Source organism: Temnothorax nylanderi, unplaced genomic scaffold (assembly GCF_030848795.1).
Source record: "Temnothorax nylanderi isolate EJ_2023f unplaced genomic scaffold, tnyl_v1.0 TNYL_tig0025_pilon, whole genome shotgun sequence".
Taxonomy (NCBI): domain Eukaryota; kingdom Metazoa; phylum Arthropoda; class Insecta; order Hymenoptera; family Formicidae; genus Temnothorax; species Temnothorax nylanderi.
Genome location: NW_027249087.1, coordinates 1,535,172 through 1,643,457, shown reverse-complemented (window position 1 = coordinate 1,643,457; position 108,286 = coordinate 1,535,172). Strand labels below are relative to the sequence as shown.

The 108,286-nt window shown below is 36.0% G+C and overlaps 15 protein-coding genes across 37 annotated transcripts; 8 read left to right on the top strand and 7 right to left on the bottom strand.

The window, feature by feature from the left end:
- Positions 1 to 221: 221 nt before the first annotated feature.
- On the bottom strand, positions 222 to 40,048 carry Mmd (disintegrin and metalloproteinase domain-containing protein mind-meld). Of its 18 annotated transcripts, none has more exons than XM_071701420.1 (27): positions 39,157 to 40,044; positions 25,636 to 25,689; positions 23,385 to 23,533; positions 23,042 to 23,098; positions 22,837 to 22,916; positions 22,622 to 22,691; positions 22,019 to 22,165; positions 21,430 to 21,633; positions 20,995 to 21,069; positions 20,744 to 20,916; positions 20,365 to 20,534; positions 20,087 to 20,250; positions 19,796 to 19,963; positions 19,117 to 19,421; positions 18,764 to 18,883; positions 18,568 to 18,649; positions 18,353 to 18,448; positions 17,875 to 18,031; positions 13,081 to 13,219; positions 10,619 to 10,768; positions 8,594 to 8,665; positions 6,952 to 7,133; positions 4,970 to 5,100; positions 4,734 to 4,876; positions 4,342 to 4,458; positions 2,713 to 2,922; positions 222 to 989 (listed from the first exon to the last, which is right to left on the bottom strand). In XM_071701420.1, the coding sequence occupies exons 1-27, from the start codon at positions 39,239 to 39,241 to the stop codon at positions 500 to 502; spliced, it is 3,990 nt and encodes a 1,329-aa protein (XP_071557521.1). In that variant the 5' UTR covers positions 39,242 to 40,044; the 3' UTR covers positions 222 to 499. The 18 variants fall into 18 exon arrangements, with proteins under 18 accessions (XP_071557521.1, XP_071557525.1, XP_071557514.1 ...); XM_071701424.1 differs by having other exon boundaries at positions 7,084 to 7,133; XM_071701413.1 differs by having other exon boundaries at positions 2,713 to 2,916; positions 4,734 to 5,100; positions 39,157 to 40,045.
- A 3,058-nt stretch (positions 40,049 to 43,106) lies between these two features.
- Positions 43,107 to 61,565, bottom strand: Drep2 (DNA fragmentation factor-related protein 2). 3 transcript variants are annotated; one of them, XM_071701407.1, is made up of 5 exons: positions 60,642 to 61,565; positions 55,393 to 55,489; positions 54,417 to 54,590; positions 53,289 to 53,653; positions 43,107 to 52,763 (listed from the first exon to the last, which is right to left on the bottom strand). In XM_071701407.1, the coding sequence occupies exons 1-5, from the start codon at positions 60,651 to 60,653 to the stop codon at positions 51,906 to 51,908; spliced, it is 1,506 nt and encodes a 501-aa protein (XP_071557508.1). In that variant the 5' UTR covers positions 60,654 to 61,565; the 3' UTR covers positions 43,107 to 51,905. The 3 variants fall into 3 exon arrangements, with proteins under 3 accessions (XP_071557508.1, XP_071557509.1, XP_071557510.1); XM_071701408.1 differs by having other exon boundaries at positions 43,107 to 52,760; positions 60,642 to 61,564; XM_071701409.1 differs by lacking the exons at positions 55,393 to 55,489; positions 60,642 to 61,565 and adding an exon at positions 53,908 to 54,098 and having other exon boundaries at positions 54,417 to 54,520.
- Positions 61,566 to 62,263: 698 nt separating this feature from the next.
- Positions 62,264 to 65,850, top strand: Dila (centrosomal protein dilatory). Its single transcript, XM_071701404.1, has 10 exons — positions 62,264 to 62,907; positions 63,027 to 63,120; positions 63,228 to 63,300; positions 63,395 to 63,827; positions 64,055 to 64,272; positions 64,426 to 64,585; positions 64,671 to 64,927; positions 65,010 to 65,181; positions 65,254 to 65,417; positions 65,538 to 65,850. The coding sequence occupies exons 1-10, from the start codon at positions 62,695 to 62,697 to the stop codon at positions 65,674 to 65,676; spliced, it is 1,923 nt and encodes a 640-aa protein (XP_071557505.1). The 5' UTR covers positions 62,264 to 62,694; the 3' UTR covers positions 65,677 to 65,850.
- Positions 65,851 to 65,942: 92 nt separating this feature from the next.
- On the bottom strand, positions 65,943 to 68,483 carry 128up (GTP-binding protein 128up). The gene is made up of 8 exons (XM_071701406.1): positions 68,288 to 68,483; positions 68,035 to 68,200; positions 67,699 to 67,829; positions 67,294 to 67,533; positions 66,891 to 67,059; positions 66,687 to 66,816; positions 66,481 to 66,603; positions 65,943 to 66,390 (listed from the first exon to the last, which is right to left on the bottom strand). Exons 1-8 carry the CDS (start codon positions 68,327 to 68,329, stop codon positions 66,288 to 66,290), a joined length of 1,104 nt encoding a protein of 367 aa, XP_071557507.1. The 5' UTR covers positions 68,330 to 68,483; the 3' UTR covers positions 65,943 to 66,287.
- Positions 68,484 to 69,222: 739 nt separating this feature from the next.
- Positions 69,223 to 70,679, top strand: LOC139769900 (uncharacterized). The gene is made up of 5 exons (XM_071701403.1): positions 69,223 to 69,500; positions 69,597 to 69,729; positions 69,802 to 69,922; positions 70,015 to 70,144; positions 70,319 to 70,679. The coding sequence occupies exons 1-5, from the start codon at positions 69,371 to 69,373 to the stop codon at positions 70,378 to 70,380; spliced, it is 576 nt and encodes a 191-aa protein (XP_071557504.1). The 5' UTR covers positions 69,223 to 69,370; the 3' UTR covers positions 70,381 to 70,679.
- On the bottom strand, positions 70,291 to 74,244 carry Twy (fas-binding factor 1 twitchy). Its single transcript, XM_071701394.1, has 13 exons — positions 73,870 to 74,244; positions 73,245 to 73,735; positions 72,953 to 73,144; positions 72,749 to 72,889; positions 72,467 to 72,663; positions 72,229 to 72,391; positions 71,853 to 72,144; positions 71,544 to 71,776; positions 71,318 to 71,461; positions 71,071 to 71,235; positions 70,898 to 71,007; positions 70,710 to 70,824; positions 70,291 to 70,571 (listed from the first exon to the last, which is right to left on the bottom strand). The coding sequence occupies exons 1-13, from the start codon at positions 73,976 to 73,978 to the stop codon at positions 70,497 to 70,499; spliced, it is 2,427 nt and encodes an 808-aa protein (XP_071557495.1). The 5' UTR covers positions 73,979 to 74,244; the 3' UTR covers positions 70,291 to 70,496.
- A 439-nt stretch (positions 74,245 to 74,683) lies between these two features.
- Positions 74,684 to 78,532, top strand: LOC139769896 (protein phosphatase PTC7 homolog). The gene is made up of 5 exons (XM_071701399.1): positions 74,684 to 75,354; positions 76,773 to 76,952; positions 77,067 to 77,265; positions 77,724 to 77,980; positions 78,330 to 78,532. The coding sequence occupies exons 1-5, from the start codon at positions 75,105 to 75,107 to the stop codon at positions 78,377 to 78,379; spliced, it is 936 nt and encodes a 311-aa protein (XP_071557500.1). The 5' UTR covers positions 74,684 to 75,104; the 3' UTR covers positions 78,380 to 78,532.
- Positions 78,401 to 83,372, bottom strand: Der-2 (Derlin 2). The gene is made up of 6 exons (XM_071701401.1): positions 83,027 to 83,372; positions 82,415 to 82,480; positions 82,057 to 82,224; positions 81,674 to 81,796; positions 81,217 to 81,380; positions 78,401 to 81,025 (listed from the first exon to the last, which is right to left on the bottom strand). The coding sequence occupies exons 1-6, from the start codon at positions 83,123 to 83,125 to the stop codon at positions 80,923 to 80,925; spliced, it is 723 nt and encodes a 240-aa protein (XP_071557502.1). The 5' UTR covers positions 83,126 to 83,372; the 3' UTR covers positions 78,401 to 80,922.
- Positions 83,373 to 83,497: 125 nt separating this feature from the next.
- Positions 83,498 to 86,543, top strand: Rdgbbeta (cytoplasmic phosphatidylinositol transfer protein 1). Its single transcript, XM_071701400.1, has 8 exons — positions 83,498 to 83,749; positions 83,901 to 84,049; positions 84,298 to 84,386; positions 84,596 to 84,603; positions 84,671 to 84,742; positions 84,875 to 84,973; positions 85,053 to 85,208; positions 85,439 to 86,543. Exons 1-8 carry the CDS (start codon positions 83,699 to 83,701, stop codon positions 85,673 to 85,675), a joined length of 861 nt encoding a protein of 286 aa, XP_071557501.1. The 5' UTR covers positions 83,498 to 83,698; the 3' UTR covers positions 85,676 to 86,543.
- Positions 86,529 to 88,570, bottom strand: LOC139769899 (uncharacterized). Its single transcript, XM_071701402.1, has 4 exons — positions 88,263 to 88,570; positions 87,664 to 87,872; positions 87,307 to 87,444; positions 86,529 to 87,140 (listed from the first exon to the last, which is right to left on the bottom strand). The coding sequence occupies exons 1-4, from the start codon at positions 88,291 to 88,293 to the stop codon at positions 86,925 to 86,927; spliced, it is 594 nt and encodes a 197-aa protein (XP_071557503.1). The 5' UTR covers positions 88,294 to 88,570; the 3' UTR covers positions 86,529 to 86,924.
- Positions 88,571 to 88,832: 262 nt separating this feature from the next.
- LOC139769893 (uncharacterized) lies at positions 88,833 to 91,795 on the top strand. Its single transcript, XM_071701393.1, has 2 exons — positions 88,833 to 88,988; positions 89,238 to 91,795. The coding sequence occupies exons 1-2, from the start codon at positions 88,840 to 88,842 to the stop codon at positions 91,099 to 91,101; spliced, it is 2,013 nt and encodes a 670-aa protein (XP_071557494.1). The 5' UTR covers positions 88,833 to 88,839; the 3' UTR covers positions 91,102 to 91,795.
- A 1,323-nt stretch (positions 91,796 to 93,118) lies between these two features.
- Positions 93,119 to 96,303, top strand: LOC139769895 (uncharacterized). 2 transcript variants are annotated; one of them, XM_071701395.1, is made up of 4 exons: positions 93,119 to 93,794; positions 94,152 to 94,292; positions 94,494 to 94,796; positions 95,620 to 96,303. In XM_071701395.1, exons 1-4 carry the CDS (start codon positions 93,162 to 93,164, stop codon positions 96,049 to 96,051), a joined length of 1,509 nt encoding a protein of 502 aa, XP_071557496.1. In that variant the 5' UTR covers positions 93,119 to 93,161; the 3' UTR covers positions 96,052 to 96,303. The 2 variants fall into 2 exon arrangements, with proteins under 2 accessions (XP_071557496.1, XP_071557499.1); XM_071701398.1 differs by lacking the exon at positions 95,620 to 96,303 and adding an exon at positions 95,067 to 95,240.
- A 2,289-nt stretch (positions 96,304 to 98,592) lies between these two features.
- On the top strand, positions 98,593 to 101,860 carry LOC139769892 (uncharacterized). Of its 2 annotated transcripts, none has more exons than XM_071701391.1 (4): positions 98,593 to 99,348; positions 99,706 to 99,846; positions 100,048 to 100,350; positions 101,177 to 101,860. In XM_071701391.1, exons 1-4 carry the CDS (start codon positions 98,608 to 98,610, stop codon positions 101,606 to 101,608), a joined length of 1,617 nt encoding a protein of 538 aa, XP_071557492.1. In that variant the 5' UTR covers positions 98,593 to 98,607; the 3' UTR covers positions 101,609 to 101,860. The 2 variants fall into 2 exon arrangements, with proteins under 2 accessions (XP_071557492.1, XP_071557493.1); XM_071701392.1 differs by lacking the exon at positions 101,177 to 101,860 and adding an exon at positions 100,621 to 100,800.
- Positions 101,861 to 102,356: 496 nt separating this feature from the next.
- LOC139769828 (uncharacterized) lies at positions 102,357 to 102,796 on the bottom strand. The gene is made up of 3 exons (XM_071701250.1): positions 102,791 to 102,796; positions 102,591 to 102,725; positions 102,357 to 102,529 (listed from the first exon to the last, which is right to left on the bottom strand). Exons 1-3 carry the CDS (start codon positions 102,794 to 102,796, stop codon positions 102,380 to 102,382), a joined length of 291 nt encoding a protein of 96 aa, XP_071557351.1. The 3' UTR covers positions 102,357 to 102,379.
- A 1,411-nt stretch (positions 102,797 to 104,207) lies between these two features.
- Positions 104,208 to 107,382, top strand: LOC139769890 (uncharacterized). Of its 2 annotated transcripts, none has more exons than XM_071701387.1 (4): positions 104,208 to 104,894; positions 105,237 to 105,377; positions 105,579 to 105,881; positions 106,700 to 107,382. In XM_071701387.1, the coding sequence occupies exons 1-4, from the start codon at positions 104,265 to 104,267 to the stop codon at positions 107,129 to 107,131; spliced, it is 1,506 nt and encodes a 501-aa protein (XP_071557488.1). In that variant the 5' UTR covers positions 104,208 to 104,264; the 3' UTR covers positions 107,132 to 107,382. The 2 variants fall into 2 exon arrangements, with proteins under 2 accessions (XP_071557488.1, XP_071557490.1); XM_071701389.1 differs by lacking the exon at positions 106,700 to 107,382 and adding an exon at positions 106,150 to 106,239 and having other exon boundaries at positions 104,213 to 104,894.
- The last annotated feature ends 904 nt before the right edge of the window (positions 107,383 to 108,286 follow it).

Sequence of the window (108,286 nt, the reverse complement as noted above, 5' to 3'; positions counted from 1 at the left end):
TTATTTTGTTATTCAATGGTAAATTTCATATCTAGTGTGAATACATATTATGTCGTCCTGATTGACTGTGATATAATTATGAGATAAACGAGATATGTATACATTTTGAAAATACAGGATATTTTGGATTTCGCTCAATTAAACAAAAATTCACAAATTAATATCTTTATTAAGCATAATCGTTAAATTCATGCAGAGAAATGAAATAACAGACAACAAGATTTGAGTAAATCATTTTACTAATATTTATTAATAAACATTTCATATAGATTATTTGAATTCATTATAATTTAATACGTGTTGTTGTAATCGTCGCAATTACAGTTTATCGTTATTTACACTATTCAGTATAAAATGCGAGTTCGAGATTACATCATCGTCATCATCATTGTCACACCACTATGCTGTTTTATTATTAGTATTATTATTATTATTACGATTTTTCCCATTTCTTTCTTTTTTTTTTCTCGGACACTACCTGTCATCGATTAATTAATTATCAATGCTTGTACTCAGGAAAATGGGGGGGCAGTAGGGCAGTATTTTCGTTATCACTAGTGTTGTTGGTTAATTCTTTAGGGGAATCATTATTCATTATGTTACAATCTAGACTAAAGTTATCGTCTAGTGGGCGTTTGTTAATATTAGGCATGTGATTAACATCGATTCCACGAACTTCGCTTAGCGTTTGCAATTGTTGGGATTGAGCAGATTCGACTTCGGCGTTGCTGCCGGCGTCGTGGTTGTTTTCGGTTTGTGGGGGGGATGGATAATAGCCGCGCTGCTTGATTGGCAGTTGTTCCACCGGCAGTTGGTGTTGCTGTTGCTGTTGCTGCTGCTGCTGCTGCTGCGCCTGTTGCTGCACCGGCATCGCAGGCGGCGGTGGTGGCTGCTGCGGCGGCCGGTGCTGCACTCCTCCTCCTCCTCCTCCTCCTCCATCCTCACTAGTCCACCGGGCTACTTGTTGTTGAGCTTGAATAAATGCATCACTAGAAAATAATAAGATTACACGAGCCCATTGGATCTAGTCCACCGCCACTAATGCTGCATTCGAACGCACGACGTAACAACATTCAATAAATGGAGCCAAGTTGAGACCAGTCGACCCAGAAGCGGGAGCTGTATTGGTGTATACGTGATTATTCCCTAAGAGTTTTATGACCAGGCCACTAATGTATGATAAAAAGTTTATATTGTAGAATAAGAAGGGTTATAAGGCTGAAATTGATATAACAAATCGGCAAATGTTCTTAATTCTGAGAACTTTTGATTAATTAATAGCTGAAAAATTGGAGCTATGATGAATAAATTGTATAATTGTATTTGTCGATTTAATATTTTTATAAAATCAAGAATCTAAATTTTAAAAGCAATCAATTTAATAGTTAGAAGAATTATATATATAACTTTTCTGTTGATTGATATATTTTTTATGATTTTTATAATGATATTTGACTAGTTTTACACGCAGAATTCATTCGTTTCATACGACTTTATTCTAACTCCAATTAAATTCAAATTAAGCTCTTTAGAGGAAATATCACGTACACGCGTTAATTGAAAAGTTAATTAAAACGTTTAAAGCGCGTGCGAAGCCTTATGACTCATCACTACGATTGCTATTTTAATTCAACATTCCTTATACACATCGTCAAATATTCTAATAAAAAGAAATTTCAGATAAGGATAAGTGCGTATACATCAATCACAATGTAGGTCATTTTATTGCGCAAAATAGATTATAGAAAAAGTCTCTTACAATCGCTTGAGAAATTGAGAAATTCATCTACCATATAGTTTAACGAGTTTTTGCAATGCAGTATACTAGAAGCGACATGCACGAGATTTGGTTATAATCATGAATTCTGTTAGATGTCCCAAATCTGTTTAGGTATTAATCAATTGTATGAAAGTTAATTGAAAATAAAAAAAATTAGTTACAAAGCATAAATTATCAATATTTAGTCTTCGCTATTCGGAAGAAGAATATCTAATAGATTTGGGACGTATTTGTATCTCGAGTTCACTATAGCCACGCGTGTGTGTTGTTATTGTTTCGAGCAACATTCATACAACGCAGAAGCAAATGAAAAAGCATGCAGACTTTCGTGTGCATTAGCTTCTCTCTGCAAAATGTCATACGTTGGATTATTTTTTCAACAAACTGCTTTATTAATTCAATCTGCGATGCAATTGCGAACGTTGCAACTGCGGAATTAAATATTGTATGCCGAGTCCATTTATACTTTACGTAGATTTCAGATTTTCCAGCGAATAGTATTGCGATTCTCACAATACTAACAATTTTCTGTTTTACGTATATATATATGCTGTTCTTGAATATCCGCGGTAACGGAAAAATCTTTCGAACAATTACAAATGTAACTTCGTCGAAATCTAAAATCCTGCTTTCTCTCAAGTTTTTATTAAATTGCGCCTTTTGTTAACGTGCGATACGAGATACGACACACAACTTTTGTACATTGTTTACAATTATTTGGATGTCAGCTTTATATTGCGATTTATATTTTCTTTTCGCAAACGACAACACATGCACCATCCTTATCTGAGATATATATATGTGAGTTATCGTGTGGGATTCGTGATAGAAGGAGTGATACAGATGTGAGCCGAATAACATGTCTCGGTGACAGTGAATAATTGCTACTAGTGAAGCCGTAGGATTTTTCGTGACGCAGAGTCTTGCAATACCTTTCACAATCGGGTGTTTCACCCCTAGTATTTGAGCCTCTGTCAGGATCGGCAGTTTCATAGATACCCTCGTCCTCGGGGTGCATTTGATGGGAGTGTTGATGGGTGTGTTGATGATTGCCGTAAGGACTTCGGGACGTCGGCTGACGGTATCTACCGTAGACGAATCTACTAGTGTCCTCGTCGCGGCCGCGGCTACATCTCCTGCTTCTACGTAGGAAATCCAATCAATTCCTGCATAAGTTCCACGGGCTACGCGACACTTTCATTCGCGCTGAGAATTTTACACGCTATTCGGAATTTAATTCCTGTTCCTTGATACTTGGGAACTTAATTTAGAGATATTACATATATAAAAGTTAATATTTATATTAAAAATACTCGGGTGATTTATCTCTATATCTGTTCCATCTTTTTTTGTACAATTAATCAATTATCTGTATGTTCTTTATATAACGCATAATGTAATCATTTATTTTTTTTCTGTGTTTTCTAGAATGCGGCAACAGCAACATTCACACCTGGTACCTGGTATCGGTAAGTCAATTTTATTTGACACTAAAGAATTCATGTACAATTCTGCTGCTATTTGGCGCCTCACTAATATTTTAATTGTATCAGAATTATTATTATAATTAAGCTCATTACGTCGATTATTTAGTTAGTATAAACAGACTCCGCATTTTATGTCTTGGATAAATTTTCTATGCATGAATACTTCATGATTTATTACCAAGTGTGTATCCCTTTCTCGTTATTCTTGCGCGTGTTTTACTGTAATCTACGGTTTAGCAAAACATCGAATATAGTGTCTGATATACATAAAATAAATGCGTCGAGTCTGACAGCCTTCTGATGCGCAAGATAGAAAGCAGAATAAGATAATAAGTTAACCCTCTCATCCTATTACAATTATTTCCATTACTTTGATACAAACTGCATCAATTTGCATATTTTTTTCGTCTTTATTTCTTGCTTTTTATATACTTACTTTAAAATATACGGAATATTATAATTTTGCATATGTGATTTTTTATGAAAAGTTTACTCTTAACTTAGTTTCTGGAAACTAGCGATGAAAATATATACATATGATATTAGAAGTAATTAGGGGGAGAAAAAGAATACATGATATTCTTAATTATGTAGAAATCCTACATAAAAATTACATTCAAGTTAACGAATTAGATAATAAATTGATATAAATTGATATAAATTTAAAAGTGTAATTTATATATTTACTAAAAATATTTTTATGGCAATTTGCCATTGCAATTAATTGACGTATGAGAGGGTTAAGGTAATAAGTTGGCGAAAGAGAAGATAGTAAGCGATTCACAGTGAGAGTTATGGCAGCGTGTGAAATGTCTGCTGACAATAATTGTGATTAACAAAGTATGAAGAAGCTCAAACGTATTTAGCCAATCGTTTCGATAAGAATACACCTTTGAATGTCTAATTTACAAAGTATTGCTAAAAGGTCTAAGAATATTTTTCGTGTACTGTAATAAACATCCTCATAATTCGAAATTATCTTAATGTTACTTCGAAATTAACGCTCATTGTCTGAATTGGGTTTAAAAGCTGGTTTGTCATAAGCGCGCATATTTTTCTCTCATAAGTTCTTACCCTTGTGATGACTCGCTACAAACAGAAGAATCGACTCTGTAGTGTCGATCCGGCTCGCCCTCGGATGTTCGAATCTCTTCGGACCCGCTCGGACTCATCTGGCCAGTCATGTAGGGTCTGATGACAGAATTAATAATTGATATTTTTATAATTTCAAAAAGAAATTCAGAACTTATAAAAATCAAGCGGCCAACGAGTGTATATGCTAAAATCAAAGAATTTATAGTTCCAAGGGCTTTAAAATCTATTTTGTGATCTAAAATTTTAAAATCGATATTTAAACGATATCGAAAACCGATATTTAAATATCTTGTAAATCAAAGAATTATCTGAAGGATCTAAAATTTCGCAAAGCACGAAAAAAATACTGATATATATAAAGATCTATATACCTTGCGGTTGCTCGGTGCTCGAGTTGACGAATGAGATCCTCGAGATTACGTATGCGAATGGTGCCGCACGGCGGCTGCAGCTCCACGTCGTCCTCTTCTTCCTCTTGCCCGTTGTCAATACCATTGTCCTGGCCATCGGTGTCCTTGCGGTACATATCAGAATAGCCGACCACGGCCAGTGACTTACGTAGCGCATCGTCGTCAAGAAGATTGCTACTGCCCGATGGGGTACTCACGAGATCGCGACGACTCGCCGCGGTCTTCAGCGCCTCGAGTAAGTCCTCATGATAGCCATCCAGCTGGTTTAACTGGTTCAACTGGTTCAACTGGTTCATAGTTCTTCCCACGTGCTCCGCGCCTCCTAGTCCTGGCAAAGACGTGACTCAAGTTACCGCTCCATAAAAAGAGGACTTTCTTTCGGTGGTGCAGTTTGCGTTAATCCTTTCGTGCGCAAGTTTCCTTTCGTCTCCCTTTCCATTTTTTTTTCTCGAGATTAATAAACTCCTCTTGCGTGCACATTCGTGGATTGATATTTTATGATATTTTATCATTGATATTTATTACTAATATTTGTTTTATTAATCTATTTCCTTACTAGATGTTATAGGAGACAAAAATTATCCTATAGTTTATTTGCACATAGTAAAATGTAAACTTGAAATCTGGAGGTAATCAGCGCACAAAAGAGTTAAGTGATAAAGGCCTTTAAAAAGATCCTTTTATGACAGTTTTGTATTAACCCCTTATATCTTAGGATGATATTAACCCTAGCTCGCCACATTCCGGTCCAGTGAATCGCTGAACGTTTCTCGGTTTTCTTTTTCTTATAATAAGTTCAGTTTAAACTCAAATCATTTTCTTGATCTGATACTATCATAAACATCTTATTCATCTTACTCTGTATTTCCAATTCTTACACTACAAGCTTAAAAATATTAATTAGAATGAAAATGACAATATGACAAGTCGAGCAGTCTCACGGACCGGAGTGTAGCGAATTAAGGATTTGAAAATAAGTGTGGCTAGCTATAGGGTTAAATCCCAAAGTAAATGTTTTATAATGTTAGTATTTATAACTACATATGTACTGAACTTTGCTAATCGTTTTTTTCACTTGACGATGAAAATGAAGTATAGGTGAATCACTGATTTATAAAGGGTTAACGTTCGTGAAGAATCGATGCAAGAAGTTTGAACTCATAAGGAATCGAAAGACAACCGAGCATGTATACGCAAGATTGTGGATAGTTTTTTTTAGACTCGACTGCTTGGAAAGTGAAATTTTAAGGTATATTTATACAACACATATAAAGAGTAGAAAAATATATTTTTTATTAAATTCATATAATTCATATAAATATACGATATATATAGCTGAAGTATACTTTGCTTTTTTTTCGTTTTGCAATAATATCTCGGCTCTCGATGATCTGATCAGGGCAAACTTTAGCTAGAAATCTTGAGAAGGCTTATCATTATCCGGTGAACCACTAAAAAGAAATCGATTAAAAATTAACAAAATGCCAGCTATTATTAAGAAAAAAATTTGCTATTATTAAAATTTTTTTTAAATAACAGCTGCCGTTTGGTTAATTTTTATTCAATATCTTTTCTAGTGGTTTACCAGATAATGATAAGCCTTCTTAAGATTTCTAGTTAAAGTACGCCCTGATCAGACCACCGAGAGCCGAGATATTATCGCAAAACGAAAAAAAAGCAGAGTATACTTCAGCTATATATATCGTATATTTATATGAATAGTTGTTAATAAAAAATATAATTTTTCTACTCTTTATATATTGTACAAATATATCTTAAAATTTTACTTTCGCACATTTATTCAGTTTGTCACAAAATATTGTTAAAAACAAGAACGATTTTTCGACAATCTGACCCTATAATCTCTATAGTCCCTATATAATAGTCCCCTTAAAGTATAATATATAGAAACAGGATATTGATGCTGAGTAAGATTAAATAAGATTGGTTGTTACTCAAAATGATTTTGGATTAAAAGTAATAAAATTAAAATATTTGGAGAAAATCTTTAGAAAATTCCTTTTTTGCCATAATTTTCTACTATTGCAATTTCGTATGATTATTTATATATTGTTGAGCTACAAGTTCGGCTATAAGCTATCGCTTGATCTTTCGGCTCGCCAAAGTTCGAACTTCCTTCAGCTATTCTTTACGAGATATCGTGAGTCATCATGCTCACTTGTTGTGTTACAACTATCAGGCATTACAATACCGTAACCACCGTGTTTCTTTAAAATTCCCTTCTCAGGCAACTTTGTGAGACTGTTTGGTGGGAGATCAATGAAAGAGACAACCTCCTCTGCTCCCGTACCTCCATCTTCGTCCTCCATGCCGTGCCTCTTCGGCTGCGGTTTATGCTCCCTGAAAGATCGAACAGATCTACGTCGATGTTCCCTTTTATCATCAATACCCTGTTAACTTTTATCTCCGCAAAAATAAATGTGCAGAAACTTAATCGTGTTAATCTTTTAAAAGTATTAGAATAACATAAAATAAAAATAGATCTTGAATTTTAAACTCTCGTGTCCTCCAATATTATAATTGTTCTTCATAATAACATTATTTTATAAACCGAAACAAGCTAAAGATATACGAAATTTATAGATTCCGTGGAACACTGTTCAAATATGACAACAAATATCTCACACACACATACACACGCACTCGTACATATGGATCTTTTAGTAAATTTTAGTTATTGCTAGCATTTTTCTCTTTTTTCCTAGTTAAATAAGTATTTAAATGTGACAATGATTGATAAGAGACAAATCATTTAATTGTAGATAATGGTTTTCATCTTCAGTAGAGAGACATTGAAACTTTGATATTATAATATATAGTCGTGTGGGGATTTGCAATAATTGCTGCAATTGTCCACCATGTTTTTTGATAATTGCAGTAACTATTGCAATTATCCTGTCATTGCTTGCTTGCATCTGATTGCGAGAATGGACGGTGATATAATATTTAATGATATTTTTGCGATGAAAGAGATGCTAAATGAAAAATCAATTTTTCAATGAGTGTCTCGAAGGGGGTTCAATGTATAATTAACGACTGACGATATTTAGCTGTAGGTACATAATATCCCAGATTCAATCATCTTCAAGATTAAAAGATGTGACGATAATACTGGGATACTCTGTATAAGTGCATCTATTATCATGCAATAAACAAAAAGTTACAGCGGGATAAAATAATAAACATTGTAGTGCGATGGACAGCAATAAGCATGCGAGGATCGAATTATTCATATTCAGTTCGACCGCAGCGTGTGTGTTGCAAAGTCAGCTGAATTATTAAAAACGTGATTGTGCAGAAAATGGTTTCGTGCGAAATACAAGAAGAGAATTACATACAAAGAAGAATTTTGACTCTCTAGATTGCCAAAAATTTATGAAGCTACAATTACAATAACCGCAACGCGACGATACTATTTTTTATATTTTTAAGACGTAGGTGGATCGCCGATCGAGAATCGCAACGATCATTAGCAAAATTATGATCCAAGTAAGGAATAACAATTATTAAGACTCTACGGATGCACTGTACAAAATTTTGGACGAATATTAATAATTTTAACTTCCGCCGAATATTAATTATTAATTGTTATATGGGTAATTTACTGATTTTTTATGGCTAATTAAAAAAAAGAATGTTTTAATTTTATTAATTGCAATAATTTCGTCAACTAAGGAATGCCATCAAGATAGATTTCTTTTTTTTTTCATCAGATTGTTTTTGAGAAAGATGGTAAAAATAATTCCTTGATTGGATCAAACCTGATAATTAAACATGATGGCGACACACATGAGACTTACTTGACTCTTGGCTCGTCGACGGCGATGACGTTATTCGGGTGTCGAAACAGCACGCGCTGGGTCTCGCCGCGGCTAGAAATATACTAATATAGGCATGCCGCGGCTATTCTTATTAACCCTCAACTACCATGTGCACCGTTTGTCTAACTCGCCTTTAATTTTGACTCTGTTAAGAAACGTATTTCTCCTTCCATTCTTATAAATACGTAACCACAATATTTATTTTCCTATTTTTGAAATATAGTTTATGAAATGATATACTACCTCGCTTGTTAGAGGATGACGTGCGTACTGAAATTGCAATAAAATTTTATAGAGAATACAATTTTTATATGAATTTTCTCTTTTCTTTACAAAGCTAAGTTTATTTATTATAATTATTTCTGTTCGGTTATATTAAGCTACACAAATTACATTGAAAATTTATCAAGAATTATTTTGATGATCAAAAAATATCCTAACTAATAAAAATTTCAGACAAATTTGAATAAAGATCCTGGCAATTATAAATCTAGCAAAAATAAATGGAATTGCAAATTGAATTGAATAATTGTTATCTGTTTAAATGAAATTATTTCTGCACAAAGCATCAGCGCTGCACTTTTTATAATAATTGAGGGTTAATAAAATTCTGTGAGTGTAATGCTATCTCTTTCACTTCCGGGATAAAAGAAATCGATCGAGCAAGGCTCGTAATTTTCTGTCGTTCGCGCGCTTCGATTTTATTATCAAGATAAACGCGAATAATAGTTAAATAAATATAAGTGTATGGTTTATTACAAGATCTATTTCGTCAATTTCCGACTATTAACTTAAAATCTCAGGATGATAAAACGCTCCAACTTAATGTCGTAATTTAAATTATTATCTCTAATAAACCGAGATAAATTTTATAAAATAGAGATTTGTCTCATAAAAATATATAATTTTACTTTTCTATATATGTATAATAATCCATTACATCTGCACATTATTTTGTAATTCTTTAAAGATACTTTATATTTAGGGATCTAAAATGCAATTAACAGTTATCAGGAAAATTATTATAAAGCGCATACTAAAGCTTATGTAAAGTTTAGGAGTCGAGTTTTACCTGAAATAAAAAGGTATCGAACTCCAAAATTGCATTAACATTTCAAGCAAACTTTAGCTCACTTCTTACAAAGCAGCTCGCGCATTTTCAATAATAATAAGCGTAACTTTATACAGGATAGGCCAAAAATACTATCGTAAATTGATATACATAAAAAAAAGGATTAAATATTGTTTCATTAAAAAATATTATAAAATTTATTTTGAATGTGAGCTAATCGATCACCGATAATTTTTGGCCCTTCTTGTAGCTGTCTAAATTACAAAAATATACTGCGAACTTCGTTCGTCGTTATGTTATATAATAACAATGCCCCTCGAAAACGATCGAACGACAGAAGCATCTCGAGCTGCAATAAGTCCTACATCATACATCGATAAACGCATGATGCTCAATTAACATTTGTGGGACGAATTCTGGGATATCGTAATGGTTTAAAAAATATATATATTTAACATGCACTTCAAAATTTGCCGATTGTGTAAGAAATTACGAAGAGTATAATGAAAAATGAGATAAGATGTAAGATGTAATGGGATGCTCTTATTACTAATGTACATTCTTGTTAATGTAACAATTACTAATCAATTCTATTATGATAATCTGTATGGAATTTTTAACTAAAGAACGATATTGCTGTTATAGTTGAACGAAAATATTGAAAATATAAAAATCGTGAAAATTATCTCGTTGGCAGTTTGCTTAAAATTTTTAATCTCTGACGCCTGTTAAAATTTTTAGAATCGAATCTTTACTTCGAATATATTAGAAATTTTACTTCAAAAACTTGGTTTTGGTCAGTTTTCTGTATATTTCTGTATATTTCTTGCAAAGCTCGTCAATTTTTGGCAAGCTCTTCCAACGTATTAAAATACTCTGTAATCCAGAATAGCCAGTGGTTAGCAAAATAAGCAACGAAATGACCGCCGTACCTGTACTGAGGCATGCTGCCGAAAGTGAGGATCTTGTTGTGAACCGAGTCCAATGCTTCCGCATGATGATTACCGGAAACGCCGCTGTAAGTTTTCGGCTGCGGCTTCTTCGAGTATGGCGGGTCATACTTTTGGACGGTGCTCTTCCTTCTGTCAGAAATTTGCCGATTATGCATAGTATGTCACTCCATATCGCGGGAAAAAGTGATAAAGCGCATGCAAGCTAGCGGAAGAGTATTCGTTCGAAAAGTGCGGATAATTTTCAAGGATTTTAACGATGTTAAAAGGGATTATCATGGATATTGCATGGATCGATTAATATTGTTATTAATTGTTAGCATAACTGCCAGTGTATGATTTAGTTTAAAGTTAATTACAAAACAATTTCATCTAATTAATTAATAACGAAGAGTTACCTGGAGTAACTGGTGTAGAGTACCGAATTTGTTTTATAGAGAATTAAATAGAAGATATAAACGTTACTAACATACGAGAGTTCAAAAAATTTGTCGATACATAAAAAATTAGACAAATTAAAAATTTAAATTTAAAAACAAATGTAATAGTTTATGTTATAGAAATTTAATACTAAATTTTCTTATATATTGTAAAATTCTTTTTAAATTACGTATTGAAATAACAATTTTTCAATAACATTAACACAATATTGATCAAATGTTAATCAGAATCCTCATTGATTAATGTCCATCACTTTGCAATATAACTTATTAATATTCAACAATGTCCAATATTTTGCGACGATTGTTATTTATTTATCTTGACACACGAGTCCATCGATGCAAATAAACATGGTGTCGATAATCCCTCTTAAACTGGCGGATGAGGTTCATCAGAATCTACATACATAATTATCTGTGATCAAAAAATTATTACAGATATTATATAAGCATTGTAAGCAAAATTTGCGTTTGCTCAACGTTCGATTTACATTCTTGTTATGGAAATCGATATGGATCTTGTTATGGATTTCCATAACAAGAATGTAAATCGACGGATCCTCTTGACATGCAAAAACTTAATTCCGAAGCAAAACAGATAACCAGTCAATTGGTACATTTGCAGATACCCTTACAGGGATCACCCTCCACTGCAGTACCCATTAACTAATAATCAATGAAAGACAAATATTAAGTTTAACTCTAAACAGCATGAAAGTGTAATAGTAAAGAGAGGTCTTGAAAATATTTAGCAAGATAATATTATCGCTTTTATTTATAATGCCGTGTTTTGATTATATAAACTGTTTTTAAAATTATTATTACAAAACTGAAACTATTGTAATCTTTCGGAGAAAGAAAGATATTGTATATATGCTGCTTTGGGTTAAACGAATAAGAGATAAGTTAAGTTTAATAGTAAATAGAATTATAAAAGTATGATATTACGTTTCTGAGTACTACAAATATTTTTTCTTGTTAAATAAAAATAAATATCAATTTTAAAATGTGCAATTGAATGAAAAATATTTAAATACTTTAGATAATATTAGGCAAAATTGATATAATTGTCAAATTTAAGTATTAATTATTGTGCTTAAGGGTAAACTTTGTAATATTTTGCATATACAATTCCTCTTATCATTAGCAAAGGGAATGAAAATTAAAATCATGATGGAAAAAAATATCAAAGAGAAGTAGTAAAAAGATACAAGGTAAAAGATATTGAAGTCTAACGGCATGAATATATGCATGTGCATATGTATAAATGCATAAAGAGGGTTGTGGAAAGATCGTATGCTAGTAGCAAAGTTTTATTCTTCGACGAATTTGTAATCAAATATTTTAGCAAGCAATTTTATCAAAACTTCTATTTGCAGTAGTCCTTGAATTAATTATTACAAAATAAAATTTACTAAGATGAAAACGATTTGTTCTGCGAAATTTAATTCTGTAAAATATATAAGTCGTTAAGCGTTATAATTTAGGACTCTTTAAAAATGATTTAAAGAATATAAAGATTACATTACTGAAAAATCGAGCTTCATCGATAGAAGAGAGAGAGAGAGAGAGAGAGAGAGAGAGAGAGAGAGAGAGAGAGAGAGAATGCGAAATATATTAAATATATTATAATACAAAGGCTATCAACTGATTATCTTAAAAAAGACGTAATTGTATATCATGTAATTAAATTAAACAAAAATGAAATAATAAAATTAGATTTAAAATTTTTTTTGCATATTACTGAACATGAAAGCAACATGAAGCAGCGAAATTAAAAACTTGCTAAAAAAAGAAGCTGCATTGCAAATTTCTCGAAGAACAGCGTGCCACTCGTAATGTGCATACACTCCTTCCATTCCTTGCAGTATATACAGAAACAAAGAGTGAGAGAGTGAGAGAGAGAGAGAAGGAAACAAGAAAGATGGACAGAGAAAAAGAGAAAAATAAAAAAAGAAGAAGGACATAGAAAAATTCTATTTGTGTATGTTTCTGCACACTAACCTGAGACAGAGGGAGAAGTTTTTATGTACTACGACTGACCTGTAGCAGAGAGCCATTAGAGCAAATACTACGAAAACACCCCCTACCACCGACATGAGCATACCAACTAAAAATACAGTGTTAGAGCCGTGGTAGTTCTCTGTATGCGTATTGTATGTATGTAATTCGTCGTCATCACCGTCATCATCATCATCATCATCATCATCATCATCATCACCGTCAGATGTGGCGGGCCATCGTTTACGCCGTCATAAATGGATTATTATTTGTTTATTTATTATATTTTTGTTTTGCGAAACGAGGATTTACACCATCGCAGTTTACGCAGTGCAGGAGGGTGGTTCGATTCGGTATTTTCGTATCCGAGCGTCCCACAGCATGCAGACAGACAGAGATGGCAGACAGAAACAGACAAGAAACAGAGAAGCCAATATCAGCACGTGAAGAGAGACATACATCCATATATGTATATTATTATATACGTAGACAATTACAATCTATGACATGGAGTATTTATTCTTAAAGTAATGCAACTGAAACTTTACTTACATTATTAAAATTACAAATACAATATAGTACAATAAAAAATTAAGTGCGATTTATTTCGATACATATAGTATTATATTTTGCGGGATACTCTCATTATTATAATAAATATAAGAAAGTAAATTTCGAGTTGCATTTTAGAATAAACATTCTTTGCAGCATTACCGAATTACTAAAACCTTGTAACTCAACAAATGCAGAAAGCTGACAAAAAATGCAGACGCGTCACGTTCGGTTTTGTGTGGAATTCATTTGCGCGCTTCAGCAATAAAAATAAAAGTCTGCAAGAATTTGAAGTTACAAAGTTTCATAATTAGGGCAATGATATATCCGAGAGATTTTCAGAATCTTGATTCTCAGATCTGAAAATCTATGTATCCTAGTTATCAGACTTAAATCTCAAACGTTTAGAGATCCTATGAATAATCTGTATAGATTCATAGATCCGTAAGATTCCAAGAAACTATGGAGTTCAACATCCAGGGACTGAAATCTGTGGATCTCTCAGTATCCAAGAATACGAAGATCCAAAGACGGTTAGATCCGTGGATTTCAAAGTCTAAGGATCGCTTAATCTTAGAACCCTGCCCTCGCATTCTCTCTGGAAAAATGCAGGTCTATTAACCCTTTCAGTTTTAAATATTTCTTTTTTTAATGATAATAATAATAATTAACTATAAGTAAATTAAATTACAGGGAGTTAGAAAATATATATCTTGCCGAAAGGGTTAAACGCATCACTTAACTCATCGGAACATCGATTTTTTATAAAGAGTCAGTTTCGTTGACTCAAAAAAATTGATTACTCTTATTTGCAAGCTTCCGTCAAGTTGCACACAATTGTTACAGTTATTGGTAATTGACGATGTCCAATAAGTTCTTCGCTAATCAGCTTCTTTCATGCTTTCATAGGGCATACAAGCAGCTGGCACATTGTATAGTTTTTTTAACGTCGCTTTTTGAGGAATGACCAGAAAATTTTAAATATACTTCACACACACTATTATTTGACAGAGTTTGCCTAATATATGACTAATATCATTTGTTATCTTTCTTGATGTATATAAAACATAAAAATCCAAAGAAAATGTAAATTTAAAGAGAGATAAAATGTTAGTGTTTTAAATTTTCAAAATTTGTATCTATTTGCTTTAAAAAACTCTGCTTTTTAAACAATTTTTTAACCCGCATATATTTGCCATCTATCTTGTCATCCCTCGAAACGCGATCACTAAAATGGAGATCTTCGCTTGAACAACATAGTCACGATCATAAATCACTATGCCATGAGCACATCCATAGCACACACCACATAGTGACAATATTGTTTATATATATAAATATGTAATATATATAAAAAAAAGGTGTATACATATATATTTATGTTTTCATGTATATGCGAGCGATTCAGACTCAAAACCAGCTGCATTCAATTTTCATAGAAAACTCATATTGATAAACACAGCTGAAAGTAATATTGGAATTCTCAATGATTGATAACGGCTACTTTAATTAATAATAAACACAAAAATGTTAACCCAATATATTTAGACTTCAAGGATCCTAGAAATTGCTATGCATCATCTAAAATGTTTCAAGATTCAAAGTATAACTTAGAGTTAGTGTGTGAAGCATAGGATTACAGTGTAACAGGAACTAAACAGTCTCGAATTCATAGTAAGACACCTTGCTCTTCTAAGGAACTCCTTAGCAAGGAATCTAGGAGATGCGAGGTAACTAGAATCTCAGCGAACCAAAAGTCGAAGCATGAAAAGTGTAAGGACGCAAGCAATCTAGCAACTACGAAGCACGTAATAGGATTCAAAAGGGTTTGGAGAGATTGCTTATGTTAGCAGTTCTTGCAACTTATTCGGAAGTGCCAAAACAGAAGAGCAGGTGAAGGCCAATGATAAATAAGAGACATTAATCAAGATATTAATAACTTTTTTCCGTTATCGTCGTGTGAGCTGAACACAGCGAGTTTTGTTTTCTGCAACTCTCGCGTTTATACGTGTAATAGGTGAACACCGAGTAGAATAGGCTAAGAGTGATCGATATTATGATGGCCGCGTGCGATGCCTCCTCATCATCATCATCATTATCATCATCATCCAGCTAGCCACGCATTACGACGAAGACGAAGACGACAGGCCTTGATCGCGGGCGATCTGATCTCGCTGTTACTGTACCTGTAGCAAACAGCAATTAGTGCAAAACCAAGGAAGACGCCCGTCACCACACCCACCATGATCACTACCATCAATCCCGTAGAGAGATTGTTGTTGGTGCCTCCTGAAACGATCAAGCATTTGTATCCCGCGCGTGCGGCGTGTAGAATGTGACCGTGTCTTGTTTGTGTATGTGAATGTGTGCGTCGCGTCGCATGGTAGTTGCATCCTAATATGCAAATACATCGTCACTTTAATCGTAGAACTTTGTAACTCCAAGGATTTGGAGATCCTCTTTTTCTCACTGAAGAATTGACAATCTTGAAGATACATACAGTTCAAAGGAGTTAATAAGTTCTATAATTAAGAGACGATTATCCTTATTATATAATATATCGTTTTTAACATGTACATCGCTATTAAAATATAGTAATTACTACTTAATGTGAGAAAGGGAGATATAGAGAGCAAGGGATATAAAAAAAATAAGAGAACATACGAATTTTGGAATTTAACAAACCCAAGGAACTAAAAATGCAAAAACGAAGTAATATCCTTTTTTTTTTAAATAACAAAGTGACCTAACAATAAGAATATTTTATTGCTTAAGGGATAAAAGCGGGGACGTCGCATTTGAAAGGACCGAGAAAGTACTAAAAGGATATTATAGGATATAAGAGGATCCTTCTTTCGCTTCTCTTGAAACGAAATCGAGTGTAGTTATCGCACAATATATGAGTTCGCATACGCATCTGAATTTTATGTGCACAGCTGATAGTATGACCCCAAAAAATCCTAACTCTGGCTTATCGCGAGCCCAAAGTCGATCGGGGTGATCGACTGGGCCCATATTGCTAGAATTGAAAGTACAGTAGACTTCCTTCTTATCGGAAACGATATCATTTCCGGACTAAACCGCTTTTCGCCAATCAAAGAGATGGCTTATCGCTGATAAAATGTGAAATTGGTTTCGAAAAATCACAACTTCAATCGGTATATTGATTTTCTCTGTACGGATTTTTAAATGGATTTTAATTACTTCTGATTAAACAATTAATTTCTACAGTTTAAAATTTCAAAATAGTAATTTGATTTATGTATTAATTATTATTATAATTATTATAATAAATCCTTCTCATTTTTAGATGAAAATTTCACTGTAAAGAATTACAAAAAAATTAAATTTAATATTGGGAAAATAATGGTAATTACAATTTTGTAATAATTATTTTTTGAACGAATGTTACACGCATTATATCGTATAATCAAGTTTTAATTGAGGATAACGATTTAACGGAAGTCTGCTATACTGAGTGAGAATTAATAATTGTTAAATAACTTGATACTTAATAATGGTAAAATATGAAAACAAATATTACGACTACTCAAGTATATTTTTATATAATGCTTAAATTCTACGATATAATTAATGCGATTATTGACGTTGTCTGCCGCTCCTATTTAGTTTCTTGTATTGTAATAATTGTTATAAATATTATTAAATAACGCGTTATATAATTGTATCGAGAACTTAGTTCAAAAAGCAGCAATAATAATATTTCTAATTTTATGCAATGTACATTTTAAATGTTATGAAATTTCAAATTAATTTGTATTATGCCGATACGTAATTAATTCGTAAAATGCTGACGTTGAAACTTTAATCGAATCTTTACATAAAGTTGATAACGTTTGACCATATTTAAAAAGTTATAATATAAAAGTTTGCCGCATGATCTAATAAGTCGTACATACAACTTTTAGTTTGAATATTTATTGACTTACTGTCTTTTTGAAGTGAGTCATCGATATAAGAAAGACTGTATAGCAGCATGGACAATTATATTTTAGACAGATAACCCTCCAGAAAGCATGTATATAGTAAGCAATTAAATTTGGATAATGAACGAAAGTTATAAAGAAGTAGATGTCTGTGATTGATTTGTACGCTTGCTAGAGGGTCAGTTATAACGTTAAAAAAAGATCTGCAAGAACAACGGCGCATCAATTTCCCGCTTTTATCCTCTAATTAACAATTATGAGAAAGATAGAAAGATTTGTGTAAGGAGCCGTGGCTTACCGTAGGGGTAGTCTTTCTTTTCCAGTTTAGAATCAGATTTATGTACTACTACAGGTGGGGGTGTCGTTGGCGGTGCCGTCGGAATAGATTGCTCTATAGAACAGTCCGGTCCACTCCAACCGGGAAAGCAGTAACACTTGTTAACATTCGTACATACCTACGAAAAAAACAGTAATTCTAGATAATGTTATATAATGTTAGATAATATTCGAGATTTAAATCATTAACGTAATTGCTTCTTTGCGTTACATGTGTCTCGATGTATCGCGAATAACTTTTATTTTATAAATAATTATTGAATCATCAAAGAAATCTTAGATATTGTTCCAGTTTCAGTCAGATATAATGAAATTTTGAAGATTAAATTCTCCAGATTTGTAATTCAAATATATATCCTGAGATTTCAGAATTATTATTTATCACTATCGTTTATTAATAACAATATTGCTTTAGATTATCTGTTACGAAATATACTTACGCCATTTCCCGAGCATTCTTTTTCGTCGTGATTACTGGGACATTTTTCTTGATCGATGTGTGGAAACAAGCTCGTACAAGTTTGATTCACGCAAATCTAGAATGCACGGTTATTAATTCAATATTTTAAGAATCAAGTCAACATTATTTGAAGAGGTAAAACTACATATAATAGTTTTCATGAAAGTAAAAAAAATGTGGCATTGTGATAATTACCAAATTATCACCGCAGGATGTGCCATCACGAACCAATCCCATTCCAGGCATATCGGATCCTTCCACTCTTCCAGTCGTGGCTCTTGCAAATCGGAATAATTGGTTTAATATAACCACGTATTGTGTGTATCAAAAAATGTATAATATCCGACCCAGTTAAAAAGTAGCAACTCTGACTTGATTGTCAAATACTTACTTGCATTCATATTCCTGATTCCTGATAGAAATTATAGTTCTAGTGTGCAAATCTTTCATTCCATCGATTACTGGTCTCTTGCTTCCTTGTTGACATTGAAGGGATCCACAACGAACGTTTCTAAAAGAACACATTTTTCATTTTTACTACTAAGTTAATACTACATTTAAAACATATAAATTTTTGGGACAATCAAATTGCCTTTTACGTCAATATATTGTAATAAAAATTAAAATAAAAAATTTTCACATTTTTTCCACTTTATACGTTTCTTCCTTTTTCTTTTGTATATATATATATATATATTTTTTATATTTTCATTTTTTCATTATACAACAAGAGCGATTACTTACTCAGCATCGCATTTGATAAGATGACCGCTGGAGTCGGTACCGCAATGGCCGTTGATGGATCCCTTAGAGTTAAACTGCTCGAAACATTCTTGATCGGCGCCGACTCCACCGTAACCCCACACTTGCTCGCACTGTAGATCCAGAGCAGGACAAACTCCGTTGAAGCAATGGCCAGTGCCACTCGAACATATGTTGCCGTTCTTCTTAAAAACATCCGGTGGACATTGGCCGGTGTCGCCGGAACACATTTCCGGTAAATCGCACTCGTTCGTTGATTCGCGGCAGACGACACCGCGAGCACGGAGCTGCAATTTTCAATATTATAATGCAATATTTAAAAAATTTAGGATTCATGTTAAAACGCGAATGCGAAAAATAAGCAAGAGAAAATTATACGCCGGAAATAAAATTATCCGGTCCTTCGTAAATGTGCATTCATTACTACTTTTCATACTGTTCTATATATATTTTTTATAATTTACATTTATGTAAACATTTTACATTTACATTTTATAACTAACTTAATGTTCTTTTGTATTAAGCACTTGTGAAAGTCTTTAAAGATGATGAGTTATGAAAATATATTTCAATATCATGGATCAGAGGATGTGATTCGCTATATCGTATTACTTCCAAGAGATTGCTTGCTAAAGGACGAGAGGATCTACTCTTATCTTACCTTGCAATCGCTACAACAAGGACCGGTCGCGCATTCGGCCTCCGTCGTCAGCTTGCAGGTGATAGGATCGCAACAAGGATCGTACACCTTGCATTCCTCGATCGATCCGCAGTCGCATTGTTCCCCATCGTCGATTACCCTGTTTCCGCATGATCTCCTAATCTCCAACTATAATCCAAAGCAGATCCAATCGATTACGGAAACGTTAATCGAATTTGCTTCACGTACGGTTTATTCGATTTCCCTGCTAATTCGATCGAAGCGTTAATTATATGTATGTTTTCGATCTACCTCGTTTGGTTTGTTAAAAAGGCAGTTGCCGTTGCCGTTTTTTAAAGCTTCTATATAGTCAGTTTTACTACATTCTGAAAACTTGTATGGCTGAACGTTTTCTAGGCCGACGATGGATTGAGCCATGATGCATCCGTGCCAATCGCGGCAATTGCAATCGTTCCCTAAAATTGTTAATAAGAAATTTCACCACTCCTCACCACTGCAAACTATTGTCCTGTTTGCCAAATTGATTGACGCATCGAAAATGAGCTGACAAATAATTTCGCAATACTTACTTCCATCGTCGTGGCTCATGCCAATATTGTGACCGATCATGTGAGCCATAGTGCCAGCTAAAAGATGAGGCTCGTAGGTGTTTAGATCGACGCTGATTCCTACGGATCTTTGGCTGCACACGGTTTCGGGTACAGCCACCCCTGATTCTCCACCTGAGAAAGTCTCACCCCTATCGAGAAATATCCAATTTGTTAATTATTTATTTAATAATTTTACTTACAGTTGCTAACATTAAATTTTTATATCCTCAATTTATTTAGAAAATTAATTACATTAAATTGAGACGAAAGAATAAGATATTAAAGTGTTTGACATGAAATATCAGAACAATTTGATTAAGAGAAGGGTCAAAAACCAGAAGAGGACTAATGAACTCACGTGAGCAATTGGGTGGTGTCCTGAGCAACTTGATACATTCTCCGCATCGTATAATCGTTAAAGCTTATCAAGGCTTGATCGATGTCGATGCCGTTATCGATTTGCGCTTGGTTGCTGCCCTTCCAAGTTTCGATGTATACGACGGAGACTCTAGTGTTTAATGTACGGAAATACTGCGGAGAAAATTTAATTTAATACATATCCTACTAAAACGTAAATTTACACGAATATTATTTCACAATCGAGTTTACCAAATCTGCGATATTAGCAACTTGGATGGCATCGTGAACAACCTCAGCTCTGGTACTACCGTTTCTTTTGTCAAACTGTGCACAGACACAAAAGTACCATTGAAGTATTGAAGTTACGGATGTATTAAATAACATTAATTAATATCGCAAATATTAAATTGTATTTTCTATTTAAAATCTAAAAGTACAAATGGTCTAATTGTAAGAACAAAGATAATAAAAAAACTAACATATTTATTTTATAATTCTCTACCGTTATAAGTGCAGATTGGAAATCAAATAAATTGTACAATTAAATAATCCATTGTTTAAAAGATTATCTTACAATTTTCTATTTAAGTTACATTTTGTTTCATTGATATATTTTATCGTTTTATCTGTATAATTCTGTCATTTTAATTAACTTACGCTTGAAGAGGTATAATAATAACGTACCATAGCCTTATCGATAATGATGGCAGTTTCGATGTATTTGGTTGCTTCACGGACGTCTCTTTTATATCGATCGGAAGTGGTCTCTGATAGCCCGTAGATGTGCTTCTGCCGACGGTTCTTTACACGCCACTCAAGATTTCCCGAGTTAGCGCAGCCTTTGTTAACTTTTGTTCGGGCTTCAAATATAATGTGAGGATGTTTCTGCTAAAAGAGAGGCCTGCATGTAGTTTATGTCCTCGCTAGCTGTCTTATTGCCGCCGTACCCGTTCCCGACACTCGACATTCCATTTAATTATAGCGCGACCTAAACTTCCGCGAAGTTATGTCTATCTAGCAATAAAATCAAGCTAAATTGGCTAACTCGAATTCAAAGCCTTTGATTCAAATTTAGCCGCATTAGCCGACTATTATTTCGAGACAGTGTGCGAATTGTGCGCGTGGATTAGTGTAGATAGAGAAATTGGAGATCCTCCATTCTCCATGGTAATAATTTATTTATAATTGCTCCAATATTTTTTAAACATATGTACGTACGATTATTGTTCCACCATATTCCTTACAATAATTATCGAGAAGTAATTTAACTGACCGATAAATCGCCGCCGTAGAATGGATGAATGACGAAAGTCTCGTTGCCTAAATGAATGACACCGCTGACACCGTTACACGTGTGAAAAGCAGCGCTAGCTCCCGGATAATCTCTCACAGTGCCGTGATAATAACAATGTTCTATCTCCTGCAAGAGAGATAATAATGCCATTATGAGTTTTATCGCTAAACTTGAATCTTCCTCTTGATACTTAAGTCACATGAGTGTTTTAGACTATTCACAATACTGCTTTTATACTACGGTAAATAATGTAACAGTGTATATGCTTGTACATATTTATTATTGACACTTGCCTTTCACGGTACTAAAATAGCTCTGCCATTACCCGATATCTAAAGAGCCACTTTTTTTTTATTTGTCTTGCCCTTTAGCGTCGGGAAAGACCGTAATGAGGGACCTTATATTATAAAAGCAATTTCACCCAACTAAACTGGTTTTAACAAACCGCAGAGTGAGATAATCAACTATGCAAAACAATTATGTCTTTATGACACAACCGTGAATGTCGGTTTGCGTTATGTAAATACTTGAGCATCATTAAATTGTCGCACGTGAGATTGTATTTCGCTCGAAATATTTTACCTGCTTAGACATTTGTTCCGCATCGCCGGCTAAAAAGTCTTTCTGTATAAGATTTGGAGCTAAAAGTTGCCTGCAACATAACAATGAAGAGCGTATGTAAATTTTTTTAATGGATAATATTTTTTTATTAGATCTTCTTTATAGTTCTCGTCTTCTATGCTTACAGTTTTATCACTCTATATTAAGAAAAATATATATTATATAAAGATACTTACGTATTTAATTCTAAGTCTAGACGAAATTTGTGATTAAAGGCCTTGATCAGAAGAGACGTCCGGTGAAAATGTCTCCCTGTCTGAAAATATCAATTTTGCATAATTAACATTATTCACTACAAATATTTTAAGGTTAATTTTTTATTTTAAAATCTACATTAATAAATGATTATCTCAAAATCTGTTTCTGTACTGCAAAACTTACTCTCATTCTGCCTCTAGGATTCTGATATCCTCCATCTCCGTAACCTCTTTGAGGAAACTAAATTATAATAAGAATACATAACGTTAATAACCATTTATCAATTATAATATTAAAGAAGTAATCCAAATAAATTAAATATCTATAATATTAGAAAGTACAGTATATTATAATGATAAATTTATAACATAACATTTTTATTTATTTTTATTACCTACAATTAATTTCCTTGCATTTTTAGTTATCTATATCTATATTTTTATTTATTTATTTGATTTTATTGAGTTTAACAAAAATATTCACGTGGTGAAAACTGAGGAAAGCAATATGGGGTGTGAAATTTTACCTTCGGTACGCCGACTTCTCTCGTGGATATCCCCATTTTCTCGTGATGCCGTAGCTGTACCGGATAGATGATCTGATAGTAATGACCACCGATATTTCGTATTAGCTCTTGGTTTTGTCGATATTCGTGTAGTAGTCGTTCGACCTCACCTGAAATCAATTTCCACGTTCAATCGAACGCCCTAATTTCACCCCCTGGTTCCCCACTCTTTCATCCATCCCTCTACGATCTCTAATTTCATCTCGAATGGACTTTGGGGCGATTCATTGCGCCATACCGACGAAATTTCACGCTATTGCCATTAACCTGCCTGCCCTCTCAACCATCGGCGCCGAGATTTTAGTCCGTACGACTCAATAATAACGGCAGTAATAAAGTAGTATAAAGTAGATTTTATTGTCCCATTTCTTTTGTAACCACGTATTAGCCCTCTCAATCTTGATTGATTCGGCCTCAATTTCCTACATAAAAGAGTGACGTTTTCTCTCTCAGCTCTCAAGCCTCACGCATGAAATTGACGATATGTGTATATATATCTTATAGCATTTTTTATAGCATATAATTAATATTTATTAAATATTATTGCATTTTTTAATTAATAGTCTGATGTAATTTAAATTAAAAAATTTTCCCATTTCTCTCATCTGTAGATTTTTCACGAGCAATTTATATTCGGCATTGACATTGCCTCCTAGAATTTATAGTTGAGAAATGGCACTACACCTTGTATATGTTGGAAAATTGTCATTACACCGAGATCGGCGATAGATATCGATCGTTCGAAGCTCCTCTAGGCTAATGCTATTTCCCACGTTTCGCGAATCGTTTTCACGTCCTTATTTCGAAAAGTTTACGCGCGCGCGAATCGCGAATTGAATTTCTATCTCCACTCTTCAAGCTTCGTACAAACACGCCGAGATTACTCGCCGATTAATTTACTCTTTTCGCCCCGCCCGTCAACCTCCTTCTCCTCCCACCAATTGTTGCCGTTGCCGCAGAAATGTCACGTAAATTGCGATTAATTCGGCCGACGTCACTATGTTTCACATTGCAGTTACATGCGTTGCAGTTGCGGTAACTCGCGGCGGCTTCGATTTTCCGTCAGAATATTCTAATGTCTTTCTTAGACCTCGTGACTCTTGACATTTTTTGCATAATTGCTTTTTAATCATTAAATTTTACATTCTTGTGCAAGACAGTACTTTAAACTTTAATTTTTAATTAAACTCCTTAATTCTCTGAATCCTAGATTCTTTGTTACTAAGGCACGCCGCGTAATATGTTTCCCGACACTTTCAATCCAGGATTAATTAAATTGCAAATTGAATTCCTGTATAAATAATAGATATATACACAAGTGGTATATATCAAATTAAATTAAATTTCATGTAATGTTGCAGCAGCTATTGCTGTTTACTCGTGTATGCTCAACGCCGCTTTACATCCTAATCCCTAATTAAGCTCCCTAATTCCACGAATCCTGTATTCAACGTTACTGAAATGCATTATGTAGAATTTTCTCAGTCTTTAAAACCAGATTAAAATAAATGCGAGCTGGAATAACTTTAAATTTTTCTTTTCCCCGCTCTCAAGACAGATTTCCCATTACACAATCGCCGTAATATCTAGGCCGGGATTCGCGCCGTCGAGCTCTGTCCCGGTGCATTGTCCCCGTCTAAAATGTAATCCAATTTAAGTTTCGCGTTTCCGACCAATCAGCGATGTTGACTTAACAATAAACCGCTCTCGAGGATTTGTCGTATCCTCGAGGATCAAGTTTCTAACGAAAGTGCTGCATTGCGGTCCTTCCATTTTACGGTAGTTTGTTTACGCAAAGCCTTATCCCGCAACCGTCGTAATTGTGCAAAGATTGCGACAGCGAATCTTTGCAAAATTTTCCTATCCCGCAAGATTAGCGAAATTTTAATTATTTTAACCGTGGCGCGATTCGTTGTGTAAACAATGACGGAAATAAAATTTCATCGTTTTATTAAATCAAGATTAATCTTGCACGAAAAATTTAGATTAAATTGAATAATTTCTAAAATAATACTCTCACAAAGCTTTGTTCATTGAATCTAAATACCTTCATGAATTAGTTGATTATATTTCAAGCTCGCATTGTAAGAATTAGTCAACTAATTAGTATACCAGTTACTAATTAGTATGATTAGTTATTAGTTTAATAATTAGTTACCAATTAGCACTAGTTAAGCATAATAATTTTACCATAAAATATATGTTTACTCACCAGCGGGAGTTTCCTCTTCCTTCCAAAAGGTCTCATCTAAAGTATAGTCTGCTTCTAAAACACAGAATAAAATGTACGATTGAATAAACTATTGAGATTCTATTAGATATACACACCACAACATATATATATGTCGATAACGCACTTAAAAACGAACAAATAAAGCACATACAAAATGTAAATATAAATGTAACAGTTATAAATAGCTTTAAACTATAATACTTTTTATATAAATAATCAGCCAAAGATAATGTCTTAAAGAGATACTGGCGGTAAAAGGATTAACAATGAACCAACGTGGCATGTGTTCGGGCATTTTAGTGGTTCACCTGAGAGTTTTAGACTAGATGAACTTCAGCGAACTTTAGCAAACCCCGAGCAAAGCAGACTCTTTGCTGACCAAACAAGGAATTGAAAATCAAAAGAATAGAGGATCAAAGGATTTAAGACGCTTGGGATTTTGGATATCTCATATTCAAAACATCAAGATCTCAAGAACATCTCAGACGAAAGCTATTCCTTAACTTAGTTTACAGTAATCTTCAATTTAATTTTGAGTTTTTAATTAACTTCAAAGATATTTAATGTTTGTGATATAAATAAAATGTTTAAGAAGTACGATATTCTCTTTCAATCAAATTTTTGCTTAGTTTTTATAACCGATTCTAGAATTCTGCAACGTTTAAAAGCATACAAAATACTCTATTATTCAATCTGTTTGTGTTGGTTTAAAAAGTATTCTGTTTAAAATTTTTAAATGTTAAATATCACAGTAGTGAAAGACTAGCGACGACGAATGTTAAATGTTTCAATATTGAAACATCGTATAATGAATCCATTAATTATGTATCAGTTACTCGTCCCATTATAACAGTATGTTTACCTATCTTGCTCATTCATCTGTTACGCGAGGTTAATACAGAAATTGCTAACCTTTCTACTCGCATACAAACAAAATAATTTTCTTATATTAGCCACAAATATCCGATATTACCTTCTATTTCTGGATATACCACGTCGGCTCAAGCATATTCATTCATTTGTTTAACATAACAACATAACAACATGTTACATTTTTTCTCACATGCAAGGATCCCTTTAAATAATCGCGCAATTCATCACGTCTTGCAATCTGGATTGAGTAAAACGTTCATGTGGGCAACAAGAAAAAGAATATACGGCAGTATTTGCACTTTTATCCTGCGCAAGGACGAGAATGGATGGCGAAACTTTTTCATCTTCGCGTAAAATTCCTCGCCGCAAAATTCATAAGACGGGACGTAACGCCGGATAAAAGGGACGACCGTTTGCGCTGGCCTACTTCCGGTACCAGAGTACAAAAAAATCAGCCGAGGGCGAAGTCGGCCTCGAATAGATCGGAGTCAATGACGCGACGATGCTGCGACGGCGTTTCTTACCCTCTGAAGCCCTTCGGGCTTTTCTAGGCGAAACCGGTACATTGCCCTTCGCGACTCAGTGACTGAAATCTTTTCAATCATCGTTGACGAAAATATTTATCGTTAAAAACGGATTTCTAAATAGTTTACGTCACTTGCCTACAATTTGATGTTTTTTTTTAAATTTAATATTTTATATTAAAATCTCTGAAATCTCGAAGCAACAAAGTTTGAATTGGATAAGATTGAGGTTGAGAAGAGCGTCAAAGATGAAGGAAGTTCGATTGCCTGACGAGTTTGATAATTAAGTTATTTAGAACTCGAAGGGTTCTGACATCGCCTAAGTCTGAAGGCATCATTTACGAAGGAACAGATGCATCTAAAGATATGAATTTGCGCAAGATTCGGATAGATTCGATTCAATCATTACATTTTAATTATATAAATATCTGGAATTGAATATTCGAAAGTTTGAAAAATAAAAATCTTTGAAAAAAAATATTTCGAATAATATTTGAGAAGAAAGATAAGCGCGTGAGAAAGCTAAAGAGTCCCTAAGGAAGCCTTGACTAGGTTCAAGGTAAGCATTATATTCCCACACACGGAGTTGAACAATCGATTTATCTGGAATTCAAAGAAGAGCTGGACTTCAAGAGAGAAATCTCGAATCCTCTAAGTCAGAAGCATACTCTGGAAACAAGTACAAAGGATTTATGAGAATCCTGATTATATGACTAAATTGCAACTAATGTCGTTGTACGAAGAATTTAATAATCCAGCTATTTAGAATAATATAATTGAGAGAGAGAGAGAGAGAGAGAGAGAGAGAGAGAGAGAGAGAGAGAGAGAGAGAGAGAGAGAGAGATAAGCTTTAAAAAAATTTTTATGAAGGGCTGAAGTTTCGAAATATATGAGGAGGAAGATAAGTAGAAAAGATAGAAGATTTCCAAGGAAGGTTTGCCTAGGTTTCGAGGCACCAAACTGTCGCATACGAGACTGAACAATCGGTTTATCTAGTACTCGAAGAATCGAGTTCAAAGGAGCCTGAGATCGTCCAAGTTTCAAAGCATGCTGGAGAAGGTAGTGCAAAAGGGCGCACGTGAAAGAGAGAGAGAAGAGAGAGAGAGCGTGAGAGAAAGAGGGAAAGAGGAAGAGAGAGTCCTGGGCAAGGTTCGACTAGGTTCGGTTCGGTGGCATTGCATATCCCGGCACATCTCGCAGGTGCAGGGCGTGGTGCCTTGTCGGCAATATCGATTACAAACCCGGGCGGTTGCGCATTCACGTCGACACGTGGACGTGGACCGGCAGCCAGACTAAATTTGTGTTGCCCTATATTTTAGGTTCCCGCACTCATCTGCCTCTCAAAGATTGATTGCTTTTCCCTCCATCCCTTTCCTTTTACTCTTCCTTCTCATTCTCTCCGTTCTCCTGTCTGTCCCGATCTCTCTCTCCCTCTCCCTCCCTCCCTCGTTCGCTCGCTGTGCCTAACGGCACTGTACCGGAAGTTACGACCCTACACCCAGATTAAGATCCTAGGGTTCAAGCGAAGGGTCAAAGATGAAATTCGCAGGAGAAGGTTAATGAATGTAATGATTCCATCCATCCAGAGTTATAGATGGAAAGATTGGAGAATTTGTCTATTTAAGAATCTAAAGCCCGAAGATGTGCTAAAAAATATCTTTAATTTGTTAGGATTTTTTCATAAAGCTGAGATAATTCACATTAATTAATAAATTTTAAAATATTGAATATCTTTGAAATATCTAAATTAAGAATTTAATAAAATTGTTGCAAATACATATGAGAGTGATTATACTGTAAGGAATGCTACAGGTTTAAAAAAAAACTAAGGTTGCAGAATCAAGAAATTGGAACAAATACGTGTTTCTGAGTTTTTAAAATTTCTTTTGGGACTCGTCGTCGGAAGATAAACTTTCTAGGTTGAAAGCTCACTTTTCTGTTGAATTTATTTCGTACAAAGACTACATTACACTTAGGACTATATTACCGGTGAACGCGCGTCTTGAGCTTAAACTGCCCTTTTATTTTAAGGTCTCTTAACTTTATTGCCACAGAAAGCGGCAGCTGTCGATTCTTTCGTAACCAAGACTCTTTCCGTTGGTTCATATTGATTTCTTTTCACAGTCGCGTAAACCATTTCCGCGAAAGACTCGTTTCATTTGTAAGGCAGACGTGTCCGCGAATTTAGAATGGTTGTACAATCCTTCATATAGTTTCATGATCCTCAGCCTAAAAGAGCTTAAAGTCCTAAAGACTAAAATGATCTCAGTATCGAAGAGATCGAAGATTTTCCCATAAACTGAAAAAATAATAAATCATATAATCTTAGGTCTTAGGTCGAGAAAATCGAAGACTTTAAGATATATAATATTTATTATATATCTCAAATATATAATTTGTATGTATAATTTTACATACAATTAACATATATTATATACATAACTAAATTTAATTGTGATTTATAATATGTTATAAGTAACTATAATTATTTTGAATTATTAAATGTCTCAATAATATGACAATAAATCTTATAAGAGATAGTATTTTTTTTTTAAGACGAAGTAGTGATAATAATTTACACCGATATAAATTTACATCGATATAAAAATAGAAACTGAAATGCTTGACACGATCACACGCAAAATAATTTCCTTCTGAGTTATCGACGACCTTGTCGCCACACTTTACTTGTCCCGAAATCCCCGTGATTACGGCCTTAAATCCACGCGTAATCCTGAATCCGCAGTATCTCTCTCTCTCTCCAGGCTCAAAGGGTTGCGTCTCCGCTTAATGGAGCCGCGTACGTTCGAGATAAATTGCCAGCGTGGAGAAATCCTTTTCCTGTGCAAACTATTTATCCCGAAGACCGGCATGGAAACGTTTTCCGATGGGATGAGAAGCCGCGTGAAGGGCGAGAGGGCGAGAGGGCGAGAAGGAGGAGAAGGAGAGGGTGGAGGGTAAGGAAAGTGCTGTGTGAATGGTGGGTTGGTTAAAACACAATCTCAACTTCTTCGCCCATTTCTATTTACTCGTTTTTTTGTCTTAATTCTTGAGACTCCTCACAAATCCAAGGACTTCAAGATTTACGAAAATCCAAAGATCCGAGAGAATCTGAGAGATAGAAGATTATTCGACCCTTGAAATAGATTTCGTTTATCAACTTCTTACATGTGTTGAAATTTTTATATTAATTTTTATATAATTGTGTAATTATGGAATTAAAAAATAAAATTCCGAAATTTAGAAAAAAAGAAACAATAATTTTTTACATATTTTTGCAAAAAGATATAGTTAGGAACCCAGATTAATAAAACACTTTAACGCATATTTAATTCATTTTCTAAACTGAGAGAAGTGCATTGTGCGATTATGTAACGTACATTAACGTGAAAAGTGAATTACAGTAAAAGCGCATAAATCCGTGTTTGCAGCATAAACTTCTTTCTGTCGCGCTAATTTCTTTCACTTCGAATTTTGATTTTTGATTTGTCCCGTCAACATCTCGTCGTATGCGAGAAAGATCTAAAATCGAATAAATATGCAATCAGACACGAACGGACATTCGCTTTGAGACCGTCTTTCCTCTCGAAATTTGTCTCTCTTTTCCGTATTTGTCGCAACTGTTTATTTCCTACATTTATGGAAGATTCGCGAATCCCAGGCTGCTGGTTGAACAAATACTAGTGTATACGACATCGGAAATACTGCAATTTCTTTCATCTACGAACGCTTTGACCAATTTAGAGTCGCTCGTAAAGAAAAAGTTTCACCGGATATTATATTTCTTAGTTTACAACATTAAATATCTCAAACAGTTTGTTTAAAAAATCTCGGAGTAACTAAATCGAAATTTACTCTTGTCTAAGAAAGAAATTGATTTTAAGCTCGACAAAGAATACGATTGTTTAATTTTTCTCATATTTTATGATATTTCTTACAAAAATCATCTGAATATATAGGTATATATATATTTTTATAAATAAACATTAGTATTTTTAAATAGGTTAGTACAATCAAAGTAAAAATTTCTACACGGAATCCAACATAATAAAAGTCTTCTAACGAATAATGGGTCAATATTCTTATTCCTTCACGTATGATGTTCTGACATGAGATCAGATTCTCCTAGCGGAACACTACGGTGCAGGAAACAAAAATGATGCGCCGACGATGCGTAATCCCGGGAATGAAGATAATGATTAACTACACCTAAGTGTCTCATATTTTCCTCTCCGCGCGATGACCTCGGGCGTCCAGGATCACGCATCTCCTCCGCGGGTTATGGCTCCCCTGCCTGGCTGGGATGAAGGTTTGCGCGCATTCGTTTCAGATTTCAAACGCTTTGCCACTTTGAACATCGGTAAAGCGTAGGAATTCTAAAACAAATACCACACTTTGCGCTCGTCCTGGCCGCTCTTCTCTTCGACATCTCGATCCTCTGTGTCCTCGTGCGTATCAGATACAACTCAACAGCCGAGTTCTTTGATTGACAAACTTACGATGTAGGATCGTCGTATCTTTCGACCTTGCACCCTATTGCACATTGAGTTTAACATGTTTCCGAATTTTAATATATCCATACGAACAAATTTCTTTTATAATTCTGGAAAACCTCGAACCCAGACGCAGAGCTAAGGAATTTACAACATACGGATTCTTTCTGTTCTACGCCGTCGGAGACGGTTTGTTTTAAATGTTTATATATCGTCGTAATCAAATAAAGTAGACATTTCCGCCATCGCAAACCTGCCGCGACGTCATATTTATTTGTTGTCTAACATCCTGTCGCTGCCGTTTGCCGGTTCCCACATTATTCTTGCCTGGTATCGAGATAGAGAATGATGACGGTCATTCCCGAAAAAGGAAAATGGACGAGACTGGCGAGAGGTTGTGGGTGAGTCAGCCGGAAAAGCGGCAGCCAGGTCCGGGCAGAATTTCTCAGGCGTCGAAGACGATTTAAGAGGACATCCGGGAAAAATGACCTGCCACGAGCCCGGCAATTTCGATCCGAGGCTACGACTCGAGACGTACCAATTCAAAAATTCAGAACTACTATCCGGAATTTAGACGATAGATACTTTTGCTACGGCGGGTGAAAATAGAATAGTAACATTTATCTTCAACTAATGAAAGGAGCACTTAAATTTCCGTGTATAAAAGAATTCATTCCGTTCGCCTTTCTTGTCTGACTATTAGAACGCTTTCTACTTAAATTGTTCGCGGCAGCTCTTTTCGAAAGTAAATCTTTATGCTTCGCGATATAAAATAGTAAACGAAATCATAATCGTTTACCATTTTTGTCACTAGCACTGTTAATAGTTTTTTAATTAGTATTATTGGTTAGTATTTTATACAATTAATGTGAAACGTTTTCCATGTTAAACATTTTTATAAAAATCGATAGATATATTGAATTGTATATTCGTATCGCATATTCGATCTGGTATATCGAATTAAAAATGCTATAATCCGATTATTAAGCAGTACGAAAATAACAAGTAAACTCAATACAAATAGAATTGTATAAGGTACATCAGCCAGAAAAGCGGATAGTGAGCTCGAGCAGAATTTTTCAGACATTGATAGCGTCTTACAGAACACGTGGGAAAAATGATCCGGAAGTTTGCTCGCCTTGCTCTATCGTGATATTGTTTGCACACGAGCAACCAATACGACATGACACGTCTCGCCCGAAGAAAGGGTGAATGTAACATAGCTGCGGGACACGAATTGATACCTCGTTCTCCCTTTAGCGTGAACAGCTTTCTCAAATTCTTTAGATTCCTGCACGTTTGAAACGTCAAATTTCAATTCTTTTATATTTGAACGATTTAAGTGACCGGACAGATATGACGCTCGGCACATCTAATAATGCGATTTCACGAAGTGAGATAAAAAATACCACAAGAACACGCACAAAAGGGCACCGTCTCGTATACAGCGCCACGGCGCCCGTTTTTCGTAGCCGCTTTCAGAGATCACGCTAAAATTGGAGATCTCGCCTTTTTACCTCCGCCGCCGTGCGCCAGCGAGGTGACTCGGCCTCTTTTCGCCGAGAAATTTAATTTTACCCCGCGTCCCGCGCTACCGACTCTCCGCGCTACCCTTCCTGAATTTTTATCGCTATACGTGACCATATTTTCGATTCGACGTTCTCCGTCGAATCGAATTCGCGCGAAAGACGCGAAACTCAAACGGAATACACGAAACTCGCGCGAAATTCGCGAAGCGGGATAAAATTCACTCAGCATAGGGTAGGTCATCTCCCGGCCGTTCATTGATAATCGACGATGGGCTGATGCACCCGTCCCATTTTATTCAAGATGTCCGCCGCGCGCTTCCACCACCCGAAGATGTCCTAGATGTTTCGCTCGAATAAAATAACCGATATACAATTTACGTTTAAAGGCGGGCGGGGGGAGGGGGTGGGGGAAACTGGATCAGATTGACCCACATCATGCATTCCGAGGGTTAGTAAATCCATCGTTCTTCCGTCACTCGATAACCGCGTAAGGATCCCCTTCCCCCGTCTGACCCTCCCGTCCCTCCTTCTCATCCCTCTCGCGTTTCCACCCTCATTACGTCATCACTACCAACGCATACGTCAATGTACACTGCAGGCGCTCTGCAGTCGACTGCCTCGTTATTTCGCGATTTCCTGTTGATCGCCGCCCTACGACATCGCGAGACATCGATCGCCAGATACATACTCTGTCGACAACGGACAGAAGGACGTGGCACGCGCGTACGTGTGTACACGAAATCGATCGCCTTTTCGCACTCTCGTGTGTACACGCTCACGCGTGCGAGTGTGACTTTTATCATACCGCTGTTAAAATGCAACGTTGATCGATAATCCGAATCGATTTGTAGCTTAGCTGACATATACTAACGCTATTTGCGCGATTTCTGTTAATCCCTCTCCATTTGCCATCGCGATGCATCGGCAGGATAGCGGTAGGGTGAAATTTAGGAGACAAATCTTCCTAGATCTCCTGCGGGAGAAACCTTGTCCTTATTTCGATGGAAGTCATTTCGCGAAAATACAGATTGACCCAGACCTATCAAATCACCTTTTATCTACAGGTTCTTTTATCACTTTGAAATTTACCTTTCCTTATAAAAAAAAGGAAAAGTCTTGCAGCTTAAAAATGTCCAGTTTTTAAGAAAATATCGATTCCCGATTAATAAAAAAAATTTTATAGATAAAAGGTGACTCGTGAGATTTAGACAATTTTTCTAAATCGAGGAAATGACACATTACGTTGATATTATTAATTAAGTTTTTATCTTCGATAAATTTTACATGATCGAAAAAAATATTAGAGCAAGCTTATTTATTTTAAAAGATGGTGTATTAAATTATACATTACATCGTTGACCGAGAAGCATTAAGGCTATAAAGGAAAACGCAGGCAGGCGAAAATCGTGGATAATGGTATAGTGAAGATGTACTCACTAGGTGAGTGGTTAAACGAGTAGGTATGTAGGCATATGAATGCTTGAATGAATGGGTAACCACTCGTCCAGAGACTACGTCTTTACTGTGCAATCATTCACTATACCAGTTTGTTTTCCGCAATTGTTTAGTACTTATTACCATTATACTAAACATATGACTATTATTGTTGTACAAAATGACTCTAACACAAAGAAATGGCCGTTTATTTGAGATATCTGTATACGATCAATTTTGTGAACATATAATTATAATAAATTTGATCTTTGGCTTCTTAAATCTTGCCATCTTAAGCGATAATAAATTCCCCATTAAATCCGTGCGCATCACTTCGATTTTTCGAAGATCTATCGTTCTATTTCGTTGAACTGCAAAATCGGCCGCGAATTCAAGTATTAAAAGCCAATAAATTAGAACTGGCACGCTGCCATTTCAATCTCGTGGGTCCTGTTAGGGGAAACTCGTCGACGAGCCGTCTTCCCGTCCTACGTCTTTGATTAATTGCAGGATACAGATTGATTGATTTCTTGTACAATGGGTAAACAAAATATTCGTCCGCAACCCTTTCGTTATAGCTATATCATTTTCCGCACTCGGGCGAAATATTGATAATCTCATTAAATATGGATACGTTTTAACACTACAATTATGAAAAGAATTATTTTCTAAAAATGATTATTAATCGAAAATATTTATTCAGAAATTTTCGCGATTATTATTTTTATGATCAATTTTATTCACACATAATAGACTTTTGTTAAGTACTTTGCAAAGTACTGGCGCAAAGAACGTTAAGGGATGATATTGCTTACAAATGACACTTTTCACGGCTACTGATAAATATCATATATAACGTGCAACTACTTGTGAATTTTTCATCGAGATGCGTATACCGGAGATAGCTGAGGCTTTGAATATGTTTTACGATTATGGAAATGTCTTGTAAATACAAACACTTTCTTCCCGAAAGTGTGTCACATTTATGGCTCCTCCAAACAATATCTGATATCGACCTCCCTATAACGAAAATATGATTAAGCGCCATCCTGCTACACAACTTGTGCAGTTTTCGCGTTAAGTGACTTTGTAACTAAAACCCAAACGAAAATTTTTGTGGGAGTAAAGTTTGCTCGAAATTGACTTACAAGTAAAATTGTGTTATTTCTGTTTATAACTTCTAACGTTACTATATTTTTTTCAATTTTGCGTAGTTTAAACACGCCAAGGAAGGCAATTGTAAGGAACGTTATATTTCAGCATTTCTCTACTTTTCTTTCCGTCACACACGAGAGAACGCTAAAACTGTCATTAAAATATTTATTGGTATTTTATGACAGCCTATATATTTTCAAAATTATCTTGTAAGAAGCTTATAAATATTTTATGACTGTTATACTGATACAACTCGAGCCTTAGTGATATATTTTCACGGATAAACATAGCTGGCACTGAGTAATAACGGAGCCGGTAACACATCTTGTAGATACAATACAAGTAATTGAATCATTCAATATTAACCGTTGCACAATTATCTTAATGCACAATTCGAAGAAACTGTAATTTTTTTACAATTCTATTTATAAAGACATTAAAGTCAGAAAGTATATGTATTTGTTTCGCCAATAATTAATAAACGAGAAAGACTCTATTTTTATATTCGACAACGTTTGGCTAATGTCGTGACAATTCGACCATTGGTTTTGGTCAGTCACATTAAAGTCGTTCGAAGATAAACTTCAATTTTCATAAAATTTTATAAAATTGCGGGCTCTTAATACCGCGCGATACAAATATTTGTATTAAGTATCACGATACACGTACGTGCATCATCATCGCTGTCGTTGTCGTCGCGAAATCGACGGCGCGATAAGCTGCGATGATGCATGTGCAAAGCGTACATTCGCGTGCTCGCGGTTTTACGCAGCGACGAGACGGCAGCGGCGTCTAACGGTATGCAAAGCGAGCGGACGAGCACGAGCGGGCGCGGAGTAATTCCGCGCGATAACATTATGAATAATGCAGCGGCGGGATTTGCAGCCCGACAGAAATGTACGTAACGATTACGCGCATTCCGACGATCGGCGCGGCGTCGCGCGTTTTCCCGCGGCCGTTTTCGGGAAAATCAGCGCGGCGTGCCGCATACGTACGGTCGTAAGCGCCGGTCGTTCCGCTGATCTATATTCGCATTTTCCACCGCCGGCAACTACCAAAACACGCGAATCCGCGTGTACTTATGAACGTCACACGCGCGGTTAGCAGTTTTTATTCTGTGCGAATTAGCGACATTAATAAAGTACTTCTCTTTTTTGTAAAGTGTAACGAGGCAACAGATTTATCGTAGGTATTATTTTGCGTGCTTATACTGAGTTTCGTGAGAAACTTAACATTGGATAATTTTTTATAAAATTGAACATATTTAGATATATCTCAAGATATATATTATAATAAATTTATGTTTGTTTCAACGTAAAACGATCGTTACTGCTTGCGACTTATATTAATTTATATTTTGTTTTATGTTAGTTGTACTTGGACTTATTATTCGCATTTTATTATTATAAACAAATTATGTGCGTAATGAGAATGGGTGTATCATGCATGATAAAGATGAAGGATTGCCGATCATCGTAACGAGCAAAGATAAGCTACGAAGATGCATGCCTTGATAATTAATAAGAAGAAGATCATAAGATATGAGGAACCGTAAAGGGGGAAACGTAATAAGGAACGTATGTAGCTCTCGAAATATGGGAATGTTGATGCTGCCAAAAGATCCGCGAGATTAAGACTTAATGCAAGGACTCGAGGCCATTTAAGATTCATGGATCCAAGAAGTAGAGGATGTCAAAATTCAAGTATGCGCAAGAAATAAAAAATGCAAATTCAAGGGTGTAGAAAGTTGAGAATGTGAAAATTTGAGGATCTAAGAAGTGCAAATCATAAAGATTTCAGAATTTGAAAAGTCGAGCATATAAGAATTTAACTTGATAACTTAAAAGGTCGAAGGTTGCACCCTGATAGGGTACTCATCCTGTTCGAGGATGCAGAGAGCTCGCGAGCTCTGCAATGCCCTGGCAACAACGAAGGCTTAGTCGAGTCGGTTCGTTAAATTTTAAAGCGAAGCTTTCAAGCCCGTAAGCCTTTGAATTTTTGGATTTTAAAATTATTATATTTTAGAATTTAAAAAATCTGATATATATATATATATATCTTTTATATCTCTTGTCTCTTTCTATAATTTTTAATCTCTCTATAAATTTTTTTACATTTTAAGTTTTATAGCTTTATCGATTATCAAATTCCTTAAATCCTAAATCTTGATAAATTTTAAATTTTGCAAATCTTTGAAGACCCGCAAATTCTGGATTTCCTTCACTAGGTTCATCTAATTTCTAGAGATTAGATTAGGTTATTTGAATCCTAGATTCCCTGGATTCCTCAAATTCCGCGATCTCCTGACCCGTAAACCCGACATTATAGGTTCTTTGACTCTGAAAATGAAATCGCGGTCTTCCATTCGGGAAATCTATAATTCAATGAATCGAAGATCAAAATGACTTGAGATCCAGCTAGAAAACTTGAAATTCTAGTCACTTATATAAAGTTTAAAAAGTTATTAATCGAAGAAATGAAAATATTCGAAAACCTGCAATCTTATGGTTTTTATAAATTCAAAAATTTATAGAATATTAGTAAGTGTAAACGTAAAAGTATCAAATATTCTGAAGCTAATGAACTCTCTTCAGAACAGACAGTTCTATCGTATCAGGGGACAAGAACAACTTTCGGCTTTTTAAGTTATCAAGTTAAATTCTTATATGCTCGATTTTTCGAATTCTGAAATCTTTATGATTTCAGATTAGACAGGCACATATACTGCTTGACATGATTGCACCCAGCTATTCAGACGTGATTATTCGGTGAATAATTCGCGCTCTAATTAGGAACCAGACCATTATTCTTCCACACTGGAAATTATTCCAGCGAAACTATTACAGTCCACCAAACAGACATTTACCCGATATATAGATCAATTATATAGATCAGTTCGCATTAAATAATTTTCCGGATTAGATTGTCGTTTTATATAGAGCGAAATATTACAGATATTTACATGGAACTACAATTAAGAAGCTTTAGATCTTCTCATCGGATCTTTAGACACCTTAAATCCACTCTCCCTTCCTTGAATCCTACCTCCTTAGGACTATTAAGCGGACATGGTGGCCAAGCAAGGTGCGCAGGCAGGTGCAATACCTCCCTAACGATCAGCGCTTTACACCCATTCATTCACGCAGCCATTCGTATAGAGGACCGTAGCTTCCACTTAGCCCGATAAGAAAATTCGAATTATCTCACGTTAAATTATTCGCGAAACTTAAGTCACTATCTTTCTCGAAACTGATCGAAATAAGCGCTTCTCGGCGGACACGAATGCTTGATAAGGAATTCAGACCGGTTGGATATGAATTCTCTTTAAAGGATTACGATCCCTCTGCACCCTCTGAAGTATCGGATCGATTACAGTCGGTCCGATTAAGCTCCAGCCATCAATACGCTCAGCTACCAATCCGGACAGGCAAGCAAGCAGACGAGAAAAAACTTTAAACTTAAAGACGGGCAGGTAAGGCAGGCAGGCGTTACCTCGCTTGGATGTGGTGTCGGCTAAGCTGCTAATAAATCCACGTACGGCAATCACGAGAACAAAGAGTCCACAGTGTAGCCACATCTTTACGTCTTAACAACATTGTTTAATTCCATATTACATGACGCTCGTGAAACACTGCGACGATGGCGGCGGCTGCTGCGATCCCGACGGGCTTTACAGGATTATTCATTACTACGCGCATAATCACCGACGTTTACCACCTCCTCGATCATTAGACGCGGCACGCGGAGCCGAGCGGAACGGAGCGTAGCGGAGCGGATCGGAGCGGATCACGAGCCCGATCCTCCCGACGATAATGCGCTACAGATCGGTGTACCAATCTCGGAGATACGAATAGCGCGCTCGCGCGAGTGGCTGTATGTGCGGCGACGAAAAAAACGACAGAAAAACAGCGGAGTCGGACACGTCGCGCGAGCGGAATGTAGCCGAGCGAAGCGGAGCGGATCTCTCCTTTTCTCTCTTTCTGTCTTTCCTTCTCCTTCTCTCTCTCCCTGTCTCTCTCTCTCTCTCTCTCTCTCTCTCTCTTTCTCTCTCTCTCTCTCTCTCTTGCTCTCTATCTCTTCCTCTCTGACCGTCTATCTTTCTCTTAGTATCAATCAGTCTCTCTCTCTCTTTCTCCTCGTTCTTTCTCGATCTCTCCTCAAATCATCTCCCGGCGGTTTTCTTCGGGGTTTTCGTGCACCGTCGACCGACGACGAGGAGGCCGACCGCGAAGGGAGAGCACACTACTTTCCGGCGGCTTCTTCTTCTCAAACCCGGAGCGGATTGCGGCCCTACTACTCTCGCGCGCGCGCGCGGCCAGAAGAGAGGAAACTGCCCGGACCGAATCACGCCTCGGCTGCCATCTTCTACCTACGCCGGGAGTCTGGAGTATGAAAATATTCTCCGCTCCCTCTCTCTTCTGGTCCTCCTCCTCGCTGCCGCTCCCGCCAGCCCTCGTTCTTCTCCTCGTCACTCCCTCCACCTGCTCGCTACCAACCCCACACGGCTCGCACGCTCGCTCGTTCGCTCGCTCTAGCACGCCCGTTGCATTGGTAGTCTCTCTTTCTTGCGCACCCCCGCGCAGCGCACCACCAGCAGCTTGGACCACCACCTTCTCTTATCGATTCCTGCGCCATTCCGCCTCCCGTCATTCCTGTCAAATCAATAACGCGCGCCGGCCGCGCCGGCGGCTTCCTCGCTGCCGCCGCGGGGGTAGAAGCGGCATCGAGATGCGAAAACCCCCTCTGGCTGGGGTAGCGCGCAGGGCATGAGAGAGGATGAACCCTGGACCAGGTGGCGGGAGCTGCCATGGAGCATCAACCGCCTGGAGATGGTGATCCTGCCGTTTGGCTGGATTCTGCGGAAGAAGGGTGCCGACATGGTTGTGGAGAAGATGAATGGTGAATAAGGAATAGAGAAATGAGGGAGGGAAGAGCGGAGCGCGAAACAAGATAAGGCGAGCCGAGGCGAGCAGGGAAATTGGAGTAGAAGTATTTAGAATCAAATATCGGTGGGATATGAAGTTGAAGGAAACGAAGAATTAAAAGGCTCGCTTTGTATTTTGATTTCCCGAATTTTACATTTTGTATAAAGCTTCGTTTTCTTAAACCTTCTTGATTCTGAATACGCGCGTATACGGAAAAGAAGGGGGGCAATGTATAGAAAGAGATAAACTGAAGAAGTAGAGAGAAGAAAATGAAGGATAAAGTAGAGATTTATTGTATATTTTTGGATTTCTTCGAAATCTTTTTAGAACGTTATGCAGGTGACTAAAATTCTATCGCAGCTAGACAAGTTAGATGAAGTAAAGGAAATGCTAAAAATATGCACAAATTTATTAAGATAAGGGCAAACTAATAATCAGAGGAATTAGTCACAGAAATTTCATCCTCGGTTTCATTAATTGTTAGCAGATATTATGAAGAAAATACGTACGCAAACTACTAATTGGCGGTATGATCATTAGCGTCAATCAAACAAGTAAATTGGAAATGAAAGGGAATAAGGGAAGAAGAGGGGATGAGGCTAAATTAGGCGGCCAATAGTTAGCATGGAGCACGAGATATTGGAGATGGTGGATCAGGTGAAGATTGTGGAACGAAGAGCAGAGGAATTATTGAGGTGCAGTGGTAGTGGTGTGTGAGGAGCGTTTGAGATTACTCTGAGTAAGAGGAGATCTGCGGATGTTGCAGCTAACTGAAGCAGTTGGAATGAAAAGAATTAAGGACCTATGAACCGGAGGGTTTCAAAAACTCTTGGAATGCGAGACCCCCTAGATAGGCGAGCGCTAAATAATTTAGGATCTCCGGAACATAGAATTTAAAGAATCCGGATTCTGCAAGTAGTTTGCAACAAATATGAGGCTTAGACTAACCGGGGTACGGGGAATATAAAAGCACGAGCGTCTAGGATTCAAGGGAGCTGAAATAATTCATGAGTTACGGTATCCAAGATTCAAGAAAGATCTAGGATCGAGTGAGTCCACATTTGATGATACCATTATTCAAGAAAGTTAGGATCTACATACACACTGGATTCAGAAAATTTATGGAACTGTAATTTATCTGGAATTTGTTTGAGAACAAAATCTTGCTAATTTTAATTGCAATAATTAGAGTTTGATACTTTCCATCATCTATTAATCCTCGAGCAAGAAAGGTCGGAGTTGCTTCTTCCTGCAGAATTCAATCTAATTGCTGTTTGTGCGACTCGGACTCCTGGTAGATTTATCATCATCAGAATCTTCTTACCTGCTACTCAATCTTACAGCGAATATTGTCTTCGTGAAGTTTTATTTCAAAATTTAAACACACCGAAGCTTACACAGCTTGTAAAAACAAGTGCTCTGCCATTTATAACTGACACAGCTGTTTTATATCAACGAACTTATTCGAGAATTTGAGTGTCGCAATGACTGCCCCTTAAGATGATCATAATTGTGTCTGATATAAATAATAAACTTAATGAAAATCTCAAAGCTTTTTGACACGTTAATTATTCAGAATTTAAAACATATAAAATCGGAAATTGCAAGCAATACATGATACATGTGATAAGAAGAAAGTATGTATATTAAAGAACTTATCAAAAAATTTACTTTTTTTCGAATTCAAGGAGAATTTTAATAATTAAAAATTTTAAGCTTTTAAGATGTAAGAGATGAATATATTAGACAAGTATGAAGTATTTTACAATTTCTAAAAGAAAAAGAAAAAGTAAAATTTCTATAAACTTTGTTTGCATTGTTATTTATTAAGATGACAAAATAACGGTTGAAACTGTTTTGGCATGTGTCGAAACTGTTTTGTAATAATGAATTTTGATGTGTATGATAGATAGAGATCGGCAACAAGGCACATGAGAGATTCATTCACGTGTCTAAATTTGGGTCACCGCGTAGGCTGCACACAGCAGCCGATTCGGCTAACTTTATTTATTTATAACAGACAGCGCGCGTGAGTGAAATAGCATTATGTTTCGCACATTTGGCATAGACACCACGTGTGCATTTTCTGTTAATTATTAGAAAACTGAATTATGCAAAAACCTATTTTATTACCTTATTTAATATATTTATTTTTCGTATTACTCAAAATAATTATGTAAGATATATTAAGTTTTAATTAAAATAATTTTAAAAAATTATTTGCTTCTTTATATTTTGTTGATAGACATATTTTGATTGTGATATATTTTGTTCTTAACAAAAACAAATAACTAAATATCAACTTTAATTAAAAACAATTGCTGAGTAATTCTTTTAAGCATTTAAACAAACAGTCAAAATGTTGTCAGTGTTAGAAAAAAATAATATATAAGTGAATTTCTAACAAGAATAGCATGCATTTACACAAACGTCGAATGTAAAATAATAATTATCTTTTAATAATGAAAGAAAAAAGTCGAGCAGCCTAGTCTCTCCCTCTTTACCTTCTTCCACCTATTTGTTTATTTGTTTATTTATTTATTTACGTATAGTAGGTACATTTCGACTGTATATTAATCCGTAGTCGAGAGAAATAGACTCGCGTTCGCAGTGGAACTTATTCGCCGTGCGCAGAGTTCGCCGTCGTATTTTCTGCAGCGAGGAAAATTAATAGAGAAAAACGCCGTTCTTTGCGTCGGCGGAAAACAAAGTTGCTGTACAGTATGAAATTTGACCAATCTAGGCGAAGAAAAATGCTTTACCTGATTACGTTTAAATATTTATACCTTGTATTTTTTGGTTAGATCTACATAAAAGAATCCTGAGATTTAGAATCCAAAGGCGATCTCAAAAGAGAAAACTTATCTTTTCGAAATATATTTCGCAAAACGCAAATATTAATTTTAAAATAAAATCTTAGTGGTAACATTTTTACTGAAAAGTTGACATGTTAAATATTTACAGAAACAACTAAATTTACGTAAATTTTATTATTAACTTAAAACGACACATCTTTCTCAGATTATAAAAAATAAGTAATTTTTTTATTTTTAATATTCAAGATTTTTACGTAAATTATATTTTTTAGATATAAGTCCCGAATTAATGCAATTAAATTAGTTTTTTCTAAAATGTAGATGTGGAATGTAATAATGAGTAAAGTATCTTTGTCCTCTTTGACTGGGCAAAAATTTCATGTTGTGCGACGACGACAAACATGCGCGCCGGCCACCGAGATAAACAATCGTAACTTCACGTCATTGTAAAGTGGCAGTCGTGTAAAAACATCCGTCTAACATTAAGTAACGTTATAAGCTCGACGTCAGCGCGGAACATTCCCCTTCAACAATCGAGCAAGCTCTCTGGGCATTATCCTGCGACGCTTCTCTACTAATCTTTCTAGTAAATGCATCGGTTGCAGCGGTGCGATGGAAGGGTTAACCCTTCCTGTGTATGTGCCTGAAGACGGGGTCTGTCGAACCCCGTCAAAATTGAGCTTTACGAAATGAAAAATTTTTATCTTCTTCATAATCTTGATTTATCTATTTCTAAATGAAAAAATAGGGTTATATATTAGGCTACAAATGGCGTGAAATCTATTCAGAGTGCTGTGGATACCTAAGAATGAACGCCATGACATACGCGCCCAGAAAGGGTTAACGAGGAATGTCTATTGTTGATGATGCTCTCATCATAATTTTGCACCGCCTTTTTGTTGGTGAATTTTTTTATCGACGATTATTGACGATAGTCTAGGTGTAGTTTCTTAAAAACAAAATAAAATTTTGTAGGAGAGATTTGGGATTTGAGGAAATATAAATAAAAAGATTGAAGAGAAAGGGATCCAGGCAACTTGGATTTAGAGATCTGTTAATCCAATTGTGCCAGAATCCAAAGAAGCGAGAAAGAATAAAAAATTGAGCTGTCGTTTTTATTAGTAATATTCGTAAATTCGTTTAGACACCATTTTGCAGGAAAATTCACGAACAAAGTGGTGCAAAAACTCGCTCGCCAGAAAATCGCACAGGATAATGCGATTGTCGCTATTGTGCATCGAACTCATATTATATAATTTATATATCTATATATATATATATATATATATGTATATATGTATATATATAGATATATATATATGCATGTATTGTATGTGACTTATACACCTGGCAATTATAGATCCCAGTGGATAATCGTATAATACGGTTTTTATTATTTACATTCTTTCTGCACTCTCGTCAAACACGCACACGCACACTCCCACGCACGCGCGTATATATGAATTGTATATATATGTATATACATAGACACATGTGGTCTACGTGTATTTTTCTTTTTTTATATTGTGAGTGTACGTTATGCATTCATGTATATATACACATATTATACTCCGTAACGCGATAAAACGTTAAAAAAGTCATCATCATCAGTACATTAATTCTCTCATTTTCTTTCACCGTTAATGCTTAAAAAACCTTAATTCGCTCTACTTGTTGTATGTTTCGTTTTCGCAGTGTAGGATTGTAGATCATGATTAGTTTTTATATTATTAACATGCCTTTTTTTAGAAAGGATATAGTTTATATTATTTATATATATATATATTTATATATATATATATATATATATATATATATGCATGATGTGCAAAGAAAGCGCTCGCGTCATATTTAACGGTAAAAAGATGTTCTTATTTAAGAGCGATAAATATTGTAACAATGTACTTATAATAATGTCAAATTGTATAAATATACACATAATACGAACCTATACTTGATTCGACAAAATCTTAATACAAATAATTATTAATTTTGTGTGTGGAAAGATAGATTTGAATTCAAATAACTTATAACTTGAATAATCTAGAATCTAATTAATTTAATTTTAAAAATAATTAAAATTTGTATGTATAACTTAATATCTACAAGCATTCTAAGATAAATTATTCAAAATTTCAAACTTTTGGTATTTTGTAAGGACTCCGAGAACCTGAGAAATCTAGAAAAAAAATTCTTAATACTTTATAATTATAAAAAGACTTATGTAAACGTTACAAATAGCTACTTATGCCATAAATAATTTCATTTCATATAATATAAGTACATATTACAATAGAAGAATTTTTAAACATAATGCGATATGAAAAGTATGATACAATACTTATAAGAAAAGACCATGACAATGTGTATGAATGCTTTCTTGACACACTGTATACGTGTATAGGGGCAACATGCCTCTCGCGAGGGAAGACTCCTCCTAAGTACTTCGTCCTGGATAAATCTCGCAGGAATTCCTGTCTTTTGATTTACTCCCCTACTTCATTGTTTCAAATCTTACCTTCGTAAGTTAACGCAATTAATTAATTACTTCATTCATTTACTAATACGAGCTAATCGCTAAGTGGCAAGAGTTGCTAAATGTACTTCGCGATCAGTATGAATATTTATACGAAGTGCTCCGAAAGTTTCGCGCGACGTTGAAAATTAATTTCTCCTATAAAACGTGCAGTATCTTGTTTGTAAAATGAAATTTATCTCATTTGGCTTCAGAATTACACAAATGATAGAATCTGTCAAACGGATATTTCAACAAATTCGTTTTCAAACGTGCGTTTGAAAAGCTCAGGATGAAAGAATTTGGGAAACAGAGAATTCAAACGTTTATAAATTCAAAACAAGTTGAGTATTCTTAATAATTCTAACAAGGATTAAGAGATTGATGATTAAGTAGTATTAAGATTTATACATTGAGAAAAAGATTGTCGTCGCAAAGACAAAGTAGTAGCATCGAGTGCTCTCGACACACATCCCGATTTTCCTCTTTGGCACATGCTTTTGGAACACCTGTATAAAGTTTCTCTTCTGCTATATCGAGTAGTGACTATGTCCTCTTTTTTTTTAAAGTAGTTAAGGGTTATTGTAATACGGTCATGCAGATACATAGAGGTAATCATGATGCGAGGTTGCTTACGCTAGATCTCTTATGGTGATCGTCAGTTGCTCGCTGCAGATCGATCGATCGATAGGTCGTGAAAAAGTCGCGTTATTATGATGGAAGAATCACAATTACATCACAATCCGATACATAACGAATTGCACAAATAGGATTAATATCGCAAAAATCTCTTATAAAATAAAGCCTTCTTCAACATCAATAACATTTCATATCGTCGGAAACATTCGCAAGTGTCGTAGATAATATAAATTGCTTAATAATAAATACTTAATAGTAAATAATAGATAGTATAAACATTATTAATACATTCACCGCCAAGCGTATTTTATGTGACTTTTCGTTTACGCCAATTGAATTATTTTATACTAAAAAGAACAATAAAATATTTAATTTATAGTAATAAATTTACAGTATTGAATTGCACAAAAATATAATACGTGACGTATTTATTTGACTGTCGTCCCATCGACAGTCATCGACCGACAAGGCGTAAACGGAAAGCTCAATCACCGGTGACCGTCATGACGGTGAATGTATTAAGAGTAGCATATATAAGGATATTTCGAAGATCTGAAGAAATGTAGCAAGAGTTCAAGGATCCGCGCGCGAATTCATGCATTCTATTTCAGAAAAATGCAAAAAATTTGTGGCAATTATAAATAAGTGACTAATAATCTCGGCGATTATTGAATACAAAATATAAGATACTTAATAATTATGCGAATTTCTGTTCAAATAATTCCAGGACATTGTACTGTTTGTGCAAAAAAGGATTATAGGGGAAGACTACGTATAAATAAACAACAAAGGCCATGTTCTTAGTTTAAGGTGTGTATATGCATGTGTGTCTATATATGTGTGTGTGTGTGTGTGTATAGTATCTGCATGTACCAGAAACAACAGTTCCAACTTATAACAATTCTTTTATTCCTTTTAACATGCATTATTATTTTATTGTAAATATTAATATTAGTATTATTTGTGGTTGTTTTATCATTATTATTATTCATTATTATTTAAAGTGTACTACGAGACCAGAAACCTGTAAAGGGTTTTTTTTTATCGTGGCATAGTTTTCGGGAGTAGAAACTTTCAATTGCAAAAGCATACGTTCTTTTACAACGGAAAAAAAATTGTACGATTATTCCGATCAGATCTAAACTCTTCTATTCTGTTTGTATTTTTCTCCCTCCCTTTCGTTCTTCCCCCCTTCTCACATTATTCTGATTATCTTAAATTCACGTGACCCTTGAAAATCAAAGTATTGAGATTCGATGAATCGAGGATCCGAGAAGTTAACGATGCGATGGTCTAAGGAAATAACAGCGGTCGAACGATCTAGGAATGTCAGATCTAAGAAACCCAAGATCTTACAGCGATTTAAGATCCGTGAAATCTTAAATTGGAAAAAAGATCTACGTTCAAAAAGACCCTCCGAGCAGGACTTTAAATCCAAGAGGACCCGCATTCCTAGATTCCGACAATTTTGCGATCCAAGCGCATCACGCTCGAAGGTAAGATGATCGCGAACGAAGTACGAGATGAGATAAGACACATGGAAAATCTTAACGCCAACGGAATGACGAGTTTAGCTGTTTCCTCTGTACGTGGGTGTCTTTTGTTGTTATTTTTTTTTTTTTAGTCAACCTCAAAATTCGCTTTCGAGTGTTCCTCGAGTTGGCCGTAACCATGACGACCTGTACGTATAAAGTGGTTTCCCCACGACAGTTCGCTGTGTGTTATTATATATAATATATGTATATATCTATATATGTATATATTTATATACGCTATCGAATAACTCCCGCGCGTCGTGTGCCGCATCATTTCTCTTTCTCTCTCTTTCTCTCTCTTTCTCTCACAGTTGTTCGAGTATACTTACAATAGAAATATATTAAAATTGCAAAGTTTCACATAGCTCATATCTCCAACACGTATATTCATGTAATACATTCGCTAACGTAAATTCCGAATGATTCAGATTATGCTGTTACACGTAATCTATACGCGCGCGTATGTAAGCATATGTATTTTTGAAGTATCGTTCGAAACTTTCAACTTCTATCCCTCTCATGAAAACTCGATATCTACATAATTGCTTCTTAAACAAAATATACAAATAAAGCCTAATAATTTTTATAGTAAGAATATAAAAAGATAAATTCCACAAAGTCTTGTTATAAATTTGAGGGAAAATGAAATACATAAAAATTCTCCCGTTGAAATTTAATATTTGCAATATCTTTCTTAAATAATTATTGTTTACGGTAAGAAGAAATTATGTATGTAATTACGTATTGATATATCCTAAGGGAAGAGTAGAGAGCTTTGAGCGATGCTACCTGTGTACTCCGCTTCGAATGAATGACTTTCATTCGCGGATCCAGTCCGAGAATCGTAGCTGCGGTGAGCTAAAATAAGTAAAATAGGTACTAGATTCCACTTCTATTCTATAAAGAATTTAGAATTAAGAGAGAAAGAATTAATAACTGAGCATGCCAAAAATACTTAAAATGTTTCAAACATTTCATTAATTTAGAAAATGCAAGGAACTGAGGATTAAGAAGTTGAAAGAAATTTAAAAAAAAATTAAAACCAATTGATTAATCCACATTATCCGAAAAAAATCAGTTAAGTTATTTGGATCACGTGAAAAAATTAGTTCCGAGGAATCTAGTACCTAAGTGATCGAAGATCGAAGAATCCGAGGATCCAAGGATCTTAGGCTACGAGAACATGTTTCACAAATCTACAAAAAGAATTTACGTCGGCGAGAAACAAACAACTTCATCTCCCACCTCCATTGTTATCGCGTCGCTTTGTCATCAGCTTTGACGTCGATCTTCGCGCGGTTTATGAGTCGTCCGCGATGTTCGATGAATTAAAGGCAGCCACGCGATACACTTAGATAAATACAGATGTATTTAATATCGATCTGAGCATTCTATGGCGATCTATGAGTTAATGCACGTGCTTACCACGTGTTATCCATTCGCCATTCGATTATCATCGATCATTTCCGACATCGATTGATCTTGCACCTTCGCGAGATTTTCATCCTCTCGATCGCGGCTATTAAAAATATAAATTAATCCCTTATTGCAGAACACTTGTATATTATTTATGAGAGAGCAACGCTATGACAGATTTATTTGCTGCGTTGCTAATTATATATTTGTAAATTATAATTTTTTCAATTTTCGATATCTGTTAAAAAATAAATTCCAAAATGTTTCGTCAATACTCACCCAAGAAAATTTAAACCAAGAAAAATTTTGATCTGAAAATCTTAATCTGCAATAAGAGCTTAAAGATTTTATTCAACAGTTGAAGTTCAAAAAGCTATATTTATCTTGGGATTTTATATCTGTGAATCTACACAAATTATCCTAGAATACTAAAGTGATATAAATGAAAAATATTATTAAATTAAATAAATTTTAATCTTATATTGATAAAACTTACGAAAACTGCACTCAAAACTTGCAATAAAGGATTAGGTTCTTTATAATGAACGAACGCACTACGAACAAAAAGAAAGAATTATCTCATCGAATTTAGCCGAGTCTTGTCGAGTCGAATTATTACGCTTTGTATCTATTTATGCTTCTTTTAGTTTATTCTCCTTTCTCTCCTTCTTTCTCCGTCTATCTCTCATTATTTCTCTTTTACTTTGTCACTTTAGATACGGCAGTGTTGTGGACGGTTACGGAATCGACGTCCGTAATCCCAAAAATTTTTCCTACAAGTATACACGCTAGTTTTAATAAATACATATTTCAACAACCGTCTTTAGAACTAGGTTTTTAATAAACTTGTATATTATATCATATTACACATGATTCCGTTACGTTGCGATCCCCTTCTTCCCTTGCTTTATTTTTTCTATTCTTTTTTTTTTCTTATTAAGAAAACATATTCGGAAGAAATGTCGCTTCTCGTCGATCTACCCTCTATCGTCTTTCGAATTTCGAATTAGATTCCTCCCTGCGACGCGGATGTAATTCGCACGCGTCACTCGTTTTTCGCTTTTCCGTGGATCTCATCTTTGATCCGAGGATTTCAAGAATTTCGAAGAAGCTGTCGATTTTATTTATAAGACTGATATAAAAAGTCATTATAATGACAAATGACTTGGCACAATGTTTCGTAAAAACTTGAGAACATTTATCTAAATTTCCTCAATTCGAAGATTAATAGCCACAAAATCCCAAAACACAAAAGTAAAGCTAAACAACAGTGGCACTTAATTCTCGATAGTCTCCTAAGACTTCTCTTTATATTCAGATTCCATCGAGATTAACGTGATAGCTCTAGAAATGATTTAACACACGGCCCTAAAGAATCGCAAATGTGCCAGGATTAGTGAAAAAAAAAAAAGAATTTTTATCGAGTCTCAGGCTCTAAAAACTTAGATCTTAGGACCTAAGAAATTTAGAATTTACAATGTTTAAGGTCTAAAGTACTTAGGATCTAAGATGTTTAGATCGGAAGTCTGTTCGATTTAAGATACTTGGAATCTAAGGCACCTAGAATTATAGTGTTTTAGAGTCTAATTGCAAGATATCTTACATTTAAAATTTAAGGTGCCATAACTTAAGGAGGCCAAGATCCAAAAAGTTCCGTATAAACTACAATCCAAGAAAATTATATTCTCCATAATTCAAAAATCGTAGGAATTTAAAACAAAATTTGAAAATTTTTTCAGAGAAGCTTAGAATCAAACATTAAAAAAATATATCTTGAATTGAATATAAAGATATTCTGGATATTTCTAGAATTGAAAATTTTTTAGACTTTTTAGGAACTTGTAAAATTAATATTATAAATTTTAAGTGCACACAGAATTTTACACAGAATCCTAAGATTTTACAGGATTATAACATCGGAAATCTCCTTAAAAATCCTATGGAATCCTATAAGGAGAAAATTCCGAAATCTTGTAAATCTTTGAAAAAATTGTAGGAATATCCTGAGAAATCCTAGAAGACTCGATTTAAAAAATCCTAAGTTCATCAAATCTTAAGCGATTTATTCTGCAGAACTTTCATATATTTGGCACAAGACAACGCTGCTATATCTCTTAATCTTAGAAAATTCCTAGAAAATGTTAAAAAACCCCAAACTCATTGGGAATCCTTGAAGGATCACAAAGATCCTAGGAAAATTCTAGGAAATGCTATAGACTCTCAGAAAAAATCACAGAAAGTTCGAGTTTAATCAGTTTTCAAAAAATCCTCGGATTTAATGGAAATACCACGTGATATCCCCGTTCTTATTTCCACTGACAACGTGTCCTAATTTAATAATAATCAGGAATAGGTATAATCTATCTATCTATCTATCTAGTAAACCAGCATCATATTAAAGTCTATCCTCCTCCTCTTCTTCGTTATCCTCGTTATTCTCTTCGGACTCCTCTTTGTAGCCGGGATGCTCTGAGATCGCGTAATAATTTCCATTGTAGATCACCCCGAGCTCCCGCAGGACATCGCCCCGTATGATCGCCTTGATCGTCCAATTGTAGCACTCCTCGCTCTCGCTCTCGCGATCCAGCCGCTCGACGTCGAGGATTTTGGAGCTAAGTCGCTCTAGTATGATGCCAATGTCCTTGATGCTAAGGTGGTGCTTCTGTTCGACCGTCAGCTGATCGATCAGTAACAAAAATTTCTCCGAGGTCACGATTTCGTCCTCCATTATTGTGTTCTCCGTTTCGGACTCAGAACTGTCATGCTCTTGATGATGGTGGTGATGATTATGATGTAAGTGGAAGCCAACAGCACCGGCTAGACGCGAGCTTGACTCCTCGTCAGCGGTATCGCGAAAACGAACATGACCTTTGCTAAGGCCAGGTCGCTTGGTGCCGTCCGATAGGGAGGACGGCGGCTGTGGCGACGGCGTTTGCGTTTGCTGCTGTTGCTGTGGATGTGGATGATGCGGATGTTGATACTGCGCATGCTGCGCGTCCTGGATCGGCGACGTCGCCACCGATTTGTGTACAGCGATTCTGCGGCCCTCTTCGTGCAGGGCGCAGCAGTGGAAATCGCACTCGCCGATAGCACCGCCGTCGGCGCCATTCACCGGACTGCCGTTCCGCGCGACCGGCTGATGAATGTGGTTGGAGCATTCGGGTGTGTGGATGTGGATGGTCGTACTGTCGAACGAATTTGTGCTTTGCTTCACCAGACGGCCCGGCATGTGCGATTGCACCGGTTGTTGCTGCTAGGATGAAGATAAGCTTACAGCGTGATAGGAATTTAGTTCAGTTTGCGTCAAAATTTCAAAAATAAGACACCTAACATGGTTGAAATCAAAGACTTAAACGATTACAACAATGATCTAGTTCACTTTCTTCAAATCTTTAAAGAACTAATGCCATAGAGAACATAGAGAACTAATGCCATATTGATCTCTCTAATTACAAGTAACGCAATGAGTTGTCAATTGATTTAGAAAATCGTGATTGATAAAAAAAACTGTCCACAGATAAAGCGCTTAGATTAGTACGGCTAACAGATTGGTATGGTAGATCATTGTTGAGATTGAAAAATTCAGTGCAACGTTGAGCTGACCTATTTTCTTAAAAGCATGAACGGATTAATTTCCTCAGGACTTTAAGAAAATGAATTACATCACTGTCACACTGATCTTTTCAATCGTAGATTCTGCGGTAGGTTTAGAAACTTGCGCGATTGAACTAAAATCTAAAGATGAAACGCTTAAAGTAAAACTGTAAATTGAATATACCATATCGTCATGATTTATCACAGTGATTCGCGGGCTGGTGTACCGCGACGGGGCAATCTCGCCGGGCAAGTGCGTCGTCTTGCCGTCATAGCCGAGCTTGTCCAAGCTGGTCTGGATCACCAGGGACGGCCGCTGGGCGCCACTCAGGTCAGCTTTCTTAGTCGGCGAATACTTGGAGGTCTGGGCATCTTGGCCTGCCTTCGCCTGCTGCTGCTGCACCTGCGACGACGATGGCGAGCGCTGGTCCCAGTGTAGTACCACTGTGACTCGGCCTTTATTGTCCATGATTTTCCACGATGGCGTCTCATCGTGCAACTCCAGCGCGTGGATCGTCTCGCAGACTATTTTCGGGATCGCCGAAATTGCTGAGAAAGAGAAAAAGAAAAGGAGTTATCAGTTATCGGTGGACGCGGCTGCGGAGGGATACGGGTGGTGTTCGGTGGTGCAAGGCGTGACAATCAGTGCCAGTGATCCATCGCAAGAGTGCGAGATCCACAGATCTTAAGGAAGCCAAGAGACTTACGGATTCAAAAGTCTAAAGAGGTTTCGGGTGATAAAGAAGATTGTCTTAAAAAATCCAAAACATCTAAAGAGAGCTTAAGAATAGAAGAAAACCTACTTGGTTGATCGTTTAAAGGCTTGTGTGTGTGTAAGGATTCAGTTTGATCCACATGTAATTCAGTTTGATCAGTTTCAATTATATCAGTTGCCTCGAGATTAGTTTCCTCAACCAAGTTGTCGATTTCCATCAACCAAAGTTGATCGTTGTAATATCTCCTTTACATAGCAGCGCGTATGACTCTAAAGAAGCTATATATTCGAGGGTTCAAAAATCTAGAAAGTCGAGATATTTGAGAACAGAAGGAAAGCTACTTGGTTGATCGTTAAAGGTCTCTATAAGAAGATACAATTTTTACTTGTGAAATGCTTCGATGAATCTAATTTATCGTATGATATACGTCTAAAAGGTATCCCAACTATTTTCATCTTTTAAATCCTTAAAAAATTCTCGTTTTCTTTAGATGTCTTTTAAAATTTTCTGTCGCTCGTGTTGCTTCAATCTTAGTTTCCTCAACCAAGTTGCCGATTCCTCCTAAAGTCGATCTGTGTAATGTCCCTTTTACCTACCAGCGCGTATGATGTCGACGCCAGTAGGACACCAGCGTTCACCATGCCGTAACAGGAGCAGGATCGTGTTGTTTCCTAGTGTCTTGAAGTACTCGCCGTCCTCGACTTGCGTGCCGTCCGACTCCAAAACTAGCGAGACATTCTCGTTTTGTGGCACGCCCAGCTTTTCCTTACCTGAAAGCAAGGGTTGGCCAAAGGGTTGGGGTGTCAGATGGCGTTCAGGGTTGTGATAACGCTTTAACATCAGCGTCAGTGTGCGTGTAGGCGTGTGCGTGCGCGCGTGTGCATGTGTGTTACATGTATCCCGTGTAAATGGGTGTGCCACGTGTCGCATGTACTGTGTAATCGTGTGAATGGCGCGGTTGCGAATAATGGTGGTGCGTCCTCGAACGAATGAACGAACGAACGAACGAACGGCGGCGCTTTGTTTCTGAGAAATGTTGCGAGAAATGTGTGTTGCGAGAGCGACACTTTCAAAGGAACTTTACAGATAATGCAATTCCGCGCCGCGATACGCTGCGCGGAAATATTTCCGACCGGAAATATTTCTTCGCCGGTCGGCCGGACAGGTGGAAAGAGAGTGCTCCGGAAGGACAATGCGTGACGCTTGCTTGTAAAGAGTTATCCTTAGCGTAACACGCATGGTTTTTTTTTTTACAAAGAATCTAACATCTTCCTCAAAGTCTTTCTGAAAAATTTTTTTAAGTTTTCTTCCCCGAAACAAACATTTTCTTTCAAAAAGATGTTTTGTAAGAAAAGAACGATATCTTGTGACCAGTAATCCAATATCTTAAATATCATCAAAAAAATATACATCACGTTCAATGCACTACTACTAATTTGAGTGCAGATTGTTTTAATGAATTTAGGAAGCAACTTTAAGAAGCATTATAAACACAATTTGGCTTTCAATTGCTTTTGCTTTAATTTATTAAGTATAAAAACTAAACTAGACCTAAATTTAGATATTCCTCACCTCGGACAATCAACTCTTCGAAATTGCTAACGACCAGTCCTTTTCTTACGTTACGCCAGCTGTCCCATATCTTAAAAGGTCTCTTGGTCCGTAACTCCTGCGCAAGAATTAAATAATTAGTATTAATATTTACAGCAATTAAGATATATTATTAAAATACAAGTGATGTAAATTAATTAATATTTTTGAGCCAAGAATAGAATAGGAATTTAGGCTAGAAAAATATTAAAACATAGTTTTAAAAAAGTCAAGTATCAAAAGAGGAAGAGAGAAATTTTTACGTGATGGAAAGGGCATGACATCTGACATCGATTAATTTTAGTACAGTGAAAAAAATGTCGATGTGTACCGCACTTTAATGCACGGTAAAGTTAAAAATGGTTGACATTTGCGATTTATTATTGACCTTAAATGTTCTCCGGAAGCTCGTGCAAGCTTGCAGGCATTTAAAGCGCTTTGTAAAAATAAAGTTATTGAACATTAGAAAAAGGGTAAAACAGCAGACTTATGTTGGCATTAGTTGAAACATGCAATTTATAGTTTTATACAGCTTTTTTCGCATACAGTTTTAGAAAATGCAACATTGTGCAGCCTTGTGTGCATTTAAAATTTTGCGAAATTTTTATATGTAATAAATCACTAAAGTAAACTTTTCTTGCGCTTTGTAAAATATAAAAGAAATAAAGAAATGTCGCGTATAAGAAATAATTCACACACAAATTAAAAATAATTCGCGACAAGAAAAGCGTGTGAAGGCTTGAAGAGCCTGACCCCGGGAAACGCTTGTCGCCCAGATGTTAAATGGAGTAAATAATTTCCCAGCATACTTCGTACACATAGCGGCCATATAGAACGACTGATAAATAAAATCTCATATATGAAAACTATCAAATATTTCATTATTTTTTTTAACTTTTAACATAATGTCGCAACAGGATTGCATCTTATCATTTATATTTATTTATTTGCACAAGTCTGGTGCAAATTTAAATAAGAATTAAATGAAAAATATACGATATAACGTGCAGGACATACAGGATTATAAAAATTGTTCTAAGTTCATTAACATACACGACCGTGACTAACATATTGGCAATCGAATCAATAAAGTAACACAAAAATTATTTTAAAAAAATAGGGACCAACGTTTAAATGCGTGCAAAGTGTTCCTGAACTATCGCACTTTAATGCAATTACCGCATCTGGGAATTCGAGAGTTTAAAGAGTCTAGACCTAGATCTATAGGGCTTAAAGATTCACTCGAAATCCCACGCATCTAAGAATCTAAAGATATCCCTTCTCTCAGGTCCTGGAATCTATAAATTTGAATATTCAAATATTCACGATTTCTGCGCGAGCATTCAAAATTCGCAACGCAAACTCCTATATGCTTATGTTAGATTTGCATGTACATCAAGTATAACGTAGAACTGATTTATATCGAATCATAAACGCGATCCACATCTAATAATATTCATATTAAAAAGGTAAACGCAATAATGCATGGCGGGACACTTACGGCAACGGTTTGCACGTATCTTTCCACGAACTCTTTCCACTCGGAGACTCTTTGCGGATGGTTTATCGGATGGTGAATTATTTCGTTAATTTACTTTAATTTACTCGGTTTACTTTAGGAGGTGCATATATACTCCACACAATTTACTCGCGAATATATTCGTCTCCGCCTCGTTTCGTGCACTCTATCGTACTTCTCACTGTGGATACATCTGCACTCTTCGATCGGCGAGATTGCATCCCGCTAGCGACGACGTCGCTAGCGATCTCGGAATAATGCGAACCGAAGGGGTGCATTATGTTTGGGGTTGTTCCTAGTCCTCAACGGGGGTGGCGCTAAGGGTGTAGGACGCGTGCGCAGTTTATGATCGAAAGCACTGACCTGGTTTAACCGGTCTTAACTTGTAATATCGCTTATTTATTCTGTGCGCACAGTAGGATTTGCCGGTCATTCATTGTCAATACTAATATATCATTATTATATTTGTTAGACATTTGTAATTATTAAGTATATGCGCAAGATATATAAGTGCTCGATTTATAACCGGATGATAAAAAATATTCTATTTATTTATTTTTATTCCGTACGGACGCGAGTTATTGCATTAATTCGTTATTATTTTCCAAATTTTATTGTTTCTTAAAACTACAGATATTCCAAAATAGAAAAGTATCGGAATTTAAAGCACAACGTTTCGCGAGTGCTTATGCTTTTCTTCACCCAGCGATTTGATATCTACTGAAACACGCGAAGATCTACGGATTTAATTAACTTGAAGAATTGAAAGACTTAAAAGAAACCAAGAAGAACCTGAATCTAGGATCTAAGAAGACATAAGTAATATAACACGAGTTCATATAATAATTATACAATAATAATCCAGATAAATAATAATTCACAACATAAAAATACAGAGGAGTTTGATACGAGAAATCAGAGAGAATCAGAGAGAATTCAGAATGTACTCTTACATTAGAGTCAAAACGCCCAGCATGTTTGAATCCAAAAAATCAAAGATTTAAAAGTCCAAAGGCCTAAAATTGAATGTTTATCTTAGCAATACAAGTATCAACCTCTTTCATGTAATAACCCCTCGCATTCGCGAGCTCGCCGTGGATGGAACTTAGTAAACAACATCGCAACGTGCTAACGAGCAAATAGGGAACCCGCCTGCAGCTGCAACGTGAATGTACCCAGGTGTATCCCTTAACGAAGTATCGTCGAGAACCGCTGCCGTCGACTACTTCGCGAATTTTTGATTTACTTAAATCCGTCACACTCGGAGGATTCTAAAGTCGTGGAATTTGGAATAACCAACGAATCAAGAATAACGCTGAACAAATATTTAACAGAACCTCCCTTTTATGACGACGTCTTTCCGATGCATCCGCATTGAAACGTTCTTAGATATTTGCCCTTAGATATTTATTCGTTTTAAATATATTTTCTTAAGAAACTTAACAATTCGATTCTCCACCTATTTAGAATTTTTTATTTAATTTATTTATATGAGAGATTATGCAAAATGTGGACTCTCCAAAAATGCAAATTTCTTCGTTGAAACCACGAACTCAGGTGCATTCTTTAACAAGAAATCTGAAATATATTCTCTCAAATCCTTTCTTAATTTAAGTAAAAATTATTTAATTAAAAGTTTAGAATATATATATATATATATATATATATATATATATATCGTATACACATATATATATTTTTTTTTTTGTCCAAATTTGTTTATCTCACAAATTGTAAGTAGAGCCAAACAACAAATACAGAAGAATCTTTTTTGGAATATCTCAGAGGATCTGACATGAAACTGTAAATACGCGAAGAGGCTTTTACAATGAAACAAAAAGTATACAGGAATTTTGTGAAACGTGACAAACGATGATAAGGATTTTGCATGGAAGAGTCCGCGAACGTGCAGAACGACGAGAAGAATTTTGCGAGCATGCAAAGTAACGACGGGCGAACATAATGAGGTACAGAGCGTTCTACGAGCGAGAAAAGCATTCCACGAACGAAAGAGTAACATTCTCGCGACTCTGCTCTGTGTATAATTTTCAATATAAACAGGTCGAGAGAGAATATTTGCAAAAAGCGCATTGAATTTAAAATTTGTATCTTGCGGACTTCTTCAAGAAGATTCCAACAACTGTACAGTGACAAGGATTCCGGGATCTTGCAAATCGGTGAAGCAGAATCTACGAGCGAGTAGTGGGGTGTATTGTAAGAAGGCAATGAGGACGAGTCTATATGAGCGGGAAAAGCGTGAGGAAAGTTTCTAGCAGTAGACAAAACGGATGCAAGGAACTCTGTGAACACGTAAAAGCGACGAACTAGCTTCTATCGAGGAATAAAGTGATGAAGTGGACTTTGCAAATGGAAAAAAAATGTCAAGGAAGAACTTACGTGCGAATAAAATAACGAGAGAGATTTTACTAACGCTAAAAGCCTTGTCGAAAGTTTTATTAATATTAAGAAAATATTAATACTAATTTATACAAGGTGACAAGAGGGATTCTAATCATCCGCACAAGATAAAATGATGAGAAACTTATAAGCAAAAAGAAACAACAATAAAGATTAATTTCAGAAACATGCAAAGATAACTAATCGGCGCTTTAAGATAGTTAGGAATTATCTTAAAAGAAATAATTATTTATTATTATGAAAAAAGATGTATATCGCGAAGAGAATGCTAATAGAAAGAATTATTGATAATTCTTCAAAAGACAATCCTGGTGAAATGCTATTCTAAAGTAAAAAAGAAAAACGATCACAAATGAGGAAAATCTTAAATATTCCAGACCCGATTCCCTATTTATGAAGAGATACGTTCGAACATGTTTCCTCTCTATTTATTATTCCCCTTAGAAATCGCGGATGGTGATAAACGACTCGAATCATAACTCAGAACATGTCCACAAACTAGGACAACAGCAGCGAGTATCTCTACAACTATGTGCTTCCATATTACAAATGAAGAAAAAGCGTGTCCATCACAATGGATGCTATAGGTGCGAGGGGATTAGGAATTCTATGAATTATCGAGAAAACGTAATCCTCGATATCTTCAACTGATAGAATTCAGGAGTATCAGGGTGGGATTCTAAGTACACACACGCGATATAATTCAATAAAGCGAAATAAATCCTTACGGGGGCGGTCGGGCGGACGTTCCAAGTTATAAGCAAGGATTAATCGCGAGGGATACTCTGAACAAACACAATTCTGTAATCGGGCGGTTTCAGGACAATCTCAATCTCGTGAGCACATAGAGAAGATGTCCCCGAAAGAGCGAAATGAGGCCGTGCGATTCTACAAACGAAAAAGTGGAGCATTCGCGCTGACACCTCTTTATGGGAAAACCGCGCGTCTGTCGAGGCGGGGAAGGAGCGGGCTGAAGGGCTCGTCCCTTCGGCCGTTCGGCCTTGCCTAGAGGGTGATGCACTCTGGGGGGGTGCAAGCCGAGGACCGATCTCGTCGGGTGTCACGAGGTCACGTGAAAATAGGTCATCGAGAGGCGTCCTCTCCGCGGAGAGAGAAGACTCCCACGACGGGCGACGAGATTTCTCTCGTTCGCGATACAAAATAAAGCAGGAATACGAGATTTCTCCTTCCCTCTCCCACCCCTCCCGCGTCCCGCGTCGCGAGGATGATTCGCGGGGTGGATGCTGCATGGGCGCGAGAGATGGGAAGGAAGCTGCCGGAAGGATATGCGTACCTCTCTTGCCATTACGTCATAGCCCTGCAGGTAAGGAACCGTCCCAGCAGCAAGCGCGCAGCTTTATTCCGAAGGAACGACCACCAAGGCGAAGGGGAAGAAGGCTGCACGTCGCATATCGGGGGATGCTGCTTTCTGGTCGCGCTGCTGTCCGCCCAGCTTGCTCGCGAGTACACCCTCGCAAGGTGTCTCTCTCTCTCTCTCTCTCTCTCTGTCTCTCTCTCTTTCTCTTTCTCGCCTTCTCGCACCGTCTCTGCCCCTCTCTCCTATTTCTTCCTCTCCCTCTCTCTCCCTCTCTCTTTCTCCCTCTCTCTTTCTCTCTCTTTTTCTTTTCTCCTTTCTTCTTCCTATCGGGCGCAATACTTGGCTCGGCCGGTCGTCTGGCTGGCTGGACTCACTGACCGAATAGCGGCGGGCTGTAGCTACTGGCTGGATGGCTGGCTGACTAGCTGGCTGACTTGTATCACTGATCACGGCCGACAGACGTGGTGGTCTTCCCTTCCTCACGCGGCTGCTCCTCGCCGAGACGCTGCTCGCCGTTCCTGTCGCACCCGCGGCGCCGCGCCTCGCTCCGTCCCGCTCCCACGCACGCACGTACGCGAGGTAGACGAGAGCGAGGAGCGCACAACACCCTCCGTTATATCCCGCGATTAAAGCACGGCCGCCCCCGGCCGGCCGCCCCTGCGCTGCCGTGCCGCCAGGACAGACAGCGGGTGAGAGAAAGAGGGCGAGTAAAACGGCGAGGAGCGACGAGCAGGGGCTGCGGCGACGTACCGTACGTCCGTCGACGTGGACGTACCTGGCCCGACGACCGTGCCGTGCGTATGTGCGATTAACTGGCGTGCGTCTAAGATTTCACTGGCGCATACGACGGGGGCCCCCGCGAATTGTAACACTGGCTTCCTCCCAGCGGTTACTGCGGCGACTCCTAGTTTTAGATCGATTCTCCTACGGTACGTACCGCCGTACGCCGCGAGGGGTCGGAAGGGCCGCTCTGCATGTACCACCCTCTCCTGTCCGCCGCCCTGTCCCCTCCCCCCCCCCCTCGCCGACACCCCGCCGCCGCCTGAAACCCCTAGGAAACCTCGCCCCCGTGAACGCCACCGACAGCCGACACCTGCGACTACGTGGGAATGCCACCCCTGAGGATACGGGGTTGCACTGGGGTAGGAGATTTCGAGGGGTGAGACTTCTCTCCGTGGGTAAATGCCGGTCTTGATCAACGATCACGACGATAAAGTCGACGGAGTCCTGATAAGAGAGATCTTTCCTTCGGAATTCGATGAACAGGTGTTTTCCTGACCGAGAGTTGAAACGGAAGGTATCGAGTGGAAGTGGTCTTACAGTGGTCAGGCAGAGTTCAGTCTTGCACAAGGGGGAAATCTCCGCGAGACACTACGATAATATGATAAAATTCTTCGTAATCCGATAAATATTATCTTTTGTTTATAATCTTTCGTATTATTTAAGAAACCAAAGTTTGATATAGTATACAAAATATATCATAATGATGGGTTAAATGAAAAGGGTTTATTTATGCGCAAAAAACGCATTTAGCGTACAGTCACAGTCGTTCCTTCGTTTCCGCGTTCACCTGCAATTATGCATTATGCGTGCATTTCATGTTTCGCCGACACATGAAAGCCCGAGCAGAATAGCTTACTTATAATTTTAAGATAATGTTTTAGGCTTTAAATCTTTGTTTTTAGTAACGCACAATCGGCACAATACTGTCTTGTGTCTCAAGTCTTACAAATATCGACACTTCGTGCACATGTTTAAGACGTGAGGCACAAGACAGTATTGTGCGTTACTAAAAACAAAGATTTAAAGCATAAAACATTGTCTTGAAATTATACGTCAGCTATTCTCTGCTCGGGCCCTAAAGAGAACCCATTCACCTGATTCACCCTTGTTTACAACACGTGCATCGCCATGGCGATCGACGAGCGGCGCTTAAATAAATGCATCTGCACGTCAATGCACGTAAGTTTGTCGACCAGCTCGGTACCCCGTTTATGTATTTTCCCGTAGGCAAATATATCAAACGGACATGGCAGCGAAGAATTTACGCGAGAAAAAGCGCGATTTCAATCAGAACCTGATCGAGCCGTCTCGCTCGTTCGAACAGTTGTGCAACATGATGAACAAATTGGAAAAAGATAGCAATATTGAAATCGCGGAATGCAATCGAATGGATTTACTGGCCGTCGATGTAAAATACGATGTCGATCTCGAGCCAGCAATGCGCAAGTACTCGGGACAAGTAAGAAATAAAAAGTTCAACTTTAAGTTTATCTTTAAGAATAAAGTCTGATTTATTCAAGGATTATTAGCGCGATAACTTCGCTCCGTTATTAAAAATCAAATTGTAATTGAGCGCAGATCGAACCGGAGAAAGATGTTGCCACAGACAAATGTGGGTCAATTGCAACAACTTACGAAGATATAATGTCCTTCTTAGGGACGCTAGAAAATGGTACTAAGATTTAGTGAACTAGCATCGTTAAAATTATACTTAAAAAAATTTAAGGTTTCACTTATTTGTTTAAAAAAATTTGTGTAACGTTACAATCTTTATTGCAGAAGATACGCCGGAGAGTGACATAGCTGCTAATAACGCAACAATTGTAATCTCGTCCTGCCAAAATCCTAGTAGGTGGGGACTTCCTCTAATATCTTGTAAGCGAAGTGTATCGCGCGTGAAAGAAGAAAACGGATAAAAATTATGTAAAACGTTTCTCCTCCCGCAGGTACGAAGTGCAGAACCTCAGCTGTCAACGGGACGATTTAGAGACCGCGAGATTACAAATCGAGGAGAAAAACGCGACGATAGAGTGTTTGAAAAATCAATTAAAGTCCGAGCGCAAGGCGGCGTGCGATAAAATGACGTCGCAGAAACGCCATCACGTTGTCAGGACGAAGGAGTTGGAGAACAAGTACAGGACAATCGTGAAACGCCATCAGAAGTTTATCGAACAACTCCTCGCCGAGAAGACGGATCTCACGCAGAAATGCGACTCCCTGGCGCGACAAATTAAAGAGATGGAACAGAAGATCCAGCGAGACTTGAAAGTAATTAGCGAGAGACACGCCGTCGAGTTGCAACGCGCGAAGGAAAATATGGCAGCGTCCGAGAAGATCCGGCGTGAACGATGGCTGGAGATGAAAACATCAAAAATCAAGGTAATCGTTAATTTACGTCGATTATTATTAGTAAATATAATTCAAGAGCTCACTTCTTGATTCTCAAATTACAAATTCAATTCTGGAAAATAATATCTTTAGGCAGAGGGGATGAGCAAAGAGATCTGATAGGTAACTGACATTACAGACAAAATGTTATATAGTATAATGAAGTTACACGGCACAATAAATAATTAAATATTACACGGAGATTATTGATATCGTAGGAAATGACAGTAAAAGGGCTGGAGCCAGAATTGCACAATATGATGGAGCAACATCAACAGGAGATACAGGAGTTAAGACGCACGCATATAAAGGAGTTACAAGATACGGAATTGCGCGCGATGCGTAGGTCGAATCAGCAGCTGGAGCAATTGCGAATCGAATTGACAGACAGCCATGAGAAAATGTTGGCCAAGGAGAAAGATATATTAGCGGCAAGGTATCGTAAATCCTGCACAACGTGTATTAATCTTAATATAATTTTAATTAATAAATTAATCCGAATAAGAGATATTTACTTCGCCAAAAAAATAATAACAATTAATAAATTAATTTTAATTAAGTCTATATAGATCATAATGATATTGACTAGGTACAAAGAAAACCTGGAAGAGCAAGAAGCGCATTTTCAGACGCAACAAAAGACATTCGTGGAGCATTTCGAAAGAGAGAAATCGATGCTCGTTGCAGAGCAAAAGAAACGCGACCGGGAAACAAGCGTGATGATACAACAAACGGAATTACATTTTCAGGTCGGTTTTAAAAATATTCTTTCACTGTTGACAAGAAACAATCATTTAACAATAATTTATATAATTACTTAACTTTTTTCTGCAGAAAGAAACGGAAAGATTAAAAGAGCAACACGAAATTGCTAAGAGGAATTGCGAGGAATCCTTGAGAAAAGAATGGCTCGCGTGGGCGGATAATTATAAAAAAGAACAAAGCGTGACTTTCACAAAAGCGGAGACTGCAATTCGTAACAATTGTCAAAAGGAGAGAGACAAGCAGATAGAGCTCGCTATAGTTAGACTGGAAAAAGAATCTCGTGAAACGCAAGCTAAACTGCAGCAAAGTTTCGATAATAAATTGGAGTAAGTTTATACCGTATCTTCCCAATTAAGCATAGAAATATAAAGAAAATTGTCACAATTCAATTGTCGAAATCATTTTCAGACTAATGAAAGAAGATTACGACGCAAAATTGCAAGCCGCAATTAAAAGCGAGGGTATTTATAAAAATAAATTACTATTATTGGAAGAAAGATTCAAATGTACAGAAATTCAGTTTGGAAAAACAGAAAACAAATTAAAAGAATGTATATCCAATCTCAATAATATGAATGAGGTAAATTTTATGAAAATAACCAATTAATTAGATATAATTACTATTATTAATTTGCAATTTGTCGATTTATAGACGATTGTAAGGTTGACTACAGAGAGAGACGATGCAAAAAAGATAGCAAGGAAGGAAATTGAGACGGAAAAAAGAGAGTTGGAAGATAAAATCGCATCGCTTTATCAAGAAATAACACAGAATAACGTTAACAGAGATCAACTTATGGCACAATTGCATAGCAGGTAAAGATTAATATCCGATAACGCATTAATAACAGATTAATGCATAAATTGATATCATAAATTATTGTAATACATCGCAACAAATATTGTAGACTCAATGAATATGACGCTTTGTTTTAGAATAAAATTTATAGTCACTCAAAAGATTTTAATTATAAAGAATCTCAATAAAAAACTTGGTGACGCTAATTCAAGATGCGAACACTTGGAAAAATTACTGGACCAACAAAGAAAGGAATATATTTTGAAAACTTTGTAAATAATGTATGATTGCATGTATATATATATATATGTATGTGTATATATGTAAGGATAAATTAATTTTTACTATAGAAATATTTTTTTCCATTTTTAAAACACGAATTATTTGCCATGAATTATATATGTTACTAAATATGACATTATATACGAAATAAATCATATCGATATAATTCATATCTTTAATCTTTTGCTTAATTTATATGGATATTTTATATAGGAAAAGGATTATTTCCGTTCATATGAGTATATAAAATAAAAAATGTATAATTTGAGATTTTTTTTATATCGTATATTATATACCCATTCAAGAAAGCTTAAATGATAGGTATAAAATATAAATCTCGAGAGATTGTGTTTTATACACAATTTCACATATAAAACCAAATGTATTTATAATGTTGCAAAGATTTACCACAGTTCTTCGTTATTTATGTTACATTTGCATGTTTTCTCATCATCAATCGAATATAATAGCGATTTAAATATATATATTATATGTACGTATATAATATATCCATTATATTTCATTAAAATGCAATCTTTTTACAAACCTGATATCATTAATCTCATTAAGTTTATTTGTGCTGCCAAGAAACGACAAGAAAAACATCACACTTTTTTCACAATTTGCACAACATCCTCGTCACAAAGAAGATGATCCTTCCCTACTTTCTGAGGTTGGTGTTTTACCGATGAGCCCCATACTAACGCGCTGCAACATGACCAATTTGCTAATATCCAGCAACGAGCAAATAACAATCATTTTTCAAAAATTATAAAAAATAAAATACGAAAAACTTACTATTTAAATTCTTTCGCAATCGATCTGTGAAGCTTGTTACAGAAATCTTCAACAGTTCGCCTTTCGGTATTTAATACTACGGGTGCGTTATAGTCTGGGAGTTGTCCCTTCGGTTTCGTGTAACTGTTACAAAAATGAAAATTTATATGTCGTTTTAATAGAATTTTATAAATTAGTTTATACAACAATTTAAATTGTAAACTTACATCCTAACAAGTTGTAGGTAGTCCCACATCTTCTCCAGCAGATCGTCGAAGTTCCATTTGTGATGGGCTGAGATCGGCACGCAGTGTGGAATTTTATAAATAACATCTAGTTCTTCTATGCTTATTTGATCTACGAGAGAGCATTCTTATTTATCGATATTTCATATTATAATACACTTATGATGTTTATTATCACACAATTACCTATTTTATTCAAGAGGTAAATGCAAGGGACATAAACGCGATTCCCTTCTATAACGTCAATCAAGTCGTCTGAAGTGGCGTCGTACCTTAGCGTGATGTCCGCGTTGCTAATTTTATATTCTGACAAGATCATTTTTACCGTATCAAAATCCAGTTCAGTTTGCGGGCACTGAAACAATCGTAGTAATTTTTAATTTCGATATTTGACGCGGTATCAAGTATTAACACTAATCGGTTATTCGGGCACGCACGATTTCACGTGAGAACGGTCGACTTTTTAGTCGATGGATTGTAGGTTCGATTTCAACTCTCATCCCATGTATACCTCATTTTACAAAAAGGTCAATTCGGGTACAATAAATTACTTCAATTGTCAAACGGTTATTCACGATCATTTTCTTACCATTGTTTGTAAATTGACACCACCCTTGTCCTTCTTCTTAAAAGTTATATTTGGTGGCTGTTTGTTCAGTCGCAAACCAAAACCTTCCAATTCGTGCTCGATCAGCCGCTTGTGCCCGAGCGGTTTGAGCACGTCCAAGACGATGAAGATCAAGCTGCATGTTCGCGCCACAGCAATGACTTGTCGTCCGCGTCCCTTGCCGTCTTTTGCGCCCTCTATAATACCTGGAAGATCTAACAGCTGCAAGATGCATTCTGTTACAATCTTACTCGATTTTACTGCCACATACAGTTAATTTCAATTTAAACTGAGAAATATTCAAGATAAAAAATACTGATACAAAAGGTCGATCACCAGATGCACAAAATATATAACAAACTGTATCCATTGGGGAAAGGGATTTACCTGTATTTTTGCACCTTTATATTTTATGCAACCAGGAACAGTTGTGAGCGTTGTGAACTCGTATTCGGCTACTTCGGAGTACACACCGGCGAGTGTACTCAACAGGGTGGACTTTCCCACGGAAGGGAAACCTGAAAATTTAATTATCAGGTAAGATCGTGCATAGAATGAAATATAAGAATGTCGTGTATAACATAATCCATAAGATTTTATCATATTTTAAAGAGTCTCACACACATGCTACAAACAGATCAAGGAACATCGAGACTGTTATCTGTCAACATATTGTCTGTCATTATTTGTCATTATTTGTCGATATAATTGGGAGGGACGCACCGACGAAGCCGATACGAGCGTCACCGGTCTTGGCGACCTCGAAACCTTGCTCGCCACCCCCGCCGCCGCCCTTCGGGGTGATCAGCTCGCGTCTAAGCTTGGCTAGTTTCGCCTTCAGCAGACCCAGATGCCCGGAGGTCGCCTTGTTCTTCTGGGTGCGGGCCATCTGGAAGAGGAGACGCACGGTGTGCGATAATGCCGCGAAAAAGATATCGTGAAGCGTATACGCGGCGTAACACGAAGCGGTGATTACCTCGGCCTCGATCGAGGCGATTTTTTCCAAGATCGTGCTCATTTTGGGATCTGTTCAAAATGATGTCGAACGAATTGCCCGGCCGAGGCCTCCTGTCACATTATTAGAATTGCAATGAAGTGCAACGTAACCGGGCACACTACACGTGCGCGAATATATATGTTAATTCCGCCATGACAGGCCACGGATCGTGCATTGTTGTTTGGAACTCTAGATGAGAAACCGAACAGCTGAAACACGCAACTCCAGTTTAGTCCAGCAACAATGGTCGCGTTTGGTCGCGTTCAGCAGACCAAGCCGCTGAGTCGCAGTCGAATGTGATTGGCTCTTACTTTTAGAACCAACCAATCAGCGCAGAGTGTTGATAAGACGAACTCAACAGTTGTGTCTGCTGAACGCTGCCATAGGGTCCAATTTGTAAAAAATAAGTTGTTAAAAAAAATTATTTTCATGAACCTTATATTTGTTCAAATTGAGTGGAACGACTTTAGAACGATATTAACAATGTAATTTTTCAATAAAAATGATTAAAACTGCTTATAAAAGGAGAGGGGATAAAACGCGCTGTGATTGGCTGTGACGTCATTATTCAGTAATTTCAAACTGTTGCTACGGCATTTTATATATATTTACGTATTTACCCGATTGTTTTGTTGCAATGTGGCAAATAATTAACACGGGATTTGTTAAAGCACAGTCGAATAACTTACCCAAAGTAACGGTATTAACGGTATTATTGGATTGGATAAGATAATTTTCAATAATTTTTAATTTGTTTGCCAACTATACGTCGGTCTTTCTATTGGTGTTGAATAGAAAGAGATAAACTTTTCACGTTTCCGTCCTAGGGGAAAAGATACATGGATATCGATTGATATCGATCCCCTGTGGGATTGGGAAATGCGATAATTCAGTAGTTGCCTATCCTGCGTTTTTGTACTATAGATATGCATGGAAGTTTGTTTGAAAACTTGTTCAAATGAAATCGAGGGACGTTTCGGGAGTGGTTTTCGAAATTTCTATTAAATATTACGATAGACTTTTCAGAATATTCTTTGTGTCTGTTAGCGCGTGATCTGTGACATGGAGGACGTAGAACATTTTATAAAGGTTATGCAGCAGAAAAGGCTCGCTAAACAACGCGAATTGGACCGTCTTGACACGGAGACCAGTGAGTACGAGAAGTTGCTGAAGGAATTGCAAGACTTGAGAAGTGAGTTCTGCTGAATTACTTCTAATTGGAATTAATTGTTCCACTCTCAGTGGAGAATCGTCGCAATTACATGCGTAAATGTCCCATTGTTCACAGAGGACAGGGAACAATGCAAGGAGAACGTTGCAAAACACCTCGGTACGATTACGTCGCACAAGCATTCTATACAAAAAATGGTAAACTCTACGAAGGATGTCTCAGGCTTGCCTGTGCCACACGATTTTGCAGAGTATGTATCACAGTAAATGAATCTTCTATTTTCTTTCTTGAGACTATGAGACTTTAAAACGTGCTGTTTCAGAAACGTGGCAACAATGTTCACCGATGCGATCCAATTATTGAATAACGTAGGAGATCTTCACAAAGCACTCACTAACGATAAGGAGGCTAACGTGGATCCTTTAAAGTTGATTCAAGCTGTGGTAAGAAATATGGAAAGTTATTCAAGCATATCGGAGATATAAAATGAGAATCCTTAAGCAAGTATATCTATACTTTGTGATCTGTCTTTTAGACAACGTGCACGGAAGCTGTAGGAAACAAATTATATCAAACAAGATGCAGTATTGCTCAGCTGGAAACCTTGAAGGAAAATGTAGCAGCGCTCCAAGAATATATCTTGGATAATAGCGATAATATTGAAGGTAATATTTGATTTTGATTTTTCAATACTTTTAATAGTAGTGCGTTTGCTGTTTATTGAAGATTGAAATGATAATATAAAGCATTAAATAATAACAAGAGGAAGAAATATATCTATTTGAAATATAACAATTATAACAATAGGATATATAGTGACTGAAGGTTATTATTTACAGATGAGAGTACAAGTTTAACTGTCAATGGTGATTCAACGGATAGCGGATCAACTGTTACGTAATAAATATGTGAATGTTTATTGTCTGTTATTTGAAATATATAAAATACTAAACAGTGTTCATGTAAAAAGTATATAATATGCATTTGTGAATGTTGTGTATCAAAACTTCATGGCAGTCATGTATATTGAATATTATCTAATTGATCGTCCAGGTTCAACTTCAACATTACTAATTGAGGATCAACGACTTCCTGAAAAACAATTGTGTATAAATATATAAACAATTGTGTAAAAAAAAATATATATATATGTAAAATATTAATTTATAGAATAATTCAAAATAATGAAGTTTATTATTATTGTGCGTTTCATATTTATTTTCCTCTTACTGTAAAATGAGTAGTAACTTGAAACTCGCGTTGCTGATTAGATAATGATCGCTTGTCTATGTAGTTGTACGGGGTATTTGTACTTCTTTTCAATTTTTCCAAAGCCAATTTTTCGCTTAAAAAATTAAAAATTATTCAAGCATATTAGTTTTTTATACTATTAAAACGATTCAATTGTATCATGTTACCTTGCCAAATTGATCTTTTCAAATTTGCCATAAGGATTGAATTCAGCTTTATCGATGTGATGAACGTCTCTCAGTGCTTTAATGGCTTCTTCATTTTTCGCAAATGCTATCTAGATAATTAATTATATTAATTACCGTCTGTTTAAATCACATGTACATTTGATTATCATTACCTGTGTAAAACTCTCGAGATCTTGGGCGCGTGCTAAGAGCCGGTATTCCCTTTCCTCTAAGGCCTGCTGTTGCACTTCGAGATATTTAATTTTTTCTTGCCATTTCAGTCGTTCCTGATTCGCAAGTATAGTGGCATCTTGTGCTGCTTTTATTGCAGCTGCCGACTGTAAAACAATAGTTTTTTTTATTTATTCCTGTAATATATATACTTTATTTCATAGAGAGAGATTTATCCATTTAATTTACCTCTATCTTCGTAATATTATCCGAATTACTTTTTATTGTCCTTAAAACTTCATATTGCTTCTTTTTAGCCGCGATCACTTCTTTATCCTTTGTTAAAGCCTTCAGTTGTTTCTCTTGTTCGTTAAACCAAGATTCTTTCATAGCCTTATAATATATTGTAGATAATAAACATTCAGATACATCATAATACATATTCAGATATTAATTATCAATACTAGATAATTACCTGTAAATGATTACGCTCCCATTGTACTTTTTCTTCAAACAATTCTTTTTCGTGTGACAAAGATTGCTCCCTTTTTTGTAATGTTTCCAATGCCTGATTGAGCATAGCGCTCTTCTTCTCTAATTCGAACATTAATTGCGTAACGTGCGAATCTAATCTGTCTGCTACTTTCATTATTTTCTCATGTTCTTGTTCCAGTAATTTCTGTTGCTTCTTCACTTCCACATTTTGTACTGTAATAATATTGTACAAAGTGAATAAAACTACGAATTATTTAAAATTATTTACCTAACAGCATCTTGAACATACTTTGCACATCTTCCTCTTGATTTTTTAAATAATATTCTCTTAACTTTATACTTTGGTCGTCCCTTTGATCAGTCTTTTCTTGCACATTTTTAATATTCTCTACAATAAAATCAGCTTTTTGTAACAAGTTTGGCAAGTCAGTCTTGTGGGTCGCTATGGTTGTCATAGCTAAATTCTCCACCTCTCTCATTTTTAATATACTTTCTATCGTATCAAAATGCTCTTTCTGCAGCAGTCTTATATTTTGAGAGTGGCGTTCATAAATTTCTTCTATAACTTGCCCGTGTTCCTTCTAAATAAAATAAATTAATTAAAACTAGTATTAATTGTAACAGTATAACCATTGACAATTTTTAAATACTGAACCATCTTATACCTTTAAATTCTGCAATTCTTCCTTGTAAAATGTCTCAATTTGTACTTTTTCATTTTTCAGCTTTTCAATCTTTGCCTCATAATCTACCTCTAAACACTCAAGTTCTTGCTGCATTCTCTTTTCCAATGTATCCGTTCTTTCTTGTAAGAATCCTATTTGTCGTCTTAGGAACAAAATTGTATTAATAATTTTTGGAAAAAAATCGTCAATATTTTAATTTGATAAAAATCCTACTTACTTATATGATTCATCTAGAATCGTTATCTCATTTTCATACTTTTCATTTAAGCTATGTAACGTCACTGACAGATGAGACTTCTCTAATTCTAATTTACGAATTGCACTTTCATAGCCCATGTTCTTGGGAATTAAGCTACTATGCACATTTTCCGAATTTGTATTTACATTAGTAATTGGAACAGCCATTGTGTTGGACTGCATCAGAACATTGAATATAAATTTCGATTGCAATACGATAATCATATATAATTCCTTTTTAAAAAACGACTTCAAGGCTTACTTTAGAATAATTTTCTTCAATTTCCTGTTTCTCATATTCATCGATCTCTTTTTGACTTCCTGATGATTTTGATGATCTTCCTTTTTCGTGTGGCAGTGATTCAGCTACCATTGTCTTATCCTCTTGTGGTACGTTTGCCACCTGCAATGAATAATTAAAAAAAATAAAACCATTTTTATTACATATCAGTACATTGCTGCTTACCCCTCGAATAATTTTATCAGAGCTGGATCTTCTGTGCTTGCTGAACAATTCTTCGGTAGGCGTTACTCTATCCTGAATATCATCGCTTTTATCTTCCGGGGTTTTTTTAGGTTCCAACCAATCTGGTAAATATTCTTTAGTTTCCAATTTCTGTCTGCTAAGATCTGCAGATGCTGTACGTCTCTCTGTCGTCTTTGAAATTGGAACAAAATTATTAAGCATGAATACCAAGTAAAATAAAATATTATTAGAACGTTTTAAATATACAAGCCTATTTTGAATTTATATTCACAGTTTGCTCAGCTTGATTTGACGTTGCGCCCAAGGAGAATAATCCTAAAGGATCGTTGATTATCTCTGAGGTTCTTTTGCCTCTACGGGGTTCTCTCGTTCCAAAAGCTGTTGGCGCATACGTCGAATGCTGTGATTGTGTCTTAGAAACCTCGGCTGTGGGCTGTGTCACTTCCAGTTCCAGCTGTACGGACTTCTTACTAATTGACTCTTTCAACTGCGACGTATCTCCAAACAAATCTTGCATCAACGATAACTTTTTTGCTTTATCATCCGATACTTTTGCCCTCTCAATTCCCATGGTGTTTAACGCAGACGTCGAGCCCATTTCCTTTTCGTTTGGCTTTGAGCTCGACAACGACTCGTTGGAAATTCTTTTATTAAACAAGTCATCTATTATACTTCGCTTATCTTTTACCGCTACTGGATTCTTTTGGCTCGAGGTCAAATCTTCCTTATCAGCTAGCAAACTAGCTAGTGGATCGTCCTCATCTATAAGCAAGAAATAATGAAATAATCTAATACATAAGAATATGAGAAAGCTATGAAAACTCTGTTAAACGTTTCTTCAAATGTTCTGCTTGGACGACACTTATAAAATACGTATTAATGTGCTTTAATTAAACCTGCAAACGTAATTCTCTTTTTGCCGTTTTCAGCGGGTGGATTTCTCCTAAATGCATTACTGAACAGCTTGTCGTCCAAGCTGTCCATATCCTCCACCATATCTACCATTTTCGTCGCATTCGCGCGACAATTTCGGTCGGTCGTAAAATACGGTGAAATATATTACAATTCAGTTTATGCCATTCGCAAGGCCATGCCAATTATTATTCTAGCCGCATATTAACAGCAATCGACTTAACAATAAAGATGTGTCACATATTAAGGGTCTGTTTTCTATTGTTGAACTGGCTGCACTAGTTCAGAGTTTATCTTTTTCACTCGTTGGAAGGCATAAAGATAAACTCTGAACTGGTGCAGTCAGTTCAGCAATAGGATACAGACCCACTATAGCGTTCGGGAAGTGTATTGTGAAAGAGATAATACAGCTATGCACACATTTATAGACTGCTGGCTATTTTAATATCGCTAAGTGACAAATCAATTATCGACCGAAGGCATTTCAATGTGTCTCCATCAGTCTCCATATATTTCTCCTCCCTCTGCCCCGCCCTAATTATATTCAAGAAAATAATGAGATCCTAGGAAGTTTTTCTAAGTCAGCCCGCGGTCAGCTGTCAAGAGAATACATTCATTATTATTTTTTCTTTCGAGAAAGCACCTTCTCGTTGTCCAGTATGAAGATTTGTCGCCGCAGATTGGTCGTACGAGTCGTATGAAGTTCATACACACGTATGTAATATATGTAATTGTGCGTGCGCCGTATGGAGCCGGCTTAGGGCGAGCCTAAAGAACATAAAGGCCGAAGTCTAACCGGAGTCCGACGCCAGCGCGCCACGTGACCGCGCACCAAGTCGATTCACCGAACCTTTTCCCGTGACTGCTAGAGTGCCAGTGTGCCTCTCCGTGCCTCCTGAGTGTGGTGAATGAACGATAAGCGCGGGGACGATCGTGGGCAACTTCGCGTCGCACGATTCCTCGTGGTTCCTCGGCCGCGGGTCCTGACAGAGCGCGCGAAAAAGGGTGAGAGAGAAAGAGAGAGGATGGTGCCGAGACGGCTGTGAGTCGGCGAGATAATTGGGGCCCAGGAAGCGAAACGGAACGAGCAAAAGGAATGCGCGTCGTGATGCTGCCGACTCCACTGGTGCTGATCGCACGCTACTCCACGTTGTCGTCGTCGTCGTCGTCGTCGTCGTCGTCGTCGTGAGCGGTGACAGTATCGCGAGCCAATACCGCGATGCAATCCATCTACTGGACTGGACGATTGCTGTCGCGCGCGCTCTGGAACGGCATCGCGAGCTATAGCACCGCGTGCGGCGGCGAGCAGCAGCCGAGCGCGGCCGTCGCGAGCACCAGGCGCCGCGAGACCTCGCTCGTCTCCGCCGTGTGCGGTTTCCCCAAGGACTTTGCCCGGAGCCGGATACGCAGGGGCCAGTTCGGCGACGACGCTTGGTTCACTGCCAGATTCAGGACGGCCGAAGTCATAGGTGGGCGACTCCCGACGGCTCCCGGCGACTCCCGGGGAGTACGCCTCGCGATCGCCTCGCGCGTGCTGGGGGTTTGCTCTTCCCTAGCCGCCCTATTTCAAGATTCTTGTCCCTTTCTTGCTCCGGAATCCCTGTCCAAAAGCCTGGCGAAAAGCCTGAAACAAACTCGGCCCCAGCATAGCGGAAAGTTCTAAAAGGCATCACAAAGACGTCTAAAAGACGAGATAATTTTTCAGACGTCCTTTAGACGTCTTTCAGAAGCTTCTATTAGCGCTGGGACTGAAGAGATCTGCTTCCTTTAACTAATTTCTATATTTTCTTATAATTTTTTTTTTAATCTCGATTATGCCCGTTTCAGTTTTATCTCGTACAGTTGAAAAAAATGACAAGTAACACTTTTTTTTTCTAAAATAACAACAAGTAACGGTCCACTGGTGACAATGTGGAATGTTTAAATCACCGAACAAACAATTTAAATTCCAAGTAAATTCTTAGGAGGAAAAGATCTGCTATTCTTAATTTTACGCTTGCTACACTTAAAAGAAATAAAGTGTATGTATTTGGAGCAAACAAAGGAAAAGAGAATTTTGGAAAAAAATGAGGAAAAGATTGTAAAAAGGAAAAAATGGGAAAACCGCGGTCAAAAAGAATAGAACTCCAAATTCACCGTAAAACTATCTTTCAGAAGATGGATAAGTACGTCTTCTCATCCGTCGCGTGTGGTGTTTGACTGAACTTTCTGCTGCGCTTTCTACACTCTCCTACAGTTTTTGTCCTCCTTTTTTTCCATTCCAAAGTTTGAGCAAAAAGGCTTCACTTCAAATACAGCAAGTGTGACTGAAGATTTAAGAACTTTAAGAGATTTTAAATTATTAATTCTTTTTATACATTTTATATGTATTAATTTTTTGCCTTCTTCCCTTTAACTTATGAACATTGTGTATACTATATAGTTTTATTTTAAATATAAAAGTTTAATTACACAGCTTTAAATACGGACACAATAACTAAGAGAAATAAATAATAATATTATATTATCTGCATTCAATTTTTTACATAATTTTTACTTCAGGCTAACTATCTAAAGTAATATTGAACGTTCATACATTTAACAAGCATAAAGTACCTATTTAATTAATTATGTATGTCTGTAATCTAAGTGCATAAATTATTGTTGTACCTTATTGGCATAGATTGTTCACTTAAATTATTCATAAAATAATTTAAAGATAATTTTATGTTATAGATAATTGTTAATATGTAGATTCTCTACTTTTAAATTAATTATTGTAATTCGAATATTTATTTTTCAAGACGAACCTTGAACTTTTAAAGTACATATTTGAGAATGTAAACTTGACTGGCAGTTATTTAGACAATTGCCTTATACAGGTACTAATTACCTTTTAATGTTTCAGGTGTGGCTGATGGTGTGGGGGGATGGCGACATTATGGAATCGATCCAGGAGAGTTTTCTAATTTCCTAATGAGGACGTGTGAGAGGCTAGTCTCCATGGGCAGATTCACACCTACAGAACCAGCTGGCTTATTAGCACGTAGTTACTATGAATTGTTAGAAAATAAACAACCAATATTAGGTGAGTATAGTGCCTTTAATCGTGGGTAAAAAAAAATTAGAGATAAATCAAAATTATTTGGAAATGTTGGCTCAAGATTTTTTCTGATATTAATTAAATTTCTTTGGTGTACAGGTAGCAGCACCGCGTGTGTAATAGTTCTTAATAAAGAGACGAGCTGCATTTACGCAGCCAATATAGGAGATAGCGGCTTCGTAGTTGTACGACGGGGAGAGGTGGTACATCGGTCTTCGGAGCAACAACATTACTTCAATACTCCCTTCCAATTGTCGCTGCCACCTCCAGGACATTCTGATCTAGTACTTCGTGACAGGTAGATTATTTTTTATGCAGCGATTTATCTATTCTGCTTATCTCTGTGTATTTCTGTACATGCACATATTAAGGGTCGACAGGAGTAACACTACCGACCTCTGTCGGGTTGCTTAGCTGCGAGTCCGTATTTTATTTATTATAAATTTTTTAAGAGCCAAAATGGAAAATCCGGCTATGTACCGGGTTGCGGCTGATCTTACTGATTAAAACGAGCATAACGAATCTCATTAAACTTATGCTCGTTTTAATCAGTAAGATCAGCCGCAACCCGGTACATAGCCGGATTTTCCATTTTGGCTCTTAAAAAATTTATAATAAATAAAATACGGACTCGCAGCTAAGCAACCCGACAGAGGTCGGTAGTGTTACTCCTGTCGACCCTTAATATTTATATCACGATACCACAATCCTCATGAAAATTAATTGTGAATAATTACGTTCTTTTTTCCTATTCAGTCCAGAATCCGCTGACACTTCGAGTTTCGGGGTTGAGGACGGCGATGTAATCCTTCTGGCAACCGACGGGGTATTCGACAATGTGCCTGACCAGTTGCTAGTCACCGAGATGCGTAAGATTGAGGGCGAGAGAGACCCCACGAAAATACAATGCGTCGCTAACACGATAGCGTGGATGGCGCGTCGTTTGGCGTTTGACGGCGCCTTTATGTCTCCGTTTGCTCAAAATGCCCGTGAGAATGGGATCGATGCAATAGGTATGTAAAAGAAAGACACTACTAATTATTTACGCTGTATTTCAAGCAGCAACGTTTTTCGATATAAAAAAAAATCGCTTTATATAAAAATATCTTAATTACATCATATTAGAAATTTATCTTATGATTACTTATCTAAAAAAAAAAAGATAAGTAATTATAAGATAAATTCCTAATATGATACAATTTTTTATTCCTTTTTTTTATAGAAGAAATTAAATGTTACTTGAAATTTTTCCTTTATTGATTTTGCTTGAATTTGATCCATTAATATGAACAGAAGAACAAATAGTTTAAATTAAGGAGATTTGACGAAAGAGCGTGCAAAAGTAGATTTTGAACCTTCCAGGTGGTAAACCAGATGATATCACGGTGCTTTTAGCAACAGTGGCGATATGATAAAACAATAAGGAACAAGTGTACAATAGAGCCCTGATGATCATTGTATTATAGTCCATGTCATTGCGTATATGTATTTAGTTATACATCATATTAATCCTATTACGCTAATCATTTATTATTTAAATCGAAATAAATGGTTTTGTAAAATCACTTCTTATTCTATTCATTATTATTCATTTCTTTACAGCTCTTGATAATTATTAACGTACTCTTTGGCGATTGCGGATGTGCTTGTTGATTCACCCTTTCAGCATCTACGTGCCATATATCGCACGTCCACTTTTGGTAAATTTGTCACTTTCTTTAAGTGTATGCATTTACATCTAAAAGTAAAAAAATATTTAAAGACCGAAGAAATCAAGATTAATAAGAAAATATGGTTTTTTTTACACTTAATGAGATACTGAAAGAGTTAATACAAACGCCTCCTAACAGGAACCGATCAAAGATGTTATCGTCGTTAACTGTACCAAAATAACAATGTTAGGAAACGACCAGAAATTTCAAGATTAATAATGTAAAAACCTACTTAAAAATCGCAACATCCACATTAGAATTATAAATTTAACATATTAAGTATTAATCGAGCTATAAGAATGCAAGGAATATCGTGCAAAGAAGAAGCATCCTATACCTATGATCCTGGAAGCCAAAGATATAAGAGAAGATAAATATGTGCAAATCTAAAAAATTAAAATGCTATAGATACAAATCTGTGGTATTCAAAGATTTATAAAAATTTTAAAGGACTCAAAACCCGAGGATCTTAAATCACGATTAAAACAACAATTATTCCTCGTAATCACGTGGGAGTTCAAATTTCTTGTCTAAATCAGTACACTGTAAAATAAATTTGCATAACATTTAGAGGTGACTTATGTTAAAAATTCACATCTGTTTAGCTTAGGATATCATTGTACATAGCGCTTATGAGAATCACAGAAAAATTTACATTCAAGCTGGTTATTAATCATACTTGACTAAGTGATGTCTCTTCCAAATGGAAGAAAAAATAAAAATCTAAAGCTAAAACTCAACTTTTGCTTTTAAAAATCCAAATTATTATTAAAGAATTTAAGAAATAAAACTCAAAATTTGCTTCAATGATAATTAACCAATAGATTAACCTTAGAAAAAAAAAAAAAACATTACCTTTCTATCGTCTTCACGATAAAAAAAGTAACGGTTATTAATTATGATTAATGCAAGTCTCCGTTATATTCATATAGTACACAATATACACATATGAACAAAGTGTGGGAAGTGTATGTATATATATATATATAGTATTTCTTTAGTTTATATTTAACGATTTGTACTTTGTAGATGTTGCCTAGATTACACTTCGCTACGATAATAAATATAAATAAATGCTTTAGTACACTTTAAAATAGTCTCCCTTGCACAATGGCATTTTCTCTCTCTCTCTCTCTCTCTCTCTCTCTATCGCTCTCTCCCATCGATATTTGCAAGAACAATGAGCACGGTTAGTGTATCACAAAATTACCACCGATCGCAAATATCTTACAAAAGTGACATTCTCGATACATTAAATTTAATTCATTTGCGAGTGAAAAATTACAACCCCCGTGCTGAACCGGAAGTTCACCACAGACGGGTTTAACCCTCGGAATGCCAATCCAGTTACACTCGCGTGCATAAAAATGCTATTTCTATCGAATCGGATGATTCTGAAGTCCGCAGATATAAATCTGCGAAAATTTTAATAATCGTTATTACTAAAACTTTTTACTCGCTACAATATATTTAGGATGAAATAAGCTATTATATACGACAGTAGAATCGCGTATATAAACAGCTTAGACTAATATTACCTAATACCAACTAAATTTACTAATTTTTTACAATTTTAAACTCATTTCAAACTTGTTGAGGAATCTGTGTTTGAAAAACAAAATATACATTCGCAATGCCTTGTACTTTAAATAAAGCAATTTAATCCATCATATTTTCTGATAGTGCTAGAAGCGCAACGCTTGGCTTCCAGTTATTATCGATAGAAACCGGATTCTGTACGCAAAAATGAGCATCGAAAAACACATATAAATGTGCAAGTGGAATTTAAGGAAATCAATAACAGGATTTCTCTGATGTTAAGCGCGTATCTCTGTAGTTTTTTCGTTTATATGCAGAGTGTATAAGTACTCGCGCATGCTTTCTCTTATCTACAAATTCTTTGAAAAGTTCAGTTGGCTTTTTCTTGACAATTTGATTATTATTACAGGCTAATCATCAATCGCTTTTGATATCATCTTTAATTAGATGTTCTGCCGAATTTTCGCTTAAAAAAAAAATAAGCTTTAGACATTTCGGAAGATCTTTAATGGAACAGAATCGCTCGGTCTCTTATACACTTTGTATATTATACTTTACGTGTCTCATTATACATCTTTGCATACAAATCCGGGCACTAAATTATCGATTATTCCAAAGGGACAATGGAGACGCGCGTTTCCGCAATGTCCTTGGGCAATTTGACATAAGAAACAGCATTAGGAAGAGAATGCTGAATTTTTCGATTATTGCACGTTGGCTTCCTGTCCCCAATTAAAGCCGCCCGGCCGATCTTCCGGCGGTGGCGTATAATCTGGATCTTCAGGATGTGCGTCAAACAAAGTCTTACTGAGAAAAAGAGAAGAATATTATATATTATCTCTTTCATCGATAGTCTAGCGTTTGCTCATCATCACCCAATTTTAAGACACTCCTCCACAAATGAACTATTGAAATAATTCAATTGATTTTAAATAACAATAATTTCCATCTTAATTTCAGTTTTAAATAAAAAAGATAAGTAAGAGTTATATACGTACAGTATTTGCGGGGTTTTCAGAATTCGGAAACCGCCTCTTAACCGGGGAAATACATCCTCCGCAAAATAGTAAATATGCCCTACCGCCATTCCTACAAGATCGACCCATATCGTATTGCCAAGCAGTACAGAGAAGCCTAACAGCACCCACGGTAAATACGGAGCCTGAAAAAATCAAAGTCATCAGTAATCATCGCACGATTCGTCACGTGATGATTACTTGTCACATGATACAAGCCACAATAATGATGCAGCAGTTGATTCCAACATAAGGTATGTTCTTTTTACCTAAACTTTTGCACCGTTAATTTTTTCCTTTTTTTCCAACATAGAGAGAAAAAGAGAAAAGATAAACGGTGCAAGAAATCTAGCTAAAAAGAATAGACCTGTAAATTGCAATAGTAATAAAACAAAGATAATATCCGAGTCGTGTGTTCATCTCTTTAAATTGGTCCTACTTGGAAGTTCAAAAGTCCGAAGAAGTTCATCCTAACAAAAGGATTTCGTCGTGACCACACGTACACCAGCATTATCGTGAATGCGTGCCCCAGGAACAGCAAATTGACGAAGAATGCAAAACTCTATGGATAAGTTAAGAAATAATGACAAAAATGTTCTCAATAACGACAATATTAGACCCTTTGAATATAGCAACGTTAATAATTAATTCTAATTATTTATTATTACAATTATAAACATTATTATTCAGAGCTGTTAATTATAATTGTTATTAAGATAATTTAATTATCAATAGAATATTAACGTTACAATTGATAATAGAACATTGCCATAATTATAATTGTTATTAAAATTATAACAATCGACATTTTGTCAAGGATACGATCATGCATATTCCGCCAAAGATGAACATCATCACGAAATCAGCTGTTCTCCTGCGGAAAGACCCTTCCTCTAACATGCGGCAATATCGATATGTGAAGATCATATTGAATAATAGGTTGAACCCAACATTTCCGAAGAACAGGAATGTTGTTATCAATCGCCATATCTGAAATAATTCAACGCAATACTGTAAGAAGCTTACAGTTGTATTATGAGCTGTCGCGACACTTGATAAATGACGGAAAAAAGTGCAAGTCTACATGTATAAATGATCTTTCAATGACGATAATGACTTTTGAACCATCTTATATAACAAAGTACTTTGCATAGCTATTTGCATATCTGAACTTCCGTACCTGGTACTGCTCCACAATGAGAATAGGATTGAAATACAGTTGAAACGGGGATACCAAGTCTAATTGCTGAAACATTTAAATTAATTACATCATCGGCAAACAAATATATCTTGTACGCTCAATCGAGTCAATTATTAATTTAATTGAAATTATTCCCGATTATCATTAGGCTTCTTTCTGTGTAATATCACTTTTATACAATTACTGAGGAAGCAACGGAACAATATGAACCAAGTCATCGACTGTGCTCAAGCATGAGACTTAGGCTGCTGTCCACTTGACGCTACAAATACTTTGGAGCATTCTTCTTCTCCTTCTTTCTTCATTGAAAGAAAAGAGAAGAGGAATTCTTCGAAGCATTTGTAGCGTCAAGCGGACCGCAGCCTTAATGATCTTATAAATACAATAAACTTAGATGCTCGTGAGAGGTGAGAAAATCTCGAAAATCCGAGGAATTTGGGATAAGGGAAAAGAGATAAGATCCGACGATAAGACCCGCGCGTCCAGAGACCGACGGCGACGACGCGGTTGAGAGGGTGCGGAGGGGGAGGGGGAGGGGGAGGGGGAAAGGGGGTGGAAAAAAAAGACACGCAAGATCGGCAAGATAGATACCACGGCGAGGGTCGTGATGACACAGGCTGTCGTGTAAGCCCGCGTCACCACGGGCATCTGCATGTACTCGTGCCATAACGCTTCGTAGGCCATTGGCATCGATTGTCGGCGATCTCACGCCCGTGTTCCTTCCTTCGCACCGAGACCTCGCAGCTGCACACACGCCGCTCCCCAGTCCTGACCGCTTCACCATCGCATGTCGCACCCGTTGCGCGGCAAACTGTTACCTGCACATCGTGAACCGCGACGCGAATTTCTGCCGTGTCGTGTCCGTCCGCAGTCCGCACTCCGCACCGCGATATCACCCTCGTACACACACGTAACACGTGAAACTGTCGGCGAACGCGCGCGCCTGGGGGAATTCAATTGTCACGTCACTCGGTCACTACCAGTCACTACCGTCGCCGTCAATCCCCCGCCGCCGAGCGAGTGACTTTTTCGCCGCCAGGTTGCCGATCTGGCGCGCCCATCGATCACGCCGCGCGAAACGGCGAACTTCACCACGCCGTCGCGCGGATTGTTTATCCCACGTAAACCGTCGTAAACGTCGTAAACGTCGGTCTCGGACGCGGAGAATCGACGAGGTCGACGGCAACTCCAGCGAGTAAACGCACGTAAACCGGGGCCGGTCAATCGCCACGCTACGATCGAAAACAATCGGAGTAATTGAAAATGGTTCTCACGAAGGAGTACCGCATTTCCATGCCGCTCACCACGGAAGAGGTAACCTTCGCGCGTTACGCTCGATCGCTTATTTAATTATTTATTCGATAGACGAGGGTATTTGTCCGTTCATCTGACGAGTTTCGTTGCCCCGTCTGCCGATTTTTCGTAAGAATTACTTTGCGGTAATCGATCAATTCGCTTTGTATAGTACCGCATCGGCCAGCTGTACATGATCGCCAGACACAGTCACGAACAGTCCGATAACGACGAGGGAGTGGAAGTGGTGGAAAACGCCGTCTGCGAGGATCCTGTTCACGGGAAGGGCCAATATACTGAAAAGAGAATCCATTTGTCCAGGTATAAGTCTTGTTCTTAAATATACTTAACGTCTGAAGTGCATACAGTATTAGGCTGTAGTCCATTTGATGCTACAAATGTTTTGAAGCGTTCTTCTTCTCCTTCTTTCTTCACTGAAAGAAAGGAGAAGAGAAATGCTTCGAAGCATTTGCATTGTTAAGTGGACCACAGCCTATAATAGGTGTTATAGTATTTTACAATGGCTTGATCTCCTAAAACAAACATTGCACGTCTTGTTTTCCTTGCAGTAAACTACCTTACTGGATCCAGTCCATCCTACCACGAATATTTTATGTGACGGAAAAAGCGTGGAACTATTATCCTTTTACTATCACAGGTACATTCTATTTTATTTGTATAGCGTAATCGTAATTGGTCTTTTATTAATTTCATACTTTTAGAAGTTGGAAGTAGTCTGACTTTTAGCACTGATAAATATGATAATCTTTAAATATTGTATTTTTTTTTTATCAAAGAGGATCAAAACCCTTTTGTTGTATTATATTTTTGTTTTCTTGCATGTTTGTTCGTTCCTGGTGACTGCAGAATACACTGTGAGTAACATTCAGCATGAGTATTACCATGAAATTTTCTGTTATTCCTGAATTTCTCTTTTTTCAGTGTTCCTTTATACCAAAGTTCCACATAGCGATAAACACACGGTATGAAGACAACAATGGCTCCACAGAAAATGTAAATAGCTCATTATTATATACATCACGCTCGCTTCACTGCACGTTTCGTTATTACTTTTTTATGTAATAATGAAAAATATAATTAATATAATAATGATAATGAGATGATTCTATTATTATTGATTTGTAGTGCTTAGGACTGTCGCCCATTGAATTAATTCACCGAGAGGTAGATTTTGTGGATATTGCATATGATGAAATCTCTGCGAAACATTACAAAGAGGAGGAAGTATGTTTACAACATTCGCTTACGTTTAATTTTTAACGTTAGATTTTCGCTTAATTGAAATACCTTAATCGTTAAACAGGACCCAAAGTACTTCCAATCGAAAAGAACGGGCCGTGGTCCTCTGGTTGAAGGTTGGAGGGACACAACGCAACCCATAATGTGCTCGTACAAATTGGTTCACGCCTCGTTCGAAGTCTGGGGCATGCAAACGCGAGTGGAAGATTTTATTCATAGAGTAAGCTTGTCTAATTAACTATTCGCTTGTTTTACATCTCAATAATATTTTTTTCGACAATTACATAAATAGCATCGTGATTGTTCAGAAAGCATTTAACGAGCGATACAAAATAAATCGATTTCTTGTATAGAGATTATATACAATATTTAAAGAACTAAAGACTTTAGCTAATAAAAGCACATTTATTTATTATAAACGTTGATTGACTCTATTATCTATGGTTTTAGTGTATAAGAGATATTCTACTGCTGGGTCACAGACAGGCCTTCGCCTGGATCGACGAGTGGTATGACATGACTCTGGAAGATGTACGGCAATATGAACAAAAGATGCAAGCCGAAACAAACGAAAAGGTCAGGCTGAAAAATCAACTTGATGAGAAACAGACAACCGCTACACCGTCCTCGTCTATGCCAACCACGCCGAAATCACCAACACAACGATCGTGGTTTTCTTGGTCGTAGCCACAATTAGTCGTAGCAACAATCGATTCCGGGTTCTGTGGCAGCAGTTTTTTGTCTCATTGATTAACATTATGCGAAAGAAATGAGTGGCATTCTCTATTGCTCGTGCCCGTCTTTCACCTGTCTCAGAGAATGCGCAAATCGGTCATGACATATTCTTTAAATGAATTTTACATTAGTAGCTTAATTGGTGGTTTTATTGAAGTAAAAACTTGTGCAATTCTCCTGAAAATGTAAAAAGAAGTAATTTTAGAAAAATGTAAGTAAAGCTAATAACAATTTGTTATCATTAATCTAGTTTTAAGTAGTCAGTTTTTTTTGTGAAAGAAAAACCTGGAGGAGAATAAAAAGATAATTATATATCAATGATCTTAATTTTATATAAGAGTAATATCATTATTGTTTTTACTAAAGGAATATGTCTCTAATTGATTGCTGCATTTTTTGGAATGTCCTATATACATATACATAGGTGTAGCTGCATACACTTTCCATATGTAGGCTTGCCGTGAAACGATTTTTACGTACTTTCGTATTATAGAAAAACCTGAAAATATCGTACTCTATGTGCAATTACACAGTTAAATTTTAGGAATGCCTAAAAAAAGCTGGTCTAAGCTGTTCCACAAAATGACATACAGTTAAATTTTGAAATTTAAATCATGAAGCACACTTTGGTCACACCTTGTATATGTGAATAAGTTTCACTTATATTTTGCTCGCGCATTAGCAATAAATTATTTTTATCGTATAAAATTCTATAATTTATTTACAATTGTAATTTATTTACAATGTATAAAACTTTTATTTGCATTTCGATGTATAGAGGCACTGGTAAATATATGAAAATATATGTGTTTGCAAATAATTCCTTGTTTAAATAAATATATCTTCATTATTACAGTTTATCAGGTACAATTTATCAATTTTAATTAGATCGATAATCATTACTATTTACTGGCAGTACATGTAGACGTAATATTTTAATTAAGATACAATTCAGTCAATTTACATAGACAAAATTGCAACGATATAAATACAGTAATTTTCATCTAAAAATAATTTGCACATTTGTTCGATTGTCAAATTTTTAATTAGGATTAACAATTGCCGGATGTAACCTGCCAACGACTGGGCGTTGTAACGGTGTAATAAGAACACGTGCCATCTCGCCAACATGACCTATCAGCAAAATTTTATTGAATCGTTAGCAAACGTTAGCAAACGCTTTACCAAATCATTGATACTGCTACCAAAGTTCACTAATAAGAAATAGATTAAAATAATAATGAATATGAATAACAAAATAATAATGGATATATTTATGTACTAACAAAATAAAAATTTCAATTAATAATATCTTACAAATATTACAATGATCTCTAAGTCGAACGATAGGATACAATAACGAAAACTCTTGCCATCTCGTTAATTCTTCAGATTCCTCTGGTAAGGTCGAGGCTGTCTAAAAAACGAATAATGGATGATAGTGTGCAGTTATGTTAGTTCACAAAAAACTACTTTAAAACTAAAACAATTACACTAAAGTAAGCATGATTCAAAGTTAAGCTAAGAAAACATTAATTTTTAATTGGGTTTTTAGTTGCTTTTCCAATAAAGAGATTTCTTACATCGGTGTAACTCGTTGTGGAATTTATGGTTTCTGTAGGAATGCTATGTTGTTCATCGCGACGGAGTTGCGCGGCGGCTTCCGTAATTAATTCGCTGAATCTGGCTGCCACTTGTTTCCATCTTATCAAGTCACCAGGCTGCAAAGTAAGGCCAGAATAAATAATTGGATTTAAATGCATAACTTTTTTCATTTTGAATGAAGAAGAAAAGATTTAAGGATTAATATGTGTAAGCAAAATTCTCAATATTAAAAAGGGTAATTCCATGAATTGTGTAAGAAACATTTTTTATATAAAATAAGTTGGTTTGATGAAATGTCTTTTAGTATTGAGCAATTACAAATTATATATTATTACGGATAAATTAAAAAACACTGGTAAAAGCGCAACAGGTAACGGAGATCCACGCAATTCGGAACATTCGGATGGAGGTCCTGAGAGAGTTAAGTGCCTTAAAAGATCCAAGACATGGGTCAGGAGCTCGCCATGTCGACCTCCGACATCCTGTCTAATAAGTCCTAAAGCATCTTGCGCGATAACTTGATCTTCCACGCCTGGATTGTCAGCTGCTCATACATCATGCAATAAATAAGACATTTATTTAAACTATATACTTATATTCATAGAATATACAAAAATCTCAAAATAAATCTGATATTAAAAATTGAAAAATTAGTGGAAATCTATTATTAATAATTAAACATATACAAATATTAGCTGTCATTAAAGATTTGTTCGCTATAAAAATTTTAATTTTGGATTTGACGTTATGATATCGTAATTCACCAGAACATATCGCTGACATTTCGCTGACGTTGAATTTATAAACGTTCATTCTACGCTGCGTTTTCATTTTAAACGCTAAGTAAATTACAATTATAAGGAATATTCATTTCTATTCTTTTACACATGCAATTTAATTGCAATTACAACTTTTATTTTTTCTTTATATTTACCAAGGATCAATTCTTGTACATGCTGCGGCATAATCGGTTTTTTTAAGTGGCTGAGAAAAATTTGTAAAGCCGCCGCGCATTCCAGAGCTGCATTATTCGAATCTTCAAAATGCGGTTTATGGCCTTTCTTCAAAGAATTCAGGATATGCCGTCGGACGTCACAACGTCCTGCTCGTCGGAATAGTCCTTCCACTCTAGCATCTTTTACGCAGAATTATAATAATTGTTGAATTATCACATTTTGTTAGAACATTACGAATATTACGATACATAAATTTGTGATGCCTGAAATAAACTTACGCTCTTTCAAAAAATGTATAAGTACTTTCACTACGTCTAAAGACTTCTGCGATATTATGTCGTCACCTGCATCCTGCCTGAAGATTAAGAAAATGTGGAAGTGAATATTAAGAAATTAAACAAACAAACAATTCGCTTAAAAATTAACGGATGTATATAGGAAGTGATTGATGCAATGCGGAAAACATTTTTCCTCAGCATCGCGTGTCCTTGCTGCATCCTTCGCATACGAGTTTATAAAGAATCGTCGTGATTCCCTTATTCCAATTTTTCAAGTATGTCGAGACAAATTTCTCGTCGCTATTTGTTTTATTTGTCCGTGAGCGCGATCCTAACTTGCGGATCGTCTCGAAGAATTCCTAGAGGAGCATCCTGTCCCTCGTGTAGTCTAGACTGTCCAGAAGCCTTGACCGCCCAGCTACCATGGTAAGAATATAGAAAGAGCTGACAAATCTAAGGCTTGAATTTCCAATCTCAGAATCAAGCACGATAGAAACTTAAAACTTCAACCAAACCAGAATGTCTCTAATTAAAAAAATTTAAGAAGTCTGGAATTTTAGAGAATTTAGAGAGATTTAATCACAGAATATAAAAAATTAAAAGTTATGACTTTTTAAAATTTGAAGAATGTTATTATAAATCTAATGAGCGAAAAAAATTGCAAAAATGTTTCAGGAATTCTCGTCAAGAATCAAATCTGAGAGATTTTTCCATCAATCCGCTCCAAAATTCCCCTTATTCTCGCTTGGTACGAGAAGGAATCTCCCAGAATAAAGCACGCGACTACAACATTCCATTGAGCCAAAATCCGATGTTCTTCGGAAACGACAGAAGATTTCCTCAACAGGAACCTACGAGCAAACATTTCCTTTTCAAAAACTATCTTAATAATCCTCCGAAATCCTTAGATACACAAGAAATATTTTCTCAGGACAAACCTGCGAGAGAATATCCTCTTGTCGTTCCATCAAGGCAAGTTTTCGATAGATCGGAAAATTTATTCTTTAGAAATCCTGGCAATAAATATTCAGAATCCTTGTCAGAGGATTATGAAGGAACGAAAGACTATAAAGAGATTGAAGAAGATCCTGCGAGCAAAGGACAAGCAATTCTTCCACCAAGGCCAGTTTTCGATAGATCGGAAAATTTGTTCTTCAGAAATCCTGGCAACAAATATTCAGAATCCTTATCAGAGGATTACGAAGGAACGAAAGACTACAAAGAGATTGAAGAAGATCCTGCGAGCAAAGGACAAGTAATCCTTCCACCAAGGCCAGTTTTCGATAGATCGGAAAATTTGTTCTTCAGAAATCCTGGCAACAAATATTCAGAATCCTTGTCAGAGGATTATGAAGGAACGAAAGACTATAAAGAGATTGAAGAAGATCCTGCGAGCAAAGTAATCGTTCCATCAAGGCCAGTTTTCGATAGATCGGAAAATTTGTTTTTCAAATATCCTCGCGATAAATATTTAGAATCCTTGTCAGAGGATTATGAAGGAACGAAAGACTATAAAGAGATTGAAGAAGATCCTGCGAGCAAAGTAATCCTTTCACCAAGGCAAGTTTTCGATAGATCGGAAAATTTGTTCTTCAAATATCCTCGCGATAAATATTTAGAATCTTTGTCAGAGGATTATGAAAGAACGAAAAACTATAAAAAGATTGAAGAAGATCCCACGAAAGTACAGGCAATGCATCGCGGTGATAGAGATATAAAGTCTTCGTGGAAGAATTCAAAGGACACTTCAAACGCCATCCAGTCAGAGAGATTCCTCCCTAGGGTTCAACCGATGACAACAAATCCTAGACCTCTCGAGGAGGATGATGAAGACATGAAAGAATATTTTGAAGACGAGACGGAACACTTCATGAATGAGGAAGATATGAAAGAATATTTTGAAGACGAGACTGAACAGGATACTATTGAAACTGAACGAGATAATTATAATCCTCGTGTTCTTCCTCAGAATATTTGGAAGGGTATAGAGGACGAAGAACTCCTTGCCAATTTGAATTTAATGCGTGAAAACTCGCAGGAGACAGGACAATCGGGATTATATTCTAAAGGAAATAGTAAGTACTTCCAAGACGAGCAAAATGAGGATGTAATCTTTCAAGACAAAGCATACACCAATGCTGAAGCTGCTCGTGCACCTGTGATTAATGCCTACAATGCTTATATACTTCCCCGATACTTAAATATTGTGAATGCTAAAAAAAATCCAGCCAAGTCCGAGACGCAGGAATTATCGGAAGCTAAAAACAGTATACGTGTGAATCCTACAAAAGAAATGGATCAAAGGTTCTTCGAGGATGAGGCTGTTATTGAAAAGAATCCGCGCATCCAAGATCTTATACTTCCTAAGAACATTCTCGATGTAGAGGAATACAACAGTCCTATTGCCAACGAACGAAATAATGTAAGAAACAAGAACGAGGCTATGACAGAACTTGATCCTGACTTATTGGACGACATTGAAGATCCTCCAGTAGGAACAACCGAATTGACACCATTTACACCATTGACACCAATGTAATCCTTTATTGAATTTTCTTGGCGACAATAATATAATTGACATTATATAGATATTCTAAATTTTAATTGAGTTACCGTTTATTCAAGATTTTTTTTAAATCGTCTTCTTAATAAAATGTCAACAGACCAATAATTGTTAAATTACGAGTTATCGAAAACGACAGCTATAAAAAATATGTAGTTAAAAATATAGTTAAGTCACGAAAATATTTAATGTAGAAAATTGATAACTTGCGACTAAATATGATCTGTCCCGACATTTTCACATTTAAGAAAAATCGACTTCAAATTGATTAAAGTTTTATAAATTAAAAATATAGCTTATGTTTTGATCTGAGATATCTTATATAACTTTTATCACTTTATTACTGCTGTGAATAGCAGCTGGAAATATTCAACTAGGCCTAATGTAAGAAAAAAATGCTAACATAGCTTGAAGATAAAAATCTGTTATTTATTAATGTTAATGTTTTAAGTTTTCGATTAATTAGTCAAATGTAATAATTAGTAATACATTAGTAATGTCAAAATATATTTGATGCAATAAATAATAAAATATTGAGATTGTTTCTAATTGAAAATTTGCTGTACATGATTTATTTGAAAAAAATTTCAAATAAATATTTTCTGTAATACAAATTTAGGATTCTGTCCAAATCCACTATTATTATAAAATAAATGGATCATCAAATTTATATGATTTTTTAATTTTATTACACGATTTTATCCCTCCTGTAAATTATTATCAAGTCACGTATAATAATTTGTCAATGCATTGAATTACTCGCACAATTTCACGAACAAGACGAATGGTTTCGTCGACTCTAAATTATAATGGTAAAAATCAATATCAATTAAAATATTTGCAACAGATAATTAATCATAGCAATGACGTTAAATAGATATTTTATGTGTTTTTCTGCCATGTGATAAAAAAGCTATCTATTTCTTCTTAAAGTTAGCTTTAATGAATATCACAATTGTATCTTATGTAATATATATCCGGCATCTTTTTTTTCGTATAAATTTTCCGCTCTTATTGTCAACATGTGATAAAAAAAGCAGACAAATTAAATAAAAGATTATCTTTTTTAACATTTATATAGATAAATAAAATTCTATATTAGTCTGTAAATTTTTCTTCGTGCAATATCGAATGTGCTAAATCTCGTCATCGTGCTTATGAAACTGGATTCCGTCTGCGGAATTTGACGTATAAGCGAAAAGAGTGCGTAAAAAAAATGTGAGTGGCGACATATCTGTTGCGACATGAATGAAAATGCAACTAAATCGACACAATTATAAATGTTTAACAATACGCAGCAAATTATCGAGTCGATTTTACAACAATGTTTACGCATTTGCTAATAAGCATTTTCAGAGTATGTCCATAATGAAATATAATGTAATACAAATTCATAAAATGCCGTTACAAATATTTAATTCAATATATATAATGTTCTCTTGTAATTAATATTAATTTTACATATAAATTCTATATGTTATAATAATTTTACAATAATATTCTATTACAGGAACCTAACAATAAAAAAAAGAATTAATGTAAAATTATTATAATGTCAGATATGAACTGAACATATAAAATATTGCTTAATTATTTATTTTTAATTATTTAAATATGAAATCTACATATACTAAGTATGTATAAAGGGAATGTAAATTATTTTGTGTTCAATTTCAAAGATTCTCTTAAATATTTGAGCGAAATTTTCTTTTGATGCAACTACGATTACATGATAACAGATAAAAATTCATGTAATTCCATATAAAATATAAAAAAACGTTGCGTATTAAATTTCAGCCAATTTTGCCCATAGTCAATCAATGATATCATCACGCATGATTTCATAAAAACGAGGACGATATTGTTTAATCACGCATCAAAATTTGCCGATGCATCGAATCGCTCGCACAATTTCGCAAGCAACGCGAATGGTTTCGTCGTCGGCTCCGATTGCGCGGCTGGTCGTGGATTCCCTTAAAAACCGGGCGCGCTTCATCCTGCTTCATCAGTACGATTTCGACTTCGATCTACGAACAATGCATCTGTACAGTGTCTGCACGTTGTTCCTGCTGGCGCTTGTCGCCTGTCAGGCCGCACCCTCGCCCAAGGTGATCGAGAAGTCGATTAACGAGGCAGAGACGACGTTCGACAAGAACGCCATACTGGAGGAAACTGGTGCGGACAAGGGTAGAGCGAAGAAATCGGCAACGACCTTCTGCGTGGAAGTTCGCTCGGGAAAGCCAGAACAGGTTCCTTGCAGACAGGAGGTAAGGCAAGACATAGGCAAACCGCTGGTTATCCTGCAACCCATACCGATACCAGGACCGGGATATTCCAAACCGATCCCGCCACCGCAGCAACCTTCGCCAAGCATCAGTTTGAACCAGCAACAGCAATCAGCGCAAGTAGTCGTTCCTCCGCCAGCACCAGTGCCAGCTCCCGCTCCAGTACAAACGCTTGCTCCAGCGCCAACTCCGATCATTAACATCGTACCGCAAGCTCCTGCCCCCGTACCTTGCGACAAACCACAGCAGCCCCAGCAGCCACAACAAATTCAATTGGTCCATGTCATTCATCCGCAACCTCAACCGCCACAGCAACCATCTGTGACGGTGATTCAACAGGAAGTTAAACCGCCCAAGCAAGAGAAGCCGGTGCCTAAACCACAGGTAAAACGACAATCAATTTGAATAAATATTGATATATAGAATAAACTGTAAAAATTGGAAGCTAGAGTAGTAATAGTTGTTTAAATAAATTTATAGATTATTTTTTTCAAAATTCATTCAAAGCTCGTTGCTTCTTATAGTTTTTAAATATTCAACTTTAAACATCTAAGTAATAAAAACTTATGAAGATGATTGATTGATTAAAGATTATTATATAAATTAAAACTAATTAATTTTCCAACTAAATTAAATAGAATATTATGCAATTAAAACCTATTTGAAAGAAGAGAAAAAAGAGAATTAACATATATTATTTAATATATTATTTAATATTTTGACTTGTCTTTCTTAATTTAGAACTTGCCAATTCCGCCAATGCAGTTGAATGTCTTACCGCAAAGGCCTACGTGCATAAAATGCAATGGTTTTATTCCACCCCAACCTTTGAACTTTCTTGTTCAACCTCGACCTTTTGTTCAACCAACAGCCCTGTTCGATGTAAGTGACAAGCATTACTTCAGATTTTCTAAAAAAAGTTTTTAATTTCTTTTACAGCCATATGAGTTAGATCCTTAAACTTGCGCTACATTGTTGTATCTTCAGCTTTCGGAATCTACAAATCTTTTTTTTATGACTGCATCATATACTAGATAAAGTCTTTCCAAACCGAATAAAATATATTGTTTCTCACTAATCCAGGTGTTGCCGCGGCAAATAGAATCTGACGGGTGCAACAATCAGGAAGAATCATACGAATGCAACTGTCGAGCAGAGAATCGCATTCCGGCGCTAACACCCTACGTTACCTCCAGATTCCTCAACGGTCCTCAGCAGCCTCGCGCAATGACATATCACGACGGTGCACCTTTCGAATCACCTATGCCCTATAGGTCTTCGCAGATGTCCACAGAAAACAATCCTAGTATGATGCCTAGCATGATGCCTAGCATGATGTCGGATCAACCTGTCTTCTTTCGTTCAGAAGAAATTCACAGAGGAATGGTAAGTACCAAACTAGATATGAATTAAGTAATAATCATATGGTCCCACATTGATATTGAGATAATACGAGCGATATTGCCCGAGATCCCAATGGTGCGATTCTTGAAAAGCGATAAAAACCTTAATCCAACATCAAAAGATTCCTATATGTGCGCGCAATTCTATTGTTTCTCTAAAAAATTTCTATGATGATGTTTTGTAAGGTCTTCTTTATAGAAAGCTCGACAGTTCAATTAGGAAGAGCTACATAATATTTGATTTCACGTACAGGTTTAATCCTTTATATCCTCGATGACCTCGTTAAGGAAATTGGACCAAGCCAGCTTAAAAATCAAACGTTTAAAGTATTTAAAACTTTGTACAGAGCACTCGTATGCCTTTAATGGAAATATTCTTATGTATTATTTGTTCAGAAAAAAAAATAAAAACAATTATTCATAAAAACCTTTTAAATTGTACTCCCTCCAATCCTCTAATTAACATCCAGTTCCATTATTTTATAGCCTATAATATATAGCATATATAGATATTACCTCTGAAGCATTGCGTTGCGTTGCGTTTGGAATCTTTTGATGCGTACGAGAATAACATTAGCTGTGCGTTCAATGGCTGAAAGCATACAGCAGAAAATTGAAAATAGACAATAATCGCAAATTTGTGTGTTGGAAGAGACCATCGATTACATATTTGCAAATGACACTAAAAAAAAGGGATGTTCTAATTTTGAAAAGAAAATTAATTCTGAAAAAGACATTTAGATATCTAAGTATATCATAAAATGCAGTTTTTCACGAATAATAGATATTGAATTATTTTTTTGCAGGAAGGAAGACATAAAAAACAGTATCCTCCTGTGAACCTTTCGGTGCAATTCCCCATCGTATATCCAGGATCCGGCAATTCTCCTAAATATTATGAACCCGTATATCAACCTTCATATACCAATCCTTCACCCACTTACGCCTACCCAACTTCTTATCAAGTCTACGGAAATTACGGGAACCCTTATCCGACGAGCTATGGCTCTCAAGCTTCAGCAAGTGTACCGGCAATCACCGTAAATACGGGAGGACCATTTTATCGCGAATCGCAACACGTTGATTCATTGTCTCAATCCAATGAAATGGAAATGCTACCAGGAGAAGCGCATTCGACTGCTACCGAAATGATTGATGCCCCCAACAATCAAAAGCGAGAGGTTGACGTCACTCAGTTGAAGAGCGAGCATGAAGAAATTACACAGAAGGAGAAGTAAAACATCATCAAGGAGACAATCCCGTTCAAATGCGCAAACACGTCTAAATAATTTGTCCATTTAGCTAACAAATATAATCTCGGGACGGCTTTTATTATTTATTATTTTAATTTAACGTCATTATAATATTGCATTTATCTAATAACTTTTTTAATTTTTTTACGTTTTTCTACAATATATTAAAAATATTGTTAGTTTAAACGAACATATTTGTTTTTAGCAATAATAAAGCATTATTTTTTAAATCGCAAATTGTGTACAATTTCGAGCACTCACCGTTTTGAATTCTGCACTCCCATTTTTTTCTAACTCTCCTGTATTATAGTATATATTCCTTTCTGTATAGTTTTCTTTCACCATGAGACATATTTACACACGCGATTTGTTTCCTGATCGTATGCTTCAAAATTGTTGAATTATTATCGGAATCGAAGTTGTGCGTAATTTTTCGAAACGTTATAATCGCGATATTCACAGACAAATTCACGTTGTTATCCTGCAAAATGTTACGTACAACAATTAAATTCAGCATATTATATAATTTAAAAAATCAATTTTATAATATACATTTATCTTTCATAATCCTATATATAGATATAAGCTTTTTAAAAATATCTAAAAAATATATTTTTTTATTTTTTTAAAATTTATACTTTAAACAATAAACTAAGTAAATTTCGTTATATAATATAAAGGCAAATGTAAGTATATAAATACAAAAACCCTAATATTCTTACGGTTGAAATTATAAAATTAAATTTTATTTGACGTTATCGACATTGAAACTTATGAATGACATTATTCATTATTTCTCCTAAATTCGTTCCCAATTGCTGGAAACACCATTTGCTTGTTGCTGGACATATTAACGCTATGGCGATGGCGCTTGTTGTTAGAGGAGTAATCAATATCCAAATTAACTGTAAACAATTAGTTATAATTAATTATAAATCAATCGAGTATTTATTTTAGAATACATGCATGAAATATCCATGTCACAAGCAGCCATCCTATAAACACTGTTGCAGCTGTGGTTAAATATGGAACATATTCCGGACGAAGAATGTGCCGCAAGCAAGGAATTTTATCGCCCAAATCGTCCAATACGGTCTCCAACTGTATTATTAAAAATGTTTAGCAAAATATTGTAATAAATCTAGCTAGAATATTAAGAAACTCACATCCATTTCGTCCTCAATTGATTTCTGTAGAGATGATGATAAAATTTTACATATTGATATAAAATTTTTGCAAAATGTTTGACTCGCACAATAAAATTTTGTCATAAATATGATGCAATTTCAATTGGTTGCGTTAATATGGTAATAAACTGACTACTTCGCCACGTTTACTAATTTTTGTATATATAGTGTGTTTATTAAAATAGTTTCAAAAATCTTTTATCTTCTCTTCATAAACGTCATATCGAACAATTTAATTAGTCAAGATCGTCATACAATATATTTAGTAATAAAATGTTTCACGTTTGTAAGTCCTTTATATAAATAAAATATAGATAATTATTTTGTACAAATAATTCTCTCTATTTTAGATTATAAATAACTATTTTTTATCAGCAATCAGTGGTCTCAATGGTATCCTTGCGTGCGGTTGATTCTTCCATTGAGTTATCATCTTGTAATTGATCCTGTGCAGGTTCAATAATGCCCTTATCCGCTAGTGACCAGGCAGAAAATTTGTCTTTCAAAGGTAGAATACCCTGCGGTATTTCTTCAAGAACACTTCTTTTGTACGGCACGAAAAAAGTTCGCATGTCGATCTGAAGCTGAGCAACGTCTGATGATGATTCTTGTTGAGGAGTCATTTCTTGCTGCTGGTTATATCTAACAAGTGCGCATAGTTTGTGAATATATCTGTTGCGACATGATTGAAAATGCAACTAAATCGACACAATTATAAATGTTTAACAATACGCAGCAAATTATCGAGTCGATTTTACAACAATGCTTACGCATTTGCTAATAAGCATTTTCAGAGTATGTCCATAATGAAATATAATGTAATACAAATTCACACATAAAATGCCGTTACAAATATTTAATTAAATATATATATAATGTTCTCTTGTAATAAATATTAATTTTACATATAAATTCTATATGTTATAATAATTTTACAATAATATTCTATTACAGGAACCTAACAATAAAAAAAAGAATTAATGTAAAATTATTATAATGTCAGATATGAACTAAACATATAAAATATTGCTTAATTATTTAAATATGAAATCTATACTAGATATGTATAAAAGGAATGTAAATTATTTTGTGTTTAATTTCAAAGATTCTCCTAAACATTTAAGCGTAATTTTCTTTTGATGCGACTACAATTACATGATAACAGATAAAAATTCGTGTAATTCCATATAAAATCTAAAAAAACGTTGCGTATTAAATTCCAGTAAATTTTGCTCATAGTCAATCAATGATATCATCACGCATGATTTCATAAAAACGAGGACGATATTGTTTAATCACGCATCAAAATTTGCCGATGCATCGAATCGCTCACACAATTTCGCAAGTAGCACGAATGGTTTCGTCGTCGGCTCCGATTGCGCGGCTGGTCGTGAATTCCCTTAAAAAGGGGGCGCACTTCATCCTGCTTCATCAGTTCGATTTTGACTTTGATCTACGAACAATGCATCTGTACAGTGTCTGCACGTTGTTCCTGCTGGCGCTTGTCGCCTGTCAGGCCGCACCCTCGCCCAAGGTGATCGAGAAGTCGATTAACGAGGCAGAGACGACGTTCGACAAGAACGCCATACTGGAAGAAACTGGTGCGGACAAGGGTAGAGCGAAGAAATCGGCAACGACCTTCTGCGTGGAAGTTCGCTCGGGAAAGGCAGAAGAGGTTCCTTGCAGACAGGAGGTAAGGCAAGACATAGCCAAACCGCTGGTTATCCTGCCCGTACCGATGATACCAGGACCGGGATATTCCAAACCGATCCCGCCACCGCCGCAACCTTCGCCAAGCATCAGTTTGAACCAGCAACAGCAATCAGCGCAAGTAGTCGTTCCTCCGCCAGCACCAGTGCCAGCTCCCGCTCCAGTGCAAACGCCTGCTCCAGCGCCAACTCCGATCATTAACATCGTACCGCAAGCTCCTGCCCCCGTACCTTGCGACAAACCACAGCAGCCCCAGCAGCCACAACAAATTCACATGGTCCATGTCATTCATCCGCAACCTCAACCGCAACAGCGACCATCTGTGACGGTGATTCAACAGGAAGTTAAACCGCCCAAGCAAGAGAAGCCGGTGCCTAAACCACAGGTAAAACGACAATCAATTTGAATAAATATTGATACATAGAATAAACTGTAAAAATTGGAAGCTAGAGTAGTAATAGTTGTTTAAATAAATTTATAGATTATTTTTTTCAAAATTCATTCAAAGCTCGTTGCTTCTTATAGTTTTTAAATATTCAACTTTAAACATCTAAGTAATAAAAACTTATGAAGATGATTGATTGATTAAAGATTATTATATAAATTAAAACTAATTAATTTTCCAACTAAATTAAATAGAATATTATGCAATTAAAACCTATTTGAAAGAAGAGAAAAAAAAGAATTAACATATATTATTTAATATATTATTTAATATTTTGACTTGTCTTTCTTAATTTAGAACTTGCCAATTCCGCCAATGCAGTTCAATGTCTTACCGCAAAGGCCTACGTGCATAAAATGCAATGGTTTTATTCCACCCCAACCTTTGAACTTTCTTGTTCAACCTCGACCTTTTGTTCGACCAACACCCCTGCTCGATGTAAGTAACAAGCATTATTTCAGATTTTCTAAAAAAAGTTTTTAATTTCTTTTAGAGCCATATGAGTTAGATCTTTAAACTTGCGCTACATTCTTGTATCTTCAGCTTTCGGAATCTACAAATCCTTTTTTTATAACTGCATCATATACTAGATAAAGTCTTTCCAAACCGAATAAAATATATTGCTTCTCACTGATCCAGGTGTTGCCGCGGCAAATAGAATCTGACGGGTGCAACAATCAGGAAGAATCATACGAATGCAACTGTCGAGCAGAGAATCGCATTCCGGCGCTAACACCCTACGTTACCTCCAGATTCCTCAACGGTCCTCAGGAGCCTCGCGCAATGACATATCATGACGGTGCACCTTTCGAATCACCTATGCCCTATAGGTCTTCGCAGATGTCCACAGAAAACAATCCTAGTATGATGCCTAGCATGATGCCTAGCATGATGTCGGATCAACCTGTCTTCTTTCGTTCAGAAGAAACTCACAGAGGAATGGTAAGTACCCCAAACTAGATATGAATTAAGTAATAATCATATGGTTCCACATTGATATTGAGATAATACGGGCGATATTGCCCGAGATCCCAATGGTGCGATTCTTGGAAAGCGATAAAAACCTTAATCCAACATCAAAAGATTCCTATGTGCGCGTAATTCTATTGTTTCTCTAAAAAATTTCTATGATGATGTTTTGTAAGGTCTTCTTTATAGAAAGCTCGACAGTTCAATTAGGAAAAGCTACATAATATTTGATTTCACGTACAGGTTTAATCCTTTATATCCTCGATGACCTCGTTAAGGAAATTGGACCAAGCCAGCTTAAAAATCAAACGTCTAAAGTCTAAAGTATTTAAAACTTTGTACAGAGCACACGTGTGCCTTTAATGGAAATATTCTTATGTATTATTTGTTCACAAAAAAAATAAAAAAAATAATTCATAAAAACCTTTTAAATTGTACTCCCTCCAATCCTCTAATTAACATCCAGTTCCATTATTTTATAGCCTATAATATATAGCATACATAGATATTACCTCTGAAGCATTGCGTTGCGTTGCGTTTGGAATCTTTTGATGCGTACGAGAATAACATTAGCTGTGCGTTCAATGGCTGAAAGCATACAGCAGAAAATTGAAAATAGACAATAATCGCAAATTTGTGTTGGAAGAGACCATCGATTACATATTTGCAAATGACACTAAAAAAATGCAAGTTCTAATTTTGAAAAGAAAATTAATTCTGAGAAAGACATTTAGATATCGAAACATATCATAAAATGCAGTTTTTCACGAATAATAGATATTGAATTATTTTTTTGCAGGAAGGAAGACATAAAAAACAGTATCCTCCTGTGAACCTTTCGGTGCAATTCCCCATCGTATATCCAGGATCCGGCAATTCTCCTAAATATTATGAACCCGTATATCAACCTTCATATACCAATCCCTCACCCACTTACGCCTACCCAACTTCTTATCAAGTCTACGGAAATTACGGAAACCCTTATCCGACGAGCTATGGCTCTCAAGCTTCAGCAAGTGTACCGGCAATCACCGTAAATACGGCAGGACCATTTTATCGCGAATCGCAACACGTTGATTCATTGTCTCAATCCAATGAAATGGAAATGCTACCAGGAGAAGCGCATTCGACTGCTACCGAAATGATTGATGCCCCCAACAATCAAAAGCGAGAGGTTGACGTCACTCAGTTGAAGAGCGAGCATGAAGAAATTACACAGAAGGAGAAGTAAAACATCATCAAGGAGACAATCCCGTTCAAATGCGCAAACACGTCTAAATAATTTGTCCATTTAGCTAACAAATATAATCTCGGGACGCCTTTTATTATTTATTATTTTAATTTAACGTCATTATAATATTGCATTTATCTAATAACTTTTTTAATTTTTTTACGTTTTTCTACAATATATTAAAAATATTGTTAGTTTAAACGAACATATTTGTTTTTAGCAATAATAAAGCATTATTTTTTAAATCGCAAACTGTGTACAATTTCGAGCACTCACCGTTTTGAATTCTGCACTCCCATTTTTTTCTAACTCTCCTGTATTATAGTATATCTTCCTTTCTGTATAGTTTTCTTTCACCATGAGACATATTTACACACGCGATTTGTTTCCTGATCGTATGCTTCAAAATTGTTGAATTATTATCGGAATCGAAGTTGTGCGTAATTTTTCGAAACGTTATAATCGCGATATTCACAGACAAATTCACGTTGTTATCCTGCAAAATGTTACGTACAACAATTAAATTCAGCACATTATATAATTAAAAAAATCAATTTTATAATATAAATTTATCTTTCATAATCCTATATATAGATATAAGCTTTTTAAAAATATCTAAAAAATATATTTTCTTATTTTTTTTAGAATTTATACTTTAAACAATAAACTAAGTAAATTTCGTTATATAATATAAAGGCAAATGTAAGTATATAAATACAAAAACCCTAATATTCTTACGGTTGAAATTATAAAATTAAATTTTATTTGACGTTATCGACATTGAAACTTATGAATGACATTATTCATTATTTCTTCTAAATTCGTTCCCAATTGCTGGAAACACCATTTGCTTGTTGCTGGACATATTAACGCTATGGCGATGGCGCTTATTGTTAGAGGAGTAATCAATATCCAAATTAACTGTAAACAATTAGTTATAATTAATTATAAATCAATCGAGTATTTATTTTAAAATACATGCATGAAATATCCATGTCACAAGCAGCCATCCTATAAACACTGTTGCAGCTGTGGTTAAATATGGAACATATTCCGGACGAAGAATGTGCCGCAAGCAAGGAATTTTATCGCCCAAATCGTCCAATACGGTCTCCAACTGTATTATTAAAAATGTTTAGCAAAATATTGTAAAAATCTAGCTGAGAATATTGAGGAACTCACATCCATTTCGTCCTCGATTGATTTCTGTAGAGATGATGATAAAATTTTACATATTGATATCAAATTTTTGCAAAATGTGTGACTCGCACAATAAAATTTTGTCATAAATATGATGCAATTTCAATTGGTTGCGTTAATATGGTAATAAACTGACTACTTCGCCACGTTTACTAATTTTTGTATATATAGTGTGTTTATTAAAATAGTTTCAAAAATCTTTCATCTTCTCTTCATAAACGTCATATCGAAGAATTTAATTAGTCAAAATCGTCATACAATATATTTAGTAATAAAATGTTTCATGTTTGTAAGTCCTTTATATAAATAAAATATAGATAATTATTTTGTACAAATAATTATCTCTATTTTAGATTATAAATAATTATTTGTTATCAGCAATTAGTGGTATCAATGGTATCCTTGCGTGCGGTTGATTCTTCCATTGAGCTATTATCTTGTAATTGATCCTGTGCAGGTTCAATAATGCCCTTATCCGCTAGTGACACGGCAGAAAATTTTTCTTTCAAAGGCAGAATACCCTGCGGTATTTCTTCAAGGACACTTCTTTTGTACGACACGAAAAAAGTTCGCATGTCGATCTGAAGCTGAGCAACGTCTGATGATGATTCTTGTTGAGGAGTCATTTCTTACTGCTGGTTATATCTAACAAGTGCGCATAGTTTGTGAATATATCTGTTGCGACATGATTGAAAATGCAACTAAATCGACACAATTAGAAATGTTTAACAATAAGCAGCAAATTATCGAATCGATTTTACAACAATGATTTCGCGTTTGCTAATAAGCATTTTCAAAGTGTATGTCCATAATGCAATATAATGTAATACAAATTCATAAAATGCCGTTACAAATATTTAATTAAATTTATAATGTTCTCTTGTAATTAATATTAATTTTACATATAAATTCTATATGTTATAATAATTTTACAATAATATTCTATTACAGAAACCTAACAATAAAAAAAAAAATTCATGTAAAATTATTATGTCAGATATGAACTGAACATATAAAATATTGCTTAATTATTTAAATATGAAATCTATACTAAGTATGTATAAATGGAATGTAAATTATTTTGTGTTCAATTTCAAAGATTCTCCTAAACATTTAAGCGTAATTTTCTTTTGATGCGACTACGATTACATGATAACAGATAAAAATTCGTGTAATTCCACATAAAATCTAAAAAAACGTTGCGTATTAAATTTCAGCAAATTTTGCCCATAGTCAATCAATGATATCATCACGAATGATTTCATAAAAACGAGGACGATATTGTTTAATCACGCATCAAAATTTGCCGATGCATCGAATCGCTCGCACAATTTCGCAAGCAGCGCGAATGGTTTCGTCGTCGGCTCCGATTTTGCGGCTGGTCGTGGATTCCCTTAAAAAAGGGGCGCGCTTCATCCTGCTTCATCAGTTCGATTTCGATTTCGATCTACGAACAATGCATCTGTACAGTGTCTGCGCGTTGTTCCTGCTGGCGCTTGTCGCCTGTCAGGCCGCACCCTCGCCCAAGGTGATCGAGAAGTCGATTAACGAGGCAGAGACGACGTTCGACAAGAACGCCATACTGGAGGAAACTGGTGCGGACAAGGGTAGAGCGAAGAAAGCAACGACCTTCTGCGTGGAAGTTCGCTCGGGAAAGGCAGTAGAGGTTCCTTGCAGACAGGAGGTAAGGCAAGACATAGCCAAACCGCTGGTTATCCTGCCCGTACCGATGATACCAGGACCGGGATATTCCAAACCGATCCCGCCACCGCCGCAACCTTCGCCAAGCATCAGTTTGAACCAGCAACAGCAATCAGCGCAAGTAGTCGTTCCTCCACCAGCACCAGTGCCAGCTCCCGCTCCAGTACAAACGCCTGCTCCAGCGCCAACTCCGATCATTAACATCGTACCGCAAGCTCCTGCCCCCGTACCTTGCGACAAACCACAGCAGCCCCAGCAGCCACAACAAATTCACATGGTCCATGTCATTCATCCGCAACCTCAACCGCAACAGCGACCATCTGTGACGGTGATTCAACAGGAAGTTAAACCGCCCAAGCAAGAGAAGCCGGTGCCTAAACCACAGGTAAAACGACAATCAATTTGAATAAATATTGATATATAGAATAAACTGTAAAAATTGGAAGCTAGAGTAGTAATAGTTGTTTAAATAAATTTATAGATTATTTTTTTCAAAATTCATTCAAAGCTCGTTGCTTCTTATAGTTTTTAAATATTCAACTTTAAACATCTAAGTAATAAAAACTTATGAAGATGATTGATTGATTAAAGATTATTATATAAATTAAAACTAATTAATTTTCCAACTAAATTAAATAGAATATTATGCAATTAAAGCCTATTTGAAAGAAGAGAAAAAAGAGAATTAACATATATTTAATATTTTGACTTGTCTTTTTTAATTTAGAACTTGCCAATTCCGCTTCAAGAGTTCAATGTCTTACCGCAAAGGCCTACGTGCATAAAATGCAATGGTTTTATTCCACCCCAACCTTTGAACTTTCTTGTTCAACCTCGATCTTTTGTTCGACCAACAGCCCTGTTCGATGTAAGTGGCAAGCATTATTTCAGATTTTCTAAAGAAAGTTTTTAATTTCTTTTAGAGCCATATGAGTTAGATCCTTAAACTTGCGCTACATTCTTGTATCTTCAGCTTTCAGAATCTACAAATCCTTTTTTTATGACTGCATCATATACTAGATAAAGTCTTTTCAAACTGAATAAAATATATTGTTTCTCACTGATCCAGGTGTTGCCGCGGCAAGTAGAATCTGACGGGTGCAACAATCAGGAAGAATCATACGAATCCAACCGTCGACCAGAGAATCGCATCCCGACGCTAACACCCTACGTTACCTCCAGATTCCTCAACGTTTCTCAGGAGCCTCGCGCAATGACATATCACGGCGGTGCACCTTTCGAATCACCTATGCCCTATAGGTCTTCGCAGATGTCCACAGAAAACAATCCTAATATGATGCCTAGCATGATGCCTAGCATGATGTCGAATCAACCTATCTTCTTTCCTTCAGAAGAAACTCACAAAGGAATGGTAAGTACCAAACTAGATATGAATTAAGTAATAATCATATGGTCCCACATTGATATTGAGATAATACGAGCGATATTGCCCGAGATCCCAATGGTGCGATTCTTGGAAAGCGATAAAAACCTTAATCCAACATCAAAAGATTCCTATGTGCGCGCAATTCTATTGTTTCTCTAAAAAATTTCTATGATGATGTTCTGTAAGATCTTCTTTATAGAAAGCTCGACAGCTCAATTAGGAAGAGCTACATAATATTTGAATTCACGTACAGGTTTAATCCTTTATATCCTCGATGACCTTGTTAAGGAAATTGGACCAAGCAAGCTTAAAAATCAAACGTCTAAAGTCTAAAGTATTTAAAACTTTTTACAGAGCACTCGTATGCCTTTAATGGAAATGTTCTTAGGTATTATTTGTTCAGAAAAAAAATAAAAACAATTATTCATAAAAACCTTTTAAATTGTTCTCCCTCCAATCCTCTAATTAGGATCCAGTTCTATTATTTTATAGCCTATATATAGCATATATAGATATTACCTCTGAAGCATTGCGTTGCGTTTGGAATCTTTTGATACGTACGAGACAAAACATTAGCTGTGCGCTCAACGGCTGAAAGCGTACAGCAGAAAATTAAAAATGGACAATTATCGCAAATTTGTGTTGGAAGAGACCATCGATTACATATTTACAAATGACACTAAAAAAAAATGCAAGTTCTAATTTTGAAAAGAAAATTAATTCTGAAAAAGACATTTAGATATCTAAGTATATCATAAAATGCAGTTTTCACGAATAATAGATATTGAATTATTTTTTTGCAGGAAGGAAGACATAAAAAACAGTATCCTCCTGTAAACCTGTCGGTGCAATTCCCCATCGTATATCCAGGATCCGGCAATTCTCCTAAATATTATGAACCCGTATATCAACCTTCATATAACAATCCCTCGCCCACTTACGCCTACCCAACTTCTTATCAAGTCTACGGAAATTACGGGAACCCTTATCCGACGAGCTATGGCTCTCAAGCTTCAGCAAGTGTACCGGCAATCACCGTAAATACGGGAGGACCATTTTATCGCGAATCGCAACACGTTGACTCATTGTCTCAATCCAATGAAATGGAAATGCTACCAGGAGAAGCACATTCGACTGCTACCAAAATGACCGATGCCCGCAACAATCAAAAGCGAGAGATTGACGTCACTCAATTGAAGAGCGAGCATGAAGAAATTACACAGAAGGAGAAGTAAAACATCATCAAGGAGACAATCCCGTTCAAATGCGCAAACACGTCTAAATAATTTGTCAATTTAGCTAACAAATATAATCTCGGGACAGCTTTTATTATTTATTATTTAATTTAACGTCATTAAAATATTGCATTTATCTAATATTTTAAAAAAATTTTTTACGTTTTTCTGCAATATATTGAGAATATTGTTAGCTTAAATGAACATATTTGCTTTTAGCAGTAATAAAGCATTATTTTTTAAATCGCAAATTGTGTACAATTTCGAGCACTCACCGTTTTGAATTCTGCACTCCCATTTTTTTCTAACTCTCCTGTATTATAGTATATCTTCCTTTCTGTATAGTTTTTTTTCACCATGAGACATATTTACACACGCGATTTGTTTCCTGATCATAGGTATGCTTCAAAATTGTAGAATTATTATCGGAATCGAAGTTGTGCGTAATTTTTCGAAATGTTATAATCGCGATATTCACAGACAAATTCACGTTGTTATCCTGCAAAATGTTACGTATGTACGTATGTATGTACGTATGTACGTACGTATGTACGTATACAACAGTTAAATTCAGCATATTATATAATTTAAAAAATCAATTTTATAATATGAACTTATCTTTCATAATCCTATGTATAGATATAAGCTTTTCAAAAATATTTAAAAAATATATTTTCTCAATTTTTTTTAGAATTTATACTTTAGAATAAACTAAGTAAATTTCGATATATAATATAAAGGCAAATGTAAATATATAAATACACAAACCCTAATATTCTTATGGTTGAAATTAACTTATTAAATTTTATTTGACGTCATCGACATTGAAACTTATGAATGACATTATTCATTATTTCTTCTAAATTCGTTCCCAATTGCTGGAAACACCATTTGCTTGTTGCTGAACATATTAACGCTATGGCGATGGCGCTTATTGTTAGAGGAGTAAATCAACATCCAAATTAACTGTAAACAATTAGTTATAATTAATTATAAATCAATCGAGTATTTATTTTAGAATACATGCATGAAATATCCAAGTCACAAGCAGCCATCCTATAAACACTGTTGCAGCTGTGGTTAAATATGGAACATATTCCGAACGAAGAATATGCCGCAAGCAAGGAATTTTATCGCCCAAATCGTCCAATACGG

Bases quoted from the DNA above. Each gene is read 5' to 3' on its own strand.
- Mmd (XM_071701410.1), bottom strand. From the start codon at position 39,241: ATGTGGCTACACTGTGGACTCTTTGTTCTCGTGATTGCCGTACGTGGA. The intron at 19,964-20,086 runs GTAGATCGAAAA...TTTGGATTATAG, and splicing joins TTTTTAACAAACCAAACGAG to TTGGAGATTAGGAGATCATG. The intron at 13,220-17,874 runs GTAAGCCACGGC...ATACGCATACAG, and splicing joins AAAGAAAGACTACCCCTACG to AGAACTACCACGGCTCTAAC.
- Drep2 (XM_071701407.1), bottom strand. The intron at 54,591-55,392 runs GTGAGGAATATC...CCTTGCTTTCAG, and splicing joins CGAAGAGTTGATTGTCCGAG to GTAAGGAAAAGCTGGGCGTG. The intron at 52,764-53,288 runs GTATATTCAATT...TCTTCATCCTAG, and splicing joins TGATAAATCATGACGATATG to CAGCAACAACCGGTGCAATC.
- Dila (XM_071701404.1), top strand. From the start codon at position 62,695: ATGGCAGCGAAGAATTTACGCGAGAAAAAGCGCGATTTCAATCAGAAC. The intron at 62,908-63,026 runs GTAAGAAATAAA...AATTGAGCGCAG, and splicing joins TGCGCAAGTACTCGGGACAA to ATCGAACCGGAGAAAGATGT. The intron at 64,928-65,009 runs GTAAGTTTATAC...AATCATTTTCAG, and splicing joins AGTTTCGATAATAAATTGGA to ACTAATGAAAGAAGATTACG.
- 128up (XM_071701406.1), bottom strand. From the start codon at position 68,329: ATGAGCACGATCTTGGAAAAAATCGCCTCGATCGAGGCCGAG. The intron at 68,201-68,287 runs GTAATCACCGCT...CTCCTCTTCCAG, and splicing joins TCGCCTCGATCGAGGCCGAG to ATGGCCCGCACCCAGAAGAA. The intron at 66,817-66,890 runs GTAATTGTGTGA...GCTCTCTCGTAG, and splicing joins TTACCTCTTGAATAAAATAG to ATCAAATAAGCATAGAAGAA.
- LOC139769900 (XM_071701403.1), top strand. From the start codon at position 69,371: ATGGAGGACGTAGAACATTTTATAAAGGTTATGCAGCAGAAAAGGCTC. The intron at 69,730-69,801 runs GTATGTATCACA...GTGCTGTTTCAG, and splicing joins GTGCCACACGATTTTGCAGA to AAACGTGGCAACAATGTTCA. The intron at 70,145-70,318 runs GTAATATTTGAT...TATTATTTACAG, and splicing joins TAATAGCGATAATATTGAAG to ATGAGAGTACAAGTTTAACT.
- Twy (XM_071701394.1), bottom strand. From the start codon at position 73,978: ATGGTAGATATGGTGGAGGATATGGACAGCTTGGACGACAAGCTGTTC. The intron at 73,736-73,869 runs GTTTAATTAAAG...TCTTGCTTATAG, and splicing joins AAAGAGAATTACGTTTGCAG to ATGAGGACGATCCACTAGCT. The intron at 71,008-71,070 runs GTAATGATAATC...TTAATTATCTAG, and splicing joins ATCTCGAGAGTTTTACACAG to ATAGCATTTGCGAAAAATGA.
- LOC139769896 (XM_071701399.1), top strand. From the start codon at position 75,105: ATGCAATCCATCTACTGGACTGGACGATTGCTGTCGCGCGCGCTCTGG. The intron at 76,953-77,066 runs GTGAGTATAGTG...TTTGGTGTACAG, and splicing joins AAATAAACAACCAATATTAG to GTAGCAGCACCGCGTGTGTA. The intron at 77,981-78,329 runs GTATGTAAAAGA...TGAACCTTCCAG, and splicing joins GAATGGGATCGATGCAATAG to GTGGTAAACCAGATGATATC.
- Der-2 (XM_071701401.1), bottom strand. From the start codon at position 83,125: ATGCCAATGGCCTACGAAGCGTTATGGCACGAGTACATGCAGATGCCC. The intron at 82,225-82,414 runs GTACGGAAGTTC...GAATTATTTCAG, and splicing joins TCATTGTGGAGCAGTACCAG to ATATGGCGATTGATAACAAC. The intron at 81,381-81,673 runs GTAGGACCAATT...TGATTTTTTCAG, and splicing joins TCGGACTTTTGAACTTCCAA to GCTCCGTATTTACCGTGGGT.
- Rdgbbeta (XM_071701400.1), top strand. From the start codon at position 83,699: ATGGTTCTCACGAAGGAGTACCGCATTTCCATGCCGCTCACCACGGAA. The intron at 84,050-84,297 runs GTATAAGTCTTG...TTTTCCTTGCAG, and splicing joins AAGAGAATCCATTTGTCCAG to TAAACTACCTTACTGGATCC. The intron at 84,743-84,874 runs GTAAATAGCTCA...ATTGATTTGTAG, and splicing joins ACAATGGCTCCACAGAAAAT to TGCTTAGGACTGTCGCCCAT.
- LOC139769899 (XM_071701402.1), bottom strand. From the start codon at position 88,293: ATGCCGCAGCATGTACAAGAATTGATCCTTG. The intron at 87,873-88,262 runs GTAAATATAAAG...ATGTATGAGCAG, and splicing joins TGTACAAGAATTGATCCTTG to CTGACAATCCAGGCGTGGAA. The intron at 87,445-87,663 runs GTAATAATATAT...CTTACTTTGCAG, and splicing joins CAGTGTTTTTTAATTTATCC to CCTGGTGACTTGATAAGATG.
- LOC139769893 (XM_071701393.1), top strand. From the start codon at position 88,840: ATGTCGAGACAAATTTCTCGTCGCTATTTGTTTTATTTGTCCGTGAGC. The intron at 88,989-89,237 runs GTAAGAATATAG...AAAATGTTTCAG, and splicing joins TTGACCGCCCAGCTACCATG to GAATTCTCGTCAAGAATCAA.
- LOC139769895 (XM_071701395.1), top strand. From the start codon at position 93,162: ATGCATCTGTACAGTGTCTGCACGTTGTTCCTGCTGGCGCTTGTCGCC. The intron at 93,795-94,151 runs GTAAAACGACAA...TTCTTAATTTAG, and splicing joins AGCCGGTGCCTAAACCACAG to AACTTGCCAATTCCGCCAAT. The intron at 94,797-95,619 runs GTAAGTACCAAA...ATTTTTTTGCAG, and splicing joins AAGAAATTCACAGAGGAATG to GAAGGAAGACATAAAAAACA.
- LOC139769892 (XM_071701391.1), top strand. From the start codon at position 98,608: ATGGTTTCGTCGTCGGCTCCGATTGCGCGGCTGGTCGTGAATTCCCTT. The intron at 99,349-99,705 runs GTAAAACGACAA...TTCTTAATTTAG, and splicing joins AGCCGGTGCCTAAACCACAG to AACTTGCCAATTCCGCCAAT. The intron at 99,847-100,047 runs GTAAGTAACAAG...TCACTGATCCAG, and splicing joins GACCAACACCCCTGCTCGAT to GTGTTGCCGCGGCAAATAGA.
- LOC139769828 (XM_071701250.1), bottom strand. The intron at 102,530-102,590 runs GCATGTATTTTA...AATTGTTTACAG, and splicing joins TTGTGACATGGATATTTCAT to TTAATTTGGATATTGATTAC.
- LOC139769890 (XM_071701387.1), top strand. From the start codon at position 104,265: ATGCATCTGTACAGTGTCTGCGCGTTGTTCCTGCTGGCGCTTGTCGCC. The intron at 104,895-105,236 runs GTAAAACGACAA...TTTTTAATTTAG, and splicing joins AGCCGGTGCCTAAACCACAG to AACTTGCCAATTCCGCTTCA. The intron at 105,378-105,578 runs GTAAGTGGCAAG...TCACTGATCCAG, and splicing joins GACCAACAGCCCTGTTCGAT to GTGTTGCCGCGGCAAGTAGA.